Genomic DNA, 144179 nt, shown 5'->3' with positions numbered 1-144179 from the left:
AATTTAAGTGACTATGGGACACCCAGATGCACTTGTTCGACTATTGGAATTATGGGTCTGGAGCTCAAGGGGGACAACTGAGTGGGAGATGAAGATGTGGAGACTTCAGGCTATAGGTGGTAAACAAAACCATGAACTAGAAAAGCTTTTCTCAAGAAGAGTGTATAGAGTAATAAGAAAGTGAAGTCTCAGTGCTTCAGGAGCACTGAGTATGGAGGAGTATGGAAAACTTCTGATTTGTTCGCAGGCAGAGTATGGAAGCCTGCAAGCAAATCAGAGAGGGGTCATTTGTCAGAGAAGCAAGGAAATAATCAGAGAAAAAGGTAAATGACCTAGAAGAGAAAGGAGGAAGGGGGTTCAATACAGAGAAAGTGCTTGGAAGTGTTGCTCAGAGGAAAATTCAAGGTTGGAAAGTAACCACTGGGGCCCTAGCTACCCGCAACCAAAATATCTCAAGTTTGGTCCTGGTCAGGGTGAGTACATAAGTTGTGGGTTTGACCTCTGGTTAGGGCATGGAGAGGATGCAGCTGATCAATGTTTCTCTCTCTTGAATCAACAACCATATTCTTGTGGAGGATTAAAAAAAGAAAGAAAGAAGAATAGCCATTGGGTATACAAATATTAAGAATGGGGATTAGTGGGGAGAAAGATGGGGACAACTATAATTGAACAATAAAAAATTGAAAAAATAAGAATGGGAATTGAAATAACAATTTATTTTTTGTTTTTTAAAAATATATTTTATTGATTATGCCATTACAGTTCTCCCATTTCCCCCCTTCATTGCCCTCCACCCTTCACACCCCTCCCCCACCATTCCCCCCTTTAGTTCATGTCCATGTGTCACAAGTTCTTTAGCTTCTACATTTCCCATACTATTCTTACCCTCCCCCCTCTCTATTTTCTATCTACCATCTATGCTACTTATTCTCTGTACCTTCTCCCCCCTTCTCCTCCTCCCACTCCCCTGTTGCTAACCCTCCATGTGATCTCCATTTCTATGGCTCTGCTCCTGTTTTAGGTGTCCACTTAGTTTGCTTTTGTTTTAGGTGTGGTTGTTAATAACTGTGAGTTTGCTATCCTTTCACTGTTCATATTTTTTATCTTCCTTTTCTTAGGTAAGTTCCTTTAACATTTCATATAATAAGGGCTTGGTGATGATGAACTCCTTGAATTTGATCTTATCTGAGAAGCGCTTTATCTGTCCTTCCATTCTAAATGAAAGCTTTGCTGGATAGAGTAATCTTGGCTGTAGGTCTTTGGATTTCATGACTTGGAATACCTCTTTCCAGCCCCTTCTTGCCTGTGAGGTCTCTTCTGAGAAATCCACTGACAGTCTGATGGGAACTCCTTTGTAGGTGACTGTCCCCTTATCTCTTGCTGCTTCTAGGATTCTCTCCTTCATTTCAATCTTGGGCAATGTAATAATGATGTGCCTTGGTGTGTTCCTTCTTGGGTCCAACTTCTTTGGTACTCTCTGAGCTTCCTGGATTTCCTGGAAGTCTATTTCCTTTGCCAGATTGGGGAAGTTCTCCTTTATTATTTGGTCAAATAGCTTTTCCACTTGTTGCTCTTCCTTTTCCACTTCTGGTATCCCCATAATTTGGATGTTGAGACATTTAAAGATGTCCTAGAGGTTCCTAAGCCTCTCCTCATTTTTTTTTGAATTCTTGTTTCTTCATTCTTTTCTGTTTGGATGCTTCTTTCTTCCTTCTGGCCCACTCCATTGATCTGAGTCCCAGTTTCCTTTCCATCACTATTGGTTCCCTGTGCATTTTCCTTCATTTCATTTAGTGTACCTTCATTTTGTCATCTAATTTGTGACTAAAATCAATTAATTCTGTGAGCAGCTTGATCACCAGTGTTTTGAAAGGTGCATCCCACAGGTTGGCTATCTCTTGGTCGCTTAGAAGTATTGGCTCTGGGGCTTTGAGTTGTTCTTCTTGAGCTATAATGTTTTGGTCTGTTCACACCTGTTACGTATGAGGCGTGAGAGCTTAGGTGTTCACCAGGGTGGGTCAATCCAGTCACAGGGTTGTGACTGCGGCTGGGGTCAGAGAGGGAGCCATGGTGTTTTTATCGCTCTCTCTTGGATTTTGGTCTCTTCTGCCACTTCCCACTAGCCGATTGGGCCCTTCTGGTGCTGGTTCCCAGGTGGATGGGCTTGTGTATGTTCTAGGACCCTGTGGGTCTCCCCAACAAACTCTTCTGTGAGGCTGGGAGCCTCTCACGGCACCTCAATCCCTGAATGTTTTTTCAGTGGGTGCTTTTAGGCTTTATTTTCCAGCGCTGGGGTGTTGTAGACCGCTCTGCCTGATTTTAGGAATTGTTTCTCTACCCCTTGTGGCTAAGGGCAGGAGACAACCTTTGGAATGCCAGCCACAGGAGACAAAGCCTGTCTCTGGTAGCAAACAGTGCCTCAGTTCCTCTCCCTGCCCCCAGAGCTTGGTTGGAAGTCAATGACGGGTAAGACCCCTCACAGGCGGGGGGCAACCTAAGCCTGACTAGATCACTTGGGAGGCCTTCATGGAAGGACTCAGGGGGCTGTAATAAGGAGCAATGGACTCTTGTCCCCCCACTGTGTCAAAGCCCGAGTCCCCATGTTCTCTGGGAGAAGTGCTTCCTGGCTCTAATCCCCTTAAGCCTGAATACCTGATGGGGAGAGGTGCAGCTCCTTGCCTTGCTAGAGAGTGTCCTGGGGAAAAATCTGGCATCACAAAGACTTGCTGATTAACTTGTGAAATCTGCTCCGCTAAGAGTGCTTTCATTCATATGATAAGGGTCCGAGAGGAAATGAGTATGTCTCCCAAAGTTTCTGCAACTCTCTTCCTGACAGACACTCACTCAGATTGAAGCCCTCATATCTCTTTGAAATGTTATCTACTGTTTGATCCTTGTCGTCCTGTATTCCTGTGTATTACAACCCAATAAAAGGCTATGGAGAAAGGTGCTTGGGGCCTTTTTCTCCTCAGGGAAACTGGCCACTGCTGGTCTTTGTCTCCCCTGAGAAACTGGCCACAGCCCACCTTCCACCCCAAAGCAGATCCAGCATATCTCGGCATTTATTCACTCACATGTGTCCATGGCACTGGGGGGATTTGAGAAAGAAGTTGCCCCCACACTGGGGCCCTGTGTTACGAGGTCTGTCTCACTCTCCATCTTTTTACCTGGTTTATCTGCGCATGAATGTGTGACCACGGCCAGCCAGCCACCTTGTACTCTCACTGGATCTCCCGCTGCCACCCCATACCTGGGATCTGCCAACCATTGCCTGAGTGCCTGGGTTGATCTGGTAGCCACTGCTTTTCATGCTGGGACCCCTGTCCACCGGCCACCGACTCCGCCCCTCTTAACGGTCTGGATAAATGGTTCATTGTAGTCGGACTTTGGCACAGTTCAATTTTCTGTCTGTTTTGGTTGTTTTTTTTGTTTCTAAATCTTTGTTGTCCTTAAATTTAGTTGTGTGAGGAGGTACAGTATTTCCACCTACACCTCCATCTTGGCCAGAAGTTCTGAAATAACAATTTTAGGTGCCTGATTATAGGAGCCGTGTGAGTGAATGATGGTTAGGAGGAAAGATGGAGAGTGGAGTTTGAAAATAAAAGGAAGGTGAGAGAGAAAACCAAGGGCATAGTAAACCTCCGTAGGCTGAGGCGAAGAAGCTAGAAAAGAAGATTAGATTGAAGTCATGGAATGAGTCCTAAGGAAGGAGCTGGATGGAATCAAAAGACGGCCTCGGTCACGACTCTGCCTTAATAGGCATCTGAGTAGTGATGACATTTTTTCCTCAAAGGGTCTCTTTGTGTCATTTGTTTATCTGGGGGTTTGTGAAGTTTATTGGTGGGGTGTGAGGAAGACTGGAATGATAGAAATCAGGGATGTGATGGGGTAGAAACTGTGGAAGTCATATTAAGGAGAACTATGTCCTGATGTTTGAGAGTAGAGGGACTAAATGAAAGTCATGTTTCAGGGGAAACATGAAAAAAAAGAAAATGCTCGCTCCTTATATAGTGAGAAATGGAGTCTGCAGAAGCCTGACGTAGCATCAGGGCCTCAGGGTAAATACAATGCTGGGGACAGTGCACCGCTTTCATGCAAGTTTTGTAACCATCTTCCCGTCAGGTATGCATGCATTGGCAGATGGAAGGGATGTGTGTGCTTGAATGTGCTCTTTCTCTAAACACCAGAATATACCAAAAGCAGACCACTTAGCCCCTTCTGGAACTAGCATACACAGAGATAGGGAAGTTGTCTTCCTTCTCCCTTCTCTTCACCCACACGAAAGGGACCATGCTGCTATTCCTCCTCTGTCCTCTGGTGGGCATAGAGAGTTGAGAATTCCATTTTGATTGGTGGTGAGGCAGCAGCTGCAGGTTGGCTGGTGGCAGGAATGGCAAGACTTGTCTAAGAGAAAAAAGATCTGTCTGTCTCATAGAGATCTGGAGGAACACTCTGGGACACTGATGAAGCTCCAACTCATCGTCATGCAGAAGAAAAGCAAGAGGAAGTGTTCTTATTTCACAAAACTATCACTGGCCTCTCAGCAGGAATCATCACGCAGGCAATGGTGGCTGTGTGGATGGTGGCTGTGTTGGTGGTGGTGGCTATGTAGATGGCAGCTGTGGCAGCTGTGTGCATGGTAACAGTGTCAGTGGTGGCCATAGCAGCCTTATTGGAGGTCCTGGTGATGGAGTGCCAGCTTCCAGTGTTCCAGTCAGGTCTCCAGGTTTGGTTTATCAGGGCCAGTCCATGAAGACACGAACAAAAAGTATTGTGCGTTTCAGCTGTGGAATGGAGTACTAAAAAGTCTCAGAGTACTGGACAGCAACCAGAGCTCTCCCAAGTACTGGGACAAGCTATTGAACTTCCCTAAATCTCAGTCTGTCATCTGAAAAATGATGATTATATAACACTTACCTCACTGGGAAATTTTCTGAGGACTTAGTTTAAATCTTTCAGGTAATATAGGTAAATAATTTACCCTAGAATCAGGCAATAAAGCCCTCAGTAAGGAGTAGTTCTCTGAAAGATGTCATACTTTATTATTGTCATTAGGGAGTGGGACCTGGATGAATAGAGCTTGCAGATACACTGAGATCTGATTGTCAATGTTAATGGCTATGTTTATGTCATAGGTTGGGGAAACTTTGGACATTGTAATTAAATTATTTTCCATCTTACCTTAAGCATAGTAAGCAAGTTTACTCAAAGTTAAGGAAAAAGGAACAACAGTTAATTACATTACAGTGCTGTTGAGCTTTCAAAAAGCAAGAGGATTCCTGAATTTGTACTTTCAATCTACAGTATACCTTGTTCAGATGCATATTCTTCTCCTTCTTCCTCTTCCTCTCATTTCATTAATTATGTCTTCAAGCTATTTTCAACATTCCAAAAGAAGATACGGATACATTTATTTACTGCTGACTTTGCTATACCTATTTTAATTCTATTGAGCTCTAACAAAGTTCACAGAAGTAGAAAAATAGAAACCTGGTCTTGTTTGATTCACAACTGTTACTGTGTTTTTCAGAGTGTTTTGTGGAGCTTCTCGTTGGAGTTAATGAAAAATATGAAGTAAGGATCCTATTTGACAGAATGGAAAAGCCTGATTAAAGAGGTTTCATTTCTACAGTAAAAGTTTCCCAGAGACTTACTATGCTAAATGTATTTGGATCTCCAAACCTATTTGATTTTATTGATGAGAGAGAGAGAGAGAGAGACAGACATTGATTTGTTGTTCCACTTATCTGCATTTTCATTGATTGATTCTTGTATGTGGCCTGACTGGATGTTAAACCCACAACTTGGCATATCAGGATGATACTCCAACCAACTGAGCTACCCCGGCAAGACCTCCCAACCTATTTGATCCTGGAAATATTTTGCAGAACATGTATTCCATGGGTCAACATTGAGATACTTGTTGGATTCTTGGGATCTGAGATGTTGGAAAGAATCCTCTAGAATCTTGTGGAGGAGTGAGAAAACAAGGAGTGAGATTGTAGGAACTACTTTTCAGTATTCTGTGCTTTCTCTCCAACATTTCAATCTACTCCATTTATCAGAACCTTAATCAGAACCAGAAATCTGGAGTGGGGAATTCAGTGGTAATTCCTAGGCAAAAAAGTTGTTACTCTTCTATGAGTGGTGAGGCAATGTGGTACTACGTAGTTTTTTTTTTAATTATCTAAACTGGCTGTGTGTTATTATGGAGTGCCAGCAATTTTTGGCAACAGCCGTTTCTATAGTGATACTCCAAACAATGACCAGGGCCAGGGATATGCTATATTTTATGTGACTAAAACCATAAGGTATTGCTTCAAATATGTTTTTTACAGAGGATTTTTGTATTGTGTGTGATTTAATCATGTGGGTACTTTTAATGGTTATCTCTTAACTAAGGCATGGTGGGAATTCTCTTCTACAGGCTCCTTACACGTTCATTATTTTACTTATACTAGATAACCCATGTCAAAACTTACTACCTGGTTAGTGATTTTTAAGCAGGCATAGATAAGCATTAAAAAAAAATCTAAATAGCTATTAAAAATACATGAGAGTGGGCCCACACCCACAAACTGTGATTCAGTGGGACTTGGGAGGGGCTCCCCCAGCTTGTGTTTCCTTACAGTGCTCCCAGGCCAATGCTGAGACAAACACCTTGACTTGAGAACACTTCGGATGAATATAATTAAAATAACAAAAATGGATTATTTTTTATTTATGAAACAGCATAGTATGCTAGACTACACATAGTTCTCATTGATGGTAGTGCTTGTAAGAAGGTATATTTTAAAGTAAAAATGATGAGCAAACATCCTTTAGTTATACTTCGGTACTTGTCCCACTTCCTAGAACTGGTAAGAGTCAGCTTTGGCACTCACCAGCACTCACGAGTTCCGGAACAAATTAACGAGTACCAAAGCACCACTGTGTTTGTGTCTGTGTCTCTTACCATCCAAACCTCCCTTTGGAGAAAAGTTTGATATCAGTTGTAAAGCAAGGAAGAGGGGTAGGAAACTGGCTCATCTTCACGAGGGTTGTTAGATTCAAAACTTCATTTGAAGCCACTTCTATGAGAGTGTGGTTTTTAGGTACTTTTGATTAAGGGAAATATGGAATTTCAGGGTAATGGAAGTAAGAAGCAGCAGATTCTCTGGAGATGCAGTATAAAAATAGGTGACAATAACAAGGAAGCAATGGAGCTGAGCTTTCGTTTCTTGGTTTGATGTTCACATCAGCTTATTCTGCTCAGATCATTGGCACAGCTACCAATGACAACACTTTGGATTCTTAAATACCAGAGGAACTTAAGCCACTCAGTTTTCCAATGATGACATTGCTTAAAAAATGACAATGAATGATTTTGCAGAAAACAAGATGTTTGTCACATTACAGGATGTTTGTTACATTACATCAAATTCCATTATCCTCGGATGTGAGTAAGAAGAAACCCTGGTTAACAAAGTGTTAAACATTTCTATATGTCCCAAAGAAGCTTGCTAGTAGGGAACAATGAAATGATAGTTTATTGTACAGTGGAAGGTTCAATTAATCCTCATATTAACACTTCTACCTTTTTTGTTTTTCTGACTTGCTAGCAAGCTAAGAAATGGCTTTTGAGAGAAAAGGTTGGGATTTCACTAACTGCTTGTGGGATGGATGAGAAAGTGATGTATCTACAACATCCGTCACTGTACCAATCTCCTGAGCTGATTCAGAACTGTCCCGGAATGGAATCTGAGGATAAATTAGACACTGGGTAGCTTGGGGCATGAGTTTCCTTTGAGTAGCTTAACTTAAAGGCTAATTGCCTCAGTCACATGGCACCTTTGAAAACCCTGGATTCTCATATTGTTTCTCTCAAGAATCAACCATCTTAATGCCTACTTGTTAATCCTTGAGGGAAATTGCACATGATATAATTAGATATTGTGCATGACTTTATTTTATATATATCCAAACCATGGGGGGGTACATGACCCTGTCTAATACCTGTTTCGTTTAAAATGAATCATTTACCTACAACTTCTCACATCTCCATCCCCACCCCCACCAAATACTCAACCACAATATTACAATATAATTGAAATTAGATTAAAAAATTAAATGACATTTTGTGAGCTGTTTAAAAGGGTCAGCGATGTGTTTGAGCACTGTGAGATTAACCTTTGTTCATTTAGGAAAATGCAGACTTCAATAGGGATTCTGTGGCTGGGGTTGCACTTGCTAAAAGTTTAAAACAGTAATTTTTTCCTAAGAAAGGTCATCTTGAGCTAAAATGTCAAATAAATTATTTAGATTACTGAATTAGAAAAGTGAGGATCTGACAAGCTGAATTTTTTATGCACATTAGCCACAGCCAGGGTCTCTCTATGCTCTTTTTATTAGGTAAAGTGCACCCCCTTGCCTCTTATTAAAAATCTCTCCATTTAGTCCAATACACTTTCTTTGATAGATGACTGCTGCTTTTGAGCATCCCAAACACATGAGGCTGCTGAATTCATAGAGCCTGTATTTATTTTGCATGTGTCCTAGGCTGGATTCTAGTGAAGAGGCAAATGGGTAGAGGAGCATAGGGAAAAGAACGTACATGCACACAGACCAACAATAAATGTTTTTATATATGTATGCATGCAACTACATACACACACATATTTTTTTCTTTAAACAAGATAACTTTAGACTTCAGAAAACCAGAAATCCTCTGCAAGGATATACAGCGTATTTCAGATAGAGACCATGCAATATTATCAGATCGTTCTTACTTAGGAAATAATACCAAAAAAATTAAATGGTTTTGTGACCATGTGATCTAAAAATCCTCTTAGAAGCAAGTACTCTGAAGAATACTGTAGGTGCCACTGCCACCTTGGGAATTTGGCAACATTCTGGTTAGTGCTTATTTTAGAGAGCACTCTGAGCCTTTCAACAAACTTTCATATTGCAGGTAGATGATGCTGGTGTTGATTCAACTGTATACCTGAGAGACTTCAGTTCCAGAACTGTCACAGTGGTAGGGCTTGGTTACTATCACAGACTTGTGGACTTGAGTTCTAACACTGGCTTGTGACTCCTTCACCAGGATGTCTGTGCCAAGTCTGTGGTTTCCTAAGCAGAGAAGTTCTTTAGAATAAGTTTAGTTGAATGTTCTGGTGCCTATCGCTAGAAATGTAGATGACATTTTCAAGTGTCTTTATATCATTTATATAGAAAATGCAGAGTATTCTTTATTTCTGTGAGGCTTTTAGCTCCTATCTCTTATGTTTCTGTCTTATATGTGTATATATTTTGCCAACTCCTCTTTTCAGAGAACTTTACTCTCTAGAATAGTTATTTTTTCAAGTTACTTTGCACATCTAGCTCAATAAACTCTCTTTACATGGCTAAGGATCCTAAGACTCAGAGAACTTAATATTGTACAGAACCGGGGTAGAGTTGAGATCAGAATTCAGAATTGAGAGATTCTTTGTTCTAAGTCTGTGGTTAAATTACATTATTTAGCTTATGCTTTTCCTTTCATAAGTTTCATTTTCCCCCAATTCCTCTTCCTTTTGCCTCTGGATGTCCACTGCCCACTCTCTTACACAAATGATGTTGGTACCCTATATTCCTGGGCCTCCTGGCTGTTGGGCATCACTTAACTACTACTTTTGGCACCAGAACATGGGGAAAAGTGAAGGTGAGGGTGTCATTTCTGGATTGAAGAATTGAAAAGCTATCATACATCACTCAAACTACTTCTTCCATGCCTTGGTGATTGTGAAGGAGGTCTTGAGTTACAAAAGTAGGCTTGAAACAGTGAAGTCGATCACTTGAAGATTCTTTGGGAAAAAACCAGTACCTGTAGCAGTTTTTCATGAGGAAAACATTAACTTTTGTTGGGGTATGACTTTGGGGTTTAGGAGTTATTTCTTACCATAGCATCACCTAGTTTATCATGGCTAAAACAGATTGTTTGCCTCTTTGTTCACAATTTTATCTTCAGTAACAATTCATTACATATATTTGTTCTCCTGGCCCCTTATCCTAATTGTTTTCCTCTTCTATAGCATCTGTGTGAGTATCTGGGTTCATATAAGGTGAGCCTTTTTTTTCCTATGTCCTCAATGACTTTTCTCTGTAACATCTTGCATAATGTCTGTACTTGCCCTCTCCCTGTGTGTAATGAGAAATCAAGAAGTGCTGACACACAAAAAAATGTTATATCCCAATATTTCTTCCTTGCAGTTGAGGAGAAGAGTCCTTGACAATTTTGGAATTTACCAATGTCCAGTTCTAGAAAAAAAAGAGTTCAAAAAGAAGAAAATTAAAGGGTTTTAAAATGTCTATTTCTTTTTTATCACTATAAAAATACAGACATATTGCTTTACCCATGGCCCATTACATCACTGACATTTGGAATGCATCACTGTGGTTTTCAATTGATCTTTAATTTGAAAGCATCTGAGAAGTGGTCTAGGAATTGCTGGGCCTTAAATATAATTTTCCAAATATCATCTAAATTTTTGGCATTGAAGTTACACTAACTGTAAGAGCTTAAAAAATGGCTGATGCAATACGAAGGATAGTTCAAACTTTCCCAGGCTTACATTCTTTGTAGGGGGTAATACTCTCTAGGGGATAATGCATTCCCAAGCAACATTCTTAAGTTAAGAAAAGGCCTCTGGAACTAATCAGGTTTTTATTTGAGCTCCCAGCTTTTGTATGTTTTAGTGTGTGTGTACCTGGGTATAGGCATGATTTATACAGTATTTTCTAGAGGTCCAGATTAGGGTTTATTATGCTTTTTTGTTATGGTACTGTGGCAAAATGAAATCTCCAGAATATCCCTAGAACAAGAGCTTTCAGTAACTCTTGAATTAAGTGCAAATTCTTTTTCCTCTATGTTTTTCTAGAATTTAATCTCTTTGTGAAAACTGCTTTCATCAGACAGACTCTGATCTAATTGAACAGCTTATTTTGAGCTTAGAGCCTGTTTTCACAGCATTCCTTCACTTGGGGTTCTCTTTCTTCTCTTCTCCTATTTTTGATTTAACCATTCTTTGAGAGCTAACTCTAAGTCCAGCTCTTCCACCAAGCCTTCTTTTATTACCAAAGGGGCTGAATTATACTTTAAATGTATAATTTAAAAGTATAATTACCCAACAAATCATATATAACATGTGGGAGGCCCAAGTAATAGGGGATGAAGATGAAATAATTTTCTACAGAGGGGTCCAGGAAATGGAGCCAGACTTTGAAAATTAAAAAGTGACAGCTCAGTCATCAAGTAGGAGATAAAAGAAAATGAAACAGAGTTGATAACTAGTAAATAAACAATCAACCAAAGAAATGGAAAATAGAGAAAGTTATGTGTGGGCAAAATGGGAGCTAATTTCATGATTGCTAAGTATCTCTTGGGAATGTCCCTTTTACCTGTAGTTTAGTGTTCCTTGTAGAAGTAGGAGTGGGCATCCCAAGATACTGTTTATCAATTTTCTATCTCCTCCTACCAACAAGGCCAGACTAAGGTGGTCTCAGTTTGTAACAAAAAAGCTGTGTTGCTATTAGCTGGAAATCTATTTATGATAGCTGGGACTTCCAATATATTCTCCAGTGGTTGTTGTATCATTCATTGTACAAGCTATTGGCCTCTCTGTTTCTGAGTAAATGGGTCATGACTCTTAAGTTGTAAGTCACAAAAACAAAACTCAAATTAGCTTAAACTAAATATAATTTATTGACCCACCAAACCAAAGATTCTTGTGGCTAATTCCTCACAAGAAAGAGGGTCCTACTAGAACATACCAATTAATTTCTACTAAACTAAGAGATTAGAATGGCCAACACAAGTATTTTGGTTCCCCCTCTCTAATCACTGGAGTAGACACCAGATCTATATTTCCTTCCAGTCTGGTTATAGCAGGGAGTAATAGGATATGGGGCTGGGTGGGTGAGAGATGGCAGGGAAAAGGGACAATGAAGCAGATTGATCGATCCTCTGGCTCAGGAACTCAAGTTGATAAACTCTACTGCAATAGGCTGCTAGCTGAATGACTTCCCTTAGAGTACTAAGCTTGGTAGATATAAACTTGAAGCCTATGTAACTCATCAGAAGAAAATATTAAAGTCTTCCTGTTTTGAGTGAAGCTTTTCCAGATGTTCTGGATTTGAAGTGGAAGTGGTGGATGAGAGCAGGGAAGAAATGATGTGTGTGTGTGCGTGCGTGTGTGTGTGAGAGACAGAGAGAGAGAGATTCATAATGTCAGTAAAATGGTACACTCTAAGTAAAGTGATGAAAGGCTGGATTAAGCTAAACAGGACTTGAGGAGACATTTGTGAGGAGAAAAGCTTCGTCTGAGATGCTTTTGCAGTGTACAGTTTACACATTTCATCTGGCTTTTAATTTGGCACTAGTGGTATGCAAGGAAGAGGTCTTTCTTGTCCTGAAGTGCTCCAAAAAGGTTCATATAAAACAGATATATAAATAGGGCTTCATAGTGAAAGCAGACCATAGGATCAGTACACTTCACAGTGGTATAGGAAATCCAGTGAGTCTGAATTCTCACTGTAGCCATCAGGAGCTCCTCACCACCCTCACTCAATCACCAGGGTTTGTCTATAGTTTGTAGGGAAACCCTTTCTCCTTTGGTGTCTTACTCTGTGTAGAGTGAGGGGCAGATCTCTCTACAAAGGGTCTGAGAAAATAGTGATATTAGTTTTGTTTTTTTTTAGTTATAGAATAATATGATATATATTGGCTAAAGATGTATATTGTGTACATATTGCCCTTGTATTTTAACCTCTATGCTGTTTATTTCTTTTTAAAATACATTTTATTGATTATATGCTATGACAGTTGTCCCACTTTTCTTCCTTTTAATTCCCCTCTTCCCTGTACCTGTGCCCCCCTAGCACTCCCCCACCTTAGTCCATGTCAATAGGTCGTACATACAAGTTCTTGGGCCTCTCTAATCCCTATACTATTCTTAACCTCCCCCTGTCTATTTTATACCTACCATTTATGCTGCTTATTCCCTGTACCTTTTCCCCTACCCCAAAGATAACCTTCCATGTGATCCCCATTTCTGTAAATCTGTTCTTGTTCTAGTCGTTTGCTTAGTTTGTTTTTGTTTTTTTTAGGTTCAGTTGTTGATAATTGTGAGTTTGTTGTCATTTTACTGTTCATATTTTTTAAAACTTAATTGTTGTTCAAGTACAGTTTTCTGTCTTTTACTCCCATCCCAGCCCACCCCCCCTCAGGGCTCCCCACCTCCCTCCCATTTCCACCCCCCCTTAGTTGTTGTCCATGTGTTCTTTATACTTGTTTTTGTAAATCCTTCCCGCTTTCCCCTTGAGATTCCCTCCCCTCTCCCCTCTGGTCATTGTCTGCCTGTTCTCTATTTCAGTGTCTTTGGTTATACTTTGCTTGCTTGTTTGTTTGGAGAGGTTGTGGAGAAAAGGGGTCCCTAATCCATTGTTGGTGGGATTGCAGACTGGTACAACCACTATGGAAAACAGTATGGAATTTTCTCAGAAAACTAAAAATGGACCTGCCTTTTGACCCAGCAATTCCACTGCTAGGATTATATCCTAAGAACCCATATTTTTTATTTTCTAAGTCCCTTTAACATTTTATATAATAAGGGCTTGGTGATGATGAACTCCTTTAACTTGACCTTATCTGGGAAGCACTTTGTCTGCCCTTCTATTCTAAATGATAGCTTTGCTGGTTATTTCTTAATAGCAGGCCAGGAGAGTTAGCTCAAAGCCTCAAAGCATACATACCTAGTTGATTTAAATATCACCCAAATAAGCATACTTTCAGTCTTTTAGAGTACCTACCCCACAAAATTATACCTGGTATCTGTCAGCCATAGATGAGAATAACATTGCATCTATAAAAGATCCCAAATCACTGCTGCATTTTATAAAGAGCTCTCTGGCCCAGAGACTACAGAGTGGCATCACATAGACACCTAAGCCCCATTTCCAATTCCCCTCTCCTCAAGAAGTTCCCTGGCCTTCTTTCCCTCTGGGGGCTGGACCTGTGCTGCTCTCTCTGCAAAGTCTTCTGCTTCTCTTAGAAGGAAGAGGGCTTCTCTCATGAAACCCTGCCCAAGAACTGCCTGATAAACCTTCCTGTGTAATAACACTGCCATTTTACAGTGCTATCTCTTCCTTGATCAGCCCCCAAATCCACAAATTCACCATAGAGACTCCCATTTTCTTTTTCAGATATAAGCAAAAGCTGTATTAGAAGTATTTAGCAACTTAAGACCATGAGCTCCACCAGTCAGAATGGACACCAACTATAAGCCACGAATGTGGGGGTATTGTATAGCACTGTAGTTAGATAGAGTGCCACCAGACATCCAAATGTATTAGGTTTATTCACGTATGTGTTCATTCAAGAATGGCTTAGGTGCTTACAATGTTCCAGGTGCTGTTCTGAAATTCCACCAACTATTGCTAAGTCTAGGTGTCAGAACTGTTGACTCTAGAAAATGAGACTTAGTAGATCTGGCTGGGCTGGACATTCTCCTGACAAGGATCCCACAGCTAGTGTGACCTCCAGGCCTGGGACTTCTGGACAAGGGGCTGGGACAGGAGTCTGGATCCCTAGAATATGCAAGAACTTCAACCAAGCTGTTGAAGATACAGGTCCTCCAAACTCCTAGGAAGCCCACAGAGCCTTTAATGCCAGTGGTTTGACCAGAAACTCTCCAGATGGTGCCTTTTGTGTTCTAGAATGACCTGATAGCCCAAACTAAGCATGATGTAGTAATATCCTTGTCTGGGAGCTTTTTGAGGCAAAACAGTTGCCACCATAAGTAATTGTTTCTGCCCCCTCCCCGCCACCATTCACATGTTGAAACCCTAATCCCCAATGTGACTATATTTGGAGATAGGGCCTGTAAGGAGGTAATTAAGGTTAAATAAGGCCATAGTTTGGGGCCCTACCCTAATAGGACTGGTATTCCCATAAGAAGAGGAAGTGGTATCAGGAGTGCATGCCCACAGAAGGAAGGCCATGTAAGCAGACAGCAAGCCAAGGAGAGAGGCCTTAGGAGAAACCAAGTCTGCCCACACCTCGATCTTGGAATTCTAGCTTCCAGAACTGTGAGAAAATAAATTTCTGTTATTTAAGTCGCTCAGTCTATGATATTTTGTTATGGCAGTCCTAGCAGACTAGTACAGATGAGTCAGAAGGAGGGCTAGATTTTCAACATATGTGATAAATATACACTAGAAACCTCTAAAGCATGAAAACAAGGGAGACATGTAATCGCTTAGGGACCTATTGCTTAAAAAAAATATGGCTTGTCCATTGGACTTTCTGGATATAAAAAACAGGTGTATACCTCATAGCAGTTGAATAATAGAAGGTCTAATGGATGTGGTGTTAGCTTCAAGGAGGCTAAATGGATCCCATTCACAGGGGCACCAGGTAACTACTCCAGTGATTCACCGCCAAAGGAGTGGAACCTGACTTGGGTCTGTGTCTTTCCCTCCCATTTTCAATAACCTTATTCTTTTATACTAATCTGTGTACTTTTTCCTCTTTTTTTGTAAACTTCATTACATTTCAGCTCATAAGTGACCCATTAATGGGTCTCATTCTTTCTCAACTTTTGTTCCCATCAGTCACCCACATATTAGCTCTCTAGTTCAAGTTTTAGAATTTTTGAGAGTTCTGGATAACCTTTGAGCTGTGGGGTCCTGGACCAAAGAATCTCTCACCCCCTCAGCTTTCACCCCAAGTGGGTAGAGTAGCCCACAGGACCCAATACTTTGTTACTAAGGGATGCAGGTGGGGGTGTTTGGGAGGTAACCTGAGCCTCAGCCTCTAGATTGCTGCCACTTTTGTTGGCATCACCCACATCTCCTAAGGGAAAAGGATGATATAGGTCAGGAATATAATTTTGGGAACATAATTTAAAAATGAAACCGTTTGATTTTGTACCAGTATAACATGTTGCTATTATCTTTGGTCTATCCCTGCCAGAGGATCAGGAGGTCAGGTCTTGTGAATGAATATATGGGTATAAACCCAGATCCAGGAACTCCATGCCATTCCTCACCCTATTTTGTAAGAGGGTGTAAAGTCTTGTTCTTTAGATGCTGAAGCATTGTTTGGACATTGGGAAGCTAAAGGGCTGAACGACGACAAATGGGTTCAAGTATTGTTTGGCCTTTCCATTCATTCTCCTGCTCTGAGAGAGTGTTATACCCCCTGGAGATACAGCCTCATTAAAGCCTGACCCCCTTGGAACTGCAGCAACAGATTGAGCATTTGAAGGAGTAGGTACCCGTCTAGCACTTCAATGTATTTGGGCCGTGTGCAGAAGATCACAAATGCTTCTTGATCTGATTCAATTGGAAAATTAGCTAGTCATAAAATCATCTAATTAAGTGAGGAACCAAGGCAACATATCTGGATTTGCTAAAAATAGTTTAGGTGTAGTTGTTGAGAGTGTGGCCAGTTGTGGCATTGTGCCTTAGGCACATATATCAGTCAACCACACTCGGTGTCTCGGAAGAGGTCTGTTTTCTCCCAGAGAAGGAATTTTTGGACAGAACCTTATCCTAGAGAGAACTAGAACATCCAGGACACTCACATACTTCTATACTTCACTCTTCTATGTGCCCCGGGGATGAGAGGCTAATGGAACAAAATCTGGTTCCCAACTGTAGGGTTGAGTCATGACCAGAATGGGTGAGAAGTGTAGGAGTTTGAACAAATGTGGGCAAGTGAGGCTCTTCACTGAGTTGTCTGACCAAGGGAATGCTCACCAGAGGAGAGAATAGAATTAGAATTGAAAAATGGAGATAGAGACTAGCTGTAGGTAATGTAAAGAAGCTGGAGATCTGGGCAGAAAAGGCCTAGAGAACAAGCAACAGTGGTGATGGGCAAGCTGAGACCAGCACCCAAGAAGAGGGAGCTAAAATGTAAAAGTTAAAACATTTGCTGAAATGCTTTACTTATCACTAGTAGTATCTGCTGGGCTGGGGTCAGGTCACTAAAGGGATGTAGCTGAGAGAGACAATAGCCACTTCACTGTCTCTGAAATCCTGTTAAACTTATAGTCAGCTACATAATCGAGCACTTAGTTCATGTTAGCTCTTTAAGCATTTGTTTTATACCCTCACAGCATATTCTACAATTCACTAGGAACATTAGTGGGTTACCCAGGAATGCTTCTTGATTGATTGATGGATAGAGTCCCTCATTTAGAGAGATTTTTATGTCATTGAACTGCTATCTATTCATTTTATGTTTGTAAATATTTTTCCAAGTGAGTATTCAACCTGTTCCCTATATATATCTAAGTTCAGCATCTTTTGCTTCTTTTTTTTGACTGCTTCATAGTCCAAATGAATCCACACTTACCTGCTGCTCACAGTGGGACAATAAAGGACCCTTTTGGCACTGAATTACCCAGTGGTACAACTGCCTGGCCTTGGGAGATGAAGAGAAAAATATGAAGACTACATCTGGCAGGGAGTTATTTAATCTGGGGTTGTTGCCACTGCACAGATGGACATGAGAAACAATAGGACGGTGGTCAGGGAGATGATGAATTTCATCATCGTTTTTGTTTTTGAAAGACCGACTCAGAAATTCCACTTTAGCCATTAGCAACATGCAGCTGGTACTCAAACCATTTATCAGTGGACAAAGCGGAGACCCCAGTGACTCAAATCCTGACTAATTATGGGAAAACCTGAAGACAAGTGGGGAAATTCATCCATAATATAAAGGGGTTTGCTTGTTGTCCTTCCCCTCCTTCAGCAGTAAAGATACACCAACATTAGTGTCAGTATGTACCTCATACATCAATTGGCTTCCTCTCATAGGTGCCCCAATCGGGAATGGAACCTGCAACCCACATGTGTGTCCTGACTGGGAACCAAACTGGCAGCCTTTGGGTGCATGAAACGATGCTCCAACGTCTGAGCTGCGCAGCCAGGGCCAAAGGTTCGCTTCTTACTTGTGGGTTAAAAGCCATCATAGGTAAAGCCTCATTTTGTATATACTTGTATAGCCTTCACTAAAAAAGAACTGTGCAATTGCAGTTAATCTTTATGATTTCTAGCCACTTTTTCCTTTAAGGACTTATTAATTACCAGACGAGGGTTAACTATTCCCAAACCTTTGATGACTAGCTGAGGAGGAGAGGTGGCTATTCCCATACTCCAGAAACTGGCTTCCAATGGTTCTCAATGCAGAACAGGAATTAATCTGAGGGGAGATGCTTTCATGATTCTGCAAGGGCTTGCTGTAGAGAATTCTCTTGTTTCAGGCACAAATGTCTAATGATGAATAATAATGAATTTGACATTCACTGTTTTTGACATTAGTTAAAACATCTGAGGGCCAATAGTTCAGACTGGGATGTTGACTTCTCTTAGACAATTTAAGGGAGAATCTCATGGTTTGGGACAAAAACTTTTTTTTAATAAAGAAAGTTTGAAGCCCAGGCTGGTGTAGCTCAGTGGACTGAGCGCAGGCCTGCGAACCAAAGGATCACTGTTCGATTCCCAGTCAGGGCACATGCCTGGGCTGCAGGCCAGTCCCCAGCAGGGGACCCACAAGAGGCAACCATACATTGATGTTTCTCTCCCTCTCTCCTTCCCTTCCCCTCTAAAGATAAACAAATAAAATCTTTAAAAAAAGAGAAAGTTTGGATTTCTCCTGTTGTATGCACATGTGAGGGTTCTGGGACTCAGAGGAAGAAAAATACAGGGGAGGACTCTGCTCTGGGTTAGAGATCTGGCCCCTAAAACACAATGGCAGTCAGGGAGCCCAGGGAGGAGGATGCTCAGCTCAAGTGGAAATTACATAATTTGAGGGAAAATTCTTAAGAGAAGAGACCAGCCTGAAGCCCACTGTTTTGTTGCACACCAGAAGGGAACTATCACCTTTCCCTCTGCATTCCCTGTGTATCACTTCTAGTCTTCCCCAGCCAGATAGATATGCTCAGACCTTAGAGGGCAAAAGTCACTGAATCAACAAACTAAAAGGAAAATATTTTAAATTTTAATCTTTTAAAATCACCACCATTAAAACTTTTATCCATCAGGAAGAACCCACCATCTTCTCTCTAATTCTTAACTCAACCCTCCTTGAAAACATAACATAAAAACCATAAGTTGTAAAAGCCTTTCTTGATTTACCTTTCACTATTTAATGATTCTCTAAGTCTAGTTTCTACATTAATGATAGCCTCAACTACTACTAGAATATCATGTCTATGGCAATTACTAGGCATCAGGCAATGTTCTGAGTGCTTTATGTATATTGACTTTATAATCTTTACAGCAATCAGATGAAATAAGTAATGGTTTCCCATTTTATAGATGAGACCTTAGAGGTTAGGTTTCACAGCTACAAAGTGGCGGAGGTTCCAACCAAGGCTGTTTAGTAACAAACTCTGTTCTTTTTGTCTTTATTTCTGGTTTCAGTCTGTGATCATTTCACTATATATGCACTTCATTTTCTATCAATTTAAATATTATTTTCTCAGTGTTCAAATTTCTTATAAATAAACAAGACATTGCCATTATAATTTTCTTGAGATCAGGAAGCTGTCAAAAGCTTGTTTAAGTTTTTGTAGTCAATGTAATTTTCAGCATAAGGTAGCAGCTCAATGTGCATTTTGTCTAACTAGATTATACTTGGTAGTTGATTTCACTCTAGAACTCTTACCAAAATTTGAGTACTGCCTTATTCCCTGTGATACCAAAGTACCTTGAGTGTTGCATGTGAAGTGAATGAGAAATATGTTACTCTTGTAAATAAGAATATCTATTAAGTCCTGCAACAAGTGTTCTTCCTCTATGATGTTTCAGGCTCTGAGCAAAGCATTCATATATTGAGCTCTCATGACCATTACAGTCTAGATAGGGAGATCCTGCTAATAATCCACATATAATAATAAACTGGTAACAAGCAAGAAGGAAAAAGTATGGCATGCTATAGAGCAGAATAGCAGAATTGGTGTGAGCTGAAAGAATCAGGGAAGGTTTCCTGAAGGAGGTGATGTTTGGGTTGAGAACAGAAGATTGAACAGGAGTTAGAGTGGCCCATAGAACTTGGGTTAGCCCGACTCCCATCTACCTCCCTACACTCATTTTACACTCCTTTCTCTCTTGTTCTTTTCATTCTTCTCACACTAGCCTTATTTAATATCATCAGCTGAATCTTGCTCTGTACTCTAATTATACATTATTCTCTTTGCCAACAATTAATTTTCCTTTGCTTTTGTTTCTATTTATCTCATGTCTGCTGATGTGCTCTGGGCATTGATTTCCTTTGGGCATTGTATCAGATAGGTTCTCCAGAGAAACAAAACCAATAGGAGATGATCTCTACCTCTATTTTATCTCTGTCTCTGTCTTTGTCTCTATCTTTCCACCTCTCTATTTATATGGACAACCCCCACCCCAAGATTTATTTTAAACAACTGGACCATGCAGTTGTGCAGTCTGGCAAGCCCAGTACCTACATGGCAGTCCAGCAGACGGGAAACTCAGCTGAAGTTGACACTGCATATTTAAGGCAGATTTTTTTTTCTCCAGGAAACGTTAGTTTTTGCTCTGAAGGTTTTCCAATTGATTGGATGAGGCACAAGCACATGGTCAAGGGTTATTGCTCTTACTTAAAATCAGCTGACTGTAGATGTTAATCATCTCTACAAAATGTCTTCACAGAAATGCCTGGACTAGCCTCTGATTAAATAACTGGGTCCTATAGTTTACCTAATCTGATACATCAAAGTAATCCATAACAGTTGTTAATATCCACGTTCAAATAGTTTATAGTAGTGATAATCATATGGCCTTTGGTTATATTCCTGACTTATCCTCATCTTTAGAAGCCAGATCTTTGTACTCACTCTCTTCTTGAAGGTCCGTGTCCTGTATTTTGGAGAGCCCTTTTGTACATTTGAAGAACTTCAGTTGAACAATATTTCCTAGTTTACATTTAAAATCTTTGTTGCTGTTGGGAATATTACTCGAAATCCATTAGCACATTAGGTCTGTTTCTTTAGGGGTCTGTAATAATTCCTGGCCCTGACATTTTCCTGAGTTCAAACTGATAGCTTAGTCTGAGCCCATTATTTATTCATTCATTTAATCCTTCATTCATCACCAATGATTTTTAGTCCTGACTACATATAAATGCTCTATCTTTTATGTTCTGATACATATCTAAAGTTGAATACAACGTCTTTATAGTATTTTTATTCCCTGCATTACTATTCAGCTGACCACAGAGAAACACATTTACCACTATTCAGTTCATTTGCAAAGACCTTTACATCCTCCTGAAGTTTGTCCCCATTGACTGGATTTCAGTATTGTCTACAGGCATGGGGATTTCATTAGATGCTCCCTTATCTAGATTATTTATGAATGGGCCTTGGCTCTGATCCATAGCAATTTTTAGTGCTTTAACTCAGTCCACTTAAAGGACAACTTATTCATCTTTCCCTTTATAATTTAAGTTAGCCAAGGCCACTGTAATCAAAACAGCCTGGTACTGGCATAAAAACAGGCACATAGACCAATGGAACAGAACAGAGAGCCCAGAAATCAACCCAACTCTCTACAGTCAATTAATATTCGACAAAGGGGGCAGTAACATAAAATGGAGTAAAGATAGCCTCTTCAACAAATGGTGTTGGGAGAACTGGACAGCTACATGCAAAAAAATGAAACTTGAGCACCAGACTTACACCATACACCAAAATAAATTCAAGGTGGATAAAAGACTTAAATGTAAGTCATAACACCATTAAAGTCCTAGAGGAGAACATTGGAAAGAAAATCTCAGATATTTCACGCAGCAACTTCTTTACTGATATGTCCCCTAGAGCAAGGAATGTAAAGGAAAGAATAAACAAATGGGATCTCATCAAAATAAAAAGCTTCTGCATGGCTAAAGAAAACAGTATTAAATTAGCAAGACAACCAACTGTATGGGAAAACATATTTGCCAATGATACCTCAGACAAAGGTTTAATCTCTAAAATATACAAAGAACTTACACGACTCCACTCTAAGAAGACACCCAACCCAATTAGAAAATGGGAAAAGGACTTGAACAAACACTTCTCCAAGGAGGACATACAGAACATTCAGAGACACATGAAGAGATGCTCAATATCATTAGCTATCAGAGAGATGCAAATTAAAACCACAATGAGATACCACTTTACACCAGTCAGGATGGCTATCATAAACAAAGCAACAAACAACAAATGTTGGAGGGGTTGTGGGGAAACGGGGTCCTTAGTTCACTGTTGGTGGGAGTGCAGACTGGTACAACCATTATGGAAAACAGTATGGATTTTTCTCAGAAAAATAAAAATCGACCTGCCTTTTGACCCAGCAATTCCACTGCTAGGATTATATCCTAAGAATCCTAAAACATCAATATCAAAGAACCTATGCACCACAATGTTCATAGCAGCACAATTTACAATAGCCAAGAGTTGGAAGCAACCTAGGTGCCCATCAGTAAATGAATGGATCCAAAAATTGTGGTACATATACACAATGGAATTCTATGCTGCAGAGAGAAAGAAGGGAGCTACTACCCTTTGCAACAACATGGATGGAACTGGAAAGCATTATGCTGAGTGAAATAGGCCAGGTGCTGAAAGACAAATACCATATGATCTCACCTTTAACAGGAAGCTAAACAACAAAACAAACAAGTAAGCAGAAAAAAAAAAACCCAAAAAACAAAGACACTGAAATAGAGAACAAGGGGATAGTGACCAGAGGGGAGAAGGAAGGGAAGTCAAGGGGGAAAAAGGGGAGGGATTTGGAGGAACAAATAGGAAGGACACAGGGACGAGAACTAAGGGGGGGAGGAAATGGGAGGGGGGGAGAGAAGGGGGGAGGGGAGGCTGGGATGGGAAAAATAGACAAAAAACTGTACTTGAAAAATAACTAAATAAAATAAAAAAAAATTAAAAAAAAAGGAAATAAAAGCCCTTTAATGACCTGGAAAAAAAAAAAAAAGTTAGCCTCTTGCTTATAACTAAATGTTTCTTTAAGCCTATTTTGTGTATTTTTAAATGAAATTTTTACTGAAATGTAACATACACACAGAAAAATTATGAAATTTTCACAGTGAACACACCCATGTAACCAATGCTCAGTTCAAGAAAAAATTATTAGCATCACACAAAAATCTGCCTTATTCCCTCTTTTTTCACTACATACTCCTGCAGGTAAGCAGAAACTTTCTGATGTAATTACTTTGTTTTACCTGTTTTTAACTACATGCATATAGAATTATATGCAATATGTGCTATTGTCCGTTTGGATCCTTTCTCTTAACATTTTGAAGAGACATGATGTTACACCCACTTTGTTTAGAGGAGCAACAGTAGGTTCATTCTCAATGCCATGTGGCATCACAATGCACACACATTCACATTTCTGTTTGTCCATCCTACTGTGGATGGACATTTGGGTTGTTTCCAGTTTGGGCTCTTTAGTGCTCCTATGGGCATTTAAAAATATCTTTTGATGTATTTCTGCTGGGTATATATGTGGGGGCAACTTTGCCTGTAAAGTCCCCCCGCCCTGTCTGCCACAGATGAAAGTAAACACTACCAAGACATGATCTGCTTGGGGAGGAAAGGTGGCCGATCCCTCAAAGGAGAAGGGCCAAGAGCTCCCTCCTCAAGGGGCTTTTATTGGGTTTGTTTGCACAAGGATACAGGTAAGGATCAAACAAAGATAACATTCAAAGAACTATGAGGGCTTATTCTCAGTCAAGGTCAGATAGCTAAAGAGCCATAAAACTTTGAGAAACAAATTTCTTGCTTGGACCTTTATCATTTAAATGAGAGCATTCTAAACAAAGCAGGTTCCACAGGATTTTTACATATTCTTTCTCAGGTGTGATTACCTGGGGAACTTGTCCTTTCCAGCACAGGGTTGCACCGCCTTCCTCATCATAGGTTTTTAGGCTTAAGTAGATTAGAGTCAGAAAGCACTTCTCCCAGATGGAAATGGGGACTCGGGCCATGTCACAATCGCCGGGGGATAAGGGTCCGTCACTCCCTCTTTGTCACAGCCCCCTGAATCCTTCCATGATGGCCTCCCAAGTGATTGTGTCTGGCTTAGGTTGCCTCTCTGTGTGTGAGGAGTCATCCATCATGGACATAGACCATGCTTTGGGGGGCTGGGGGAGGAAGCAGAGGCAGCGTTTGCTACCAGAGACAAGCTTTGCCTCTTTGCTGGTGGCATTCTGGAGGTTGCTCACTCATCCTTAGCCATGGGGGGTAGTTACAATTCCTGAAACTAGGCAGAACAGTTCCCAATATATATATATATGTATGAGGCTAAATTTTCTGAGCCATAGTATATCTTTATGTTAAGTTTTAATAGATATTGGCAATTTCTCAAAGAGATACCACCAATTTATGAGCATCCCTGTTATTCCATATACTTATCAACACTTGGTATAGTCGTTTTTAAGTTTTAGTCTTTTATTATTGTGTTTCGAGCTTTCTTTCCTAATGACTAAAGGTGTTGAATACTTTTTATTAATTTACTGGCCATTTTGGTATTCTTCGTGAAGTGCTTTTTAAATCTTTCATCATTTTTTTCTCTGTTGTTTTTGTTTTCTTATCAATTTGTTGGTTATATATTTTAGATACAAGTTATTTGACAGGTATATATTTCTTCTACTTCTTCTACTTTGTGATTTGCCTCTTCAAAACAGTATCTTTTTTAACTTTATTTTTATTGTTAACACTAGTATATATCCACATTCTCCACCCCTCCTTTGCCCACCTCCAACCGGCTCCTCCCTTCCCTCCCCTCCGGCCATCACCACACCATTGTCTGTGTCTGTTGGTTATAGACAAATGTTCTTTGGCTAATCCCTTCACCTGCTTTCATCCTCTCCCACACTTCCCCCTCCCCTCTGCCAGCTACCAGTCTCTTCCATATATCCATGACTCTGTTTCTAGTTTGTTCATCAGTTTATTTTGTTCATTAGATTCCATATATAAGTGAGATCATGTGGCATTTGTCTTTCTCTGACTAGCTTATTTAACTGAGCATAATAATCTCCAGGTTCATCATGCTGTTGGAAAAGGTAAAATTTTCTATGTAGTATCCACTGTGTAAATCTACCACAGCTTTTTTATCCACTTCTCTACTCATGGGCACTTGGGCTCTTACCAGATCTTGGCTATTATAAATAATTCTGCAATGAAAATAGGGGTGCATATATTCTTTCAAATTGGTGTTTTGGGATTAAAATAGTGTCTTTTGATGAACAGAAGTTCTTACTTTTAATTACATAGTCAAATTTATCATTTTTCTTTTATAATTATAATTTTGTGTATTGGTTAAAAATATTTTCCATTCCCAAGATATCTTATTTTCTTCTAGAAGGTTTGTTGTTTTTATTTCCCTATTTAAATCTACCATCAATCTGGAATTGATATTTAGGTATAGTGTGAGGAAGGAATTGGTATTTTTTCTATATGAACAGTTATTTGACTCAATCTCAAATTTTTCGAGAGACCATCCTTCCTTATTGCCTTCAATGTAATCTTTGTCGTAGATCAAATCACCACACACCTATGGATTTGTTCCAGGACTTTCTGTTATGTTTCACTATTCTATTTATATTTCTTCAGGCCAATGTCACAATTCTTGATTACTATAGTTTTATAATAATTTTTATATATCTTAATATAAACCCTCTGGTTTTGTTTTTATTCTTCAAGATTGGTTTCACTATTCTTGGTATTTTGTGCATCTGTGTACATTTAGAATTAACTTGTCAAGTTACAACCCATGCCCCCCCCCACACACATGTACAGAAACCTTTGAGCAGTTTGAGATAATAATAACTCTACAGATCAATTTTAGGAGAATTGACACTTTTTCAATATTGAATCTTTCAATCTGTTCATTAATATACCTTGCCAATTATTTAGATTTTCTGTAAAGTTCTCTAAAAAATTTTTAATTTTATTACTGTTATAAACATTTTTGTATATTAGCATTGAATTAAGACTCATCAAACTTAATTCTAATAGTTTAATACTGATTTTTAAATTCTAATAGTTAAAATATTCTAACTATTTGGCATAGTTAGAATATTACTATTGTAATATACTAATTCTAATAGTTTATATACTGATTTTTCTGAAATGTTCTGTTGTTTTTAATTATAGTTTTCTTATTCTCTTTTCTTATATCTATTTTTTAAAATATGTTTTAAAATTGTTGTTCATGTACAGTTTTCTGCCTTTCCCCCATCCCAGCCCACCCCATCCCTCCCCACCTCCCTCCCATTTCCAACCCCCTTGTTATTGTCCATGTGTCCTTTATATTTGTTCTTGCAAACGCTTCACTGTTTTCCCCTGAAATTCCCTCCCCTCTTCTCTCTTGTCACTGTCAGTCTGTTCTCAATTTCAGTGTCTTTCATTATATTTTGTTTATTTGTTTGTTTTGTTGATTAGGTTCCTGTTAAAAGTGAGATCATATGGTATTTGTCTTTCACTGCCTGTCTTATTTCGCTTAGCATAATGCTTTCCAGTTCCATCCATGCTTTTTGCAAAGGGTAGGAGCTCCTTCTTTCCAGGATTCCATTGTATAAATGTACCATAGTTTTTTTATCCATTCATTTATTGATGGGCACATAGGTTGATTTCAGCACTTGGCTATTGTAAACTGTGCTGCTATGAACATTGGGGTGCATGGGTTCTTTTGGATTGGTGTTTTAGGGTTCTTAGGATATAATCCTAGCAATGGAATTGTGGGTCAAAAGGCAGATTCATTTTTAGTTTTCTGAGAAAATTTCATAATGTTTTCCACAGTGGTTGTACCAGTCTGTAATCCCATCAACAGTGCACTAGGATTCCCTTTTCTCCACAACCTATCCAACACTTGTTGTTTGTTGATTTGTTTATGATGGCCATTCTTGCCAGTGTGAAGTGGTATCTCATTGTGGTTTTGCACCTCTCTGATAGCTAGCAATATTGAGCATCTTTTCATGTGTCTCTGGACCCTCTGTATGTCCTCCTTGGAGAAGTGTCTGTTCAAGTCCTTTGCCCATTTTTTAATTGGGTTGCTTGTTTTCTTAGAGTGGAGTCATGTGAGTTCTTTATATATTTTGTAGATTAAACCCTTGTCTAAGGTACCATTCGCAAATATGTTTTCCCATATGGTTGGTTCTCTTTTTATTTTAATACTGTTTTTTTTAATCCATGCAGAAGCCTTTTATTTTGATGAGGTCCATTTGTTTATTCTTTCCTATATGTCCCTTGCTTTAGGGGACACATCAGTGAAAATGTTGCTGTGTGAAATATGTGAGATTTTCCTGCCTATGTTCTCTTATAGCACTTTAATGGTGTCATAACTTATATTTAAATCTTTTATCCACCTTGAATTTTTTTGTGTGTATGAATAAATTAGAAATTGGTGATCAAATTTTATTTTTTTTGCATATAGCTGTCCAGTTCTCCCAACACCATTTGTTGAAGAGGCTATCTTTACTCCATTTTATATTGCTGCTCCCTTTGTCAAAAATTAATTGACCATAGAGACTTGGTCAATTAACAGAGACTTAGGTTTATTTCTTGGCTCTCTGTTCTGTTCCACCAGTCCATGTGTCTGTTTTTATGCCAGTACCAAGCTGTATTGATTACAGTGGCCTTGTAATACAGTTTGGTATCAGGTATTGTGATCCCTCCTACTTTGTTCTTCTTTCTCAAAATTGCAGCAGCAGTTAGGGTTCTTTTATGGTTCCATATAAATTTTTGAAGTATTTGTTCTATGTCTGTGAAATATGCCATTGGTACTTTAATAGGTATGCCATTGATTCTGTAAATTGCTTTGGATAGTATGGACATTTTGATGATGTTAATTCCTCTGATCCATGAGCATGGTATATGTTTCCATTTGTTTGTGTCTTCCTTGATTTCTTTCTTCAGTGTTGTATAGTTTTCTGAGTACAGGACTTTTACCTACTTGCTTAGGTTTATCCCTAGGTATTTTATTATTCTTGTTGCTATATCAAATGGAATTTTTTTCTTGATTTCTGCTTCTGATGTTTCATTATTGATATACAAAAAATGCCTTTGATTTCTGAATATTGCCTTTGTATCCTGCTGTTTTGCCAAATTCATTTATTAGGTCAAGCAGTTTTTTGGCAGAGTCTATAGGATTTTCTATGTATCCTATCATGTCATCTGCAAACCATGACAGTTTTGTTTCTTCCTTTCCAATTTGGATGCCTTTTATATCTTGTTTTTTTCTTGCCATATTGACTGCTGGGATTCTGAGTAAAATTTTGAATAGAATTAGCGATGGCAGACATCTTCATCTTATTCTCAATTTCACAAGAAAATATTTCAGTTGTTTTCCATTTTTACAGTTGTATATGGCTTTAAAGGTACTCTTCATAATATTAATTTTTACTTTTATGCTCAACATATGTCATTAGGGAATTACAAGTGAAAACAATAATTGGATATAACTATCTACCTATTAAATGGTAAAAGTCCAAAACATAAAATATCAAATGCTAGTGAGAGTGTAGAACAACAGTAATTCTAATTTATTGCTGGCAGGAATGCAAAATGATATAATCACTTTGGAAGATGGTTTGACAGTTTCTTACAAAACTAAACATACTTTTATTGTACAACCCAGCAATTGTGGGTTTTGGTATTTAATGAAAGGAATTAAAAGCTTATATTTATACAAAAATCTGCAAAATATGCTTATAGAGAAGTCATTAATAGTTACCAAAACTTGTAAATAAATAAATGTCCTTCAGTGGGTGAAAGGATAAATAAATTGTGGTACATCCAGACAATGGGATATTATTCCATGCTAAGAAAAAATGAGCTGCCAATTCTACAAGGACATAGAAGAAACTTAAATGCATATTACTAAGTGAAAAAAATATGAAAGGCTACTTACTGTACAATTCCAACTATATGACATTCTGGAAAAGGTAAAAGGATGGTGAATGTAAAAAAATCAGTGTTTTTTATGGGTTAATGAGGAGGAAAGGATAAACAGGTAGAATGCAGAAGATTGTTAGGCTATTGAAACTGTTCTGTATGATATTATACTTTTGTCAAAATCCATAAAGTTTACAACACCAAGAACCCTAAAGGAAAGGATGGACTGTGGGTGATAAGTGCATGCCAGTGCGGGTTCATCACCTGTACCAAATGCACCACTCTGGTGCTGGATGTTGATAGTGGAAGAAGCTGTGTGTGCATGTATCGGGGCAGCGTGTATATGGGAACACTCTGTACTTCCTGCTTAAAATTTGTGGGAACATAGAGCTACTCTATAATAAATATATATGTAAATATAAAGTTAAAAGTCATTTGGTCTTGGTGACAATTTTAATGCTAAATTTTAAAATAAATGTTTTGATAATTAAAAAGAAGTACTGTCATTTTAAAAATCAGATTTAAAGTATTGTGTGACCTTTATCATGAATGGATGAGAAATTTTATCTATTGTTTTTGTTGCAAAAATGATAACATCTTTTAAAAAAATTTATATTTATGTTGGTTAACTACACTTTTTAAAAACAAAATTCACCTTACTTTTCTGGAATAAACCCTACTTGGTCATAAAATTTAGAAAAGTTTTACTGGATTCAATTTTCTATTTTTTTTAGTTTAAAAATTTATATTTGTTATTGAAAATAGTTTGTACTTTTCATTTCTTGAAATGTCAAATTTTTCCATCAAGATTGTTCTGGGCTGGGGCTCTAGCTGGTGTAGCTCAGTGGATTGAGTGCAGGCCTGTGAACCAAAGGATTATGGTTCGATTCCCAGTCAGGGCATCTGCCTGGGTTGCAGGCCAGTTCCCAGCAGGGAACCATATATTGATATTTCTCTCCCTCTCTTCTTCACTTACCCTCTAAAGATAAATAAATAAAATCTTTAAAAAATTAAAAAAAGATTGTTCTGGGCTGATAAAATGAGTTAGAAAGTATCATATCTTTTGTTCATTTATGGACATGTTTGCATAAATTTGGTATTATTATCTTTTTAAATGATTAACAGAATACACCAGTGAAGTCTGGGGTTTCTTTGTAGGTATGTCTTTAATTAAATATATAATTTTTTTAGGTACAGAAAAAACTTTTCAAAATTTTTTCTGTGTTATTTTTGGTGAATTTTCCTGAGAGTTTTTCCATTTTATCCAAACTTTCAAATCAACTGACACAAAATACTTCAGAATATTACTTATATATTTTTTAATATCCTATAGTCTAACAGTGGCATCCCCTATTAACTATATGAGTTTGATAAATAATGCATTGTCTCTTTCTGTGATCAGTGTTATTAGGGGGTTTACCAATTTTTTTTTAATTTCAAAGAATCAAATGTTGGTTTTGTTGATTTTTTTCTGTATTTCAAGTTTATTTCTAACTTCGTTAATGTCTACTTTTATCTTTTCATTTAACTTCCTTAGGGTTGTGTACTTAGCTTATTGAGATCAATTTTTCTTCTATTTAAAAATATACATGGTAAGGCTTTAATTTATCTTCCAAGTACAGCTTTAGCCTTTTCCCAATTTCATTTAGTTCAGATAATTTTCAAATTTCCATTGTGATTTCTTCTTTGGCCATGAGTTATTTAGAAATACATTGCTAAATTTACAAATAACTGGAGATTTCATAGTTGTTGTTACTTTTGATTTTTAGCTTTACATCACTTTTTTTGGTCTCTTTCTTAGGTTCTGCTTACATGTGTGCCTGATTCCCTCCACCTGCACTCGGTATCCTACTTTTTTGCATCTGTATTTTTTATACTTTTTGTTTCCCATGCTGCTGATTTATCTTCTTGTTTGTTCATTCACACTTTAACTGTTTTTATTTTAAAATATATTTTATTGATTATGCTATCACAGTTGTCCCATTTTTTTCTCCCCTTTATTCCTCTCTACCCTGTACCCCCCACCATCATTCCCACACCTTACTTCATGTCCAGGGGTCATACATATAAGTTCTTTGGCTTCTCCATTTCCCCTACTATTCTTAACGTCCTGCTGTCTATTGTATGCTTACCATGAATTCTTACTTTCAGTTACTATGTTTTCCAGTTCTAGAATGTCCATTAGATTATTTTTGTAGGTTCTAGTCCTTTGATGAAAATCTCTGTTTTTGTTAGTTATTGTCTTGAAACATTAGTCAGTTATTTAAAAATCATTATTCATAATATTTAGATCACCTACGGGTCTATGTTTATCTTTTTTTCTTCTTTGTTCTTATTTCTTAAGAGGCTTGGTCATTTTTGATGAAATGATGAACACTTGGAATGAAATATTTTACAGACTCTCAACATTTTCTTTCTCTGGAGTGCATTTATGCTAGACCCTGGCATTTACATAAAGTATGAGCCAATCATCTCAATCCAATGAGGGAGAGCTATAATTCAGGGATAATTTTCAGTCTTTCTATGGCTTGGTTTGCCCAGAGTTTATAGCGACTCCTAGGACAGAGTAACTGAGTACCCAGGGTCTTCATTGGAATCCCTTTTCATCGTTGGGTCTTGATTTTCTATTTTCGTCTCTTGTACACTATGTGATTTTAAAAATTCTACTCTGTTTTCAGTTGTTTTCTCTTTGGTTTCTTACTTTCTGGTCTTTTTCATTTGATCAGGAAATAAACTGGAGGAGGGCAGGTAGAGAGGAGGGAAAATAGTGTAGAGTGCAAGGCTCCCTTCTCTGGGCCTCCCTTATCCGGTGTAGTGCTTCATACCTCCGACTCTTGTCTCCCAGCCCAGTGACTGCCCAACGTTCTTCTGGCTTCTCTGGTGCGAAGCAATGACTCCTCCATTTAATTTCTTATTCTCTCTGGGGGCCCAGGACTGGAAATCTCCCTAAGCAGGAAAGAAGCATGTAGAATATGGGCTTACCTCAGTGAGTTTTTATTTTGTCCAGGTATATGGTTCCTCAAATCCTGGTTGCCTCATCAGCTAGAAGTGAAAGTTTCATGGACTTTCATTTGATGAACATAACTTTTGCTATAGAATATTGAAAAATATCTAGGAAGATCACATAGTCTGATATTGTTCAGTTCTAATGAAGTTTGTCATGTGTATATTTAAAAACAGAGATATTAGGATCTGACCACGATAGCAGTAATTCAAATGCTTTCTAGATATTTTCTGATTCTCAGAAATAAGTGGAAGGTAGATAAAAGGCATAATTTTCCCAACCATTTACACAGAAAAAGAAGACATAATAAGGTTAACATAGGGGTAATTTCACATTTCTGTGGTAATTTGCTATGAAAAAAATCAAGTTTTTATGTTTATTTCTTATGGTACTTATTTGAGATAGAAGTTAGATGAATTTCAGAATTAGAGTAGAGATTGCTATGTGGCCAAGATAAAAAATAGTTGAGGAGTTGTCTACCTTGGCCTATGAATTTTTTCATTGCTAAATAATTTTTAAAAACGTTCTGCAATGCAGTGTCTCCTGTACAGAGTCTTGGGCCGGACAACAGACAGTAACAGGCACTGTTTTCTGAGTGTGTCACTTGGGGGAAGTCCCTCCCATCAGGGACCCTCAGTTGTCATCATGTGTAAAACCGAGATGATAAATCCTGCTGTGATTTTCTCACGAGAGTTTTTTGAAAATTGAAAAATAGTGTGCACAAACGTAGTCTGGGGACAAGATGTTACTATATAGGTGGGTGATGCATATTCTTTGACTTAGATATTTAGTTTCAAGTCATTTCTGAGCTTTACATCTTTATTTAGAACTTGTTTGCCTGTCTATTACATATAGAAGTTTATTAGATTATTGCTTCCCTCAGTGTGAAAAGTACACATAAATCTCTTCTGCACCCGAATTTCACAATTAAATTCAAGCTAAACAAGCTCTATTCTGCCTCCTCCTTGTTTTGGATGCCCTCTGATGACAATGAACAGTCCCCATCCCTAATGCCTTAACCCTCCACCCCCTTAGGCCTCCTTTTGTGTCCCTATGTGTCTATGCCAGCCAAATAGTTTATTTTCCTCCTGTTGTTTGGATTAAAGTGGTTAAGGTGTACAGGCTTGTTTGGAACCCAGTTAAGGCACTGTTCTCAGCCCAAGCTGATGGTGTTCAATTATACTCATATGGTGAAGACCTTCTCTTCTGCTCCCCCCAACAGAAAGAGCACAAACACAGCCCAGGGATCACTGGTTGGCATTCCTGTCACCTACTGTTTTCTTTTTCCTTCTTGTCTAAGCATGACTGTGCTTATACAAGCCTATCTTTTTCCGCCTGCTCCCTAGATGATTTTGGCCTGTTTTCAACTCTCATTCTTTCTGTGGCATTGAGAGTAGTCAGTCATTTGTGCATCAGTGAGAAGAGGGATTTAGTGAATAGGAAGACCATAGACTTTCCTCTTTGGCCCTTCTTTCCTTGACAAAGTAAATCCCACTGAAAAACAGCATTAATAGAGCATGACGGTTTGAAGAATAGAGCCCTAACTGTTGACATTTCTGTTGTCAAGCCAGGTATTATGCTGTGATAAAGAAAAGACACATTTTTAAAAAAGACAATCTCCATGGCATTAGGTTTATTAGTGCAATATCATTGTCATTGTCCTCGATTCCCCAATTCACTTAAGGGCCTATCAATATTTCCATTAAAAAAACCCATTTGCTGTCATTTAAAAGTAGCCGGGCTATGTCAGATCATTTAAACTGAAATTATAGATCAATTATTTTTAGGTTTATTATTGAATGTCAAGGATGGTTAAATTCACTGAATTGGTAGGGGTTGAATAGTCTCTGTTCTGGAGGAAAATGGTCAGTATGAAGACAGGATGTCATGCAGGTCCTGGGGAGATGAGACCTTTAACTCACTTTAACACAAATCTTGGTTTGTTATCCGTGTGCCTCAGTGGAAGAATAGATTTACTTCTTCATGACTGGGATCAGAAATGACCTAAAATAACCCCAGTTCTTAATTCAAGAGATATGGGATCTAATTGCTGGCTAGATGCAGTATGAAGAGGTCAGTACCCTCCGGCCTCCAGAAAGGCATGGCATCTAGTGAGCACACACAGTGTTAGGTACCACGTGTCATAACCCAGCAGCTCAGGGCTGTATTATTTTCAGGGATAAGGAAACTAAGATTTTACAGAGGTTAAAAAGCCTTCCAATTTAAGCATCTGAGTTGCTAAGTATAGTGTTCTTGGACTCTAAAACCTTCATTTTACATGCAGAAGGTGATTTTTTTCCAGTGGAATCTCTTAGTCCCCTGGACACTGTCCTGTTTGACAATGGGGAGAAGCTGTCCATGTTAAAAGTTGCTTTGGCTTCTTCTTGAAATGGCCATGTGTAGATAACACCTTATCCTTTTTATAGACTTTATGATAAGATTTAGGGTAGCAAAATTTGAAGTTGACCTAGGTTTTTACAATCTCATTTACTCATTCATTTGGCTAAAACACATTATTTATTTATTTTTACTAGTAATGTATGCAGGTGCCCTTTTCCTGGTAACATTTGAAGCTAATTAAATAGAATTCAAATCAGTATTTTTTCCCATTGAAAAAACATATTTTTTTTACTGAAGACTTTTTTTTGCTAAGTTGGATGTTTTGACTTTGTATTACTTAAATGTTTTGTTTTTGTATTTTGTAAAAAAGTCTTTTCATATTCTAATACGTAAAATTTACTCTTGCTTTAAAATTAGTAAAGTCTTTAAGATAAAAGCCAATAAGGCTTGTTTCAGAGATTATTACTGAAGATAGATGGTTTTATCCATATGTGTATTATGTAAAGTTTGCTACTATTGGTACTCTTATATAAAAAGTATTTTGTGCTTTAAAAAAATGTATTTATTGGCTTTGAACACCAGATGCTGAGGCTAAGTATCTACAAGAGAACTATTTTTTTTCCTTCTTTTTGTCTCGGGCTTCAGTGTTTAAGGGACTTGATTTTCTTCATATCAATTTTGTAGTTTCTCAGAAAATAAAGATTAGATTTAAACTTCTTATTTTTCTGTAGTGTAATGTGAGCTACTACCCCATAGCATCTATTCTTACCTTCTTCGGGGTCTCTGTGGACTCCTTGAATAACAACAACCCCCCCAAACCAAAATCAGTTTAAAAAGATACATGTGGAATGTGTCCTGTTTCCCAGGCACTGTCCTAGCCATTTTACGTGGCTTATCCCATGTAATCCCATGTTGCACACAGGACTCTTTTTCAGCACTACTTTTATAGGGCACCCAGGCCTTAGGGGAGGTTAACTAACTTGTTCAATGTCAACACAAAGTGCTAGTGCTTTAGACATTTTTATTCATGCACAATATACTCTTAGGGCAAGTTTCATGGTAAATAATTATTAATTTAACTTCCAATCAAATTATATTCTTAATAACTTTGCAAGCTGTCAGGGCTGACCATTGTAGACTTTTCTGTATACTGAGGTTGCAAAAGGCTCCTATTAAAAGAAACATTATTGCTGCTATTTTCTCCTTATTCACATGTCCCTCTATTATTTTATTTTCTTTAATCCTTGATTTATTTGAAGGAAGCATTTTAACTGCTTTTGTGTTTTAAAAAATAATATAGCATCTTAGTTGGCCTGGGCTGCAGTAGCAAAATACCATACACTGGGTGGCTTAAATAAAACAGAAATATATTTCTCCCAGTTCTGGAGGCTGGGGAGTCCAAGGTCAATGCACTGGCAGAGTCGGTGTATGGTTCATACACAGCTTCTTTTCTGTGTCTTCAGATGGCACAAGACGTGAGAGAGTTCTCTGGGGTCTCTCCTACAGAGGCACTGATCTCATTCATGAGGGCCTACCCTCATCATCTAGTCATCTCCCCGAGGCCCCCCTCCAAATACCAGCACATTGGGGATTAGGTTTCAGCACAAGAATTTGGGGGGCGGGGAATACAAACATTAAGCCTGTAAAGTTAGTAATAGATAATATTCATAAGGCTACAAGTCCAGGCATCGTGACTTGTCTGGAGGTCGCCATGATGGCCACAAGCAGGGCAGTGAGCCAGGCCTCAGCTGCTAGACCTTCTGCCAGGGGGCACTTCCTCAGTTCCCTCCACAGTCCTCTGGCACTCAGTGATGTGTGGTTACCTGCTCCTACAGTGACTGAAGGGGAGAATGGTAAAGACCAGTTTCTTAAGTGTTATTTTTTCCTTAAATTTTTTGAATTATAACACATATGCAAAAATGCATATAATTGAAATGCAAAATTAATGACTAACTAAAAGCAAAGCTGTGCTACAAACACCATAATCAAAACGTGGAATAATGCTGGTTTTCCAGAATCCGTTCTAGATTATAACCAGTCCTCTCTTAAAGAGGTAATTATCCTGAGTCTCATGATAAATGATTCTTTGCTTTTTTTCCTTTGTTTTGTCACCTATGTATGCATCCTTAGTCAGTGTGGTGGAGTGTGGGATCGCTCAAGAAGTGGTCCTTTCTACCACCCGTAGTAGAAGGATGGCCTGAGGGTCCCTGGCCAGGACAAATGTGCATTGTTTTGGAAATGGATTGTAACTCCCTCCGTAACTCCTTTTGAGAGTGGCTTCTTATCCAGTGACTGCTTCTAAACCTTTCATTTCCCCTCCCCACACACACCCTAAGGTAATGTAGTTTAGAGTCATGTGTAGGACACGCACCCTCTGTGTCTGTGACTCCTTAAAAATGAGCCTGGGACTCAAGGAGGCACAGTCCTGCCTGGCCTACCTCCTGCCTTTGGTGCGCCCAGTAATGTGAGTAAATAAAACAGTGTGTCCACATCTCTTAGTCATCTGGGTGGTTTTCTTTTTGGAGCATCATGAACACAAGTGCAGGGCAGCTCCCCAGATGGGAGCTACTACATTGACTTTAGCCTCTTTTAGAACCTTACATAAGTGACATTGTACACTATGAATTCTTGCTTGAATGAAGCTTGCTATGTATCATATTTCTTTCTGTGAACATTAAATTTATAAGATTCATCCATATTGTATATGTAGCTGGACTTCATAATTAGTATAATATAGTATTCCATTGCATAGTTCACAAATTTTCCATTTGTGTGCAATTTTGATGTGCTAATTTTAATAAGCTATAAACTACATTTTCCAGAATGCATTCGACTGCTTCTCTGATCCTTCAACTTCCCCTTCTGGACATTTATTTCCCTGGCTTGTGCCATAGTTGTATAAGGTTGAATTCTTAAAGTAAATCCCTTTTCCCAGAGTTCCCTGACATGTCATTTACCAGTTGGTGCTCATTTGGGTTCTTTCCCGTTTGGGACTATTAGAAACAATGTTGCTTATTATACTTGTATCTTGAACAGTTTTATCCAGGTAAGGGTGGATCTAGAAGTTTGGAGTCTGAAGCTCATACAGTTTGGGGGATTTGCTTTAACACACACACACAGCCAAAATTGGGTATCAACACTTGGAGGGGATCCATGCCAGGGACAGACCTTGAAGATTAAATTTGATTAGCTTGATGGTAAACCTGATATATTTCCAGGGTATATAACAAGGAGGTCAAATGCTCCATTCTAACACAGGCAAATATCCATCTTTAGTAGATTATGCCAAGTAATATTTCAAAGTGGTTGCACCAACTTGCACTCTTACTAACTGAGTTTCTGGGGTTTTTTATATTCTTGCTAACACTTGGCACTGTCAGAATTTAAATTTTTTTCTAATCTAAGAGTATGTGTGGTATCTCAATGTGGTGGCTCAGTGATTACAAATGAGATTGAACACCGTTTCATATTTCTTGGTGGTTCCTTAGAAAGCAGAGTCTGGCTGAGGTAAAGGCTGATGTGAAAGCCATTGTTTTAATAGAGGCGTAATCCAAGGGGCTGTCAGAAGGGCCAGGGGAGTGAGGCAGAGAGGGAGAAGTGCTTACCGCAAGGATGCTTTTCAAACTAGCCACTTCCCTTATTCAATACAAGAGGAAACATCTTCTGAGAGGCTGTGGAAAGAAACGTTTCTCAAGGCAGGCTGTAGGAAACAAGGTGGAAGGGAGAAAAGAAGAAAAACAGGAGAACTCATTCATTCATTGGCTCTTATCTTTCACTAGTGAAGGATTTGTCCTAGGCAGCATTGATCCCATGCAGTTTGGGGCTTTGTATGCGTGGGTGTTAAGTGGCCCTGCCACCCAAGAAGTCCCCAAGGGAAGAGGTGAGAGGTGTTTGGCGTGGGTGCTGTTGGGTTGCATTTACACAGAGTTGTTCAGCGGTCCCCTTGAGTTGGAAGCTTTGATGTAGTGTTGATTTAGGAAGTTTTTCTCTAAGAAGCCCAGAGAACTTTTCCGGGTCTGACCGATTGGGTATTAGCCTCAGAGGTCCCCATGCAACAAAGGCGGTCAGAACACACAAGAAACCACACTGTCAGCATCTCCTGAAGGGCCATCTAAAGTAATTCAGCATGTGGATTGCTAGAACGGTAAATGACAAAAACTTACCTAATTCTCAAACTCCCTGCATTTCACTAGCTCGAAATGGCCCATTTTTAATGGGAGTGGTATGTCCCTGATTTTCCTTCTGTTCTTCACCTGCTTGGGAGGCTTTGTTGATCTGAAATCTCATTAAATAAGTTCTCGATTCAAAATTCTGCATTGTCTTACTAAATTGAAGCCTTGAACCCCCTGCGGGTGCATAAGGAAGAATTTGGAACAGTGATCATTTTTCTTGACACTGAGACATCCCAAGGCTCCACCTTGGTAACGTGTGGCATGGAAGAAAGGAAAGACGAGGAAACTGCCGGAAAATGCAGAGTGGAACCAGCCACGTGGCGGCAGCAGCATGCGTATGTGCCTAAGAGCTTTCGGAATGAGTTGCGGCATTCCAAACACAGCCCTCCTTGTATCCCAAAGTCCAGTTTACCACGCCATCCTTTGTAGAGTCTCCTAGACATAAAGATTGAATGACAGATTTGAACTCCACATAACTCTCTTTCTAAAAACTAATTAAAACACTTCCCTACCATTTTGCTGCTGTTAGAAAAGATGATGCTGTTAAGATGTTTCAGTCATTAGCAATATGTTCACTGGATTAAAAACAAACTTCTGAATAATATTGTAATGATTAGCAAATCTATGACAATCTAAGCAATTATTGAGGAACAGTGCCTACCCTGACTTGCTATTCTGATTATTTGTTGATGACATCTGAAAATGGTGATGTCGGGAGGCAGTATCGTATTGTTTAACTGTGTTAATTTATTTTATTTATGTAAATTTCATGCTTCTCAGTATTTCACAAACATGAACACTGGTTAATTGTCTAACCAGTGAAGACAGAAAATTGGGTACAAAAAAGTGACTGACAATATAAACACACTAAAGATTTTCTTTAAAATCTCAGCTCCTAAGGTTAGAAAGGCTCTTATAATTTTAATTAGACTTATTTTGATTTCTAAACAGAGAACAATTGTTAAATGCACTTAAAAGTTTGGCTGGGTTTGGGAGTTAGGATGATTCATAATGAAAAGAACCTTTAGGCTGCTAAATGTGAATTATGCTATCAAAAAAGAAAAACACCCTGATCTGTAGGCTCAACTTTTCACTCTAGAATGCTGAAAATGTCTTGATATTCAAGCCTGTTTTCTCTTTACGGAGGAGAATGTATTCTTTAGAATTTATTTTAGGTATTTTCTTTTATGCACTTGCTGTTCCCGATTGCTTCATAGACTTTGCCAAAGAATGGGAAAATGAGTGTGCAAAAATAGGTTATAAAAGAACACACTTTAAATCCATGGGTGGAAATAGAAGCAGCTTTGCTTATGTCTTCACCCACCAACTATGTATCATTAGTCTACACAGGGTGAGGGTTAGCAACACTTGTACTGTGAAGTTAATTTGATCCATTCTGAAACAAGAATCTCAGTCACACAATAAGGCAACTCTCATTATTATTTTTAAAAAACACCCTCGGATACATAGTGTTTTAAACAGACCCTTGGTAGAAAGCAACAAGCATCTGAGTGTTCTGCCATGGGCTAGCTTCCCTGAGAGCCCTGCCTCTGGGCGGGAGAAGCCAGAGTGAGCCATGAGAGCTGGGGGTGCTGAGCATGGTCCTAGATCCCTGGTCTACGACAGGACTGTTCAAACTATAATGAGCAGCCAGCGATGTAAGTGTTAGTGTCTGTGGCGGTGGAGGAGGCAAACGCAGGCTCAATCCTGGCTGGCTGACGTGGACGTGGGTGAGAAAAAAATAATTGGTACAGTGAAGCAGGAAGAGGCTTGGAGATGAGGAGCTGTCACGGCTGCTCTCTGAGTGGTCCATTCAGGCCGGCCGAGGACCATGGCTGGTGTGTGGCCGGGGTTCTCAGAGACACAGCCTAAGCCTTTAGAGTGGTTTAGACAGGACGCCAAGGTTTTAGCTAAGTGAGTTGTGGTTTAATTTCACATGCTTGAGGAAGAAGGTAGTCGCAGCTCACATACTTACCCCAAATACAATATAATTCACAGTGCTTTGGCTCGGCAGGACTGATTCCGGGTACCACCTGCCAGTTCTTGAAGCTGAGCTGGGCAGAGCTGAGAGATGATTACTTCTGCTGTAAGACACAATTTCAGATTGCCTCTTGTATTGTCAGGTCTTGTTGCTTTACTTATTTTAATAGGACCTGATATTTGAAATGTCTGGATTTTTTTGACCTGATGTTCTTCACAGCTCTCTTTATTCACACAATGAATATCAATTCATCATGTTTTTGTGTGCCTTTTTTACTAATCTTATGTCAGGGCTCACTTGTAAGTGAACTCTATAGGTAAGAAATTGCCAGTCTTTTTCTATAAAAATTTTTGGGAGTACATTTGAAGCTAAAATATGTCATCCTCTACATTTTTTTGTTCATCTTAATAGTACCTTGATGATCTCCTTTTCATTACATGGAGACATATTGCCTGCTGGGGTTTGTTTTTTAATTATTTTAAAAAGTTTATTTATTTATTTTTAGGGAGAGGGGAAGGGAGGGAGAGAAACATCAATGTACTAGGTATACATTGATTGGTTGCCTCTTGCACGTCCCCACCTGGGGACCTGGCTCACAACCCAGGCACGTGCCCTGATGGGGAATCTAACTGGCGATTCAGTGCTCAGGCTGGCGCTCAGTCACTGAGCCACACTAGCCAGGGTGTGCCTGCTGAGGTTTATTCTACAGGTTAGTGGAGAGGAAAAAAGGCAGTGCTGTGTAATTAGTTCAGAAATGGAGGCCTTACCAAGGTGCAATGGGGGCCCACAGGAGCGTGCTCACCTCAGCCTCCGCCCGGCAGGCATCTGCAGACTTGCCGCCGTGGAGAAGTTCTTTACGTTGCCTCCTCTGTTCTGTGTGGGATGCTCTTCATCCTTGGCAAGCTCCTGGTAATCTTGTAAGGCCGAGATCCAAGCTGACCTTTTTGGTGACATCCTCCCTGACTCCTGCAGACAGACAGTGTGGCACACCCCTGGAGGTGCTCACACGGCCTTACCACATCACGCTGCCATCTCCGCAGCCGTCCTTCTCCACCACTGGACCCGGTGGTGGTGAGGTCACTGTCTTGCTGATTTCCTTGTTCCCGGGCTGAGAACAAGGTCTGGGCAAAATAATGAAGATAGATTGCAGCAAGAAATGGAAAGAGCATTTCCAGCTACTGTTCCTCTGAGCAAATATGTCTCCACAGTCTCATTCCTGGCTGGAACAGAGGTTCTTCTTGTTGCTCACATTGGTCAGTTGAGGAATCACAACTTCCTGGCTCTCTGTACAGCTGAAAATGCCATTACCACTGGATCCATAATGATGCCTGCTGGTGAACAGGCAATTTAATCCCAGAATTGGCGTCACCGAGCTGATAGGACAAATGGACCCATGAAACAGAAAATGTGTTGCATGTGGAAGCTCTTCTCTATTTTTTTTTAATTCCTGGAAATTGGATGAAATGAACCTGGATGAAAGGGGAAGTGAAGTCCCATGAGCAGCAGGCTTCCTTCCATGGGCTAAACAAAAATCAAAGAGACAAATTCTCTCCCACAATCCTGTAGCAGGGTAGCAGAGCACCTAAGGTGACCCTGAAAGAGGGAAAGATGCTGCTCGCTGATGCACAGTGGCCTTCCATCTCTTCTCTGAGGATGCCTTGGAAAGCAGGGTGGGCATGAAGACTGACTGAGCGCGGACTGAAAGCCAGGCTTTGTGTGTACTCTTTTCAAGCTCACAGAACCCCATAGATTAAGCATTATGAGGTCCATTTGTAGTGCTTGGAGCTCACAGAGATCAATAGGCCCAACGCGTCCAACTTCAAATCCAGACACTGACTTCAAATCTGACACCCCAAAGCCACTGTCCCGTGTCGCTTCTGATGTAAGACTTAAAGGTAGCAATGATTGTCTCTCCCAGTGTGCCTCTTCCCCTAACCCCACAAAATTAAACTGATTGTGAATACACTCAAACGTCTTCAGATAAGAGGTAATAAGACCACAGTTACTTGCTATGATATATATTCGTGAAATATAAAAAGTATATAAATTCGATTTTCAGGCATCATAAATCATATTTTATTGAAACAGCCTTATTAGTTTATTTATATAGTCTGTGGCCACTTTCAGGCTAATGGCAGAACTGAGTAGTTGTGATAAAGACAAAATGGCCCGTGAGGACGAAAACATTTATTATGTTTATTACTTGGCCCTTTACAGAAAAGTTTGCCCCTCTCTGGTCTAGGCAGTAAAGAGGTAGTTATCTGAAAGTGTGGAGCAATGCATGTGAAACCTGCCCAGTAGATACCTGAGCCCAGGCGTTAGGTAGAGAGGAATCACTCTTCAGTTATGTATTCAAAAGTGGCTGAAAAAAGAAAGTGTAAAATTGAAAGTGGCATTCTATATCCAGACAGCCAGGACACAGAAAAGAAGCAAAACATGTTGCAATCAGCCTGACTTACATTCGAGCTGCCTGGTTCATAGAAACAACATGAAACCAACTTAATTTTTGTTGCTCCTCTCCTGCTGTCCGTGATCTTCTTGCAAGAGGGCAACCAAATGCCTGTACATTTTCTTGGGAGAATTTTTTCATTTCCCTCTTGATGTTTATTAGACTTACACGCCTGAGAAAATACCAAATCGACATCTCTTTTGTTGTTATTTTCTTTGTCAGAGGCGCTAGTGCTGGGGGAAGGACTCGATTTCCAGATCCAGGCAGCTCAGCTTTTCTCTGCCTCCTTGAAGAAATGGCCTCGGTGGGAAAAATGGTCTTTTGGTGAAGAGCTGGCATCCCAGGACATAGGCAGTTCTCTGAGTGGCACTTCCCACCCACCCATCATTATCGCAATACACTTGGCTGCTAATTTCCTGGAAGATTCAAATGCTCCTACTTCAAGGTCATCTCAAAGGAGAGTTTAAAGAGCATTTCTGTCCCCCTCCCTTCCCTGGTAAAATATGTATATTTACAAGAGCATGCACAAATGGTCACCAGGGAAGATAAGCTATCAGAGAGTTGGGAGATGTCTTTCCTCATATAGTTCACACATCACTGAAGCAGATAAAATTGGTTTTCTACCTAGCTCTCTGAATACACTGTTAAGGACTCTGTCCTGACAATTGATCTACACCACTACGATAAAATTCAGAGCATCTCTTTCATAAAGATCTAACTGTGGCATCAGTGGCTGCTGCTGCCGCCTGGCTCCCAGGGACTGTGCTTGGGCAGTCGGAGAACACCCTGCAGCTTGTAGCTTCCGTGGGCACCGCAGTCATCGTCGCTGGCTGCACCGAAACTTAATTAAAGCGCTAGGCTCAGTGCAGTAAGATGTATGCCCCAGTTTACAGTTATTAAAGTCAGTTGCATGACTGCCCATGGAATGTTAGATTAAATCTCTGTTTAATTTTAATAATAATAATAATAGCGTCCGGGATCCACACTTGCCATTTTCAAAATGTTGTGTGCAGCTTTTTTATTTTATTTTTTAATGCTTGCTGTCTATGGCCCTGAAAGCTGCTTGTACTACTGTCAGGCTTTGTAACTCACTAAAAGCTGACAGGACTGCAGATTTCTTTGTTCTCTCTTATAGTGCTAGTGCCGTTTAAAAAGTCAGTGCATTCTTGTATCTAGACTTTTCTATAAGGACCTTCCTTGGAAGCCATATGTGTACCATCCGGGGCATCTGTGAAAAATAGTAGTACGGTAGATAAAATTAAGTAAGTATAAGGTCAGCCCTTCAACACTGATCTCTAACTGACTTATTAGACAAAAGTCGATTGGACAAATATGGACAGATTGCGTTCTAATACAGGAAAAATGTGAAACAGTCTTTAAATGGTAATAGATGACCCCAGGATTGAATCAGAAGCCAGGCAGATAGTAGATGCTTAATAAATATTTATTTAATAATAGAATCGAAGGATAACAAGCAATGACCTTGGAGCCAGACAACGGGGGTGTGAGACTCCGTCATTCACAATCTTCATTAGGTAAAGCGAGGAACCCAATATCAGTTCCTGTCTCTTGAAAGAAGAGGAAATAACTGCTCCTCAAGACTCCTGGCTGCGTCAAATTAGATAATTAGTGTGAAAGTCCTTTGCAAGCTTATAAAAATATATGTGATGTATTGTTATTTTTTAATGAAATTGCTATCCATAAGTTAATGTTTAAACAAGTATAAGAGGGTGTAGAATGTTATAAGACAAAAGATAAATTATTATTAATTAAATTTTGGAATTTTGAAAGAAAGACACCATGTACATTCAAACAAAAAGGATTCTTAAATGGCAGAATAATTTTGGTGACATAAAAAAATGATTGAGAATCATGAAATCTACGATCTAGTGTTGACTTTGCTACTCCATTTCTTTGTTTGTTTCATTTGATCAGGAGACTGGACAAAGGGATTTGAAAAGTCTTTTCCAGTTCTGTGATTCAATGATGCAGATCTGAGCACACTCCAAAGCCTATCATGTTTTCCATTGTTAAATTCACATACATGTTTTCTGTGTATCTTGGAGTTTTGTTTTGCTCCTGTGTGAAATATTGTCTCCCCTTAAAGGAGCTCTGGGATTTACAGAGAGGATAAGAAGAGATGTCACATTGGGAAAGTACAAATGAGACTACCGGATTTTGCGTGGCCCATTGGATTGCAGAATTGGCTATTTTAAATGCAACCAGAATTCTTCAAGTGAGGCCAGGCCTTTGAGATATTTCCTGTGCTTCCTCCCTGCCTTTTTGTCCTGTCTTTCAGTGACTCTTGCAGAAGAACCATTGACCTTGATGCTGGGGGCTGCTGGCGTGCTGGGGTATTGCCAGTGACTCTCTGGGCTCTTTGTTCTGGTTGAGGAGTGGGCACGAAGCCCTCTACAGTCATGGCTCATGGAGACTTTTTTTTACCGTTCAATGACAGAGCCAATGAAGGTGGATATCCTGGCCTAAACAAGTGGCAGTTTCCCAAGCATCTTCTGGAGGAAAATGGCCTAAGTGGGGAGGGGACCTGTGGTGAGGTGGCACGCCTGTCACTGTCATCCTCTCATCATGTCCCAGAACTGCATTTCTGAGTCCTTGAACTCACCCAACTGAATCTGCATCTTGAAATTATTTTGTTGCTTGAGTTTCTTAAGTCATGCCCTTACTTATGAGAAAGACAAACCTTGCCTATATGGAGGAAGATTAAGGGACTGATAGTTGATTGTCCAAATTTAGAAAAATGCTACTTATCTCAAAAATAATTATATTTGTAAAACCTGCCTTGAAGAGGGCTTCCCTCTTATTCACTATTACTATTAATATTTATTTAAAGAGACTTGGAGTTGTGCGCATCCATCTACACTCCATCTATTTTTGTTAACTGAGATTCTTTCTGCATATCAATTTGAGTCCTTTGGCTCTTTCTTGAAGGCAGGCACGGGTACAAGTGAAATAAACAATTATGCTCTGAGGAGGGAAAAAAATTAAAACTCAAGTACAACATAACTATCATATCCGATCTAGGGTTCCCTCCAAAGTCTCTTTTATCTAGAATTCACTTATGCTAACACGAGGCCTGTGGTCTTATTTAATATCAGTCAGTAATAAAGAGCCCTTCAGCTAACTACGGCCATATTCCACTGTTAACTGCGGCTCTTGAAACAGTCGAGGGAAGGGGAGTCGGAACCCTTCAATGTCAAGACATTTAGAAGCACTCTAGCATCAATCAAGATGCACGTCGCTAAGTGCTTGCTTTCATTTACATGAAATATTCATACAGCATTCCGTTTTGCTTTTCTCTCTCCTAATCATCACTTTTCGAAAGAAGCTACAATCATCTCAGTTAGGGGAGGGTGTTATGGGACGTGCTGTACCTTTCAAAGTCAGGCTTCCTGCAGATAGCTAGTTCTGTAATGAGGCAGCAGACTGCATGGACCACCAAAGGTCTCCCTCACAGAGGCTGGCCTTGTTATCATGTACTATTCATCTTCAAGTATACAACTTCGTGCAAATGAAAGTAATTAATTAACCATAACAAACCTGTCAAAAAGCTATTTAGGATTTTGACAGAAAAAAATTTTTAACATTTGCTTTAAGTGGAAAATAAAAATCATCTAGCTCAGAAAATTCAGAAGCAATGCTATTTACTCAAGCTTTTGTATTACTGTTCTCTCTTAATTACATGATAAGTAGCATTTAAATTAATTTCTGTTTTTTTGACTTATATTAATTGTATGATGCCTTTGTAGTTGATGCGGGTTTTAAAAGAAAGCCTGAGGTGGGGAAATTGACTCTATAAAAATAATTTCAAAAAGTAGGTATAGTAACCTTTTCTATCTAAACAGTGATCATTCTAAATCATGATTAAGAGCATGTGGTAATTGAACAATCCTTCCTTCCTCCCTCCCTCTCTCCCTTCCTTCCTTCCTTCCTTCCTTCCTTCCTTCCTTCCTTCCTTCCTTCCTTCCTTCCTTCCTTCCTTCCTTCCTTCCTTCCTTCCTCTCTCCCTTCCTTCCTTCCTTCCTTCTTTCCTTCCTTCCTTCCTTCCTTCCTTCCTTCCTTCCTTCCTTCCTTCCTTCCTTCCTTCCTTCCTTCCTTCCTTCCTTTTTTCCTGTCTTCCTTTCTTTCTGTTAAAGTAGTGGTTTACTTGTGTATTCTATCTTTTTCTCATATAAATGGTAAGCTAGGTCCCAGAATGCCATTTGTGTGATCATAGCCCTTTGGAATGAAATGCCATTGATGGACTTGTTTCCCTATGAAAGAACTATTTCATATGCCTTTGTTTCTGGTAGGTACAGAAGAGGGATAATGATCCTCTGTGTAAGAATTCTGACTCATTATTCTAGAAATTAAAATTTATTTCAAAATATTTACCTATGTCTTATTTATTTCTATTTGTCTATCTAGGTCTGATTGTGGCACAGGGAGATATAGGAATTGCTCTTTGCTTCTGGAAATATTTTTTGCAAATGAATTTTTACATTAAAAGAGAAATGTCAAGTAAATCATTCAAGTCTAATGACAATAGGAGTAAACATGCAATGTTTTTTGCTTAGAGTGCTGTATTTTTAACAGAAGGCATTTCATAATCAGTACATACCAGAAAGACACTCATTTTTAAAGTTAGAAATGTTAATGGCCCTGAAACAGTTTATTCTTCTTGTCCATTTAACTCCTTATGCTATATAGACTGAAATAGCCACCCAAGTGGGCAGCAATGAGGTTGCTTTTTATTTAGGCAGACAGTTTTCTGCTTTAGAACACAATGCTGAAATTGTAGCTGATTGCCCAGGAATGGAATAGAAGGGACAAATTGGTAAAGCCCTTGAAAAAATTTTCCAGTGCTACTTCTATCTTTATGCATTTACCATACAACTTTAAGCGTATTTGTTTACTTTCTGGCCAAATTTAAATTGGAGATATATTTTTAAGTTATATTCTACTCCTCAAGCACAAATACAGTATGGATTATATTTTAAGAAATATCTAAATTTTAAGGATTTGTGCTCTTATGGATTAAAGTGTGGATAATATAAAGCAATTTGAAACAATTTGGGTCAATGATCTTTAGTTTCCTTAAAGAAACAATCATTCTTAGTCACACGTAAAATATAATTATGATTTACTGAAGTGAAAAAATGCCACATATAAAAATTTAGGAAAGTATATTTTCTTTTTTTCCCCTTTAAAATTGCTTTTGTAGGAAAAAAAACAAAGAATAGTAGAAGTTGATATTCAAACTACAATAAAAGTTGCCACAGGAATTGTAACTAGAACACAACTGGGGGGTAATTTAAAAGATGCTGGAGCTTGGAATAGAAAGAAAACACCACAGGGTTTGAGATTCGCTATATTAAACATTCAAATGTAAATACTGATTTTAGAACAAGCACCTTCTTAACATTAACAAGTTTCTAAGCATGTGAACACCCACAGTCCCACCCATCTTGAATACATTTGAAGGCGTTTAGAGCAGTGAAATTGCAGCATTTTGCAAAACTGAGTCATCAGTGGCATAACCCATGACCCCCCAAGACCCTCTTTGAGGGAGACTTAAAGTGGATTTGCTTCTACTCTATGGCCTGACGCTGTGGTGCATATAGTTACACATGTCAAGCCACTAACATAAAATAGGTCATTTCCCTTTCCCTTTTCCTCTTGTGAAATGTAGGTTAGCTTAGATTTCAAGTTTGCTGCAACCTACGGAAGTTCGAGGGGCTTGAGTTCAGATGAAGCCCATCACATGTGTGGAGTGTCTTTAACCGCTGGAAGCACTGGGAAATGCATGGACATTGTTGGCTTTTGATCTTGTGGCAGTGGTTTCGACTGCAATTCCCTTAGCTGGGCTGACATTAAAGAATGGGATTTTGTTCTCTGTCCTATGGGACCCTCAAAACAGGGAACCCTGTGAGCTCTGAAGCAAGGGGTGGGTTTTGTGGAGATAAATTTTTATGGATGGAAGGGTATGTGTGATCATGATTTCTGTGAAAGTGTTATGGCAAGATGGGCAGGCTATGGGTGAAAAACAACTGCCTTTGCTTTTCTTTTCAAATAAGCCATCTGATTGTCAGTTTATTTGGAAATTGTCCATTTTCTTTGAGCTGAGACCTCATTTCAAAGGCAATAGCAGCCATTAGTAAGCTGTTCAAGGCAAAGCATGTGAGGGCTGATGAAAACATAATTACTGTTATTTCAAATTAATATCATCCCCATAGACAAGCATCTTAGTGAACGTTAGTAACGCTAGTTTCTCAAAGGCCCTCTTTATAGTTGCACTCTGTTCCAAACAGTTCTTGTTTTTTTAAAAAATGATATCTCATTTAGTCTTTTCACTCTTTTTAAAAGAGCTTTATTGAAGTACAGTTTACATACCATAAAATTCAGCCATTTTAAGTGTACAATCCAATCAGCGTTAGTCAATTTACAGAGATGTTAAACAATCACCACAGTACAATTTAATTTTAAAACATTTCCATCACCTCAAAAAGAAACCTTATACCCATTTGGAATCAATCCTTGTTCCCACCCCTACCCACCAGAAACCTCTGATTTACTTTCTGTAGACTTTTCTTTTCTGGTCATTTCATATAAACAGAATAATATGATATGTGTTCCTTTTTGTGTCTGTGTGCATCTTGCTTTTTTCACTCAGCATAATGTTGCTGAGATGTATCCATGTTGTAGCTGACTACTTTTTACTACTGAGGCATATTCCATTGTATGGATGGATACAGCAAGTTTTGTTTATCAGTTCATCAGCTGATAGACATTTAGATTATGTCTACTTTGGGCTTTTATGAATAGTGGTGCTATCCAAATTCACTGAAGAATATCAGTGATGGTAAATCTTTAACAATTGAAGAGAGCTTTGGGTTCGTAGAACAGAACAACGTCATTTGAAACAGAGTTGATAAAGCAGGTAGAGATTGAAAGTATTGATTGTTATGAAAAGTAAAATATGACTATAGGAATGATTTATGTGGTCAGCCAGTTGTCCTAAAGGCATTTCCAAAGAGCATATTTTGAGTAATGGTAGTCTCTTTATCATTTCATTATTCTCCCCATGGATGAAATCTAGGATATTTATTAAGAAAAGAATCTGACTAGCCCTGGGTGGGTGGCTTGGTTCGTTGGAGCATCGTCCTGTACACCAGAAAGGTTGCATGTTCAATCCCTGGTCAGGGCCAATACCCAGGCTGTGGGTTGGATCCCTAGGTGGGCGCATATGAGAGGCAACTGATCAATGTCTCTCTCTTTCTCTCTTCTCTCTCTCTCTTTAAGATCAATAAACATATCTTCAGGTGAGAATTTAAAAAAAAATCTGACTGCTGTTTAGTCATGTCTTGAGGTATGTATTCCATCAGTTTAAAAAGCAAAGTTGTCAGCGTGTACTTTTCCTTCAATAATAATTCTGATAGATAAAGTGACATTTGGTATCCAAATTTTAAAATAAACATTAGGAAATATAATTCAATAATGTTAACCAGGCTATAAACACAGTAAAAATACCATCATTACCTGTTAGGGGCTTTGTTTCTGTGAAATAAGTACAGACTTTGAAATACTGATCACCCTTCATTTGCTCTTTTTGCTGTGTGTTTATTTGCACAAATATGGAGTGCCCATTGTCCATAGTGTAGAATATCTGCATCTGGGCTGGAATGTCCTTAACAGAGTAACCTACAGTTATAAAACTGATGAAAATCATTTTGCCTTAGCTGTTCATTAATATTGTTTATTTGAAACTTCCAAGGTCTCTGATCAATAATTGTTAATTCTGTATAATTATTTGTTAGTCACAGTTGTTTGATGTCATTTATTTAGCCATTCAAGTTAAGACCTATGCTTAATTTAAAAATGGTACATTTGTATTTCTGGCCTCTTTGCGAAGATGAAACATAAATCCATCATGCCACCTTAGAACTTTTAAACTTCCCTTCTTTTACATCGGTAGTTCTCATTATCAAGAAGTTATTCTGTCTCCTCTATTAAATTACTTGATGCTGCGGCTTAAACGAACATGGCTTGCTTTCATCTAGCATTTCAAATAGGGCAAAGACTGCTGTACAATTTCCAAACACAACTGTGCTAACAGAGATGAATTACTAGAGTTTATATAATTTATATTAGGAATTCATAGACCTAGCAAAAGGGATTAGTACATTTTATTTCAGGGCAGGAGATGATCCTGTCATTAATGGGTGATACTTTCATCATCTTTTAAACCGGAGGAATTTCCTGGGTGACAAGACTGTAAGGACATATCAGAGATCCACAGCTGTGAGCTTTATCTGGACATGCACTGCTTTACTCACCGTATGCGGACGACGTCCCATCAAAACTGGATTAGGCTGTCAATCACATCTCCCAATGTATATTGTATTATTATTTTTTGAAAATGTCACTGAGATCAGAGTAATTTCTTGGCTAATTGCATCTTGTCTCTTCTTAATACCGTGCATTTAATGGTTTCATTACCTGACGTGACAATCACAGTTTCCGGCCCAGCATTAAAGGGAGTTTTCATTTCTCTTCTTTTCTTTGCACACACATATACACACTCATATGCATCCAAGGAACTTCTTTAATAAGAAAGAAAAATATGTTTAAGGCACCTCTATGTTTTATGAAATAAAATGTATGTGTAGCATTTCTTGTTTTCCCTATGGTTTAGCATATACATAATAGTTGAAATTGTTTCTGTAATCCCCAAAGCATACCCAATGCTTAATACAGCATTTTTCCTTTCTGCTATGGAAATAGATTAGAGAAGATATTAACCTTTAAGAAACTGTCACTCATAACTCACATTGACTGTGCCTTTCTCTAGAGAATCTGCTCCAAACACAAAAATATTGGTGTTTCAGTATTACCTATTTAGCCATGAGAGATTCATTTGGATGAACATTAGGTTTCATTAAATCCTACTTTGGTGCATACAGCTCTAGTGCTACCTGTTACCAGTAAAAAAAAAAGGGCAACAAGAGATATTAAAATCCCTATAATAATGAGTTGTTCTGAAAACATAGTTATTAAAAGTCTCCCTGAACATGCTCAAGTTTAGATTAAAAGAGGTACAGGAGATACAGGATGAATAATGTAGTGTCCTCATCTCTCACTCATAAGGACAAATAATTTCATGATTTCTGGGTAGGGAAGAAAATAGAACATAGACTTTTATTTTATTCTGTAGCTCTTACAGAACATCTGCACTACCATAATGTGAAATCATGGGCTTTGGGAGTTTAGCGATAGGCCTGACAGGGAAAGAGAGATGTTGTTCTAATCATTGAAATGCAGTAACTCCTAATGAGTTCTGTGGATGATATATTGTAAACTAAAATGATGCTGCTGGTGGTTGGGGTACAAGTATTACTAGTTCAACAAGGGTGCAGAAGCATTTTCGGGATAGAGTTGGTTCAGTTGGTGCTTCTAACGCTTCTCTTGTCCATCAGTGATGGGGAAGAAACTATAATTCTGGTACTCTTTGCTTTTCCTTTTCCACTGAAAATACTAATTGTGAGCTACAGGGTAGGAGACGTGGATAAAAGATGGGCAGATTTTGCCTGGTGTTCTTGGTAGGGGGCGGCAGCTGAAGGATGCAGTTGTGTTTGGATCTGACAGCAGCTGTGGCTTCCAATTCAAATTCACTGTGGCAGGAAGAGAGTGTGAATGCTAAAGTATCCAAGGTGTTTGTAAATACTCTGCTTTGCTACCCATTCAAATCTGGTTTGCATAGATTGCTGCATTGCCGGTATAAATGTAGAATGACATTTATAAAAAAATAATGTGCAACCGGTGATGAGTTTTCCTTCTAAATGTTTTTTATGACAGTACTGCACAATTCATTGGTATTCATATAAACTAGAGAAAGACTGATGATTAAAAAGCAGCTTCTGACTACAGTGTATTTCAGGAGAGAAAATTAATTGTGATTTTATCAAAAGCTTTCTTCTTGCACATGATTTCAAGGATTACCTATATTTTAGCTACAGGTAGATTTCAAAGTTAACGAATTGTCCGTTGGTCTTGCAAAAATGACTTGCTAAACTAGTTGAGAATTCTTTTTTATTGAGTTGGATAGTCGAATGTCAAAGAGCTTTCAAGCATTGAGAAGTCAAGTAGTAGTCATCAGGCGGCCACTCTTAAGTAGATGACTTTATTAGTAGGCTGACCTCAGTACATTTCCAAATGGACTTCTAAGTGGTGCATTAATTTCTCTTATAAGTACTGGAATGTGGAAATCATTTGTACTAGGACCAGTTGCCCCTCTGTGTATCCTTCCATACCTGTTTTCTCAGACCCTTCCTTCTGGAGGTCTCATTATTGTAGTTAAAGCTACCAATGAAACGGGTAAGGATTAAAGATAATGTGGAATTCCAGGACCTGTTTTGGGGTAGTGAAGAATAGATTTGGGAGAAGTGAGTGGGGACTTTAAAAAGATGAGAGATAGGGCAAGCATAGCTACATTTCAGTTTTTATATGAAGAGGGCACTGTCACATGGCTGCATTTTCGAGCTGTATTTGCGTTGATTGGACTGTGTCATTTTTTAGCACATTCAGATGAACATGAGCTTAGGCCTCAGTTTTCATATGGTGCCTCTTTTATTTTAACTTGGACATCTGTGACCCTGTGCAGAAAAGCTCCTGACATAGTCTGTTGCTGCAGAACATCATATTTCACTATCGGAATGCTTGGATTTTCCATTTTTGCCTTATCCCACTGGGTTCACCCTTGTTGTCTTGGCTAACAAATGAGACAGCCACCACCATTTGGCCTGAAGAGTCCAAGGTGATAGATGGCCAGGTGATCCTCAACTGTTTTTCATAGTGTCTCCTGAATAGATAAATGTGTCAGAATTAAAAGATAGTTTATGCTATGGCATGAGAAGAGAAAAATGAAATAAAGCTGTGTTGTCACCTGCTTGATAATGAATAAACACCAGAGATCGATGCGTATGCTCCTCTGGAGAAGATCACTAGTGACATTGAAGTGTAACTTAGGAGACAGCAAGCAATGCCTTGATTAGAAGAATTACCTAGGCAATGCCTTGCTGTTATACTGGGAATTATAGTTGACAACTCCAAGTGTGTCAGCAGTAGAAGCTTTGACCATGGACTAAACCAAGGGTGGCTTCCTTTAAAGTAGGGAATGCTTAGTGTGGACTTCAGTAGACTCACAACCCTCGTGGAATAGTGTGCAAACTTTGTGCAAATGCGATTTTGCCTGTTTGTGTGGAGAGGCTCTCAAAGAGTCTATGATTGAAAAATAGATGAAGAACAATGAAGACAATGAAATATCAAGGTTGTTAACAGGGGATATTCCATCAACATGGAATTTTTATCATACATATTGTTTGGTGCCAAAGCCAGTGAGTGAGTGAAGAATCACAAGGAGTCAAAACTACCCATAAACATCTCTCAGGAAAGCACATTAGAGACTAACACATTTTGAAAAGGCCAAGCCACTGGTTGTCTCTCTCTGTAGCTGAGCCAGGGATTCCTGTGCCTCCTTCACAGTCACACTAGGGAACAGTAAATGAAAACACCAGCAAATTTAAATTGTTCTGTTGACAAATTTTGGCTGAGCACATTTATTTGAATTCAAACAGGATAAAAATGCATTTAATTTTATGGCTTCTACTGAATTTGATCATGCCAATAATATTTGAGGGTGGTGAGGTGGGTATATAATTATTCCCATTTTACATATCAGGAAATTGAGGCTCAGAGAGATTGATTGAATTAAACACTTTAGTTTTTAGATGGAGAATCCTCTTACTTTGACTCAAAGAGATGAATTGTATTACTACTTTTAGCTCCATATAGTAAGTGGCAGAATAAAGATTAGAATTTATTTCTCAACATCTAATTCAAGAATGTTTTCACTGAGAGGACAACGTCAGTAATTCTAAACAGCAAAGATTGTTGGCAATGATAGAAATAGCAAAAATACCATAATTGTAATATAATAATATTTAAGGGTTTTTTAAATCCTTACCTTAAATGTGTTTTTTCCCAGTTACTGAATCTTTCATTTTTTCATGTTTTTCACATGCATTACAAGTTCAAGTTCCAGTGGAAACACAAACATTATCAATTTTCATACCCATCAAGTTAATCCTGTCATTTGAGCTTTTATGAGCCTCTAGGGAGATGATATATACATAAAGGTCTTTTGCAAATCTATAAATATAAGACATTATTATAATAAGTTCCAATTTTATGAGTGATATCATTGCTATGGTTACCACTACTACTACATATCAGTTTAGTTATGGTGTATGACTGTGGTTTTCAACAGGAGGAGGGGTGGAGAGAGCAGGGTGTAGAATGACCTGGAAAGATGATCACAATACATGTGATGCCCTTATTCACCCTAACTCAACTTGCACCTTCCTCCATTCTTCAAGATGCATGAGAATCCCAGGGATTTGAGTGTGCATATTTTAATCAACAAAAAGAGACTTCCATGTGATTCTGGGTTATATATCTTGGTTGAAACCACTAATCAGTTCTTTTAGGAGTAAACTCATTCATTTCCTCACTCATCCATCAAATACTTTTGAGCATCTACCACATACTAGGCACTAAGTTAGATGGATAATTCATTACTAGCTCAAAAGGCAGTTTCCATTTCTGCAATTTTTTATTTATATCTGCTAACAGGAGCATACTGTGAAGACACTAATACTTCATCCTGATATATGCATTTACTATAATTTAGTAACCGACAGACAAATAGAAAAATTTAAGCACTACTATCCACACCGGAAACAGTGGACCTGGTCAGCTCCCAGTTTGATGTCTCCAATCTCCTACAGCTATCATGTTTGGGGGGAAGAAGAGACATAGAAAGGGAGAGGTCAGAGAAGTGCCCAGTGGGTCAAGGGTATTATGGCCTTTTAAGATAGCTGCTATTTTGATACATGGTAATAATGCAAAGCAATGCCTTGTTACCACTATATATACCTTCTTGTTGGGCTCAAAGATAGATCTTTATATTGAAACTCAGCAGATACAGAATAAAAATTAGAAGATGAAATAACAGATATTCAGCCAATGCTCTGTGTAGCTAAGGAATCCTCATGGCTAAGTTGTAAGGCTAAGGGGGATGAACAATTGTTGCTCATTACTAACCGGTACCTCAGACAGAGCTGGAGGTTTCATATATACACGAAATGAGGGGAAAGCTCCAATGACAGGATTAACCCAAGGGGTATGAAATCTACATATATAGTTTTCTATTTTACTTAAAACATCCTCTTTTTCCTTTTCCTGTGGCCTTTCTTGCATGGCTCATTCAATTTGTTGCTTCTACCCCTTCAAAAAAGCATCCAGTAACATGGGTGCTTCACCTGACAGAGACCTAGCACTGAACCTCATGATTTATCCAGTCCTTGCATCTGAATTGCCCCCACTTCAGAAGAGTTTAGGTGCTCGGATCCTCCTTATTTTTTTTACTCTGTACTTTTCATGTTTGGGGGGATGTTTTCATGCCTATTAAAAACCGTGGCTCCTCTGAATATGGCTACGTCACTTTAGATTACTTCGGGAGACTGTACTTCCTAGTTGGATCTGGGCTTGGTACCATCAGCACAAACGCAATTCTGACACCTCATTTCCAACTGCCTTTCCGATTTCTTTCAATTCTGTTTATGCTTCTCTACCACATAATTCCATAATTCTCAAATTCGGCTCTACGCTAGAAGAAGCCAAGGAGTTTCTGAAAATATAGAATCTAGGGTCAAATGGTAGATCTGCTGAATTGGTGTTTCCAAGGTGTCACATTCTGGGATGATGAAAGGACTTACGTCTGTACTGACACATCTGGTAGCCACTAGCTACATGTGAGCACTTAGATTTATAGTTAAAGAAAACTAAAAATTTAGTCCCTTGGTTGTTCCAGCCACATTCCAGTGTTCATTGGTCACACATGACTATCGTCGGCCTACTTTCAGTTTGTGAACACCACAAAACTATCAGAGAAGCCCTGCTTCGTATCTCTCAGGGTAGAGAGCCACAAGGTCAGGTGACCCATCACCCTCTGATTTTACATGGAGATTGATATTCTCAATTAAAAAAATAATAAAAAGTTATTTTTGGTATAAAAATGATCTGGGTCCCTTCAGGGGGAACAATTACACAAGTGTCCAGTGAGTCCAGCCCAGGGGTTAAGGAAGGGGAAGGTCTGAAAAGGGAAAGGGCTGGAAGGTTTGAGAGAGGTGGCCGACCCTCATTCTCAGACAGAAACTGAAGTTGTCTAGAAACATGTTGGTGTGAGCCCAGCAAGGATGTTGTGGCATCTGTCTTTGACTCACAATTTTAGAACATGGGGAATAAAAACAAATTTAAAAAGAGATCTGTTACATAACTGAGAGGATGTAGTTGATGCTCAGATAACTGATTACTATGGTAGAAAATACTGGCAGAATATTTGCTTGACAGTAGATACTCACTCACTCACTCACTTGCTCACTCACTCACTCATATGAAGATGATCCAAGATGTTTCATTGAACAATGTAAAAAGGATGCAGAAGATCTTTGTATATATTAATTAGGAGAAACATGAACTAATTAATTAGTAACTGAAAGACAAGTAGACACTGATGGACAAGTAGGTCAACTGGAGTGCGTTGTAACCAAGTTAGATACAATCACTGAGTGAAATAAGGATGCATCGAAAGTGTGGAGATTGTGATTTGTCTCTTGGTCTGCACCTGTAGGCAGTGGCTGGACTAGGTGATGCAAGAACAAAACAGTGAAAGTCAAATGGGGGTCACTGTTCCTGTGAACCTCCAAAGTGACTTTTATAGGTCAGACTCAATGTTAAATGTAATAATGTCAATATGTACGAAACCTGCTTTTAAGGTATGACTTAGGGCTAAATTTCTTCCTTGGAACACAGGCACACATTGACAAAATAGATTTCCTATGTAACACAATATCTTATATACAATACAGGGCCACGGCCCATCACTTTCCTCCCTGCCAGCTAACCATGGCCCAACCAACGTCTGGGATTATCAAGGGAAAAGATTTAGACAAATAGAAAAAAAAGGGATTTCTGCTTGCAGAGAGGATCCTAGGAACCCTGTCAGCTGCTACAGAGGGACTCTCCAGAGTAAAAAAACTCCTGATAAAAAATGGAACCATTTGCCATATAGATTATTTCCATCTCCAGCATAATATTTTAGTAATGTCTGCTCTTTTTCACTTGGTTCTGATGAGATCAACATAACTACCAGTTCTGAAAATTATAAACCTCACCAGGGGATAAAATTATCTACATCACTGTCAAGCAACACAGGAAGGAAACAGTTTGCAGACGTAAATGTTAACTTTCCTTTTCATCTGAGACATCTTCCCTCTACATCCCGTACCGCACTGCGTGACAATTTCTTAAAAATACAGAAAATGTGCCTATTTGAAGTGTTTCTGGCCACCATTTTGTTTATAAAGATTAACCGAATGACTAAGCTCACCAAAGGTATTTTGTTTGTTCAAATTTAGTAAAATACTCTAAGACCTGTCATAGAACAGAAAGACATAATGACAAGTTTTAAATGACAAGTAAGTAGCCAAGTTAAAACAAAGATTACACTAGTTTGGTAAAATCGTTGAGTTGTAATATAGACTAAAAATGATAAGTTGCATGTATCAATTTAATCAGCAGTTTTTAATAGGAAATCTTATTTCACTAACATTACAATTATGTGAAACATTTAAATCTATTTTTATTATATACAATCCTCTCATTTATTTGTTTGTTTTATTGTTGTTCAGTTACAGTTGTCCCTCCATTTTCCCCATTGCTCACCCCTATCCCATTCCCCCAACTCCCACAGTCAATCCTCCCCATTGGCTGTGCCCATGAGTGTCCGTTCATGTTCCTTGGCTTGCCCCTTCCCTTCTTTCCCTGTTATCCCCCTTCTACCTCCCATCTCCTCACTGTCAGTTTGTTCTTTGTTTCCAAGTCTCCAGTTCTGTTTTTATTATACAAAATTCTTACCCTCTGTAGAGTTACAATTTAAGGTGATAGTAATTCTAGTGGTAAAATTTCAGATTACAATTTATACTAATACCTAAAATGAATCAATCAGTGTCAGCCATATAGGTAACAGATTTGCTAGTAGGTTAGGCAGAGCATAGAATTTGCAAAGGTATCAATCCTATAAAGCTAGCTTTAACTCCATTGTGTTTGGAAGCAGTTATGGTTAAAGAATTTCTTTGTAAACGGATGGAGTAGATGGTACTCAGGCTCTGTATGTGACTCTGGACAAGTTATTTATTGTTCCATGACTCAGTTTTATAGTAGATACTATAAAATAGTGTCTACTTTAGAGTATTATTATGAGGCATAAATGAGATTATGCATATAAAGCAGTTGGCATAATGTCTGACACGTACCTATTCAATGAATATTGAAATATTGTTTTTTATTTCAATTGACTTATATTCTTGACTCCAGTTATATAGACCTTGCTTTTTTCTTGAGGATATACTTTAAAACATTTAAGGATTTTTTGTTTTAGATACATGTTAATTGAAAAGTATTTAAACAGTGTAGAAGTATAAAAGATGAAAAGGCAAAAAGATCATGGATTTTTTTCAGAGATTTTTAGGTGCATATAGAATGATTCTTACTTATATAGTTTTATATTGTTTATATAGTTCTGCGACTTGCTTTTACCATTTCAGCAGATCTACTTTGTTCTTTTAACCACTTCACTGTATTCTGAAATAAGGGATAAATTCCATAACTTATTTGATCATTATCCTAATGAAAGGCTCTAGATTACTACCAATTTTTCAGGATAGGATTTTTATTTTGTAAACAAAATTTGTTTTTAGAAGCTAAAATAGAAACTCTTATTTCCCCAAATGCTTTATTTTTCCAGTGAATAAAATATAGCTTCGCGCTACAGGTCTCAGGCAACGATGTGTGAATTGACCTTTGCCATGGTCTGAATGTCTGTTAGTGAGGGTTTCATCAGTGGGATTGGTGTTCTTGTAAAAGAGACCCCACAAAGTTCCCTCATTCCCTCTACCATATGAGGATCAGCTGTGAAACAGGAAGGTGGAACACAGTCAATGTACTCAGTATGGTGTGTTGACGTTGGACTTCCCACCCTTCAAAACTATCAGAAATAAGTTGCTGTTGTCCATTAGCTACCCAGGGTGTGGTTTTTTGTGGTAGTAGCCCAAGCAGACTAACATAGCCTAGACACTTTCAAGAGATTTCTATGATCCTCTCTTGCTGTAGGATAATGCTTGGTGACAAAGACTACATTTTTTTTTTACCACATTTTTAAAAATTTAATTATTGTTCGAGTACAGTTTTATGTCTTTTACTCCCATCCCAGCTCACCCCCCCCCAGTTCTCCCCACCTCTCTCTCATTTCTGCCCCCCTTAGTTTTTGTCCATGTGTCCTTTATACTTGTTCCTGTGAATCCTTCCCCTTTTCCCATGAAATTTCCTCCCCTCTCCTCTTTGGTCCCTGTCAGCCTGTTCTCTATTTCAGTGTCTTTGGTTATATTTTGCTTGCTTGTTTGTTTTGTTGTTTAGCTTCCTGTTAAAGGTGAGATCATATGGTATTTGTCTTTCACCACCTGGCTTATTTTACTCAGCATAATGCTTTCCAGTTCCATCCATGCTATTGCAAATGGTAGGAGCTCCTTCTTTCTTTCTGCTGCATAGAATTCCACTGTGTAAATGTACCATAGTTTTTGGATCCATTCATTTACTGATGGGCACATAGGTTGCTTCCAACTGTTGGCTATTTTAAATTGTGCTGCTATGAACATTGGGGTGCATAGGTTCTTTTGGATTGGTGTTTCAGGGTTCTTAGGATATAATCCTAGCAGTGGAATTGCTGGGTCAAACACCATTAAAGTCCTGGAGGAGAACATTGACAGGACAATCTCAGATAAATACTACATTTTCAAAGGTTCTTTCTTCCTTCTGGATTTCTTGTCATCTTAAAAACACACACTAACTACCTTTGGTTGATAAGGTTCACAAATGGGCCCAAGGATAAAAATACAGGCATTGACAGAGATCACATTTGAACTCAAGACTCAAAAGCATTCTGCTCTTTCACCAAAGTAACTGAAAATGGTCAAATGACAAGAAACAAATCTAATCAAATCACAGGATTTATATAGCACAATTAGATATACTTTAAACCTTAATTATACACAATTGCAGTGTGGGAACAGAATCTAAACCTCTGTTTTTTAATCACATCATGCTATTCCCCTGTTCAAAATCCTCCAATGGCTTCCCAGCACTCTCAAAATAAAATCCAAGCTTTTCATGATGCTGTCCACTGGCTGTTTGATTTGGCTGCTCACCAACTACCATGTACTCAGCCCACTTGGCTTTAGCCATTCTAGCCTTTGTGAAAGTTCCAGCAACTTGAGAAGCATCTAAGCCTTTGCATTTGCTTCCTGTGCCTGAATGTTTTTCTGCAGATCGATGCATGGCTTGCTCCCAAACTTCATTCAAATTTCTGTTCAAATGTCACCTCCTCTTTGAGAGGCTTTATGACCTAATGTGATCATCCTAAGACCCAGCACTTCTCTCTGCTTCCTTACTCGGCCTTATTTTTTCCCCAGCACTTGTCCCTCTCTCACCTCCTGGGTATTTCCTGGCTTCCCCCAGTACAATGTATGCTACCAAACAGGGACTGTATGCTACAGAGGGACTTATTCCTCTGTACTCCTGTCACCCAGAACATAGCCAGGTGCGGAGTGAACACTTAGGGGGCTTTTGCTAAAAGATTATATGATTGCCTCAGCCAATGTTTGCCAGTTTATTTTTTAATATTTATTTTTTGTACAAATTAAGTGACCCCCTGTCTTACCTCTGGTCATATATATTGTTCCGGGTATTTCTTGGAAGAACATAATTTAGCAGAGGCTGTTTTCAGTATTTAAATAAAGCTAACTAAGTATGCCTGTACCTTCATTATTTTTAACTTTTATGAAAGGATCATGAACTACTTTTATTGAACACTGAAGTCATTGAAATATTGTCAGAAAAGTGCACAAGGCATAGCGCTGATTTTCACAAACTTCACAAGTGAGACCCTCACACATGTCAAGAGAAAGAACATTACCAGCACCCAAGATGCCCGCCTTGTTCCTTCCAGTCACTACCTAGCCTTCCACCAAGGGCACTGTGACCTTGGCTTCGAACAGCATAGATTAATTTCACTTATTTTTCACATATCTTTAATAGTCATTTAAATTCTCTGTTCACAGTGTTTGTCCTTTGTTTAGTGCCTGCTCTCCAAAGGCCTAGAGTTTTTTTTAGAGAGAAAAAAAATCAAGCCCTTTAGCATCTCATTCTCTGAACAGTTTTTCAGGAGCGAAACTGCAAAGCCTTGTTGTAATTCTCAATAGACACAGAATATACAAGCAATGAGCTGAGAGTTGAATGCATTTGATCTGTGAAATGATTTGGGCTCAAAATACATTGGGGAATAGCAACTTTTTTGCATGTGTCATTTTAAAGCTAAACAATATTTAGTAGAATATTGAGCAAAATAATGAAATATATCAGTAATGGTAATATATTTAGAAAAACATATACAGCCCAACAGTGCACTTTAAAGAGATGAAAATTATCTGAAAAACATGATTCCTGGTTTTAGTACCTTCCGGGAAAAAAAGGATGAAAAAACATAGGAGAAAATGATAAGAAATTAATGTATTTAAAATACGACAGTAAATTTCAAGAGCATTTTCATGGAAATTAGGAGCATCTATTATAGGATTAAAGAATGTGTTGCTGATTCATTTACGATGGCTATTGCACAGATGGTATTAATATCATTATATCATTGAATCCTTTATGTAGTCATCTTAATATTTTTTTAACCAAGATCAATTATTTTAAGCCCAACATATGTATTTAAAACCTATCACCATGTAGATTTGTATCATCTGTACCTTTCGTTGTTGGGAGTGTCTGTGTTTGGGTGCACAGTCGTGCTGTTTAGGCACCTCTCGTGGTGCTGCAGTGAGAGAAAGCCTGTCTTGCTAACAGCAGCTTGTGTGTTTATCGTGTGAGGGTGGCTGCAGGGGCAGATGGTCTCAGTTTGGGTCATTTCTCAATGTAACTCATTTGCACTTTGTATTCAAGCACCTGTAGCACCCAGAGCAAATATGCTCTGAGAATGGGCAAGTGTCTCAGTAAGACAGTTTCGAGTGAACAGTCAAGCCTGGCAAGTGGGGCTTGCTTTCCCGTGGCTGAAGGCAGGTCAGAGAGATCGTTTTCTCTCTAGAACCTAGGTCTTTGTGGGTATCACCTGGAGGCTGTGTTAAACCACTGATTGTTCAGTGCCCACTGCCCCTGGGTTTCTGATTCAGTAGGTCTGAGAGGGAGCTTCACAGTTTGTGTTTCTACTTCTAATAAGTTTTCAAATGACGCTGTTGCTGCTGTTGCAGGGACCACACTTAGAGAACCACTGATCCCCAGACAGATGATACGACTCGAAGAACAGTGGTCTGGCTGCAGACAACCCATTTGCTACAGTTCATTTAGGGAGGCCTACATGCACCTATAGGAAGTATTTTAAAAAATGCTTTCTGAACACATCAGGCAGTTAGGTCCTGATCCTTTGGTAGCTTAGTCCCTTTGAATCTCTCCCAGTACCTGGCTTGTATGGATTTACATTGGCAGGGGTGGGGGGAGTAGTGAGGGAAAGGATTGGGATATAGTTTTGGGAAAATAGCTTGCCAAGTGGTTTTCATCCCTTTTCCTGTTTGATAATTACTGAAAGCACCTCACCTGTTGTTCTCTATTGCCTTAGTGGTTTATGTCAGAGAACTGCTTAATAATGGAAGACATTTGTTTTTGTCAGCAGCGATTAGTATCTTCAGGCTGCGCTGGCTGCTCAAGCACCCGCCATTCCCTGAGCACCCTCTCTGTGACAGATGAGGGCGACCCTTACTTTCCGGAGCCTTTTGTCCACTGTGGGAGGGATATGTGTGAACTGGTGAAGAGTAAGTGCTGGGGAGAGAAGACCCAAACCTAGGGTGCTGTATGGCAGCTGAAGGACTATCGGGGGTTCTGTTAAAGAATAGCCCCACCCTCAAATAAGAGAGAAAGGGCGGGGGAGAGAGAGAGAGAGAGAGAGATTGGGAGATCTGAGTGGTCTTAAAGGATCTGCAGGAATTTTATTACTGGAAAATGCTGCTTGTATAGAATGCTTTCTACAGTGACTTTCTACCCACTTCAAGAACACTCTCAGCATAAAGGAAACCTTGTCATAAGTTCTGTACTTGCTTGGTTAGATTTTGGAAATATTGTTTATTGATATGAATTAAGTATAAAATTAGGGATCATTTGATAATGAAAAAAGCAGTAGGGTTAGAATATAGAGAAAATAAATATAAGTTCACCTTTGTAAGTTACTAAGATGCCAATGGCAGGGTGGTCGTCAAATTGAACTGTTAAGGTCTATCGCGTTTCAGGAAAAACCTTGAAATGGCCACTAGAGACTTCTTGCTTGTTCTGATCAGAGCTCCTGCAGCTCAGACCCAACAGCTGGGCCCCAATGTCCAAGCAGCTGCTCATCAGAGAGTCTATCAAGTTATCTCAAGAGAAGATGCCTGAGACAGAAAAAGAGAGTAGGAGTCCTAACAAATGGATCAGCTACCTGAGATAGACCTGAATAGATGGCTGTTTTTCCAAAGCATAAGAGGACCTGCTTCTGTCACTGTTGGCTCGGCAGCCAGGCCGGTTCAGAGCCCAGTGCGGGTCTGAACATTCTCTGTTGGTAACAATGTCCTCACTCAGAACTTCACGAGGGCCCTACATATTTTCCTGACTAACTGTTCTCCCCCTGGGCTGTGGGCTTCCCCTGCCTGTGAGAGAGTGGGGGCTAGGGACTGCAGAAGTGGCACTAAACACATGGTCGTTAGTGTTAGTCTTCTCTTCTTTCAGGAACTCCACCCACAGTCAGGGCCTGAAGAAGGGCTGAAGGCACACACAGAATGACCTAATCCTGTGCATCCTAAAGTATGGTAAGTGCACGAGCTCAGAGATGAGAGACAGCACGATACTTTCTTCTGAAAATCTGAACTTGCTACTAGATACAATGAGGATTTATTGAATTTTTTAAACAAGGGAATTATGTAATAATGTCTGTATTTGGACAGTTCTCTCCACTGATGGTATTGAGGATGCATACAGAGCAGGTAGAAACTAAGTATAGAACCCCTTTAACACTACATTTTTTTTCATAGCAAATAGTGGATGAAAAGGATTCCAGTGAACCCATAAAATAAACTTTGCTCTATCAAAAATGTGAATTTAACTCCCATATTAAAACTTTATATGTGAATTAACTCCAATATTTAAAACTCGTCACGAGCTCCATATGACTGAGAAAATGGTCCTCAATTTACTTGATCACTGCCTATCAGTAAAGAAAATAGTTCAAAAATCCTCCCGCTCCAATATATGTGTATTTATTTATTAGTAAAATATCTCCTTACAAAGTCTATATATTAAGTGCTTTAAAAACAAATAAATAGGAATTTGAAAGCACAAAGTATAAATAAATATAATCAGAAGTCATGTTTTCTTTCTAATTTCCAGAGGACCATTGCACGCACTTTGGAAGTAGCAGCCCTGGAAAACAGAGAAGTGGTTCTTTAGCACGAAATGTCAGCTCCTCATGAAATGACACATAGGCTCCTCCCTTTTCATGGTCAACCACCAATGCCTCTAAGGCAAGTCTCTGTAGTGGCCTAACTGTGCCTCCCCTCCGGGTCTTCCTTCATGCTGATTTCTTTATATGAGCTGTTACTCTTCCATCACTTTCTTCTCTTTGTCTGGCTCTCTAAAGCATCTGTGTCATACTGGTGGACAGTATCTGTACAGAGGTCTCTTCTCCTCCCCTATACAATGAGCTCCTTGAGAGAAACGTCTATATCTGAGGCTTTGCCATATTTCCAGTTGAACTAAGCAGACATATTTGCTACACCCCAAGCCACAGATTGAATTGATGCAAATAGAAGATGTATTTGAAGAAATGGAAAGGACCAAATACAGGGTGGGGGTATATATACATGTACCACTTTTTTCTCAACTCTATTTTTCTGCTAACTGTAGACATTTTATCAATTATAAAAAGACATTTCTAGTAGTAATAATAATAAGTTCTAATAATAATAACACTTCATGAATAGGTTTATCCTGATAGATATATCAGACAGACTATTTCTGGAGAGTAGTTTAATTGGTAGTTAATCATACTTGGAACTTCCTTTCAAGGAATGATAATAATACCTTATATTTACATTTGGATTTATTATTTCTATCTGATTAAATTTAGAATATTGACTTTCAAATATACTTCCTTCAGTGACCTGACAGATAGGGTAAGACTCTTTTCGAATACAGCAGGCTTTCGGAAAACACTGTCTAAGAAGGTGTGTTGCAAGAGAGCAGTCATCTGGGTTAAATAGGTGAACATGCCTTTTGAAATACTTATCTTACAGAGACGTATCAGCATGTTATAGTTTCCAAAGTTTTTGATAATAAAATGCCTCCATTCAAGAAATGCCTCAGTGAACTACCCAGGTTCCACAAAACTTTGAGAAACCCTGATTTAAGGCATTGAAGGCCTTAGAAGGGAAAACCACCAGGTGTTTACTGGAACTATCAGGGGGAGACACTATGTAAAGTATATGATTACCTAACCATGATGCTGTGCATTTGAAACTAATGCAAAATAATATTGAATGTAAATTATAATGGAAAGAAATTATTTTAAAAATTAAAAAATATAAGGCACACCTTGTTTGGTACTGACTACATGAAATCACAATCGGCTGTTAATATTGTAACAATATTATAGCTCAGCCACTGGCTTTTTTAGCACACCCCAGAGAGTATGGTCTTCAGAAGAGAAAAAATTTGATGTACAAATGAAAAAATATCTCTTTACCTGTTAAATTTTCAAGAAATATTTGTTGATTAAGGTCAATTTCAAAGCATAAACAGGTCAGAAAAGATAAACCATGGTGACAGAGATTAGAGACGTTGCAGTTGAGGGGACACTGTGAGCACACTGGGTGGGAGCAGGTAAGACTGGGGTGCACAGGGGGCAGCAAAACGGCTCCGAAGATTTAAAGACACGTGCTAAACCCTAAGTCTTGGCATTGATGCAAGTACTGGGTTTGCAAAGTTGTAGTCATAGGACTATTGTCTAGAAACTTTCTTTAAGAAACTTGAGAAGCTTTTTAGATTATCATCCTGACTACGATTTCTTATTTGCTTGCAACTGTTTCATGAATAAGTAAAGAGAACTGTGTTTCTGGGCAACCCTTCTTGTTACCACTTGTGTGTGACTTACCTTCCCACATGGGCTATGAGTTCTTAGTGAGCACAGATCATGTGAAAGACATTGAGACATTTCCTTTATTGGCTACAAAGTTTTCTGGCCACGAAGGTGCTGTAGAAATTCATTAGTGATGAACAAAAAAGCTGTGGTATAATTAAGAATTTGGCCTTTATTTTTAGCTTCTAGGAAAAAAGACTCAATTCTTGGAATTTCCCGAGGAGTAGAACATCTTTGTTATTTATGAGCCCCTTGGATCACATATAATAATGTATGCTGATGAGTTGACTCTTCATGGTCCCCCCAGTAGCTTTAGGATGAAGGCTGGTCATACTGGAAAGACCACCCCTGTGATTAGAGGATTGGAACTTTGAGCTACTTTCTATCACTGGACCACCTACTCTCTGGGGAAGGAAGGGGCTCGAGATTTAATTTAATCACTGGTCAATGAGTAAACTGATCATACCTATACGAATGCAATCCCCCTACAGGATGGAAAACTCCAGACAACAAAGCTCAGTGGAGCTTGCTGGTTGGTGAACATATCAATGTGTCTGATGAGTGACGTGTCCTCATTCTATTGGGAGAGGACCTGAGAGCTCTACTTGCAGGGTCCTCTCAGACCTCACCCTATTTGTCACTTCCTTTAGATGACCTTGATTTATAGTCTTGATGACAAAATTGTATCCCACTGTGAGTCATTCTAATGAATTACTGAATCTGAGAGAGTTATGGGAACCCCGAAGTTTACAGCCATTTGGTAAGACTGCTGACAGTCTGTAGACCCCTAAACACATTACTGGGGTCTGAAGTAAAGCAGTTTATGGAGAACTGAGCCCTTAACTTACAGGGTCTGCGCTAACTCTTTGTGGTCTGTGCCAGAATTATTTTCTAGGTTGCTAGCAATGTTTTATTTCTTTAAATTGTTTTTTCAATTGCAGTTTACATTCAATATTATTTTGTATTAGTTCAGGTACACAGCATAGTGGTTTGATAATCATATACTTTACAAAGTGGTCCTCCCTGGTATTTCCAATACCCAACTGGCAACATACATACTTATTATTATATTATTGACCATACTTCCTGTGCTGCATTTTACATTCCTGTGACTACTCTGTGACTATTTTGTAATGACCAATCCTTTCACATTTTTCACTCGGTCCCTACGCACCTCTCTCCTCTGGCAACCATCAGCCTGTTCTATATGTCTATGAGTCTGTTTCTGTTTTCTCTGTTTTTTAGATTCCACATATAAGTGAAATTATATGGTATTTGCCCTTTTCTGACTGGCTTATTTCACTTCGCCTAATACCCTCTAAAGCCCAGAACTTAGTTGCAGTTCACCAGTGGGTATCAGGAGATGAATCAACAAAAGGACATTAGTGTTGTAATTCCCCGAGGAGCACTCTTGGTTTTAGGGGCAGGGACACTCTTATTTCTGCTGCTGTTGTTTCACCCTCAAATAGTGCATTAGATACTCATGGAGGTTGCTTAATATGTGTGCTGTACAGAATTAGATGTGTCAAACACTGTGATCCTGTGACCAAGGACTAATCCAATCTCAAGTGAGCACACAAACTTAAGCAAAAATAGAAAGCTGTCATTGTTAATGGATTTTATACACCTGACTTTGGAAGTAATTGGAACCTCGTTATGCTGTACTTGCTGTGTCTCAGTACTTCCTTATTCCATATGCATTTGAGTATACTCTTCAAAAAGATGCAGAAAAAAATGTTAAATATGCCATGAGTAAGGTTCAGGATCGGAATTCAGTGTCTGGATTTCTGATCTGGGAAATGATCACTCAAATGGTCAGGACTGGGAATGTGAGCTGAGTCCAGCCTTAGATCTTTTAGGTGGTGTGAGGGTACCAAACTGAAGTGTTTGCCTCTGGGAGTCAGGCTCCGAGGACGCCACCCAGTCCGGCACTGTGCAAGTACAAGATCCAAAGAGTGTTCTTTCCATTTTGGGAACCTCCAGGGAGGTTTCACCCGATACCACAATTCTCTCTGATTTGCCTGTTTTCAAGAGGTGAATCATCCTTTTATAGGACTCTTGTTTAGATCTTAATAATCTCCTATTGCCTTTTCCCTTCGCCTTCTTGTTGTTTGTCCTCCTCTTCTTCCTCTTACCTCCTTCTCTGTCTCTCTTTCTCTTTAACCTTTGGTCACGTGGGCCTTGTTTCCATTTTGCTTTCAGCTGCCCTATGATTCTCCTCATGGCGCACTTAAGACTGCTCCACTCTGGTTGTCTTCACATGCAGAGTTCTTCTGTTTCTCAGTAAGAAACATGGTCTCCAGGTTCCAGAACAGCTGTTAGGACCCTTCCTAGAACACTCACTTTCATAATAATCCTTACCAGGCATGAAGGATTATTACGCAAGTTTGAAATGGACATTCGTTTCATCAGCAAAGAACCAGAACTGACCAAGGTCAGCATCATACTCTTTATCTTACGACCTCCTTAAATTAACTACTTGAAAAACTTCAACTTCGGTTTTTCAAGTAGTTGAAAAACCCAGAAAGAATTTCTTTGGGATATTAAGTTGATAAATGGTCTGACAAAACCACATAGTAAAAAATACTTACGCACCACACCTTTAAAGCCAATTATAACTTAATAAAGTGTTCACAGAAGGATAGAGCGTTTTTAAAAATCACACATTCTATCTCTGTAAATATCAGGAGAGGGCATTTCACTGGGCAAATGGCATTTACAAATTCTGACTGGCGTTTCCTTCTTTGTTGAAAAGGGAACCTAGCTCAGCTGGCAGCAAACAGGACAATAGGCTGTGCAATGTTAAGTCTAAAATGCAGCTTTTTGTGGGGCTTGAACGCTCAAGCTTATGTGAGATAGCATCAGTTTCAGGTCAGAGTGCTGTTCTTAAATGATCAGTAGAGAACAGAAAAAAGGCATTGAAGTGACCTTGCTGAGGGTCTAAAAACTGCACCGAAGCCTTTTCTGCATGATTAAGTGAGCAGAATCTTAGATTAGCTAAAAGCAGTGCAGAAACATAATGAGTTCACTTATTTTGGAGCGTTTAATAACAGTTATAGACAGTTATGTGATCAGGCGGAGTTATGACTTATTCATTCTTTCATTGCTATTAAAATTACTGCATTTGAGGTTTTTAAAGTCATTGAAATAAAAAAAGTCTGATTTATGTTAGGAGAATTTAGCTTGCCCTTTGGTCTTTCAGTTTTTAAATGATATAATTAGACTTTTTAAAGACCATTCTAAAAGCATTATTAGCATTTTGTATAGCAGAAAGTAAATGCATGTTTTGTGGATAGTTTAATTTTAAAAGGGATAATAATACTTGATCCAGACAGTGATATTCATATATTATTAAGGAAAGATTATTTTGTATGAAATTTCTCAAAAGGCAATTGTATAATTTTAGTAATAGACTACACAGAATGTGTGTGGATTTTGCTGTGTGTACACACAGATACTCTCCTTCTAATGCACTCTCTAATTTCATTTTGAATGGACATTACAAAGACATGGAAATAATACAACACAGCTTTCCTCCCATTTGGGAAAGCAAAGATGGGAAGAGAAAGTACAAGAGGATGTATTAACTCATGACCTTTAGCATATTTCCTCCAAAATTACAGAGCCATCTATCAGCCTGGGGGGAGAAAGCTTGCTTTAATCATAACAAAGAGATTGCAGGTGGTTTGAATTAGCAGTAAACAACAATCATTAATAAATTATTTTGGAGGAATATGGAAATGTCATGGATGCATCAACATTTCAATATGATTCTACTCTTAAACTTTTCTTAGGCATTTCATTGTATGCAGATACCATCTTCTGTCTGAATGGTTCAAAATTAGACATTGCTTCCACTTTCGAGTGGGTTATTGCACAATTCATAGAAAGCACAGAGAAACATATCTCACAATGCATCTGTGAAATAAAGCACTGATTTTAGTTGGACACTGTGGCAGGATTATTTGATATAAACAGCTTTGCCCATAAAATTGAGCTAAGTACAGTCTTCTAAATAACAGCTATTTGTGGTGTGTGTTTTGTAAACAGTTTAGATATTTCTTTTGGAAGCTCAAAATGCATTGCACTATGTTATCGAAGGATGCAAATTGAAAAATACATTATTGAAGAGTGAACACAAAGAAGCCCCTTAAGTAGCCAGCAATGGATGGTTATGTAACAATGAGAAACTGTAACCCACCCCACCATTTTCTTGGCGTTGTTTCACCAAGTGCCGACTCTAACTAATTATGTGCCTCACAGATGAACAGCATATTTGTATATGAATCATAGGAACTAGTTTCAAAAGACAAAGACCCCAACATTCAGGAATTTCAGCTCCAGGAGATTCGCTGAGCTTTATCCATGAAGCCAGGCTGACAGGAAGCTAGGATGATGTGAACCCAGGATGACTGAACTAAGACAAGGCACACCAGACCATCACTTGCCTCATTGAAATGGACTGTGCTGGTCTGCTCGTAGAGCACTTTGCAACCTCCTCCTTTAATCTCTTTGTTCTGTTCCCCTCTCCCTCCTAACAAAAAACCTCTGCTCTCAATGAGAGGTGGAGACAGGCTTTTTTACAGGAGTCCCCCATCCTCCAGGAGGTGGGCTTTGAGACATGAGTCCCCCATCTTCCAGGAGATGGGCTTTGTGATGGGCGCCCCCTATCTTCCAGATGGCCGGCATCTGCAGATAAGTCACTTTCCTTTACATCAGCACCTGCCCCTCTAGTATTGGCTTTCCCAGTGGCAGGCAGCTAGACCCACGTTTCTGTCACAATTTCTCATGGTGATAAATGAATGGTCCAACTTGTATCGGTTAAAACATGACTACACACACTTTTAGGAATATACATGTTTATGCCTCTACATTTTATTTGGATGCATTGAAATTTAATTATTGAAGTTTCCCTTCAACCCAAGTGACTCTGGTCAGTTCTTAGCTAGTCTGGAATCGCTAGGTGATCAGTGCTGTTTGTCCTAGTTAATTAATTGAGACAGACAGGTGTCACAGTTTACAGGAAGGCAAGACCAGGCTACCTGGGTAGCAACTGATGGGTCAGAATTGCATATCTCTAGTGACTTCACACCACTGGCAGTATTTTAGGAGGTTCTTCTGAAAATACTCTCACAGTTTCCTGACAGCGATGTTAGCTCCTCCCCGGAACATTTCTGAAGGAACAGGATGGACTGCAAGTACATCAGTCCCACTGACAGGCGGACGCTACAGGGGCTGGGGGTGGGGCCCCTGAGGCAGCCTCCCTCCGATGCAGTGCAGATTTTTGTCCACTAGAGACTGATCTCTGCCCAGTAAACATGTTGCCTAAGGTTTCACAGTTTAGACTTGAACTATGGTCTCAGAGGCGAGAGGCTAGCATTTCATCCACTAAGCTACTTAGTCTTTTCCTTTGAAGGAAGATTGATTTTCAAAAAAGCTATTAACCTTCAGTGATTTATCTCATCAGATCATTTTCATTTTCTTCTGCTTATAATAAGACTATACTATTACATAGTTTTATTCTTTAGTTAATTCAACAAGACTATCTGAAAGGGAGGTGCACGAAAAACATAAAGAAGGCAGAGGTAATAGAAAATTATCAGCAACACTGAAATGAAAATGTTAACAGGAAAAACAAAAGAAACTGAGAAAACGTTATTGCAGATCTTAGATGAAATCATGTAAGACATAATGGTTCTATGTAACCCAGTTTAACAGAAAAACCTTCTGAATGTCACATTGATTCTGAGGCCATACGCCTGCTAATGACACAGGTACCACCTTCCCTCCTCTGGTGAAGAGACAAAGGGGACAGGTTTCATTTTTTGCAGTGACTAAAATATAAGCTAAGGAACCAGTGGTAATTAATTCACATTGGATACATATTCAGAGGTGTGCAAGAAAGAGCAATTTTCAAGGAAATTGCATTAAACACATTCTGTTCTGAGCCCGAAATTAGATATTTTATCTATTTTTAGTGAAAAAATGTGAAAAATGTGTTAAACTATAAACCTGTTCTGTTGTGTTATCCCAAACCCCTTTAAAGTGAACTAGAAATGGGTTGCTTTTCCTACTGAATCATGTTTGATTTATTGCATTATATTGATTGAGTTTCTACTTCAGAAAAGTGTTACATTTTGAGAATAATGTGTTAGCATTAATGATTTTAATTAATTCTTTATAACTGTATGACAGACACTAATTTACATTTCTTCTGGAGTACCTGATAGCAAAAGAAGTTCTGGCATTTTAATTTTTTTTTCATGTATTCGCCAGGCTGAGCAAGAATGGCGAATGTAGGAACACAGCGTTAGGCAGGCACCTGTTCCAAGGAGTACGGGTTCCCCTTGCCTCCACCCCATCCCACTCCACCCCTGACACTCAGGTATGCACAGGGAAAGCCAGACTGAAGGCTTATAATAACATTTCAGTATCTGATGAGGTGCAGCAACAATAGACATCGGTCTCTGCCATTTTTCTGGGCTTATTTAATACATGGTTGAAATTCCTTTTGTTTCTGGTACCGTGAGTTTTTTTAAACTGGTGTTTGGGCAGGTGAGGCTGGCTCAACAATGACAAGTTCTGACAACTGATTCTAAAGAAATCTGAGAAATACAGCTTGTCAGGCTCTTGTTCTACATTTCCTGAGCTGGTTCGTAAGGATACCATGTAAGTAGATTTGAAACTGGAGGACTAAAGGACTAGAAAAATATTTGTGGTAACAAAGTCTATGTTTGTTGAGCAAACACAAGTGACAATAAAGTAACTCTATGGTAGCTGGTTAAAAATCCCCTTCCTAAATATCTCATAGTGTACAATGATTAGGGTGAACAGGATCTTTTTCAGATTTTTTGGTACAGTTCTAATTTCCTCATCCAGTTTTAGTTAAATACAAAAACACTTCATAATTGCTTTTCTGTAGCTGCTCTTCTGAGATTGATATTTGCAAATGAATTTTGATGGAGGTTTGGAAAGGAAGGCTAGTGTTTAAAGTTAAGAAAATAACAAGGGGATAGAAGTAGCGATTCGTGAACTCAAGCGTTCAGCTTTAAGGAAAGGGTAAGTTTTGACTTTGAGAAGGGGGCAAAAACAAAGAGGGCTGACTGTTGCTCCTTATTCCCAGCTTTTCTTTGATTCAACTCAAGTTGCAATTTTGGTTGCAACCCAAAAGAGAATTCTGGGTTGCAGTCTATTGCCTCACTGTTTCTTATCTTGATTCCTTAACGTTCAGAATTCTTTCAGGTCTGCCCCTTTCCTACCCCAAGCCTACTAAAATACACGTTCTTGTTGGATTTCCCAAGTATGACTCCTTCCATGATGGTATCAAAGCCACAATATTCTTGTACCTCTTGGTTATTTTCTTTACCTCATCTTCAGGGAAAAGGAGGAGTAAAGGTGATGAGCCAAAATGGTCAATTGCCCTACATCTGTGATCTTTAGAAAATTTAAAAAATGTTTGGCAAAATAAGGTTTATTTTGGATTTGGCTACTTATGATAAAGTATCCTATCAAAAAATCTATAAGTTGCACTTTGCTACAGAATTTATATTTTTACAGTGTTCAAAATTATTTCTTCAGATACAAAAACACAATGAACCATCATGAAAATGTCTTAGTAATAGCAAATAAAATAATGATTAGCTGGACTTTACTGATATATCCTAACATAATCTCCCATCCCAGATATGAAATTGCAGATTATAATCAAAGTATTAAAATGTATTAGAAGATAGTGAAAAAGTGCAGAACAAAACCTGAGATACACATGCAATTTCTTTTTTTGCTGTATTAGTCAATGCACATTCCTTACCCCTTTCTGCTTACATCCATCAAAATGTATTTGTATACAAATGTATTTGTATCTATTCTATATATAGAATAGATTCAAAAAGAAGATGTAAACCTTAGTTGATCAGTGATCTTATTTATTTTAAACTCTAAGCAGAACTAGCAACGAAGATAGAAAAGTAAGATATGAGCGTCCCAATGTCTCAAATCAAACAAACTTCAAAACCTGCCATCTACTTGGCTAAGATCTTGGGTAAGATGTCACAGGGCTTTGAGGGGCTAAGGCTCTAATGGTTTAGGGTTTTTGTCTCACTCTCTCTGCTCTGTGCACCAGCCACACAGCAAAGGAAACTTCAGTTCCTCGGGGAGTTCCTAATTCCTGGCCGGAGATCTGATTCTTTACCCTGCCCATTTCTCTGTGTGCACACACATCTGGTCTCCATTTCCCCAGCTTTGGATAGCACGACTTGTTTTCTGCTTTGGATTTTTCCTTAGGTATCTTCATGACTACAAAGTTCTTCATAGGTGATAATGCAGGTAGGTGTTCCTCCTATCATTCTTTCAACCTGCTTCAGGCCGTTTGTCCCTCCTGAATTTACCCAGTTCAAATATATTCTAGTGAATCTTGTCCCTGCTGCTCTGTGGGACATGTTCTTGTATTATTTGCCCCACTCTCAAAGGGACAGTCTCTAAACCACTATGTAGCACCAGTGGTTTAGAAGGGACTGACTCCACCAAATAAAAAGTGCAAAAATATTTATGAACCAAATTTTAATAATTTGTTAATGAAGCTATTAGGGTTAGTTGTTAAGATGCTTATTTTGCCAAAAGCTGTGGTAGGATTATTTTTGGGAACTCTGAGTACAATGCACTGCAGAATTAAGCTCCCTTTCCCTTCTTCCACATTGATGCTATACACATCCTGAAGGAGCCTCTATTTAGCTGCCATGTAAAGTCATTTAACTGTTCTTGGCAGAGTCTTGATCATACTGGTTAAACCTACCACTTATGCTAAAGAGCACTGAATTTCATTTAAGTAACAAACGAAAGAGAGAATCTGTTTCTAGTCTTTTTCATTTCTCTATTGAAAATCGGCATGATTTGAAGAATGCAAAATGATTAATTTGTGACCATATAGAATGGAAAGTAATAGAGTGCCATGTAGTTGGGTTTTTTTCCTCTTAAAGGGAAACAAGAAATGTATCATGCTTACCATAAACTGGAAAGGTTAAAACAATAAACCACAAAATCCTGCATTTGCTTTCTCACATGACTTTTACTGTTGTGTCTTAGTTCGTTTGGACTGCTATAAAAAAAACACCACAGACTGAGTGGCTTATAAATAGTAGAAATTTGTTGCTCACAGTTTTGGAGGTTGGAAGATCAGGGTGCCAGCATAGTTGGGTGAGGTCTTTCTTCTGGTCACATACTTGACTGTCACCTCACATAGTGAGAGAGGCCGCGGAGTACTCTGGGGTCTCTAGGAGAACTAATGTCATTCAGGAGGTTCCTACTTTCAGGATTTAATCACCCCAGAAGGCCCAAATGCTAATACCATTACCTTTGGGTGTTAGAATTTTGACATAATACTTTGCGAGGGATACAATGATTCAGACCTTAGCATAATGAAAATTAATATTGACTCATTTTTAACCAAATGATAGTTCTACTACTACACCTCTTGCTATTTCTTGATCGTAGTTGGTATATTCTCTATGTTGAGTATAATTTTTGAGCTCTGTTTCCAGCCAAAGTTCTGAAGAGTTAGACAGTAGCTCAAAAGGTATGTATTGAGCACCTACCAGGTTCCTAGCAGCACTGAGTCTAGGTGATAGCCATTATTCAAGTCACAGAGACATCCAACCAATGTGTGCTGTCTCTAGACCCAACTGAACACGATTTCAAGGCCATTTCTTTCTGCTTCTGACAAATCTGAATTTCTTCTAGCCTCTTGCAAGAAATTCAGACCTAATATTTTCTTCCTACTTTTTTACATACTTCATATCTTGTTTGGAGTTGTAACAGTTTGGAAGCTGGATATGGTTTTTCTTGTTTTACTGAGCATTTAAAATGTATTTCTCAGGGGGGTCCACTTAACTCTATATGAATAATTGACAGCACAAATCAAACATATACAATATGATCAAGAGCAAAAACCACTCCAGGTGGACAAGTTACAACCTTGTAAGTTTTCCTAGTAACAATTTCATTGGACTGCAGTGCTCTCCATCCTAGTGAGATGACCCACACTGACCCAGTTGACAGATCGGGCCCCACTTGGTCTGTGATTGTTGAGTTTAGCCTAATCTTTAAATTATCCTCCTGTGTTATAGTCCTCAATTTCCAGCTTCCAAAAAAAGGATGATTCTCAGCTCTCACACTCATAACACAAACTGGCCATGCTTGAAATGAAAGGTTATTGATGGAAATTAAGAATTGCTTATGGCAGCACAAAGACCCATGCTCAAAGACAGGTGCAAATAAATGATGATTTAAGAGCCTGGTGAGTTTGACTGTTTACCAGAAACTGCTCTACAAATATTGCCTGTGGAAGTTTATTTTTCACCTGGCCTTTACCTGTTCCTCTTTTATGGGCCTGGAAAGTGAACATTAGGCTAAGAAAAGCAATGAAAAAAGAAAACAAAACTATAAACCATATTAATTAAAGGCTTGTCTTTGACCATAAGTGGCAGATGTATTTGTGCAGGGTGATTTCGTCCCGGTTACAAAGGCATCGGTGCAATATTCTGCCCATGCTGTCAGTGGTCTCTCAGGTGGAGGGAATTTGTGAGTACTAAGCACACAAATGATATGCGCAGTTTTCAGTGTTGTTTTCAATCAAATGTTTGAATGTAGTGTACAAAAATAATCTGATCAGAGTAATATTTTCCCCTTGACAAAATAAAATAGAAGGACTTAACCATGTGAGAGTGATGAGTAGGTCACCATATTCAGAGTATTAAGCATCATTGCTTTTGATAAAGTTCTAACCGCTTTAAAAGTGTAGAAACAGAAGCCTTAGCATATTATATATGTCTTTTACCTAATTGTACCCAGGTAGAAATCTGTAATTCAGATGTTTTTATTTCTGTTTTTTGCATTTGCTGTTCTTCGAGTTCCCTTACAGTGTTTCCACTTCCTACAGTGCTTTCCCACTTCTGCTTGCTTGGCTCAGCCTCTGCCCTCGGATTGGTCCTCCTGTCCTGTAATCACCTCCCAGAGAACATGATTGCACCTCGTCATCTGCACACTAACACACCACCTCCCCATCCCTCAGATTGGGTGACTCCAACCACTTTTATTTTCTTAGTGAGAAGAGAAGGGAAGGAGAAAGAGAAAGAGAAACATCAGTGTGTGAGAGAAACACTGATCGGTTGCATCTTGTGTACCCACAAGTGGGGACTTGGCTCATAACCCAGGCATGTGCCCTGACTGGAATTCGAACTGGCAGCCTTTTGGTTCATAGTTTGATGCTCAATGCACTGAGCCATACGAGCCAGGGTGACTCCAACTGCATATCGTGTTGGTTTCACTCAACCCCTGCTCCATTCTCTGCTTCAACTTTGACCTTTTGCCTTCTTTCTACCCTCACTTCCAAGGTACAGCTTTCTTCTCAGGCTGTGTCTTGATGTGCCTTGATTCTGTTCATTTCCTTCATTGTCTTCCAGCTTCTCATCCACTGCCTAAACCCACTGTTTTCTGGTTCTACCCAGCCACTTCTCAGAAACTCTTTTTCCAAAAATCACTAATGACCCAAATGTCAAATTCAATGACACCTATACACCTTCTGACAATTTTGACCTTCTGACTCCACAATACGTTTTCCTTGTTCTTTTCTCACTCTTGAAATTCTGACAGCAATTTGCTGGTGAATGTCTAACAACTCTCTCTCTAGAGAAAGAAAAAATAGCTCTGATGTATAGTGTTTTCTGGTTTTCATGGTGTAATGACTCTCACCATAGGCCATTTCAGGTTACTAATGTGACATCACAAAATGCAGATTTGAGAAGATATGTGAACAATTCTTTTTCAATGGACACAAGCTGATTCCAACGTACCACCAAGTCTTGGTCCTCTGTTGTTAGCCTGGCCTTCAATGCAGGAATTCTCTGAAGGAATGATTTACAAATTGGAGTGAGTGTATTCTGTGATTTCTACAAGATAATTTACAAGAGTGTAAAAAAAGCATATTAGAATTCTATTTGTATTTTTAGCTTGTCTTTTCTAAATTTTTACTAATGTGTGTTTCATTGACAGATTCTATTAGTATAGTTTACATATGATATATGTGTATTATTACATGTGTGTGTGTAAATAGCACTTATTGGAATGTTGCTATATATGGTTATTTAATCCTAACTACAATCCTATAAAATTTGGACTGAATTCAAGATAATTAAAAATTAGATCAAGAAAAAGTATAATTTAAAAGTACCTACTTATATGGGTGGTGCATTCTCCTTTTTTAAAACTAATGTGTTAAGTGATCAAAAAAATTTGGAGGTTGTTATCTGAAGCTTGACTTGCTTTTTACTCCGTTTACTTCTAGCAGATAACCCCAAATGCACTGGTGATTTTAACAGCCATTCATAACACATTCAATCTCCATTGTTTTTCCTCCAGCCCTAGACAGTTTCAGACCCAAACTTCTAAAACCCTCTAGTAAGTAGTCCAATATGTTAAAGACTACTTACTAGAAGTCTTACATTATGAGAAGATTTCAGGGTTTATGTGTTGTGTTTTTGCTAGCATAGTTAAGTCTAATTATAAAGAAGGTTAAATTTCTGGAACAATTTCAAAAATATAATCTTTAAAATTTTATTCATTCATTCATTCATTCATTCATTCATTTATTTTTAGAGAGAAGGGAAGACAGGGAAAGAAATACTGATTGGTTGCCTCTTGCACAACCTCAGCCAGGGACCTGGCCCACTACCGAGGCATGTGGCCTGACTGGGAATAAAACCAGTGACCTCTTGGTTTGTAGGTCAGTGCTCAATCCACTGAGCCACACCAGCCGGGGCCAAAGATATAAATTTAGAAGATATCACTTACTACAATATGTATTTCTAAAAAACTATTTTGTAGGACTCTGAAAAGTTAAATCAAATATATTTCTGGACTTCAGTTTCCAAAAGAGTTGGACTTGATGGTGGTTTCTTTGGAACTTTTTTGTCCTTGATTCCTGGTAGTACCCCACTGTATTAGTGTTTTCAGTATAAAATGATGCTTCTGTCTAAGTTACCAATTGATAGCAATTCACTGGTTTCTAAACTTATGTGCTTAACAAATGAAATTCTGATTTTCTTAACATTAAATATATCATTTGAACAACAATAAAAAAATTAAATGCAAAATAAATTGGATATATGTTTCTGTTCCAAACTTTTAAGTGAGTATTAATTTCCAGGTGATAGTTTTCAACTGAAAGATTATTTACTGCAGCCCAGCAAATATCCAGATTGACAGGCCCCCAAGATAATTTATAGTAAGCTGTTGAGGGTAGAAGGCAATATACACTTTGCACTTAGTAGAGGTATAAGGGAATTTGGGGTCTGTAAAACATTTGGTGATTGCTAAAGTTTTGGCACTTACTTGCAAACATTATTGTATATTTTGTACAGTGTTTTTCAAAATTTAATTTTTATTGTATTTTTTTACATTACCTGCAAACATTATTGTATGTTTGCTATAGTCCTTTTTTTTTTTAAAGGACTCATGGGCATGGACAACAATGTGGTAATTGCTAGGGGGTGGTGGGTATAGTCTTAAGAAGACAAAAAATTATTAGAATGTAAAGAGGCAGGAGAAACATAGTATTATGGGATTATTTTAAAATCTCTTTTAAGAATTCTAACTAGTTCCTATATACTACAGTTTTCCTTGTGATGGGCACTTTTTCTCCCTCTTCTTTACTCTTAATTTCCTGCTTTGGAAATAAGCTAAGGATTCTTACTTAGAACAAGTCATTTATGACTATAGCAATGATGATTTGGGAAGTGGAGAGGAAGTAAGACTTTTCTTTGTTTCTTGACATGTACTGATTTACAAGTTTTTGAAAAAACACATTTTGTAATCCTTCAATTTTATTTTATGTAATATAAAAAATGGTAAAAATGTCTACTTTACATCCAGATAATTTTAATTCTGTAGGTTTTCTCACTTAGAAATAAATGAATTTTTTTCCTCATTCATACAGCTGAACTTTATGAGGCAGCTATATGAATTAATCTCTCATTCCTTATAGGTGAAGCTTACTATACTTCCAAGGTTATTTTTTTAGTCAACAATTTAGGCAAATCCAGTTGACTGTGAAATTGAGAGAATCCTTTCAGCTTTTGGTAAGTGTGCTGGCACACACACAAAAGGTAGAGAAAATGTTTGCTTTTAAAAGTGATTCTCGTGATAAGATGCCTAAATATCTTGGGTCGTTGTGAACATATGTTTGTAGTTATCTACACTTCCTGTCCACCTCCTTCAGAAGTTACAACCTGTTCTGCATTCCTGGGATATCCATTTATAAAAGGGGACGAGTGGGAGCTGGTAGAAAGAGTTATGAAAGGATTCCAACCATGCCTAAGGAAGATCTTAAATTCCATTGACTTTGTTTGCTACTAGAGCCATGTGAAAGTTAATATTTTTAGTCCAAAGAAATTTATGCAAATTATTTTTAAAGTCCTGCTTATGTGAGATCATATCCCTGAGTGTCATCAGAAGTTTTGATTTGTATTAGCTGGAATTCCCAGAGCTAAATTAATCAGAACACCTAAATAATGCCAGGGATATTTTGTGTTCAGGAGATATATTTCTTAGATGCTGAAGATAAATTTGATAGCCATGTTTTTGTTGTTTTTAAAGTACAAGAATAGTATTTTTTTATTTTTAAAAATATGTCAAACAGTATAGAAGTTAATAAAATAAAAACCTGAGTTTCATACATCATCCTATTAGAGTTATCCAGTACTAATAGTTTTCTTAAATAAAAATGAGATTAATCTACACTTACTATTTTTAATTATTATTTTATTGTTGTTCAATTACAGTTGTCTGCATTTACCCCTTACCACTTCCCCCACCCCAGCCAAATTTACTCTCTCTCTTGCTTCCATCTCTGCCTTGGTTTTGTCCATGTGTCCTTTGTAGTTGTTCCTGAAAACCCTTCCCCCCATTATCCCTTCCCCTCTGTTTACTGTCAGATTGTTCTTAATTTCAATGCCTTTGGTTATGTTTTGCTTGCTTTTTTCTTTTATTGATTATGTTCCAGTTAAAGATGAGATCATATGGTATTTGTTCCTCACTGCCTAGCTTATTTCACTTAGCGTAATGCTCTCCAGTTCCATCCATGCCATCACAAAGGGTAGGAGCTCCTTCTTTCTTTCTGCTGCATAGAATTCCTTTGTGTAAATGTACCATAGTTTTTGGATCCAGTCATTTACTGATGGACACTTAGGTTGCTTTCAGCACTTGTCTATTGTAAATTGTGCTGCTATGAACACTGGGGTACATAGGTTCTCTTGGATTGGTGTTTCAGGGCTCTTAGGATATAATTTCAGCAGTGGAATTGCCAGGTCAAAAGGCAGTTCCACTGTTAGTTTTCTGAGAAAATTCCATACTGTTTTCCACAGTGGCTGAAATAGTCTGCATTCCCACCAACAGTGCACTAGGGTTCCCTTTTATCCACATCTTCTCTAACACTTGTTTGTTGATTTGTTTATGATGGCCATTCTGACTAGTGTGAAGTGGTATCTCATTGTGGTTTTAATTTGCATCTCTCTGATAGCTAGTGATGCTGAGCATCTTTTCATACGTCTCTGGGCCCTCTGTATGTCCTCCTTGGAGAAGTGTCTGTTCAAGTCTTTTGCCCATTTTTAATCACTTATTATTTTATAATTTGCTTCAATTTACTTAAGAAAATGCCATAGACATATTCCCAGGACTATGTATATAGATCATATCTTATATATGAGTATACAAAGTCTGTCCAGAAGGTATCCAGCCATGTAATATAAAAAATAGAGACATTTATTGAGGATGATACAAGACACAAGAAACATTATACACAGGAAAATAAAACCTCAGTCCCCTTTGAAGTAGGCACCTTGGGACCTTACATAGTCCTCCCAATCACCATTAGCTGCCCTATTGTATCTTCTTAAATCTCATAGATGGTCTGAAATTTCTTCCCTTTCAAAGATGATTTTAGTTTTGGGAAAAGCCGGAAGTCACAGGATGCCAAATCTGAGCTATAGTGGGGCTGAGTCACCTGGGTGAGTTGATGTTCTGCCAAAAAACTCTGCATGAGACTTGAGACATGAGCAGGCATATTGTCACGATGAAGCTGCTGAGCACCAGTTGCTCATAGTTATAGCCTTCTGAGTCATCCAAATAGTTTCCATGGAGGAATGTTCAAGCTTACTGCAACATTTGATGCAGATTTATTGCTGTAATTGCTCAGTTATTTTGAATGCAATGGCCACACAGTACACATGCTCATCAACAGTGTCTACCACCCCCACTGACTAGTACAGTGAAACTGTCCTTGTTCATGCATGTGCATTCCAGTCTATTCTCCTTGGCTACCAGATTGTATCAATGTTGTACAAACCATCCTCATTATGTTAACCATGGCTGGACTATTTCTGGACAGACCTTGTATATTTATGTACTTCTCTGTAGAAGGATATTTAAATTATTTCTAATTTCAGACCATTACCAATGATAATAAATACTTTTGTTCTTATGTATCTTAATGCTTTCATGCTGCTATTTCTGAAGGTTATTTGGCTCATTTAACATTTTTATAGATGCTGTTAAAGGACTTTATAAAACCTTCCAATGATAAGATCTTGCTCTTCTTCTGTATAAAATCCTGGATGGGAGACAAATGAAGCTAAGATAGACTTAGTTTTTGAATGAAGGACTGTTTATGTTATTGCTGGTTGGGTTTAAATGACTGACAATCAACAGCCAACTTTGAGAACGAAGGCAATACATATTAGTGGGGATGAAAACCACTGAATCACTTGTGCAAGTTTAATTTGGCTTTGTAAATGTATTTAACAATCATTCCAAAGGAAACTCTAAAGAATCTTCCTTGAGCACAACCTTTCTCTTAAGGAAAATAATGCACAACTCTCAACTCAGGTATGCCTGCTGTGATTCCTGGTTTATATCTGTGTGGTTACACAGTTTTATACTCTGTAGAATATTTTTGAGTTAATACATTTGCACTGGCACATGAATACGCATATCACAGGTAGTGGACACGCTGTTCCAAGACAATGAGGCACAAATAAGTCATGGAGAAATTAGTGTAAGTTCCAGGGTGAAACAATATTATGGAGAACAAAACCTCTTCTGTGGTACTCTCACTGTTTTCTGGGCTGATTGGGTTGCCCAGATCTCTTCAGGAGCAGAGAAATTACTTTTTAGCTCTTCTTTCCTAGGCTTTAGGCTAAAGTAACTATTTACTCCATTTCTGCTGGTTTAATAGAAAGAGAGCTGAGGAATCTAAGGGACAAGAGAGTTTGTTTAATATCAACAGCAGCTATTATTTTTTTCATTGGGGTCTTGAGAATTAGAAAATTTTAAATTCTAATGGGTGAGAGATCTTGAATAAAGAGCTAGGTGCTGGTGACCTTTCATGCCCTTTTGAGGGGAAATTTTCCCATCTCACTGATAACTTTGCCCTCGTAAACTCCAAAGGATTTTAGACAGATACTTTTGAGACCTAGCGCAACTCAAAGACATGCTTGGATAACTCAATATCTGTTTTTAATGCCATTTATTTGTAAATTTTAGACCTTTTCAAAGATTTCATTTTCAACACATGCAAAATTGAGTTCCTGTGGAGAACAGTTCTGAGCAAATTGTCTCAGTGTTCCCTTTCACCCCACCCTGTCATGAGCCCAGATTAAGCCCTAGTCAGGTCCCAGCTGGGGCAATCAAGCGCCCAATTTCATTTCAAACACAGTACCCACATTGAATGGTCTAGAGGGACTCTGTTCATGTGATATTTTTTGTCTGGCCCTTCTTTCTACTTTCAGTGGGAATTGGAGCACTTCGTTAATAGAAATCACTTTATTCCCTCTACACCCCCAAGCTGAAGGAACAAAATCTGTTGTCAGGACTCTTGCAGTAGTTTTCAAAAAAACTCTCTCTGCCTATGTCCAGTCTCCATGGTTACTGAATGTTCATTATATACAACTAGCCAATCATGTTACTTCCTTGTTTCTTTCCATGGTCTCCTCTGCCCATGGGACAAAATTTCAACTCTGGTTTTGACAGAAAAGAGCTGCCATGATCTCAACTGTCTCCTAGGTTTTCCTTTCAAAACTACCCCTTTTACTCCTAAGCCCGTTTTAGGAGGTTGCTGCACATTTCCCAAAACTCTCTAGGTTTGTAACCTCTTGTACATAGCCTTTTCTAAATGCGTCTCATCTAAACCAACTTTCTTCAACCTAACACTCCAATGGCGAATTGATCACTCAGTCTTTTGTGCCCACTTATATCTATGATTATTTTAATTATTGGAAGAGCTCACAAAGTATATTTGTTTAGATGTGTATTTTACATTTCTGGGCTGTAACCTACATTGACAGAAATGAGGGTCTTCATTTTTATGTTGCTATGTCTAGCATAAAATAGTCAGTGACTCATTGGCTAAATACCTGATGAATGAGTGTCTCCATTGCAGAACAAAATAGAAATCAGACCTACTTTTCAGTGTCATAAATAGGATTCTGTATATGTGCGCTTGCCTTTGTCTTATTCCAAAAAGGATTTAAGACAGTTATAAAATTATATATTCTGGCAGGATTAAATATTAATGATATTGGACATTAGGGTAAAATAAATTAAGAGGAATTATAAAATTATGTTTAGAACTTTGAGACCACTTTATTTTGGTCATAAGCAAATATACCCAGAGTGACTCTGTTAGGAAGAGAAAGAGGTAGATAAGAACTTTTTCAAAGAATAATCTGGGATTTACTAAAGGTGGTATGGATTTAAAACAGAATATGGATATAGAAACTAGAGTATTTTGAAGGGAAATGTCTATCAGTGAAAAAAATCAGTATACTACACCCATGAAGTTATATATTCATAATGTTAAATTTATCTAAGTTTCATAGTCTATGTATCTTAGAATAATGACATCTCATTGTTATTGCCTAAGGCTGGAGAATATACATGCATTATCATTGAATATTTAACTACAGTTCTTACTATGGAAGTATTCTCAGAAATCTGTATCTTAGAATGTTGAAACTCTGTTCTTGCCATCAAGTACAGCATAAAAGACAAACCAAACATATATTAATTCAAGGAAATAATTTTTACTTTGAGTAGGGGAAAACATCAACCAATAAAAGTTTGATCTGATTCCTTTAAAATACAATTTTGCTAGTTATCTATGCTATTTAATTTTTGTGTTTGAAAGACATTTAAGATCTTGGAATTTGGAAAGATAAGAGAAACTGAGGTAGAAAGAAACTGTGTAGAACTCAACGGGGCATCTAAAAATACAAACTGATATATTATTATCAAACAGAACTTATTGTATTTTAAACTAAAATATTGGTTATAAAGACAACTCCAAATGACAGAATTTGTCCTATCATCAAGTCTAAATAATTGTATTTTCATCACTGAAAAAGATCATCTGGATTTAATGTATAATGCTTAGAAAGAAAACCTAAAATATTTAAATTCTGGTAACCTTAATTACATTCTATACAATTAGCTAAGTTGCAGTAAGTTCAAGAACTTTGAGAGTGGTTAAAATTTATCATCATCAGTGATTATCTGATTTGCATATATCCTTATTAAATATGATTTATGTGATTAACTCCCATGTAGAAGAAAGATACATATGAGGATATGAGGTCTGTCCAGAATGGATCCAGCCATGTAACATGAAAAATAGAGACATTTATTGAAGAATATATAGGATATGAGAAACGTTGTACATAAGACAATGATACCTCAGTCCTGTTCAAAGTAAGCACCTTGGGACCTCACATAGTTCTCCCAGAGTCTTTCCCCCTGTTCAAAACACTCTACAAAGTCATTTGTTAGAATTCTCATTAGCTGCTCCATTGTATTTTCCTGACTCTCATCGATGTTCTGAAATCTTTTTCCTTTTAAAGGTGATTTTAGTTTGGGGAAAAGCCAGAAGTCACAGGGTACCGTATCTGGGCTGTAGGGGGGGCTGAGTCACCTGGGTGATTCGATATTTCACACACACAAAAAAAACTCTGCACAAGATGTGATGCATGAGCAATGCATTGTCATGATGAAGCTGCCAATTACTCTTTGCATCATCCCCAAAAACCTTCTGAATTATCTGAATAGTTTCCTCAGAGGAGTGTTCAAGCTTAATGCAAAATTTGATGCAGATTCATTGCTCCACTCACTCAGTCATTTTGAATGGGACAGCCACACAGTACACATGCTCACTCACCAGTGTCTACTGCCCCCACTCACCAGTACAGTGAAGTCGTCATTGTTCACACCTGCACATTCTAGTCCACTCTCCTTGGCTGCCAGGTTACATCAATGCCATGCAAACCATTCTCATTATATTAACAAAGGCTGGTTTTTTTCTGGACAGACCTCATATGCTGGGGACATGATAGCTGCTTTCAGAAGAGACGATCGATCACATTTATTCAGTCCTGGCAGTTTATAATTGATGGAAACACAAAATTAAGTGACACTTCTAAATAGTTCTTATTAAATTTAAGGTAAATATCTAGTACTTTAAGAATCCATGTTCCCTTGGTGTATCACTAAACTTGTTTACTTTTATGTTTATTTATTGATTTTTTTATTGAGAGTTAAAGTAAATGTTTGAATACATATTCCCATTTCAACTTGAAAATGGAAAATCGTTGATGAAATCTCTTCAGGTGATCATCAGAGTTTCCATCTTTCCAGAAAAATGTATTTTCTCTTTCCACATTTTGAGTTATAGAACTTGTATATGCACTCAGTGGGGAAGAAAAATGGGAAGCATATGGTCAATTTATTTCCAATTTATTTCAACACTGTGAGAAAAAAAAGGTTTTAATTAGGAGTGTTTAAGGGAACTCCACCGACAAAATTCTTCAGTAGGTTAGAAAGCTGAGATTGCCCCCAATGAACTCTAACAAGCTGTCAGTTGCCAGGTGTAGATAATAACCTACCTCCTTTCTCCCAATATTTTTCTGTACCTGTCATCTCTATTTGTAGTAGATGTAACGGAGAGATGGTTTTGCAGAGGCAGGGGCCTGGATACGGGAAAGATGGAGTTATGCCTCCACTGCATTCACCAGACTGATGTTCAGCCCAGTGAAGAGTGTTAGAGGGAGTAGCTGAAGCTCCCATTTAGCAGAGTTTTGTACGACTCTCCTCAGGGGCAGTGCTGGGATCCTGGGCAACCAAGTTTGGAATGCAGTTGTGAAGAAGATTCTTTCTTATACCTATGCATGATACCCATTGACTCCTGGAGGACAAGATGCTTCGGGGTGAACCCAGAAACAACCCACTAACCATGGTCATGGGCTTTGTCATGTTAGGGGGCAGCAGTGGTGAAGCTTCCCTGAAGGTCTCTCAAGGCAGCACAGGTGAACCTCTGAGAGACGGGGCTGGTACAGTGAGCTGACAAGGCTCACCGAGAGCCTAAGGAAGCCACATTCTGATTATGTCTAGAAAGCCCTCAGATACTTGGGTAGTTTTAGCAGCGGGTGGGAGATTAAGGCCTTTTTATTACATGGGTAGATGCATTTGACCCAACTGTATATTTGAGCTACAGAAGTTCAAAGAGTGTTTTTCCTCTCCATTTAAAAATTATTAAATATCTAAATATATGTAAGTGTGTGTATGTTGTGTACAGAATTAACTCTCCTTATTTGAAAATTTCAAAGATTGGAAATTCACCTATTTACTAAAATGTATCTGTAAGCTCAAGCTCATATTCCTGGCATTTTCTGTCACTGGCATTCATTTGCAGAGCATGAAGAATCACCTGACAAGCACGTCCCCAGTGGAGATCCAGCAAGTCCAGGTTCTGCCTTCTTGTTTCCGCTCCCCTGATGTTAACAAGTGTCCTTTCTGTGGCTTATTTAGTGCCATGACTTTCAGATTTTTGTGCTTTCTGTGGGTGATTTCACTGTTAAAAACGGCTCTAAGTGTGGTGCTGGTGCGTTTTCCAGGGTTCCTAACTGCAAGGAGGCTGTAATGTGCCTTGCAGACAAAATGTGTCTGTTGGATAAGACCTGCTCATGCATGAATTATAGTGCTGTTGGCCATGAGTTCAATGTTAATGAATCCACAATACACATTAAATACAGTGTCTTTAAACATAAACATATGAAACAAGGTTATTCACTGATGGGTTGGTGAAAATGTGACTGCGGGCTCATAGGAGTTGAAGTCTGTGTATCCCCTCGGAAAATTGGTTCAGTGTTTGCTAATTTGGCATCTGCAGTGACTTTATAGAGCATAACTCTAATGAATAATTAGAACTAACTGTGCATATATGTATGTGTGTATGTACAACCCTATATGTAAGGTGTAAAGAATAACGCTAGTATACTCACATTCATCCTAAAAAATGAAACATCACCGATAACCTTGGAATGCTTTTCATGCCTCTTCTAGATAACGTTTTCCCAAGAGCTGTCTCTCCCCACAGATGATCACCATCTTGAATTTTGCGAGTAGCACTTACTATTTTTCTTTGTTACAATGGTGTATGAAAATGCCCTTTAAAAAGTATTGTATAGTCATAGTTTTGAACTCCATCAAAAAATCTTCAAGCAGTGTGTATCCTGGGCGACTTCCTTTCCCCCCAGCTTTACTGAGATACACTTGACATTGAGTAAATTTGAAGTGTATACGTGATGACTTCATGCACATATGTATCGTGAAATGATTACTACAATAAAGTTAGTTAACACCTCCATCACTTCACATAATTACCATTTTTTTCTGTGTGGTGAGAACATTTAAAATTTACTTTCTTAGCCACTTTCAGACACGCAGTGTGGTGTTGTTAACTCTAGTCACCGTGCCGTACTCTGGACCCCCAGGACTGACTCACGTTATGACTGGCAGTTTGTGCCCTTTGACCAGCATATTCCCATTTCCCCAGGCCCCCTGGCCTGCCCCAGTCCCTAGCAACCATCATGTTACTCTTTATTTCTATGAGTTTGGCTTTTTTATATTTCATATATAAGTGAAATCATACAATATCTATCTTTCTTTTTCTGACTTAGTTCACGTAGCATAATTCCTTTAAATACATCTATGGTGTCACATATGGCAAGACTTTCTTCTTTTATATGGTTGACTAGTATCCCATTGTGTATTTTAGTCAGCCATGTAAAGGAAGGAAATATATGTATATATTTATATCATAACTTCTTTATCCATTCATTCATTGGTGGACACTTAGGTTGTGTCCATGTCTTGGCTACTATAAATAATGTGCAGATTTCTCCTTTTTTTCCATTTGAAATGATGTCTGTAAGATGCCGCAGTTCACTAATTTCATTGTACAAAGAAGAACCAACATTTATACATTTTCCTTTTGTGATAGTTTTATGTGTCAGTTTGACCGAGTTGCAGGGTGTCCAGCTATTTGGTCAAACATTATGCTGGCAGTGTTCGTGAGGGTGTTCCTGGGTGGTGCTATCATCTAAATTGGCTGAGTAAAGCAGATTGGCTTCTCTAATGTGGGGGTGGGGGCTCATCCAGTCAGCTCAACACCTGAGCAGAGCAAAAAGCGTGAGTAAGTAAGAGGGAATTCCTTTGCTGAGCTGGGGCATGTCTTTTTGTGCTTTTGGACTTGAGCTGAAAAACTGGCTTTTCTTGGTTTTTCTAGCCTCTCAATCCTTCAGATTGGAATGGATATTACCAGCTGTCTGGATTCTTGGATCTTCAGACTCAGATTGAAACTGTTCCATCAGCTCTCCTGGCTCTCTGGCTGGCCTGGTATTGATCCTGGGATTTCTCAGTCTCCATAATCACATGAGCCCATTTGTTATAATGCCTGTCTGTCTTTTCGTCTATTTATCTATCTATCTACACACTATGGGTTCTGTTCCTCTGGAAATTCTTAATACACCTATTGGTGAACACAAACATTTGTGTAGTTTTCAGTATTTTTTGAAGTTCCAAACAGTCCTTATAAATATTTTTACCCAGGTTTCTGAGTACATGCTGAAGAGTTTTTCTAAGGTGTGCATAGTGCATGGAAGTCGGTATACTCATGTTAAACTTTACAAGGTAATGGAAGTTATTTTCTACAGCAGTTGAATGAATTTCTGACCCTGTTAGTATACATAAGAACTTTTTCTTGCAGAAATTTGGTATTGTCTAATTATTAAGTTTTATCAATATGGTAGCTATAAAATTAGTTTCACTTTTCATTTACTTGGTTTCTAAAAAGTTGAGCAACTTTTTATATGCTTTTCATACCATTTGATTTCTTCATATGTAAAATGCCTGTCCTTTTTCTTTGTCCCAATTTTGTTTAGACACTTGTATTTTTGTTATGTATTTGTGGAAATTTTTACATTTTAAATACCAATGGTGTGTTTGTTATATAATTTGTAAACATGCTCTCCAGTTTGGGGCTTGCCTTTTTGCTTTGTTAGATTATGTTAACAAACAGAAATTATTGGTTTACATGTGGTTGAATTTATCTATGTTTTCCTTCATGTTCGTACTTTTTATTTATTTTTTAAATGATCCTTCCAGACCTTGGAGCTATAAACTCCCATGTTACATCCTGAGAGTTTCTCTTTTTTTCACGTGTGTCTATTTTCCACCTGACATTGATTATTGTATGTAGCTTCACTTTTCTACACGAGTATTAATTGCCTCAAAATATTTTATCTCAGGGCTCTCCCTTCTTCACTGATCTGCACGGCCATCCCTGTCATACATTAAGTTTCCGCATTCAAGTGGATCTGTTTCTGGGCACTTTATTTCTTTTTTATTGGTCCATTTGTCTTTCCCAGAGCCAAATCTATGCTATATTAGTTTTTATAGCTATATCAGTCTGGTTAGACTAGGTATTGCTAGGTAACAAACAACTCTGAAAACTCAGTAATTTAGCACACAAAAAGTATATCTTCCTCTTATGAAAAATCTGTTGCAGGTTTAGAATACTGCCCAGAGCCTCTGTCCTGCTGGGAATGGCTCAAAATCATATCTTCCCATCAATTCATGATTCCATGATCAGAAGGGCAGAAGGTAGCTTTGGAGCATCTAAGATGGCAATTAAATGCTTGTGCCTAAAAATGTCATGTGTCATCTCGACTAATCTTTTATTAGGCAAAGCAAAATCTGTAGCCGACTATAACAGTAAGGGAACATAGTGAATTTAAATAACTGATTTTATAATGTTAAAACAACTATTCTGTACTTGAATAAATCCAAATTGGTTGTGATGTAGTATGTTGTTCATACTTTTGTTTTGTTACTATTGCATCCCTGTCATCATTGAATTGGCCTGTAACTTTCTTTTTACACTTTTCATGTTTTATTTACCTGGTTTTTAGATCAGAGATATCAAATATTGCTTGCTATCATTTATACCAGATATACTGGTACACTGATGTAGTCAAACAATTTGGGAAATGTAACCTCCCTTTCTTTTATGAAAGAGTTGGTATAAGATTAAAATGACCTGTTCCTTGAATGTCTTGCAGAGCTTTCTCATAAAATAGTCTAGGCCTAATATTTTATTTTGAGATGTTTCCATTTCTTTAATTGTTTATATAATTCTGTTTTCTGTTTTCAGAGTTTCTTTGAAGCATATTTTCTACATACTTGTTTATGTTATTTAATTTTTCATATTTACTGGTAGAAACTAATTTTCAATATTCTGATTTTTACCTACTGTCTGCGGAATTTCTAATCACGTCTTCTGTTTTGTTCATATTATTGATTATCCGTGCTCCTTTCTTCATAATCTCTCTTGCTAAAGGTTTGCCAATTTTACGTTTTCCAAAGGGCCAGTGCTTGGATTTTTTAATCTTCTCTATTATATTTTTATTTTTATTTTTCATTAATTTTTGCTCTTGTCTTAAAATATTTTGAAGTTATTTGATGCGTAATTGTTTAGAACTTTAGTCTCTCTGGTAAAGGGGCCCTGGCTTTGTGATGTAGTGATGCTGTGACAAGCAAGGCCTTCTGCTCCCAAGTCTGTTGTCATATTATGACAATGCAACTTCACAATTCCTTTTCGTTCATATGTTCTTGGGGTGTATTTTTCAATCATCTACCTTTCCATATTTCTCTGTCTGTGTGTTCAGTCATAACTCTTCTGAGTGTTCTAACAGTACTCTGACAGTCTTACTCTTTTCATTGAAGAACATAGTTCACTTATATTTATATGGAATGGATGCATTTTTAGCATCTTATTTTGTATTTTTCTTTTTCTGTTTCTTCTGTGGTTTGCCTTCTTATATTCTTTGGGACTGAATTTTTTTCTTTTCGCCTTTCTATAGGTTTGGATGTTATGTACTCTATTTATAGTCTCTTAGGAGTAATTCTAGAAATTAGAACATGCATACTTAATACCATCTAAAGTTAACTTATGTCTGTGCCCTGATCCCAAACAGTCTAAGCAGCTTAGAAAACTTTAATCATCCTTCTGACTTATGTACTATTTTGTTTTGTATTTGAGTTTTTCTTTATTAAAAAAACTGTTAGACATTATTAGTATTTCATTTAGTTCTTGTTTATTAATATCTAGTTACACATTTACAACTTCTGGTCTATCACTACTTCTCACATTCCAAACTGTTCTGAGATCCTTGGGCTTCTTACTGAAGGAGACCTTTTATTTTTAAATTTTTAAAAAAATTATTGAATTGCCCTGGCTGGTGTAGCTCAGTGGATTGAGCATGGGCCTGCGAACCAGACAATCAAGGTTCGATTCCCAGTCAGGGCACATACTGAGGTTGCAGGCCAGTTCCCTGCAGGCCAGTTCCCAGCAGGGGATGCATGAAAGGCAACCATACATTGATGTTTCTCTTCCTCTCTCCTTCCCTTCCCCTCTAAAGATAAATAAATAAATAAATAAATCTTTAAAAAAAATTATTGAATTTATTGCGGTAACACTGGTTAATAAAATAGTATAGGTTTCCAGGGGAGGGGAGTTAGGGCTCTGGGTGAAAAAAGTGACAGGATTAAGCAAAAAAAACCCCACAAAAACTCATAGACACAGGTAACAGTGTGAAGGAAACCTTTAGAAATGTTGTTATTGAGAATGTATTGGTGGTAAACATGCTTAGTTTCATTTTGCTCTCATTTTTCAATGAAAGATTCACTGGTATAGAACTCTGGATTGTTGGGCTTTTAAATTCTTCAAAAGATGTTTCCTATTTTTTGGGAAAAGGACTTGAACAGACACTTCCCCAAGGAGGACATACAGAATATCCAGAGACACATGAAGAGATGCTCAATATCGTTAGCTATCAGAGAGATGCAAATTAAAACCACAATGAGATAGCACTTTACACCAGTCAGGATGGCTATAATAAACAAAGCAACAAACAACAAATGTTGGAGAGGTTATGGGGAAAAGGGGACCTTAGTTCACTGTTGGTGGGATTGCAGACTGGTACAACCATTATGGAAAACAGTATGGAATTTTCTCAGAAAAATAAAAATCGACCTGCCTTTTGACCCAGCAATTCCACTGCTGGGATTATATCCTAAGAATCCTAAAACATCAATATCAAAGAACCTATGCACCACAATGTTCATAGCAGCACAATTTACAATAGCCAAGAGTTGGAAGCAACCTAGGTGCCCATCAGTAAATGAATGGATCCAAAAATTGTGGTACATTTACACAATGGAATTCTATGCTGCAGAGAGAAAGAAGGAGCTACTACCCTTTGCAACAACATGGATGGAACTGGAAAGCATTATGCTGAGTGAAATAGGCCAGGCATTGAAGGACAAATACCATATGATCTCACCTTTGACAAGGAAGCTAAACAATAAAACAAACAAGCAAACAATAAAAACAAAGACGCTGAAATAGAGAACAAGTGGGCAGCGACCAGAGGGGAGAGGGAAGGGAATTTAAGGGGAAAAATGGGGAGGGATTTTGAGGAACAAATAGGAAGGACACAGGGATGAGGACTGGGGGTTGGAAATGGGAGGGAGGTGGGGAGACGGGGCGGGGGGAGCTGGGATGGGAGAAATAGATAAAAAATGTACTTGAAAAAAATAATAATTAAATAAAAATTTTAAAAAAGATGTTTCCCATTTTATTTTGCTCCTGCTTTCCTTTTTAATTTAAGAAGTCAGGTATCCATCTTATCCATCTTATCATTCATTCATTTGTAATCTTCATTTTCTCTCTGGTTGCTTTTAGGATTTTATCTTTAGCTTTTCTCCTAGAGTTTCAAAACTGTGAGTCTAGGTATACATTTCCTTCAGTATGTCCTCATTGTTATTCACAGTTCTACTTCATACTGGGGGTGTTTGTTATTCATCAGCTCCAGGGAATTATTAAGACAGTCTCATTAAATACTATACTTTCCCCATTTGAAAAATCTCTCATAACAAATTAAATATATATTAGATATTCTGACTTTATCCATAGAAGTTTTCTCTCTTTTCTTGTTTTCCTTTTTTAAACCTCTATACTATATAATCATTTGTTTCTGTATTTTTATATTCTAGCTCTCTGAGTCTCTCTTCAGCTATACAGATTACCTTATGTACTGAGCTTTTAAATTTTTATTTAGTTTTCTTTTTTGTAAGTTTTATTTAGTTCTTTTCCAAATATGATTATTTCTGATCATTTTTGGTTCATTGCTGGTTCATTTTGGTTCATTTTGGTTCATTGCTGGTTCATTGCTGGTTCATTTTGGTTCATGCTTTAAATTATTTTTATTTCTTAAAATATATTAAGTATTGCTATAAATTTAATATTTAAACATTTTAATATAATTCTTATTTTATTTTTTAAGGCTCTTGATTATGACTTATGCATTCTCTATACTTTGCTTTTTATGAATATTAGCCTATATTAGTTATCTCTATTAATTGATATGTAAGTTGAAGATACATATCTTAAAGAGAAGTATGCTTTCTTTTTTCTGGAAGCAGGCACTGAGATGGAATTTGGGGTGCCAGATGTTTACTGAAGATTAAACATCGCTGGGCAGAGTGAGAGTCACACTCTGATGTGAACCTGACATGGCTTTGGGCAATCCAGTGGAAAGCTCTCAAGAAAACACAGCCCATCCTCACAAAGGACTGCAAAGGCTAGACTTTTACACTTTTACCTGAGTCATCAGAGGTGGGCTATTCCGGGAAGATCATAATCTCAGTGGGGTGGGTGTCTGTCACTGAGGCATATGCTAAAGGTTATCTGCAGTTTGGCATAGGAAGTCCTACCTTCTTTCTGTGTCTGTCACATTGGGGAAACAAATACAGGAGTTATTGAGGTAACTCATAAGCATTGCATATATTAGAAGAGGCTTAAAGCTCAATCCTCAGCATTCATAGGTTGACAGAGGAAGAGTATAGAACTCTTGAGAGGCTTGAGAAAGAAAGACCAGAAAAAGAAAGGGTGCTTATCTTGAGTTTTTACAATGAAAATAAAAAGTTTGATAATGATTAAACATACATTATTAAGTGGAAATTGCACTTCATTTAGCATAGCGTTGATTTAATCATGAATGCAGATATGCAAACCATAAGTTTTCTACATCATGACTCCGTACCAACTGCTAATTTTACTTCTTTTTTAAAAATTTAATTATTGTTCAACTACAGTTTTCTGTCTTTTACTCCCATCCCAGCCCACCCCCCCAGTGCTCCCCACCTCCCTCCCATTCTCCCCTGTCTTAGTTTTTGTCCATGTGTCCTTTATACTTGTTCCTGTGAATCCTCCCCCTTTTCCCCTGAAATAATTTTACTTCTTTAAGAATTGGTGAAATGCCTAACTGAGTGGTCATAAAGAAAACATATCCACTCTGGTATTTATTAGTTTTTGTTGCCCTGAATTCTTTCTCAACAGATGATCCTATTTTTATGCTAGTCTATAAGAATAATTATTTCCTTGGCTCATGGCTTTTAATATTAATTAAGAAATTTTTAACTTTATATTTGGAAATTGCTCAAAGTTTAGTTTACTAACTTTAAAGTCTACGTTGATTTCATTTTCAGAGTTTTGCTTTCTTTAAACACAATCTTTAAAATACCTGCCACCATTTTATTGTTGCCCTCGAGTGGCTCCTTTGAATTTGTGATTTTCTTGGGCACTCTTCTGCGTCCGTGATCTGATATTCTGTGCTCTCTGTCTAGTATCTACATCTGTTGACCTGCAGCACTCTGCTGTGACATTTTATTGGAAAACCAACCTGCTGCATAATCTGTGCAGAAAAGGAATTTCCCAGTCCGAAGATATAGAATCTCTAACACTTACTTCAACTATTATTACCTTCTATGACCACAGACACGTGAAGTTTTATGATTCCATTTCAAAGGCTGTATTGTGTAAGCTATATGAGACCTATGGTGCAGATATTTTGACAGTTCTTTGATTAGCTAATGGTATTATTCTAGAAAGAAGGCCTTGAAATTTAAAATAACAGCTGGGCCTTTGAGAAGTGGCCCCTGACCTTTCTTTCAATCGCTGTTATGTGCATCAAGTCAAATCATCCCTGCCGGCCTGGTCAGAAGTCTTCTACCAGGGTGTAGTGCTACATATAAACATTAAGGACAGGGTGTAGGTGAAGCAGTAAGTAATCACCATTGTGGATGGTGAAAGGCTGACTGAGATTGTTAACTTTATGTTAATAAAATTAACTGGAGAAATTAACTGGAGTACAGGGTGCCCAGATATCTGGCTAAACATTATTTCTGGGTGTGCCAATTAGGGTTTCTGGATGAGGTTAGCATTTGAGTTGGTAGACTGAGTAAAGCAGATCATTCTTCCCAATGAGACTGACATCCTCCAGTTCTTTGAAGGGAGAAAAGGGGCGAGAAGGGAGAATTGGCTCTCTTCTGACTGATTGCTTTCGACCGATTGCCTCAAGCTTCTTCTGTCCTTGGGTTGGGACTTAAACCACTGGCCTGCACATTCTTAGAATTAGACCAGTGTTTTTTCTGAGTCTCCAGCTCGCACATGGCAGATCATTGGCCTTCTCAGCCTCCGTAATCATGCAAGCCAATTTCTTATAATAAATCTCTTTAGACTGGTATCTATATACTTTACATGAATATGTATATATATCTCATGTTGTGTGTATATAAAATATAGAGAGATATAAGGAGATTCATTATATAATTATAATATATCCTATTGGTTCTGCATTATTGGAGAACCCTAATACAATGACCTCCTCAGTTGCCTGCCTTGGGCAGTATAGGAGCTGGAGATATAAGAACATGTGGGCCACCAGAGCTGATAATAGTCAGTGTCCCCACTGGTCAGGGTTGCCTAACCTAGTTACAGGCCACTAATGAATTGTTAGGAGAATTAAGAGGCCCTCAAGGTCTGAGATCTAGTGATAATCTACTATTGAATGGATCTCAGTTCCAATTCTATTACTGACCTACTGTGGGTTCGAGGAACAGAAATGGTATGAAGAAAAAAATTGCTTAATTAATAACATCAGGACAAATGTAACAATAACCTCAGGACTGCCGAAGTCTATTTTTCTCTAATTTAAAAAAAGTGTATTGTTTTATAATGACAACATTCTGTGAAATAGCATAATCTCCCTAATTCTTTTATATAAGGGTGTACATATAGACTAGTAGTCTCCTTTTTCAACATCTGATTGGTGAACTGTAGCCACTTAGTGGCTAGGCCACCCTGATACCATGGTGACATTACTGGACAATTGATCCTTCCAAACACACTTCTTTCTCATTCTTCTCATCCTTTTCTCCACACTCAGTTTCTTTTCGAACATTCTCCCACTTGATCTCTTGCTTTCCGCTCTATGTAGCATCTCTTCTTTTGCCTCTGCTTTTGGTCCCCTGGTGACAGGCTCAGTCTAAGATGGAGCATTACCCATGGACTACAAGGCATGTCGAGTTCCTACCAAAAATCATGGGAAAGTGAGGCGTTATTATCAACAAAGAACTTAAAAAGTTTTTTAGCAGTGATAAAAACAGCAACAGACAAAAACACAAGCTAGCACACCCTGAATGCTTTGGTGTGTTTTTTAAGTGCATATTTGGAGGTCACTCTGGGCAGGGAAGACATGCAAGGTATGGCTAAACGTGCATTCCATAGGGTAGAAAAAGACACATGAGGGAGACCCTTGGATTGCTTTTTCACCGAATTGGACACACTTTTGCCACATCGCTTTCATTCTAGGTCACAGATCTTTCCCTGGCACCAAGAGGGCATGCGGGTTCCTTGAGATCAGCTCCAGTCTGTCACACCACTAGTTGTCCCAGAAGGTCATTTTCTGCTCAGTCACAACAGACCTATAGGACTATATTTTAGCTCATATCCCCTCCCTGCACACATGTACTTGCCGTTAGCACCAACACTGCCTTAGTATCTGGAGAAAAGGCAAACATTAAAGTCAGGGTGGGGCGTCCTTTGTCAAACGTGAAAGTCTAAAAGTGGTGTTTGCAGATGCTCTTTGGAACAATGTGTGTCCTTAGAGTCTGTGATAAAGATAGAAGGGATGGTAACAATGAGTCAGGTCGATGAGGTCGGTCTGCGTTTTCAGAATGCCTGGGGTAACCAGAGCCTACATTCCCCAAAGGAGAACAGGTCAAGATGATTTGCTATATTGCACATAGGAGCGTCTCTGGAGGACACGCTCTGCACCCTCCCTTGTAGCAACAGAGGCTGGCTCTTTGTCATCCTTAGGAGGTTGTGTTGCCCGTTTGGGGTACAATTTTGGAGAGTGGTTCATATTCTACACTGGCACATTGTTGACTCACCTGGAAAAGTGACTATTTAAAAAATTCTGAGCTCCGCAGAATTTTTGAGGACAGGGTGTGGTAGAGAAAAAGATTAGGTGGACAGGGCCTTGAGGCGGTTTAAGCAAAAAGGGAGCGGTTTGTTTTTATTATTTGCATTAGTGTTCAACATCAGTTTTCATTTGAATAAAAGGGCAGAGCAGCTAAAATTGTTTTAAATCTTGACTTAGGGCATTTTAGTGAGCATTTTTGTGTTTTATTTTCCCTAGGCAAAAGGTAGTGGTAGTATTTATACCCCCCTCCCCATAAAACTCATGGCCCTCTCCCCGTCTTTCTTCCAGATGCCATGGATGTTGTGGAGGAATAATTAGATCAAACCCATAAAACGCCTTGATCTTTGAGAGAAGGACCCTCTGAAAATAAAAGTTGTCACTATGCTTGTCTCCCATAGACACATTCAAGCACAGATGTTTCCATCCTAACTCAGGGCCCATCAGTCTGTGCTATTTGAACTGGAGAAAACAGTTGGAGTTATCAGACAACTTCTAAGGAGCAGCAGATCTGTAGATCTTAGTGGGAGACAGAACAGCAGGATAATATGCTCAGAAAACCAAATATATATTTTTTATTGTCCTTATTCTCTGCCCCACTTTGTTTTCCTTGGTCGTCCTCTCCCTTCTCAGCTATACTTCCAAGCCCCTCTCCACATGGTCCCGAGACCTCAAAATTCGCTCTAAATTTATTAAAAGAGGTATTTTCATTCAATGGGGTATCTTTATTAAAAGAGGTACAGTGATATATCATTGTCATCACTGCGGTCTTTCTCCCTCATTTAGAAGTTGGCATGAAAGGCGTGATGTACAGAAGAATATCATCTGCCCTAATGATCTGTGGACTGGAACGGAGCTCAAAGGATCCGGGCTTTCTGGCTCACACTGTGCGCGGGAAAGGGCTGGTGCCCAGGTTTTATTGGGAGGACGGGAACAAAGGATGTTAAGGGGACTACACAGAGGCCATGTGAGTCATAACAAGCCTCATGAAATTGTTTCAACTGTCTTCCCAAACCTTAGCTGTTGTGACCAATGTGTCAAAACTATAGACAGGGAATACTGGAAGCTGGGGGAGCCTGGATCAAAGTGGATAAGACTGTACCTCCAAGTCAGGTGCTGAAAAAGGTAGGAGAGAGACCAGAGTCTTTGTAGAAAGTAAGATTACTGACATTTACTCTTAAACTAGCTAAGTATTACTAAGTACCTTAAGAAAAAAGGTAATTTTGGGTCTGGAAAGCCACTTTGTTGTTCCAATAGCTTTAAATTTGTATTGATGCCATTACAATTCACTGACCTGAGGTTGAAATATGAAAAACAACCAAGTACTCATCTCAAAGTTTGCAAGTAGCTTGCTCCCAGATGTGAGGAGGTGTTCTCGTGTTTCCTGGGCCAGCTGTCATCAGTCTGGATATTTCATTTAGACTGTCTGTGAACAAGTACGTTTGGGTAAGTTGTGACTTCTCTTCAAGGGAACAGGACATGCGTTGAAGCCCACATGGCTTCCTTCTGGGACGTATATCTGGGGCCGGGCTCAAAGCGATGATCTCATAAATGCTCTGAGTAAGTTACCAATGTCCCTGCTGCCTACTGTACGGAGATTTCAAGTTCACAAGCCTGTGAATTTTTTCCATAATTCTATTCATGTGGATAGAGAAAAGTAAATATTGAGTTCTTCAGATAACACCTGGTTTTCTGTTCATTTCCCTTCAGATCACTAGGGTCAGGCAGTAAAAGAATACCAGTAGTCTTTGCTGAGAGGAACAAAAGCTACCATGTGTCTAGGAACTGAATTTGAAGTTTCACTGGGATGGACTGCATCCTATGTTTAAAATGCTGTCCAGTGAAGTGGAACTTAAAGCAGAAATGTGTTTTTAATGTGAGTAGCTGGACTTGGCCTAGGTTCAAAGGGGTACAGGTTGGTGTTTTGTGTTTGAATTTAAAGGCTGCCTCATCACCAGGAAATGAAGAAGGGACTCAAAAAAACTGGGTTCTTGTCGTCTGTTCTTATACATGGCCTAATAGAAACTTTTACTTACATTTTTCATGCTTCAAAATTTGCATCTGCAAAATGGGGATAAGTGACCTTTATTAACCTCTTAAAACATTGTCTTTAAAGTCTAAGGTAAGTAGCTGTTTAATCAAGAGGGTTTTCTTTATTGTTGTAATACCAGTCACAGAGTGGGTTCCCATCAAGTAATTGTTTTCTTTTGTGTGTAATGATACATTCTTAGAGATCTCAGGAAGCCACTTCTCTCGGAGTCAACGGGAGTCCCGTTGATTGCTCTTTGAAACTGAATGCAAACCGACTGCTAATATCCAGTTGGGAACCAGGTACTCTCAGATGCTGTTGATGAGAGTGTAAATTGAAACAGTAATTTTGGCAAATTCTATCACAATTTAAAGTGCTCGCACCCCTTTAACCAAGCAATTTCACTGGCGGGTTACATGTGTATCAAGTAGCACATGCAGCGATGGCCATTTGAGCTTTTTTTTTCAAAGTAAAATATTAGAAACTATTAAATGTTTGTCAGGGAACAGTGGAGAAACTTAACTGATGGTTCCCCCATAGTGTGGCACCCTACAGAGCAGTTAAAAACAATGGCGTTCTCTTTGTAAAGACAAAATTCTCTTTGTACTGATGAAGAGCTATATAGTTGTGCATTTGAATGAGAAAACAAAGGAATGGCATGTTTCCATTTATGTCGCAAGAGTATATTTTTACATGTGCGTATGTGAAGGTGGAGAAGTTTTGGAAAGCTTGGGAATATGCATACTGGACTGACGGCCTCTGGGAAAGGGAGTGGGGAGCACAGGAAGGGAGCCGGTGACTTTACTTTTATTCTCTAAATTTCCATAAGCTCTAAGGAATATCCTTAATTATTTTTATATAAATAGATTTCAGAGACATTTCTACTTGGCCAAGAAACAGTTTAATGAGCCTGTTCTGCTTCAGACTTTTCCCTAAAATTTGTCAAAGTACTTCTATAGTCCATTTCTATTCTAGGTACCATCAGAATTGATGAATAGAAGATCCAAAATTGTCAGGGCAAAGTTACAGCTTGGATTTGTTGTCTTTCTTCAATGGCTTTAGTTCGCTTAATTCCCTTTCTATTTTCCTCTTTTTTTTTTTTTTCATTGAACATCAGGAGGCTAAGAGATTTTAAAAAACATGGAGTGGTATCTTAGAAAGTATATTCCGCAAACACTTGTATCAGATTCAAGTGAGAATCCTATTATTCAAAGCACAAACTAGAGAACTTGATTCCCTCTTTCTCTTTCCTAGAAGGAGCCTCTTTTCCTGTGACGTGGTTTGCCTGGAACTGGCCTTCCTCTCAGCTTCAGCAACGGGCCCTGATTGGCCTCAGCCGATCTACCACACCCAATCAGCTGAAGAAGAACCAGACCTACAGCACACCACACTGCCCCGGCCCAAGAGGGCATTTGACTTAATCACAAGAAACCAACAGTTGCTTCTGATCACTGGGGAGAGGCAGCTTCCTCTGCCCTTTGAAGGTAAATGAAGACTCTCTGGGAGAGGCCATCACGAGGTAAGTCAGTCCGTGTGAGGACAAAGCCGACACAGGGGAGAGGGCCAAGGTGCGTGGATTTCAGAGACTGGAATTCCTACCTCTAGTGCCTAAAGCTCACACTAGTTTTTAGTTAAAGGGGACTGTAAACTCATTTTATTGGTCCAGTTAGTTCTGGTGGTTTTCTGTTATTTGTAACATTGTGAGAAGAGGTGTAAAGTGCTGGTTCAGAATGGGACTCCGGTGTTAGTGCTAGGGTTTGAATCCTGCTGTCAGCTACTGGCTGAGTAAGCCTGGGCAAGCAAATAGAATTAATAATGGTACCTATCTGAAGTGTGTTCATTGTGATTTAATGAATTAACATGCGTAAAATGTTTGACACTGTGGCTGGCATGTAATAGTACTCAATAAATTAATCTGAATCCTACAGTAATGTAGTATTGCCCAGAGTTATTTGTCCATGGGAAACTTTTTTTTTTTTTTTTTTGAGTGACTGACTGATCAGCAGAACCTGGTTCTGGGAATACTGACTTTGAGAGAACATTAACTAATCTAGGACTCATGCCCTGGCTGGGGTGTGGCTCAGTGGATTGAGCACTGGCCTGTGAACCAAAAGGTGGCTGGTTCAATCTTCATCAGGGCACATGCCTGAGTTGCAGGCCAGGTCTCCAGTCGGGGGCATGAGAGAGGCAACTGACTGATGTTTCTCTCCCTTCCTTCCTCCCTCCCTTCCTCTGTCTCTAAAAATAAATGAATAAATATTTTTTAAAAAAGCAAAGAAGGTGACTTGAGAGTAAAATAGAACTCGGTCTGTCAGATGTTTAAGGCCCTAATGGTTCGCTCCTTCATAACCACCCTTCTCTTTATGCAACCGAAAGCCATACACCTGAGGTTTCCTTCGTCCTCTGCCCTTCTATCTAACACTCAATCTGGCACTGACAATGTAATTTTCACGTGCAGCCAAAACTATCAAAATTCAGTGCTGACCATTTTAAATAGTAATAGCTACCATTTATTGAGTAGCTATAATATGCTAAGTACTTTGCTAAACCCTGCACATTCATTATCTTGTTAATCTTCTTAAAAGTTATATGATGTAGATATGACAATTCTCTTTCTTCTGCAGATAAGATAACTGAAGCTTTGAGAGAGGTAGAAATTGCAAAGGTCATCAGCTGGTGAGTGGCAGACCTGGAGTTTGGAGCGGGTCTGTAGCAATTTGTGAGAGTAACCAATACAGTAAACTGATATAAAGAAAACTCCATTAGAAATTGTCTTGGAGTGCACACCTAGGTGTTTATAATATAAGACTGGTGATGCAACAAAATCCTTAAAAGCAATCTCCGCCTGGGCAGGGAAGCAGTACACACAGCACTCCTAGACTAGTTCAAGTGCTTCTTTTTGTTTTTCATCTCACGTGGATTTCAAAGCCGTCCTTATCAAAGCACCACCACCTGAGAAACTGAAAACTCCACAACATGGCTTCTTTATCGAGGAGTGTCTGCTTCTTACGGGGATCAGATTGCCTTTCAGCCTTTTTCTGCATAGTTGATAATTCAGAAGCACTCTCCTATACAGTAATTAAAGATGAGTTTTCCAGCCCCGTTGAAAAAACTCCTCAATTTAGCTATGACAGGTTATATTTTATAATGAGGTGAAAGGATATCACTGCCAGAAAAAAAAAATCCACGGACTCTGCTACTCACAAAAGGCTGTCAAATATTATATGCTTCAGTGTAGAGGCTCATTGTGAAAGGAATGCTTCTGTGGGGTTTCAGATTTTCCTTGGTCTATCTGTATTCTCAGAACAAACAACTGTAGAGAAATGGTAAAGCTCTGGAAGAAGTCAGGCTCACAGTGACTGACCGGGCCATTTTCCCCTTACAACAGAAGCAGATGCTCACAAATAGCCCTGCTCACTGCTGGTTCAGAAGAGTTCTAATTACAGTCCAGACCTTCATAACAAAGGCATAGCTAGAGGATAGAAACATATCCTCCAGTTTTACAGGTTTTCTCTGGGCCTGGGATGTTTATTATAAACAATTTTTTGGATTGTTTGGTAGACTGTCAACCCTCTGTTTCCTCATTTGAGCGTGTTTTGCAAAATTATTGTGATTGTCACCTTTGCCCTGACCAACAATGACCCAACTTTATTTCCTGTTTAAATTTAGACCAGAGTGTCTGTGGAGTTCACATCACATTTATTGGCTCTCCCTGCATGTTTTTTATGTACTCACACAGGTATGTACGTACATACATACATACATACCCATTCATTCAAGGCTGAAGCTGTCGGGCCAAGGCCAGGTTTCAGCTTTGGTGTGCCACCTCAAATGAGATTCCTCAGTTCCCAAGGGCTTGCAGCCATTTGCCTTTTGGAAATGCCTGACAGGTTGGAAGCTGCTGCTTTTCCTGTGGTTCTTTCAAACACAGCCAGCTGCGTGAAGATGGAACTTGCTGTCTTCCATGTTGTTCCAGTAGGTGTTTCAGAAACTTCCTGAATGGGGATTCTATTAGTTCCACACTTTTTTTTTCCACCAAGTTGAGATTTTTTTAGAAGACATATATGTATATGTATATATGTGTCTGTATGTGTGTGTATATATGTGTGTGTGCATCTGTACAATGTGTATATTATGTTTTATGATATAAAGATCTCATGGAAAGTTCACAGCTGTCAATGACAAATAAAGAGTCAGAAAGTGAAGTAGTGAGACCTGGAATCCCTAGTTTTGTATTCATTTCCGTGACACCAGAGATGCCAGTGTATAAACAAAACCCAAAGGGGAAATTAAATTTGTCAGCTGAAATTTTTTATTTAAGAAATAGTCACAGTTATAGGAAATATTACAGATTATGTGATGCCAGATAGCCTGTATTTACCCGCCTTTTCATTGCCACAGAGTGCGTGTTAACCTTGAGAGCACCTGAAAAAATTCAGGACATCTGAGTCCTTGATTTCCTGTTTACTTTCAGTAATAATTCAGGTTTTGTGTCAAAATCCTGATAAATATTGCCAAAAAGACAAATTACTTCTAGACTTTGTTTCTTCAGAGGGTGATATCAGGTTAAAAGTTAGCGGAAAATGTGTTTGTTAAATATTGACTTCAATATCTTGAAGGGAAAATATTGGGACCCCCGAAATGTTGAATAAGTGACATTATATCTTAGCGTATCTAGAGAGAATCTCGTCATAAAACAGAATCTCTAGTGATGTATGTTCCCGTGGGACAGTACTATTTCAGTATATTTTGTTTGTTTGTCACACCATTCTCCGAATCACTCTAATGTGTATCGTATTGTGGTGTATATTTAATTTTTACTGCTTTTTCTCTAAATTGTTGTAAGTTGAGGGTTCCTGGAGTGCTATCCCAGTTTGTGACAGCGCCATCTAGTGGCAGAATGGTAGCATTTTTCCTCCCCTGACTTAAGTGAGGTGGTGGATGAAAGGTATGCGGGGAACCATTTTGCAAAGCTCAGTGGTTGCTTTGCAGGGACTAAAACTACAATTCCACTGTGTGATATTTTTACCTTTTCTCTGTGAGTCTTTTATCATTTTTTCTAAGAAAGGGCTTATAAGAAGAGGTAAAAAACAAAGCCAGTTTATAAATTTAGCTTCTTTTTGAAGACTTATGATGGCATCTTGTATTCAATGAAAGCTAATGGTTTTCTTGTATCTTGGTTCAGTCTCTCTTTTGACTTCTCATCAACTAGATAAGATTACAATTTCCAGGATTTCCCACCTTAATTGCCTCCCCTGTCCGTTCTCTTTCACCATGTAGGTTTTGCTGAAACATTCCACAAGAGAGTCTGAGATTTTAAAAGAGGAGGTAAAGACTACACTTATTTTCAGTTTTCCAATGTTAAACAACTGAAGGAAAATATTCTTCATACTATGCTGTATTCAGTTTTATCTCCTTTATTCCTGTTTTTATTGGAACTTACCTCTGGGGAATGATTTTTTTTCATTTTCTTTTGCCCTAAATTTACAGGTTCTAGATATTTGTGCCCAGGGAATAACATGTTTTCCTCTGACTCTTTTCTACTTGCCATCATGACGGGTCCCCCCCTTATGACTCAGTTGGAACTGGAGTCCTGACCTTGCCACTCGGCCCATTTGAGTTTCTGACCCTTAATCTAACTCTTGATCTTCGGAGGTACGGGTTACAGAATCAAAGAAGCTGATTTGCTACTTCTTTCCATTTCCTGCTTATGTGACCTTAGGTAAAATAGTTGACTTCTAAAAGTCCATTTTATCATCAATTAAATACAATTTTTTGAGCATGGTTTTAAACATTCGTTATTTCTGCACTTCTGTAGGTATAGTAAACAGGCACTACATTTCAGATGTTACTTTCGTCTCTTTCTGCTAGAGGCTGCAGGACGTTCCCTCTGGCTACACTCCTAACTTTAGCGGGGGTAGATAGAACTGCCACTAGGAGATTCTTATGCCATGACCTTCAGAGGACGGTTCTGGGCTTTGTTGGTTTCAGTGGCCATGGCCGGCTCTCTACAGTTTACTTTCTTTCCCATGACCCTCTCCTTTTAAGGCCCTGCTACAATTCAGAGGTGAGCTCACTTGGGTTACAAATGACAAATTCTTTTTTTTTTTTGAATCCTGATTCTATCATCTGGTGATCATGGGGGCTTGGAAACTAGTGAGAACATGATATCTGCACATGGTTTTCCCCGTGAAAGGGTCTTTGATTCTCAAAGCAGGAACTCAAATGGAAATAAGAGTCTCACAAATAAATCACTTTGAGCATGGCTTTTACAACTAAAACAAAAGTTAGTGTATGATTCTTTGTGCCAGGCTATCTTATTTCTTTGTGTAGTGATTGTGTTCCTCCCTTTTTGACATCTGAAAAAAAATGCTTTATAGAAAATTTCTTGAGAGCCGTGACCATGGCTTATTTATCTCTGTGGCCCTCACGGAGCTTAGTACAAAGCCTCTCCCATGTAGATGCTTCATAAATATTGGTTGAGAGAAATGACTACCTTTTCCAAACAACCCTTCTAGAAAGACTACTTCAGGAAGTAAAGGTGTCCTAGATTTGATGGTGGGTAGGTTAATCCCTGCGTACTTTGGAGTTGACCCTTATTTTTAGTACTGCAGGACTGCCCCATCACCGTCCTGTGAATTTTACCTGGGGTTTAAACTATACATATCAAAAGTGAATTCTGATTTTTTGAAAATAGGATACTTATTTGAAAAAGGCACTATTTTGTTTATTTGTTTATTGAGGTGTAAGAACCTAATTTAAAAATCCAGGTATCTTTGAGAAAGATAACTATAGATAACTATAGAAAGAAAATGATAGCTAACCTGAGTATTTTCCATTATTATTGTTCCATGTACCAGGGAATAGACAATATATGTTATTATTCACCCTCACAATATTAGTGCTATGAGGGTTTGATGCCTAGACAAATTCAGACTTTTCATAAATTAAAATTGCTTCAACATTTTCTCATTAAATCTCTTAAGAGAAAGAATTTTTATAGGCCTTGCAAATAGAACTGTGTATAATTTCTCTTACCTAGTGATTGTCTGCTTAAGCCCAGCATCCATGTGTATTCATCTGTTCTTTTACTTACTCATTCGTTAGCTCATTTATGCATTTAACATTTAGTGAGTGTCTTCTGTGTGCCAGGGCATAGGAGAATTCTATCAGACCAGAACCGTCAATTAAATACTATCTTCACCATGATGATCTCAGACTCTTGGACATTAGGGGGGCAGATAAACCAACACACTGTGCATATAGTGTAACTTGTGGTCAGGTGAGATGTGAGGAGCCCCTCGGGAGCACTGAGGGAGGCCCATTTTGGAAGAGCCGTAAACGACCCCACAATGAGGTAGGAAGGGGCAAGCTTCCAGCTGGGTCTTGAAGGATAGCTGGAGGTTCACCAAGTGAAGTAGAGGAATTATAATAACTCTACAGAATAGAATCCTGGGGAGAATTAGTAACTCTTTGGCTTATTCTTTTAACACAAGACAGGGATTTTATGCACATTTTAATTAATTATTTAATAATTATTTTGGCCATTTGCTAAATCCTATTCATTCCCCATTCTGTTTAACCTAAGCACTTTGGGTGGGCTTTTCCTTGCAGGACTAAGTCAAGTACGCTGACAATTGCTGCAGTTGCTGACAGCTGAGCTTAAAGTTGTAGGTGACTGAGGGTTACTTTTTTCTATTGTGGAGGTCTGTCTATTTGGCCATACAGATGATGCTAGGTAGACTAGGTAATGCTTTTTTCTTTCAGGTCTAATAATATATTTCTGTTTTATTCATTTCTCAAATACTTACACAGTACCTATTATGTGCCAGGTAGTGTTCTGAGTACTAGAGATTAGCAAAGAAAAGGACAAGGAAATCTATATTTAATTGTGTATGTGTGTAGCGAGGGTATACAGGAAGAGAGTACTATTGATATAATATGAAAAGTGTGTACAATATGATAAGGCATATTCTAATGCACAATGCAATTGAATAATTTCAGTAGTGTTAGGTGCTATAATGAAAAAACAAAGTAAGGAGGTGGAATGGCAAGTGTTAGAGTGTGTTGGGCTCCCTAAGGCCACTGCCGGGTTCATTGTTTCACTAGAAGGACTCAGAACTCAGAGATTGGTTATACTAACAGTTACAGTTTATTACAGTGAAAGAATACAGGTGAAAATTAGCAAAGGAAAAAGGTGCATAGGGCAGAGCTCAGGAGGAACTAGAAGTAGGCTTCCAGTTGTTTTGTGCCAGTGGGGCCGCATGACTAGTGTGGAATTCTGCTAGCAAGGTCATGTGCAACACTTGTAGTGTTTCCAACCTGGAAGCTGACCTAGGCCTTGGGGACGAAAGGCCGGTCCTGAAGACCTTGAAAATGTGCAGGGTTTGAGCAGCCCAGCTCTTCTAAGCTAATGTTTTACTTCCCAGAGAAAGGCAGAAGAATTTTTAAAAATATTTTATTGTTTATACTGTTACAATTGTCCCATCCACTCCATTCTTCCCTCCATCCAAATCCTCTACTTCTACACTCCCTCAGGCAATCCCCCCACCATTGTCCTTATATGTCATGCATATATGTTCTTTGGTTAATCCCTTCACTTTCTTACAACCAGTCCCCCCACTCCTCTTACAGCTGTCAGTCTATTCCATGATTCTATGCCTCTGATTCTATTTTGTTCATCAGTTTATTTTGTTCACTAGATTCCACATATAAGTGAGATCATACAGTATTTGTCTTTCATTGACTGGCTTATTTCACTTAGCATACCAGTCTCCAGGTCCATCTATGCTGTCTCAAAGGTAAGAGTTCCTTCTTTTGTGCTGCTGCGTAATATTCCATTGTGTAAACATACCACCAGTTTTGTATCCACTCATCTACTGATGGTCTCCAACGCTGTTTCTGGATCTAGGGTGCTTGTTTATATTCTTTTGAATTGGTGTTTCAGGGTTCTTAGGATATATTCCCAGAAGTGGAATCACTAGGTCAAAAGGAGTTTCATTTTCAATTTTTGAGGTAATTCCATACTTTTTTTCACAGTGGCTGAACTGAACTGTATTCATACCAACAGTGCACAAGGGTTCCTGTTTATTTATATCCTCACCAACGGTTGTTGTTTGTTGATTCGTTAATGATGGCTGTTTTGGCAGGTGTTTTTTCCTCCTATGTCTTCTTTAAGTGTAACTCACTTTACATTTTTTCACTCCCAGTTCTTAGTGTTCTAACCTGTTTGTCTCTTATTTGAAGACACTAATGAGCACCAGTGTATGTCAGGGCACACACATGTTAGTATGTGTGTAGTACATTCTAGTACAAGGTACCAGCATCTACAGCACTTGTTTTCCCAGGGCAACACTGATTCACTCCCACTCTATTAAATTAATGCCTGTGTCCTGGTGCACTTATTCATTGGTAACAATATTTTTATTTGCCATGTATAGACTGATTCATGTAGCCAGACCCTAAATATATAATCTATAATTATTTTCATTGTATATTTTATAAGAGTCAACACTAGAAATATAAGAATTTTCTTTTTATTTTCCTATAATGTTAGTTGATGTAAACCTTGAATTTAAGAGTACAGTCATACCTTGGTACTCGTCAGCTTCAGAATTCATCAAACCCTGTACTCATTGCATTTTAATGAGAAAAAATTGTTTCAGCACTCAGCCCTTGCTCAGAACTCATCACACTTGCTAGAACTCGTATGAGTCACAAAGGCACCCCACAAGAGGAAATGCTTCCTCACTCATTGCTCATTCCATACTCATTTGAAACTTATTGGTGTTGGCACTCATCATGAGTTCTGGAAGAAATTAAAGACAAGTACTGAGGTACCACTGTATATGTGTGCTGGAGATGGCAGGGATTGGGAAGGGGAAAGGTACAGAGGTATTGGAGAGATCTTTATGATTGATAGCGAATCGTATATTAGGTGCTTTAAAAAATGTGCATCCCACAAAAGTAAAGTTCAACCTATTGTATAAAATGCCATATGTGTATTCTTAGAAAACAAATACTATGTAGTAATTATATCCCCTCTTTTAAGACCATTGTGCTTGATGACATTTTCAATCTTCGTAAAAGCACTCATTCTCATCTCCCAGGAAGTGTGAAGTGATGGGCTAAGCCCTTTCCTCCAGCTTCTACTAGAGTGGGTTGGTACTTTGAGGGAAAACCCATAGTTACCAAAATTAGAGTAAAAATGAAGGACCAGCTCTTTTCAGTATTGACAGGGAGGGCTTAAATAGATGAACCTACTCCTGTCCCCGGGAGCTGGTTGACAAGTGTCAACTCTGTGAAGAGGAGGAAGACTTTTCCCTTCCATACCTCATTTTGAGCAAGTGCTTTCAGAGAACTTTTCATAAATGCATCATTACTGCTGAGCGCTAGCCACACTCTTTGCTCATGAAGAGAGAATTTTATATAGGAAGAAAATGTGTATTGTGTACCAGAGTCACTTAATATGTCACTTAATAGTGAAGCAAGGCTTGCTCTATTTTATACATACATGTATGATAACATAATATGACCTGTGTCCATATTTTATACACACACACACATGCATTGACTTTGCTTATTTAATAAGGAAAAGTTCACATAAAACATATTCTCTTCATTTATACCCAAAGATTAAATTGTTTTCTAATTTTTTGACTCTCAGGGTGTTACTGCTTTAAGTGGAATGTCTATATTTATTCCACAAAGTTATTTTTGAATTCCTAATCTACCACAGCCTGTTTACACGCTTTTCTTAAGTTTTTAGGATCATTTTATGTTACCACTTTTGAGTGAGGCATATTCAATCATCTGACAATCTGCACATTGTTCTTCCAAGTCTTCTCTAAATCTTCTCCATACTGGTCGTTCTCTGTCCAACCCCTGACTGTGCTCCCTGCCCTCATTCTTAGCTGGTTGCCAGCACTCCCAGTACTTGTGAAACCCAGTCTACTCTCTCTGTGCTCTGCCTCCACCTTCACTTGACACTCCTCATCATTTTCTCACATGTGCATTTTGTCTTCAACATCTCCCTTTCCACTGACCCCTTCTTCTCAGCCCAGCCTACTACCACCCTTAGGTTTCAGAGTCTAAAACCCACTAGATGTGCCACCCAAATAGATGTGCCATCTATTCCTATCTCCTCCGCTGTAGTTCCGTCCTTCACTAGTTTGTACCTCCACTGGCTGCTTCACTGGTCCTCCTGCCTCAGTTCTTCCACCTTTCCCACCTATCCATCACACTGCAGACCAATTAAGCTTCATATCTTCATGCTACTTTATTCTCCAGAACCTTTAATGGCTTATTCATAGAGTTCAGTGCTTATTAATAAAGTTCAACCTCCTCAGCTTTCCTGTTTGCCAAGCTTCCCCCGTGAATGACCTGGCTCCGGGCCAGCAGCCCCAGCTTTCTTCCTCTCTCCTCACTGGTACATTCTCTCCCTTTGCTCTGCCTGGTGTTCTCCCTGTGGATGCACCGTGCTTGCCAGTCTTCTTGTCTTGAGCACCATCTCTCAGCCTGGATTGCCTTCCTTCTTACAAGTGTGCCTACCCCCTGCTACCCTCATCCAAGGTGAAGATCTAGCTTCAATTTGGCATTTTCCCAGATCTTTCTGTAGTTGGAAATGGTCTCTTCGTTTCAAGTGGCCACATGTAAGAGGAGAAGTTGTACCCCTCTTACAGTACTTACTCTGTTTTGTGCTGTGTTACCATTATTTATGTATAAGCCTCATCTCTTCTACTAGAGTGCATGCTTTTTAGCATAGAGTTTGTACTTACTTTTTGGGATTTCCTATAGTACTCACTTTTAGCACAATATCTAAAAAACACAACTAATATGTTTATTGAGTAAGTAACAGATAAATAATATGTCTCCAGAAGAATGAACCACTGACTGAAGTATATATATATATATATATATATATATATATATATATATAATATTCTGACTCAGTATCTAGGTGTGAAAAAATTAAAATAATTACCTCCAGCCCATCAGTTCTTCCAGATATTTTGTAATTGCTCTTATCATGTAAAGCAGATCAAGGTAATTGGATGCAATGTGTTTACGCGCTTTAAGATATATGACTGGCCTGGGTTGAAATTTGTTTCCATCTAGATTAGTAATGCTGTTTTCTAATGACCGCTGAATCTTGCAGCAGAATCATTAGGGTATTTATCAAAAATAGAAATCAGATGGAAAAGCCATTGCATCTGCCCCCCCTTCACCATGACCTAAATGCAGCAAATATTTATTGTCTTCGAGACATTAACTGTTTAATGGCTTTTAAAGAAAACCCCAAACTTAAAACACTGACATATCGTGTGCCTTCCTCAGATTCTGACCTATAAAACTGCATGCTTTAAAGTTATTTTGAAACTCAGAAATAGAAGTGGAAGCCTCAAAATGCAACATTGTCAACACATTTAAAAATTTTGTCGGTTTGAGATTTCAGAAAGGGACTTATTATTGTCATTCCTCCTGCTGAATCTCCCATTTATATGGTGTCACCTCCCCCAAGGATCCCCAATAAGCTTTGCCCATTTTCCCACCACTGAAAAGAGAGGTACCCCTAGGCTGGAGAGCAGCTCCCATTTAATAGTGCATAACAACAGAACCAGGGCTGTCAGACTCTGACAGCTTGAATGAGGGAAGATTTCAAACAATTATGAGTGGGATTTTAAATGCCTCACCTGAAATACATTGCAGAGTCCTTATCACAAAAGGGAGATACTTCGGAAACTGCCTGAAAATTCATCCAAAAGGAATTTAGGAGAAACTTGGCAGGTGTTCATGACACAAGAGTTGAAAATAAGAAATGAAGTGGCGCAGGAAAGGGGTATAGGGAGGCTGAACATAATCATCGATGTAAAAATGAGGCCAGGACTCAGGAGATGCCCCTCCTGCCCTTTGTTACAAGACCTCAGGGACTGCAAGTGTCTTAACACTCCTTATTTTGTGTTTTGTCTCAAGCAAAGTAGTGTTATTCTTATTAGTTAGAAAATAGGAGTAGTCTAGTTGAGTAAAACCTATACAGGTTCGGACAGATGGGGATGTTACTGCTATTAATACCACTCTTTACACATATTCATTCATCCTTAACAGCACCCTGGTAGAAAAGTCCATGACCAGGGCTAGTAGGTCTGTTTTGTTGATAAAGGACTGTAAGTGAATAAGCAAATGCACATCATGTTGCAGTCAGACTTGAAGTGAGATTGTCTTTGACAGGCCTTGCTCTCTCTTCTTCCTGGACAAGCGGAGCAGTGCACGCTAATGACCTGCTGGCGTTACGGCTGTAATAACTTGTAATTTTTTTGGCATATTTCTCAACGTTTATTTAGACTGTTTTGATTTTCAGACCTCTGTAAGTATACTTTGTAAGCAACTTTATTCTTTTCTACCCTTATAACTGATTATGATAAAGCCTTTGGAAATGAAGAATTTAACAGATGCCCTAAGTGAATTTAGGTCGAACCACTCAAACCACTTACTTAATTTTGACTTCAGTATTTTAATTTCTGAAAAGGCGAAGGGAAGAAAAAATGGTTTATTAATAGCCACGTGGGCCCACAGTCCCTGTATTTAAAATTCTTGGGGCCAGATGAAATTTAGGATTACAGCTTTTGGGTTTTGGAGACTGAATACTGGGCATGTGTCTTATATAATGCCACCAGCTCCAGTGGCGTCTGGGTACCACTCATGGTCCTGATGGTGCTTCTGCAGCAAAGTGTATGCACATTCTTGTCAGCTCAGATCTGTGCTGACACCAAGTGAGTTACCAGCAAAAGTATGGTGCTTAGAAAATTCCCAAATTGCAGATGAAGGGCAGATATTGACAGTGAGTTCTCACTTAAGGCCATTAATATGTTCTGCAATTTGAAGCAAAGTGATGAATAATAAAACCAGTTTTACTAGGTTAATTGATATAAACAACTTAAGGTCTCACAGCATCCTGTCAAAATTGTAATGAAATGACATTGAATGAAACAACATCTTCTGAGTACCTGCTATACTTAACTTTCTTACTAAATTCTTTAAAACACAAAATTATAAACAAGAACAACAGAAATGTCTAACATTCTTTTTAGTAAACTAGAAAATTGAACCTCAGTGAAATAAAATAATACGTTGAAGGTCACACAACTTGGGAAGGATGCAACTGTGTTACTGCATTGCCTTTCCTCAAAATACGTGCCCACTTCCTTTTTGTTTTTTGCTCTGCTTCCTACTACTTTCATATCATTGGGGCCGTTGAAATCTTAGGTTTTCTTTCTACACAGTTCCGATGTAATGTTAAAAATGAAAAGGTACTTGATCTTAAATAGGACCTGAATCCTCTATACGGTGACAAAGTTCAAGTTTTAAATTCACGTAAGTACTGGAAAATTGGTGGGCATTCCATTTTCCTTAAGCACCTAATCTAGTTAACCATGGGTGGGTATCAAAAAGTTTGTGAAAACCTGGAAGGTTTCTCAGCGTTCACCAATTATTTTATGAATATCCAAAGGGGGAAAAGGAAAACAATAATGTTGTGGGATTATTTTCTACTTGAATTTTTTGGGCACACCAACTAGAATCAGGTGAAAAATGTTATTATTTTGAAGGATGTGAAAAATTTTTTTGACATCAAGCTTTCCACGTGTTTCTTGGGAATAAAAGGTAAATCTTTTACCTACTTCCTTTCTATTGCTATTACCCGACAATTTCTGAATTATGTGATTAAAAGAAACTTAATGAAGAAATGTGGGTTGTCACCAAGCTTAAAGGTAAGATTGCCTGCTCTGTGGTACCCAGACGGAAATGTTCCTACAGGTAAACTTTTATAAACCTCTTCAGTAACCTACTGATAACCGTGCTATCCAGAGATTTTCCTTTAGATCTAACTTGAGTCTCTCTTGCTGCATTTTATGTTGATTCTATGGCAGAATAAATACTGTCCTTGTTCATGAAGGGCAATGCATTTTGCAATAGTAAAGCTGAGGTTTTGATAACTTCATGATAGTATACATTAGAATAGTTTTAGTGTGGTGCAAAAACAAATCATATCAGTGTTCAAAGTTTTTAATGCCGCAGGCCATTTTATTTTTTTTCTTGGCTACAAAAACTCTATTTATATACAAACAGTATGCATAGAACTTTTATTTATGAGTACACTTACCCCTTTCCTCAAATCTATCAATACTTTTGGGATTGACAGTAACTTAGCCATTTGGAAATGCAAAAAATTTCCTTAAAATTCATGATTTCTTATGCTTAAATTATTATCTACATTGTAGATAATACTAAATATATTGTTATACCTATCTTTCTAAATTAAAAAAACATAAACCTGCTCAGAGTCTTTGAATGAAGACAATGAATTATGGAAAACATTTATGTAGGAGCCTATTAAAAAAATTAGACAATATTTTCAAAAGACAAATTATAATGTGGTATAGTCTTTTGCTCCAAAAAATCCCCCACAGAATTACTTCAAATCCAAAGATTCTGTACTGTTATCTCTTGGCAAAACTGCTTTGTAAGAAAAATTACTCAAAGAAAAAGATTTCCATCATTTCACAATGGATCTGGGAACTGTATTAAAAGAAAATTGTTTTGTGCAATTAAAATATTCAGACACATGGCTGTAACATTGCCTTTCATAAGGTCAGCAGCACCATCAATCCAATTAAGCTTCAGAAATACTCTTCGCATTGCTCAAACGCTGTCCTCGCCAGGGCGGCTGCCGTGGCCGCATCGCAGGGGGGGAGGCAGAACTGGGATCCAGTGCATTTTCTTCTTTGTCTCTCTCTGCACTGTCAAAAGATTCGTAGGAAAAGACTTGGAGTCTTCTTTTTAAAGTCTTTTCATTCTATTTCAGGTCTGTTTGCATTTGTAAATATAGTCGAGAAAGAGCAAATTTATCTCTTTGTCAGTGTTTCCTTTGTGTATCTGTTTACCTAGTGGCATAACAAACTCTGGATGTATATAATATCATTATATTATATTAATCATATTATATTATATCATATTATATTAATTATATTATATTATATTATATTATATTATATTATAAATTTTCAGATGAATTTTGTGGATTGTGTATAGTGGCACATAATTTTTAAATGATTGGTGGTGATATTAAAGGAAAATGATAAAGCCTCTATTTTTTTAATCCCCTGCGTAACTTTCTTAGGATTTGTATACTCCTCTTAGAATGCCTTCAATTGCTCTCTGGGAAGGTTTTCTTTCTGGTAACCTGTTAAACACTCCTAGTTTATCAAGTATAAAGGCAGATTTAGAAACACAATAAATAAATGCCTCTGAGTGTGTTTTACGGCTTTTCTTTTATAATACATAAAGTGCTGGTTTCACATTTCCACCTGTTCTTAATAGTGCTTTTTAATTTATAAGAAACCTTTACTGAAGTGCTTTATTTAAGTTTGGGGATGGGGAGAATTTGGAAAGAGTCCAGTTAGAGTAATAAAACTCAGTAAGCCTATATGCAAATACATTTTGGGAAAATGGTAATGTTTGCCAAGATTTTAGTCAACCTGCCAGGAATTGCATTTTGCAAAATGCAGTGGTGTTCCTCACGCATTTCTCGCACTGTGAATGCTAATGAATAATTCCCAGAGGTTGTAGAGAGGACTGATCCAAAGAAGTGGCTTCTGGGGCTTATGCATGAGTTACAGGCTTAATGTAGACGTGGTTAAAGACTTTTCTTTCAAAATTGGGCTCCACGGGTATTAAATTCTTACTATTCTATAGTGTGGAAATGAATCTATAGGGCAGAAAAAATGTAGGAAGAAATGTTCTCATTCCAAGGACCTGACTGTAGAAAATTTTTTCATTAGCTGACCTGCTAAAAGAACAGCTGGGGGAAAAGAAAGCGTTCCTCGGAACAGTGTTGAACTGGTGTAAGACTCATATCCTGATTTTACCATCTTGGTTTTCCCAAATTCAATCTTTTCTTGTAAAAGAGTAAGTTTCAGCCAACTATGCTGAGGCTAAGGCAGCCTTTTGCTGTGGAAAGAACATAGACTTTGCCAATCAGTTGTGCTTGGCTACAAATCATACTACTCACTACCCATATTAGCTCTATAACTTGGGCTGGCTTTGTAAATGGTGATAATAATTGGTTTTTAGCTTTTAGGATCCGTGTGATGATTAAGTGAAAAAATTAAAGCACTTGGCTCATAATAGATGTTCAGTAAATGTAAACTCTCTTCCTAAAAGCAATTCTCTTTAAGAATAGTTGGTTTCACCAAGAAATTCAAATCCAGTCACACATTTAGAGGAAACAAGTTTTTGTATATACATATTTAAGTGATGAAATGAAGAAATTAAGGACAGAAATAATTTTGATATCCACAAAAAGACAAAAACTTGAAATATTTCAAATTTCAGTTGAACAAATGAAAGGCAACTTTTATCTTATTGCATATTCCTGTCTGCATTCTTGGCTAATTATATTAAATTAAAACATTTGAACCTGTTTTTTAGGAATGCATTCCTTAAACTAAAAGATATGCACTGGTCTCAGAGTGGGGTCAAGTGTACAGATGTATAGATGTAGTGGATAACCCCTGCCTAAATCCCAGGAATGAATAGCTATGTTTATGTAAAAGGCTTATATGGCATTATTTAAGTTAGACTTTCTAATTAGGTTCATATTTAGAGTTGCCAGATGAATTATAGGATGTCCTGTTCAATTTGAATTTCAGATAAACAGTGGATACTTTTTTAGAATACACATGTTCCAAATATTGCATGGGGCTCATGCTAAAATATTATTTGTTGTTCACCTGAAATTTTAATTGACTGTCTTATATTTTTATTTGCTAAAACTGGCCATTCCACTCATATTCTAAACTCTTACTTGTACAGTTTATGGTTATATTTTTATCTATCCCACCGTAAAATCAACTCCTTTGCTTCTAATTGATCTCAGGCTCTTTATACATAGTATTTCTGACTTATTTGTTGAGGCATTTTTTTTCTTGATGTGAAGTTAAAATTCCAGAACTCTGAAGCTAAGTAGTCTATGAAAAATAACTTCTGCAAACTGCACAATGAACATGAAGCCGCATTCACATTGCTTTTATGTTATTAAGAACAACGAATCTCTAAAAGCAGAAGATAGCTGATAGCATCAGATTCTGCATCACGGCATTACAAAGGAGGGAGGAGGAATAATCAGTCCAGAAGTTCTGGAAGCTCTTTCTTAGTAGGCTGTACGTGCAGCCGGCAAGGCTCCTCTCTGGGCAGCAGTATAATGAAGCTACAAAAGCGCGAGATTATGCTTTCAATTTTATTCATATTATGCACAAGAATTTTGAGTTAGCTTTTTGGTGGATAAGTACCTTAAACCACCCATAAAACATCAGCTTTTATTGTTCATCCTTAAAGAACAGAAGAAACAACAGAGTTTGAGGATTTAAATGAATACACAAGAAACTTGTTCATCCACGTGCCTTATGTTTTAACAGTAAATCACTAACTTTTTAGACCTGGAACTGCCTGTGAACACTTGGTTCCAGGGGGAAAAACAGAGAGCGAAAGAAAGAATTTTCCAGGGTTGGAGCGGAAAATAATGTTGAAGCAAATAGGACTCTGTATACTTCTGACAGTGCAAATGGTACATAAGTACACAGGCTGACAACGGCTGGTTGGTCCCCGCAGTTCACTTCGCTCAACTCTGCGTGGTTCTGTAGGACAATGAAATTCAATGCACTTAGAATTTCCAAAAAAAAAAAAAAAAGAGCTCAGATTCTTTTAAAAGCATTTCTATGAGAAAACGGATCATTTACATGCCAAAAGCACTTTTAATGTGACATATTTAGCACATGTATTATTTAGAACGAAAGCTGCTTGAACTTAGTGGATTTTAAAGTCTATAAGATGGCACCCCACTGAGCAGAAAGGTAGCTGTTCGCTGTTATGTGATTCTTTGGCATAATAGACTTGTACATAAGTTTTTACAAAATTAAAGGTATGACATTGACTTTCGTTCAGCCCTGTAAATTGCACTTTAGAACATAAAGAATGGGCTGATGTATGAATTTGTTGTTCCTTCAAGCAATTTAACTGATTCTTAAAGACCAGTTTTGTGTTTCATCTATTGAGTAACACAGCAAACAGTTATCTTTGTGACTTAACTCTCCTGAGAAATGTTCGGAGACCTTTAAATGAGCGCGGCAAAAAGCCCAGGTTTCTTTTGTTTTCTGCCCTCACGGGAGTCCAAAGCCCAAGCTTGGAGGTTGGACTTCCCAGAAGCCACCATGCACACCTCACGGTGCGATGCCCATCTGCCTCAAATTCCTTTGGAGGAGAAAATTGGGATTGCAAATCTGATAAGATTTGGGACACATTCTTCTGACAAATAGCCAATGTCCCAGCAAGATCCTGTCAGCAGAGCACACTGCCCTACTTAGAGGAAGCTTCACTCAGAAAATACTGGGTTCTTTAAGCATAACTGTGGACAAAGAGTCAGGTCTTTAAAAGCACACAGAATTCTGTTTAAAAAAAGATAAGAGTTCTCAACTTTTCCTCATTTATGATAATTTTGTCTCGAAGAGATATTGATGAGTTAAGCCGAACACACACTCACACATAGACACACAGCTAAATTTCTATGATGAAGCCAGCCAGAAACATATCAATACATGCCTACCTAGAAGGCATTCTCAAGGTGGAGTCCTAGGAAATGGTTTGTCACACAGATGAACTCAGGACTATATGTGCATTTGTCAAACAGAGTCCGAGTACATCAAATTTCTGTGAATCTGAAGGGAGATTTGCTGGCTGGTTATTAGAGTGTTGCAGCTGTACACTGGGCTGTTCTAAGATTTCCGTTTTTAAGTCTCTGCTCTCCACCTCCTTCCCCCGCAGAGATTTCAACGATAGTGTTGAAATTTACTTCAGGCTTGAAATTTGGCGTTCAGGAAGTCAGCTCAGCAACTCTTGAGCAATTTATCTGGTTTCCCAGAAAGACTTCTTTGGTGCCCTTTAAAGAGAGAGACGGGATGGAAAAACTAAGTGTTGGGCAGGTCATGGGTTTGCCGAGGGGCCACCCAGCTCTAAAGGTGGTGGTGGCGTTTTTTTCCCAGGAAAGTTGGCTTCGGCTAATTCATAACAAGGTGTTTTTATCTTTTTGATTTTCTGAATTAAAAGAGCCAAAATTTGAGGTGTTCAAAAATTAGCCCTAATAAAGTGCAATGTTTTTATTCCTTGTCTATTTTGCTCTTACAATAGCTTTGTTGGGACAAAGATGGGGCTAAAACTGGATCCATGGTCCAAAAGGTACAGTTATGGTCATTTAAGCCAATAACATAATTATGCACATAGAGTAGATGTTTATCAGATATTTGGATCCATTTTAAACTCTTTATGTATTATCATTGCCACTTTGTAGCTTTCAACATCCTCGAAGCAAAAATCACAGTGAAGGTTAAATGCTTAAAAATAGACCTTCAAATTGCATTGAGGTTATGGCTTAAAGCCAGAAAAATCAAAGATTTTCTTATCTTACCATCCTTTTCTGTTCTTTTGAGATTAATTACCATCAGGAATTTAATTAATTCTTATTGTTGTCAGCAGCCCTGTGTTGCTTACTTAGAGAAATGAATGCGGTTCAAGAAGATGTTTAACCAGAGGGACTTAAATTCAAACTGTTTCGAACTATTCAGAATCTAAGTTTACTACTTTTTATGTGAAATTATACTTCCATTCTCAGAATAAACACATCACCTGGGATTACAATGAATTTTTATTTTTAAACCCACAACTTTCCACGGTTTGAAGTCTAGTTAGTTTATTTCACTCCTTTCCACGCTTCTCTTTAATGCAGGCAGGTAGGATCTCTGATCTTCCCATCAGGCTGCAGTCTAACAGTTACCAATATTTACATGTGTGTGTTGGTGAAGAGGAAGGTTGCTTTTAGCAAGCATGAGGCAAGGCTTTAATTTGTAGCTGATAATTTGCTACTGGAAGCTTACTCTGATTAGTCTTCTTACTGCACCAACAGTTTTTGAGGTGGTGTGAATAACCTGCTGTGTCTGTTTTTACCACTCACTCAGGGATGAAAATGAATTACAACCTAGCCCTCAATTAAAGCTTGAAATCATAAAACCTCAAACTTCTTTCATGTCCGCACTTCTAAAGAACAGAATTAGGTGCTTCTGATATCGCTGGAATTGTAATTCACACTCTTGGAAACCCTGCCACGGATCTCGCAGCCCCACTCGTACAGGCGTGTGTCAGCTGTTACCCACTCACGCTGCCTTTGCTCCGAGTCAAATCATCATCCAACAGCTGAGAATTGAAACAAACTCCATTTGTGAAAATGAACCATGAATTTATTGATAATGTGGAATGTTTTCAAGTGTTAATTCTCATCCTACAGAAATTAGTGGGGTTATTTTTTTGTTCTATTAATTGTGAAATCTAAGAAATGGAGTCGTAGACTTTAATGTATCATTAATGCGCTGTGTGATTTTTCAGCAGTGTCGGAAAGAAATACGTTAATGAAAACTTTGAATAAATATTTTTGACACACTATTGTTATATTTTTGAGAAGTGCCCATTAGTTTTAATCAGTTTGTTGCAAGTCTACAAAAGCTTGTACTGTGTTTGCTGGGCGAACTTGACATCTCAAAAGGGAACACAGAGGCAGTCAGTAGTCCATGTGTTTATTCATTGGTTCACGTTGTTACTGGACACCTATCGTGCGTTTCATTTGCTCATGCCATAGGAAATAGCTCATGAATCCTAAGGCACTTTTCATTTTAGCCATAAATGAGACTTGAAACAATGCAAATATTTGGTTTAAAAATGAGGAGTCATCATAACCCCCAGTGGTGTGGTGTGTGTCCTGAGAATGGACATTTAACTGCACACGCTAAGCACTTAGATTCTGAATAGAACTCGGAATAGGGAAACTCCTGTTATCCCACTCACTTTTGTGGGGAAATGCCTTGTGAAGGCATTGTACTTGTGACTGGTCAGACCTCCCAGGTTTGCTGCTGTTCTACAAACCTACCTGTCCTCTGGGGCAGGGGAAAAAAGAAGGACACCTGAGGATTTTCTCCCCAGAGATCACATAGTAAGTGGCAAGAAGTAGGACAGCAAACAGGGGAAGGTGTGGGACGGTTTTCTGAGATATGTAGAAAAGGCTAATGGGAGTTGGAGAGTCTTTTCTCATCCACTTAAACAAAATTTTCTTAGTGTTTCTGAAGAAATAAAAGATTCTATCTGGATTCTGTGAGAGAAAGCACAGGGCTTCTCAGGTAGGGTGGGTCACATACAGGGCTGTGTAGGACTAAGAGAATTAAACAGAGAAGGCAAAGACTGACAATAAAAACAAAAACAGATGATAAATTTCTTGAGAGCAGAAGCCTGGCTTTTTATTTCATTTGTCTTTTCATAATTTATAGCTTAGATCTTGATTCACAAATGGTATACATTCTGGTTTCTTGGTTAACATTTACACAAGGCTATCCAGGAAAAGCCCAGCCATTGTTTATGTAATGAGAATGGTTTACCCAACATTGATGTCACCCGACAGCCAAGGAGAGTGGACTGGAATGTGCAGGAGTGAACAATGACACCTTCCTTTTACTAGTCAGTGGGGGCAATAGATGCCCCCCTATTGTGCTTACTACTTTGAGTGAGCATGTGTACTGTGTGGTCATCCCATTCAAAATAACTGAGAGAGTAGCCCAACAAATCTGCATCAAACTTTATGTCAAGCTTGAACATTCCTCAGCAGACACTATATGGATGATTCAAAATGCTGCAGCTATGGGAAATTGGTGATGGGCAGCTTCATCACAACAATGTGCATGACTATGCATCACGTCTCATGCAGAGTTTTCTGGCAAAACATCAAATCACTCAGGTGACTCAGCCCTGCTACAGCCCAGATTTGGTGCCCTGAGACTTCTGGCTTTTCCCAAAACTAAAGTCACCTTTGAAAGTGAAGAGATTTCAGGCCATCTATGAGATTCAGTAAAATACGACAGGGCAGCTGATGGCGATTAGGAGAACTGTGTGAGGTTCCTAGGTGCCTGCTTTGATGGAGACAGAGGCATCATTGTTCTATGTACAGTATTTCTTGTATATTCTTCAATTAAGTGTCTCTATTTTTCATGTTACATGGTTGGATGCTTTCTGGAGAGACCTAATATTCCAAGGTGATAACTTGAATTTGTAAGACCAAAGAAAGGACATTTATGTTACATGCTGGATTCATTGCTTTTAACAGAGTTTCCTTTACTTTTGATATTAGTAGAATTACATCAAATTTACCAACTGATTTTCACTTTTTCCTCTCTTTTCAAGTCATAAATTGCCTAGTTATGATTTGATGCTGCAGTATCACAGGAAAGATAATATGTGAAACTATGCTTGTCTCTGTTCCTGGAAAGAGGCAAATCATCACTTACCCAGTCCTTCCTCCCTTCTTTGCTATCAAACACAAGATTGTTGATAAGTAGCTACATATTATATAATTTAATGTTCTTAGAACTCTTTATTCTTCTTTAAGAACAGATAAGTGAACTTTCGAGTAGATTCTAAATGACAAATTAGTGCTTAAAGAAGAGTTTTCTCTGATGTGGAAAATACTACTTTTTTTTTTTTTTTTTTGGCCAGGCTTAACCTTTCTAGAGGTCTGTACATTGTTACATGAGGATACTGTTTATGCCGGCAATTTTCAACCAGTGTGCCATAAGAATTGTTAAAACATGCAGTACCTGACTACTTAGGGACACTGACCTCTCTTCCCTTGGACTGTCAAAACAAAATGACAAGCCACTCCAACAATAGCCATTGTTGTGAATGCCCTCTCTTGAACCATAAATATATAGGTCAAGTGACAGTTGCATCTTACTGGTCATGTTGCATAATAAGGTTGCGTCTGATGATTGATTCCAAAAATCAATCAATTCTTGGCTCCAGAAATCCTTATATACAAGTATAGGCACCTGATTTTTAAAGAGGTCACATTGGAGCAGAAAGGTAGGTAATTATTATCATTATTATCTTGGAAATCAATCAAGATAGTATCTACTTTTTTCTGACTGGCAAAAACTATATTTTTGGTGTTGCCATAGGATTTAGTATTTAGTGGATATGCCATGAGATGAAAAAGTTGCAAGTCAGTAGTTTATGTGATGCTTTAACATTTCACTTAAGAAAAATCTTACCATTGGATTTTGCTTGATTCAATGTAATTACGAGTGTTATGTTATCTCAGATATGAGTTAAATGTTGTGTCTCAGATGTGAGTTAAATGTTGTTATCAATACAAGGATAATAAAGAATGGCTTAGAAGCCATTCTGCATTAGCCTGAAATTGAAATTGGACCACTGTCTGATTGCTTTTATTCCCCAAGCCTTGGGGGATGGTCCAAATAAGAGTTAAAATAAAACCTCTCTCCTTTATTTATTCCTTCAATCCTTTATCTTCTCCCTCTTTTCTCCTTTTCTCTTTTTCTTCCTCTGGAAAATTTACTCCCATATATCAATGGCATGTTATTACAGTTTTTTTTTCTAGTCTACGCATCAGGTAAGATAGCACAAATCCATAGTGTATTCCTTATTTCAGATGCGTCACACAACTAAGAGCGATGAGAGAAATGCGTAGCTGAGTATCTGGCTGATTGTACTTATCACTGTATGGAGAGAGTTTTCTAAAGACAGGTGAGTTGAGGTTGTTTAGGACCTTCTGCAAAGGATTCCTAAAGCAAATTGGAACTGAGTGAGAACTCGAAACAGCCCACTGATGGGCTGCCACCACCGGGTCCATCGAGAGCATTTGGTGGCCTCACGTTGGCAGAGTTTCCATGGTCTTGCTCCTTTCTTCCCTCCCTCACAGCACGTGCGAGCATGGTATTTCTGCTGTCCTAAAATCTGGTAGTTTATCACTTACATAGAAGTTAGAGATTATAAAATAGGATCCTGATACATCAGGCTGAGTATTTTCACAGGCAGCTGGATCATCGCACACAGAGCCAGACAATTATTCAAATGCTGGTTATTACTTTTTTTTCGCATGTCAGATAAAAATTCCAAATATTCCAAATAGTGCTGAGGGTGAGTGAGACACAGAGCACTGGAGGAATGTTTTAGCCACTAATATTTTGAAGTTTTTCTTTGGGAAGAACCTGAAAATATAAGTAATTTCTGATTTCTATAACACTTGGGTGCATTTTGTTTGCCTTTTTATGCCATTTATTCCACTTAGCATGAGATAGCATATATTCTCATAAGTTAAGATGATTTTTGAAACTGGAAAACTAGTGCAAAAAACCCACAATTCTTTAAAAGTTCACACCTGATTCTAAAGCTTGAAAAAGAGGATTTGGGGAATTTAAAACTAAGAATTTTCATGCTAATAGGGTATAAGCCTGGCCCCATTCCCACATTCAACAATGAAAAAAATCAGTCTATTAACAATTATACAATTTTAATTGGTCCTGCATTTTGAGATTTATGTATTATGTTAAGAGAAAATCTTGAATTTATTAACTAGCTATTGAGATTTGCACTAAAATAAATGAATCTATTCAGTCTTCTAGATTCATTGCTTTGTTGAGTTTAATATATAGGGTGTGAGAAGATATGGTATTCAAAACATCTTATTTGAAAAGATTTGCAAGTCTGTTTTACCTAATAAATAATGAAATTATATTACTTTACAACCACACACACACACACACACACACACACATTTGAAAAGACTGGTAAGACTATATCTATTACATTTGGTCAGTGCATAAGTAGAAGACTTCAGAAAAAGCAATGTGGATGAACTAAGCCAATGTGGATGAGCTAAGCCGCTGTGGATGACGCCTCATTTGGGGAATGAGCCCTAACTCTGAGGCGCAAAGGTCTAGGTTGCAGAACTTTCTTAGCTACATACCAGCTGAACGATCTTGGATTTATTTTACAAACTCACTTTTGTTAGCCCTGATGGAATAATAATACTTCCCCTACCCATGTGTTTTGAGGTACAAAGTGAGAAATATGGAAGAAATATGAAAAAATTTTGGAAGGTATAAACCATTTTTGTGAATGTGAGGTGTTACTGTCTTTTGTGCAGATATAAGACATTTGTTGACACTCAGTTGGGTCACTGTGTATTTTCTCATTTTTTTACCACTTTATATTTTTAACATGGTCTCTGGGGCTATTTAAGAATCAGTTATAGGTTCCTTCATGTTAGATTGAACACAAAGTTTGCTGTTGTCATTTTGGTAAATAGATTAATTTATATTCAAATAATTTTCTTAGTGCTTATTCCAGAAAAAGACTGTGTTTGGGTCATAGAAAAATGGAATCTAACACAAATACTGCCCTCAAAGTTGCAGTCAGGTGGAAGACACAGCACATCAGCTTTGGGGTCTAGGACTTTTTAAATTTACTTATGGGCTAATAACTTAGCCTGTTGCTATTTCATAGATGCTGTACAAAAAATGAGAATCCTGAGTCAGAGACAAAAGATTCATTTTTCACAGCACAGCAAGAGGCATGATGTTTGTACTTGTTCCCTTTGTCCCTCAAGGTCCAGGGGAATGACGTCAGACTGCAAGGTATATAGTGCACACACGGAAGGTTTTTGTTACAGCTGAGGGACTTGGAGCCTGAGGGACCCACTGTTTTATAGCAGAAAATAAGCAAACCCACTCTGTGCCCTGGAGGACAGATTGCTTCGTCTCTCCAAGATTGCTTGCTACAGATACAACCTAGGAAATGGTTCCACTGAACAGCAGTCAGAACCTTGCATTCTTGGGGTACCCAGCCAGCTGTGTAAGAACACAAGAGACTTGTAGAAGAGGGTCTTCTAATAGTCATAGTGTAGCAAATGGCAAGTGAGGGGACTCATTAATACTTTAAGGTTTTGGTACCATTCCATATGAAATACAAAGTTGACAGTTTTCTTTTAATTTCTTTCTTATTGTTAGCTATCTGTTGAGACTCTACTTGTGTGTTTGTGTCTTATGGTGGAACACCATGGTGCTAAAAAGACTTCAATCCTGTAACATTCTCAGCAAGATTTCTGTCTGTCTTACAGCTGAGTTCAATGAGATTTCCTCACTTGGCATTTGCCTTGTCTTTCAGAAACACTACCTAGGGCCTCTACAGACCATTTTTTCCTTCTAAAACATTATTTTTTGGCAACCATTTCAATATGAGATACTAGACTGTGTCACTAATGAGGGCATCTTCAGATTCTCTAAGAGTTTATGTTAGGAAAAGTCACACTTAATTTTCACCTCAATGCTAACTCGATGAACAGGTTCAAAGAACTGGCATGGCAGGTTGATGTGTCTCATGACCAAGTAGTGATTCAAACTGTCCAGAGCCTGGGCTGGTTCTGTGGCCACCAGTGTACCCTTGGGACCCGAAGACATCCGAAGTGGAAGAAGAAGCTTCTTAGCCTTTTCCAGAGCCAATGTATAAAGTAAGCCTTAATCCACTTCCCTGTCCATGCCGCACCCCGCCCACACAAAAGCTCGAACAACATAAATTAACATTCTCCATTTGCTGGGCTTGTCACACTCAGAAATGTCTCTTGGACATCTCTGTTGCTGTAGGAGTGTATTGGGAGCCCAGTAATTCCTTAAATGCGAGTGAGATGATACCAGACAGGTTCATTTTTTAGAGTTTGGAAAGGGCCTCCCAGCTTGCTGTTTCAGATCTTGATGAAGAAATCATCTTGATCCAGCAGATAAGGAAGAAAAAATTAGTGAGAGAGCCAAAAAGAGAGATTTACTATTAAGTCAAAATAGAGAATACGGTGCAGGAGAACCTTCCTTGGGAGACAGTGTGCTCTTCAGAAGGAACGTGACTTTATTTTGGCAGAGGGCCTTGGAATTCTAGTTTGCAATTTAAATCTTTGCTAAAAGTTGCATTTGAAGGCAGGTGCTTGTCAAGCACAGGTGGTTTCTGTGGCCCTCACTACGTTGACAGAAAGACATTATGCTGAGGTATAAAGACCCCAACTTAATGAAATAAACTGAAAAGGAGAAGAATTCACCTCTCTGTTCTCTCCTCCCTCACATATTCCTCCAAATAACTGTAAATTAATGTTCTACTCGGAACAACATATTTATAACAGGGCATCTCAATATTAATCTTAAATTCAGAAAAATAACTTGCCATTTCTTTAACCCCAGCCTGACGGGAGGTTAGACTCACCACTGAGAGTCTGTTTTTCAAATAGCTGGGACATTCGAAGGTCACCAAGTGATGGCTGTCATTTTTGTGTTCAGTCCAATGATGGAGGAGCTTTTAAATGTTTGGACATTCCATCTGTGTTGTGCCGCGACCTGGACATACCCTTTCACTAAACTCTAGCCCACTAAATCCTCTTAGAATGTTGTTTACCTCCAGATAAATCAAACCTGACAATGTAGGTTAACTTCACTGATTCATTTTTCAGCCACAAATGATTAATAATTTTTACAGAATGAAAGCTACAGACTTCTTGTTATACGGTGGACTACAGGGAGTGATATAATTCTTACATGTCATGTGAAATGCAAAGCCATTTTTCTGGGACTGATGTTCCCGGTTCTGTACTAAGCACAGTGGCTGCCTTTCCTCCACCAGAGGGTCCTCGGGCAGGAATGACCTTGTCAATTACTGTAAGTCAGCATCTTTCCCCCAGAGGTGGAGCAAGCTGTTCTCTGCCATTTGTATTGGTAGCCTAGGACTAAATCCAAATCCATTCCCAGGCCTAAGCGTGTCACAGGTTGTAGCAGTGAAAGGCACATTGCTGCAATAAGCTAAGGCAAGGGCTCTGGGAGGAGAACTTTGCTGAGTGACCAGACACCCCACACGATGGAGAGGGGCCAAGACACAGAAAAGGCAAACAAGCAGAGCAGGGGAAAAGCTCTCTTTCTGTCTTGGGCCCTGGCTGTTTCGCTCTGGTAAGATTAGTGGCAGCTTTTTGCCAAAGCTTATTTCACTTCTGTTTATTTTGGCTAGTTTCCTCTTCTCTGTTCACTAAGTACCCAAGTGGCTGTAGAGCTCATTCACTGTGGTTTTAATAAAGATTAGGAGTGAATGTCAGTCTATGTATTGGCTACAGGTGTCTCAAAAAAACCTGCTACTGGTGTGCACAGGGAGGCTTGACAGCACCCTTTGTAACTTTTCTCCATGTACTATTCCTCCAACCTTTGTGCATAGTACTTTTCATGTGTCACTTTTCCAAGGTAGATGAACTTGTGAGTGGTTTTGTTTGTCTGACTTCACATTCTGCCATTCTTGAATATCTAATGGAGGTGATAACATTGTCTACACTTAGAATTGCTTTCTGGTGACTTGGAAGGGAAAGATTTCTCTGAGAGATACAACACATATAACCTCTCTGGACATCAAGGGCACAGAAATAGTTGCTAAAATAGATGGTCGATTATCTGCTCTGAGCTCAGCACTTAGATTTTTCCATTAGGTTCACACTTGGAAAGTTCTGGCATTGGCCTTTAATATCTTTCTTTTTATCTGCTGGGATATGCTCTTATAACCCTGCTTTGGAACTGGCTGCTCTTGAAAAGACCAGAGGAACTCTGTCAAGAACATTTTTTTCTAAAAATATATTAAAATCTTAATAATAACTCTTTTGGATTTGGTTGATGTTCAGGTTGAAGCTTTAGATTAATTCTAACTTTATCTTGACTGGTTTAACCATACATATTCTAATCCCATAAAAAAGCCAACATTTCATTCTTTCATAATCAAATTATGGTTTACTATATGGTAAGAGCTCCATCCATTATGTGAGACATAGATTATCAGACATTGGACACAAGGATGAAATGACTCCTCTTCAGCTGTTCTTTTCTACTGTGTAATTACATAATTAGGATGTAGACCATCCATCATGCAGTTCTTTTTGTAATTCCATGGGAAAAGCTACTGAATATGGACAACAGATGATTCTTAAACCTCAGTATCACAGCTGGTTTACATTTTTTACCCTAAATCCTGTTCAGTGGGCAGGCCCTGTTACAGAACCCGTTCGTGCCAAAAATTCCTTTTTTTAGAAAAATTGAAACCACTTTGGTACTACCCAAAAGAAAGAAAGTATTAGAGGATACTTGACTGTTTACCTGATGTTTATGAGACTATCCACATTGTTTTTCAACAAACGTTTTTATTTTTCTGGAAGATATTCACCACATTTAACCTCCACTATTGCTTTCTCATCCCCTGTATGTCTTTTTTTGTCATTATGCATTTTTTTACTTAATGTTTCCCCCCCCCCCATGCAATGCCTTCCCTTTTATTGTTCAGCCCATAGACAGCCTATGTTTTAGACCAAAGTCTCCTGGGTTCCCTGGGCAAGATCCCACCCTCTTCTCAGTGCCCAGTGTGCCCACCATCTACCTGTGTCGCCTCCTCTCCCTCCAGAAGCACACAAAAAAGATTTTCCAGATCCAATTCAATTCAGTAACTTCTGTGACTACTACTACTGCTACTAAAATCACTAAATAAATTTAATAGAATTGGCCCTAAATAGGCCTTTAAGTTATTAACATAATAATATCATAACAAATTGAGAAAAACTGGAGCTTATTTTGATGCAAGAAAGAATATAAATCTCCCACTACCATAAATCTGACTCAGTGGAAAGACAGCAGGATATAAAGTCAGGGGATGCCATTTTAGATTTATTTTTGTACATAATCCACAGTGAGAATTAAGCCAAGCGAGTCTCTTTGGTTAAGTTTTTATGTCTGTAAAACAGGAGTACAGTAGAGGAATAAAATAATTTCAAATTTATCAATTTTAAACTAAATTTAATCAAGAGATTAGTTTTTACATTCGATTTAGCATTTTTTAGTGTTTTAGCTGTGGAAGGCACGCAGGGCATTTAGTCTGCTGCGCTGCCACAAATGGGAGTCATAAAGGCAATGCTAAAGCCAACCTTAGGATTTTGGGTTTTTGCATAGAAATTCAGATAATGTTTTGTAGTCAGTAACAACGCACTGATAGTTTTTAGTGGAAAGTGACATGCATAAGGCTGTTAATTTGGAAGGTGGATCTGGAAGTACCATATCAAAGACTTTAGATGGTTACAAGGGGGTTATACAGTTTAGATAGAGATAAACAAAAAGTATGGTCTGGGAGGTGGCAGAGCAATGGAACAAATTCTTCACTGAAAGATAATAACAAAGAAATACTTCCCTTTTCACTGGCTAAAGAGACATCGAGATGTAAAGGGAGAGATTGTTAAAGATAGTGACTATGGGGGGTCTTGGGGGCTCTGTCAGTGTTAATGAGATGACTGGATGTGTGTTCTCTGTTAAAAGGAGGGCATGGTTATGTGATTGGACTTTCAAAGGAAGAATTCCCACTGTCAATTGTTTTTAGTCCTAGCTTATTTGGGGAGGAGAGTCCTAACCTACCTTGAGGTCTAACAAATCTCAGGGAAATTCCAACACACTTTTTTTATAACCTAGAGAACTGTGTTGCTTCAGTAGTGGATTCCAGATGGAATTAAATAATTACCTCTAATGGGTTGAAAATGGAGCACAAATTCAAGTTTAATCCATTCTCCAACTTGTAATCTTCCCATCAAATAGAAATCTGAAACAAAATTTACTTTTTATGGCCAACAAGAAAATGAAGAGTAGAGAAATACAAATGAGAGAGAAGTGATTAAAATATGGGAAATAATGTGTCTCATTTTGTCAATGTTTTTACAACATTATCAAAGAATTAGTTTTATGATGCTGGATTCCGATAGATTTATATTTGCTGCAGAAAGTATGGTATTTACCTTTTAGTCTTCAAATTTCAAGCTCACAAGGCTATCTTTCTTTGGAGCATTCATAATTAAATTGCCCCAATCATCTTGAAGTAATAAATTGAGTATTAAACATTCTTGAAGGCTTTAGAGATTATTTCCTGAGCTTTCCCCTCCTTCGACTATTGAGTGCGGGCTTAGGGAAAGAGTTAGGGCAGTGGTCATGGTGTGGGAGTCTAGATTTGGAAACACTGGGCTTCAAATCCTACCTCTGCTTTTTACTAACTGTGTGATTTTGGGCAAATGACCTTTCTATGTAAACCTGACCTTGTTTGTAAAAATGGGAATAATTATACTGGTTTCACAGTTATGGTGAATGTTAAATGAGATATTTATGCAAATGCCTAGCACAGTGTCGGGCACATTATAGGTACTTAGCAAATAGTATTTATTGTTATTGCTCCATCTGATGCAACTTCTCTTTGAAATCTTTCATGATATGGAACATATCATAAAGCAGCTTATATATTTGTTGTGAATTCTCTATGGAGTAAAAGTCTAACTCCCAAAAATATCTGTTCATTGATCTATGTTCTGCCCTATGAAGTGGCAAAGGTTATATATGTATAGGTTATATATATATAAAATCTTCTTTCTTTTGAAAGACAAAGCTGAAACTATTTGAAGATGGTTGCCATGTCTCTCCTTCATTGCACCTGTTCAGACTAAATGAATGATGTCATTGCATCATGAGATGTGAAAGAGTCTGGACTACACATTTCTGAGTTAAGAGAATTAGAATAAAAAGTATGGTGAGAAAAATATTGTTATAAAATTTCTTCTTCACGCCGAACTCCAGATAAAAGCCTTGTAACTAACTATTAAACTTTTCTCATATTTATATTAGCATAAAGTTTTATTGCTTGATTATAAAAATTCTTTTTATTCCAACATTTCAGTTTTATCAACTATATTTTGAGGGAGTTAAGTTATTGGAACTAAAAACGCAGATATTTCCTTCTCCATATTTGAATATTTATTCAATGATACATAATTTACATGAAGTGAATTACTAAGCAGTCTTTGAGATACCTGCTTTAGCCTACAAGTGCAGCATTTGGAGCTCCATTCATTTTTCTCAGAACTTTATATTCACTATTTATGCAGTTTTCATGCAACACATATTTATAGAGCACCTACCATTTTCAATCACATAGTTGAAGGCTTTGGATTCAATGTAATAAACATTGGGAGGAATTTATTGTCCAGTACAGTAAAAATAGTTGAAGAGTTGATAAGTTTGATCACAGGGGAAGGGAAGTGTACTATGAAAACTCATGGGAAAGACACACAATTCAATCTTGGGGCTCAGGAAAGACTACCTGGAGAAGTGACTGAATGAAAGAGAATGAGTGAGAGATGGCCAGGTGAAAAAGAAAGGTGAAGAACATGTCAGGCAGGAGAAACAACAAGTGCAAAGGCCCAGAAATGAGAGAGAACATGATATTTTTGAGCAACTAAAAACAGTTCAACTGAATCATAGGGTGTAAGAGCTAAAGCTAAGAAGATCATTAGGAGCTAGATTATGGAAAAATGCATAAGGCATTTGGGTTTTATTAAAAGAGTAATAGGGATGCTTTGAAAGACTTTTAGCATACAAGTGATATGATTTTTAATTTAGAAATACAATATCAGGTTTCTGGTTTGCAATTGAATGATGGTCATGCATTTATTATTTTTTGAATGAAAATATAGGGGGAGAAACAGGTTTGTGAGGATTAAGGAGAAGATTTACAAAGGAAACAATAAATTCAGTTTGGAGTATGCTGCATTTGAATCATCTCTGAAACATCTGGGTTGGCATGTTTAGGAGTCAGACGAACACATGAGTCTGAAGTTCAAGAGTAGATTTGGGCTGGAGAAACATTTGTCAATTATCAGCTGATAAAGTTAGTTGAAGCTATGGGTCCGGATACCATTTCAATGAGTATATAGAGTGAGAAGAATCGTATATTGGATTGAATAGCTTTCCCCACAAATTCATGTCTTCCTGGACCTTAGAATGTGATTTTGTTCAGAAATAGGGTCTTTGTAGATGTGATTCATTAGGATAAATTCAGTCAATATTAGGGTGGGTCCTAATCCAATGACTGGTGTCCTTTTATGAAGAGAAAATAAAGATATACAGAACGAGAACATGTGATGACAGAGGCAGTGATGACAGTGATGCATCTGGGATTGCCAGTAACCACCAGGAACCAGGAGGCAGGACAGGTCCACCTTTATAGCCACCAAAGAGAACATGCCCTGCAGACACCTTGATATTTGACTTCTAGCCTCCGGACTGTGAGAAAATAAATTTTGTTTTTTCAAACCACACCATTTGTGACACTTTGTGATGGTAGCCCTAGGAAACCCATGAAAGTAGAAACTTGAGAAACGCCATGGTCAGAGGAAGAAGGACCCAAAATAAGACAGAGGAGAACTAGTCAGAATAGTAGAAGAAACTGGAAAGATTTGATGTCACAGAAACCAAGTTTAAGAAGGTTTCATGAAGACAAAAAACAGTTAACTGTGCCATATGCCACCTCGAAGTCCAGTAGGATATGAACTTCAATGTCCACAGCATTAATTGCAGGGTACTCACAATTCTGTTCCATTTGTCTATGTGTCTGTTCTTATGCTAGAACCAAGCTATTTTGATTACAGTGGCCTTGTAATACAGTTTGATAACAGGTATTACAATCCTTGCTACTTTGTTCTTTCTCAAAATTGCTGTAGTTATTCAGGGTTGTTTGTGGTTCCATACAAATTTTTGAAATGTTAGTTCTATATCTGTGAAATACAAAGAACACTGAGACACCAATCTAAAAGAACCTATGCACCACAATGTTCATTGCAGCACAATTCACAATAGCCAAGTGTTGGGAGCAACCTAAGTGCCCATCAGTAAAGGAGTGGATCGAAAAACTGTTGTACATTTACACAGTGGAATACTACACAGCAGAAAAAAAGAAGGAGCTCCTACCCATCATGACAGCATGGGTGGAACTGGAGAGCATTATACCAAGTGAAATAAGTTAGGTGGTAAAAGACAAATACCATATGATTTCACCTTTAACTGGAACCTGATCAGCAAAACAAACAAGCAAGCAAAATATAACCAGAGACATTAAAGTGAAGAACAAATTGACAGTAACCAGAGGAGAGGTGGGAGGGGATAATGGGGGGGGAGTGGGTAACGTTTTCAGGAACTTATATAAAGGGTGCATGGACAAAACCAAAGGTGGGTAGGATCAAGGGGTGGAAAGTGGGGGTGACTAGGGTGGGGGGAGTGGTGGTGGGGAAATGGAGACAACTGTACTTGAAAAACAATTTAAAAAGTTAAAAAATAAAAAGTAAGTAATGTGACCAAAAAGATAAAAACATTAGAAAAGAGTCAGAGATAGATGAAAAGCCATGGTTGAGCAACACTTTTACTTCTGTATCCTCAAAATGGCTCAATTGTAGAATCTGATCTCCTCTTAGCCAACTCGAGTTTATAAGGAGTAAATTTTTCTTGTTCTTTTGCTCTGCATTGAAATCCTCTTTCAAAAAGATAATTCCATATCATCATTCCCACAGCCCTTCAATTTGGTATTGAAGCTCTGATTTCTTCACTACACATCCCTCTAGTTCTGTAGCAATTACAAGGACATACTGACACTACCTGGAGCTCACAAAGCACCTGTGCTTAATGATGAGCCTGAGAATTTCATGTACTCCAGGAATCCTACAATAAAATACACAAAACTGAGGCTTGCTGTGTACTCTTGCCATAAAACTACCTTGTGGTATTTTAGGTATATGTGCACCATAATTTTGATTTAATCTACTTCAATTTATTTTAATCCATGGAATAGAAAAAAAGACTTGTCTGTCAATGGCTTTCTCCCCCATCTATGCTAGGCAATAGGACAAGATTAATTAATCATTGTAAAAAGGCAGCTCCTATGTATTTCAGAGTAACTCGATGATGGTAAGTCAAAATAAAATGTATTTCCTCTAAATTTAGTGCTACTCCACCAACAATTGAGGAGTCGAAAAACTCTACCTGATGGAAAAGGAGGCATTGTCTGTTGCTCTAAAATCACTTTCTGAGGGAGAGATGGTTGAATTGAGTTAAAGAGAATGTCATTTGGAGAAAAAATAATTTTTAATTTTAACTAAATGTATTTATTCAAAAATAAATATTGAGGTCCTCATTTGTGCAAGGTGGATTTCTTCTGGTACCTCTCTTTCTCTGGTCTGCTGAGGGTTATCTTTTTGCTGTGTCTTCATATGATCTTTCCTCTGTCTATGACTGTGCCTAAACGCTCTCTTCTTATGAAGGCTCAGTTATATGGGATTTCTGAGTTACAGGGGCTAGGACATCAGCATACCAATTTAGGGAGAGCACAGTTTAACTTATAGTAGTGAACAAAGCTGATAAAATTCCTCACTGTGAAAGTGACACTTCAGTGCAGTGGTTGGCAACCACCACTTTCTGAAAGGATCAGAGAGCAAATATTTTGGGCTTTGAAAGCCGTGTAGGATCTCTGTTGCATCTTCTAGATTTGGCCAACGAGCCTTATTTTGCCAATCTCTGCTCTAGAATGACAGAGAAACAATTGGAGGTGTCATGTAACATCAGATAGTAATAAGGTCAATGAATATGCATAGTGCCGGATAAGTGCTTATAAAATATTTTAGATATGGTGGTTCCACAGAGATGTGACCCCTGAACAGTCTCCTCATCAAATGAATGAAGCGAGGATCTTCTTCCTTAAGGTAAAAGAATGAAGGAATGAACTGGGCAGAGTGAGTGACACATGCAAGCTGCTGAGGTAGGAACATGCATGAGATGCTTAATGAATAGTAAGGAGGCCACTGTGGCTGAATAGCTTATGCTAAGCACAGTAATTTATTTGCATTCAAGCAGATTTCCCCCAAGTCATGTACTAAGGCAAGGCTTCATGTTCCTAAATTCACTGCAGTATTTGTCTTTTTACTGTAATTATGATAATTTCACCACATCTGATCTTATTTAAATATTATTTTAATGTATTTAAGGAGGCAAGCAAACCTTGGTTACTCCAAGAATTTTAAAAACAAAGACTCAGGACTTCTTAAATGGGTTCTCTGGGACTTCAGCTTATTCAGAATTTATGTGCAACATCAGCCACTGATATTAAGTCTTCCTGACAATGTCTTACTATAGGACTAAACACCAAGGCTGCTAGGTTTGTGCTTGAATTTCTTAATGGAAGAGCTGGAAGAAGAAAGGCAATTCTTGCGCTGGCCAGGGGTTAGTCACTCTGGAGTTTGACACGTCCTCCTTGGGTTTAGAGAGTTGATAGCACAGCCCACCGCTTTCCCAGCTGCACCAGACATTTTCCCTCAGACCCTGGCTGACATTGGACGTGACATCAAATTTCTTAAAATAAGTTATAAATAAAAACATCTTAAATGCAGCTATAAAAGCATTTTGGTCATTATTTCTTCAAAAATTTTTTCTTATTATTTCCCAATCTCGGCTTTCACTGATTCGAATAACACTTTCAGCTGTTCCACAACTTCTCAATGCTGTCTTTAGCTTTTGTCCTTTTTCATTGTTTTCATTTTTCGTATTTTCTACAAGTTCCCTATTTTTTTGCAGCATATAAACTGTTGTTAATTTCATTCTCTGTATTTGTTTTTACTTCAGATGGGGTTATTTTCATCTCCTGAAGTTTGATTTTTGTCTTTTGTTAAGTGCCTCCTTTAAATGTTCATTCTTTCTTCCACCCTTGTGAACACATGAAATATAATTACAAAAACTATATTGATGTCTTTGTCTACTAATTTTAACATTTATGTCAGTTCTAGGTAGGTTTTTTTGTTTGTTCTCAATTTTCCTGTATTTATTCTTTAAAAATTTTTTCACCAGTTTTATTGTGAGATAACTGACATGCATCACTGTATAAATTTAAGGTATGCAGCATAATAGTTTGCTTTACCTATATTGTGAAATATTATCACAACATTTAACTTTTCTATGTATCATACAGCAGTATGTCATCATATTGTATATTATATCCCTGATGCTTATTTGTCTTATAAGTGGAAATTTTAGCTTTTGACCACATTCCTCTAATTCCCCTCCACCCTCACCTCTGCATCTGCACGTTTGATCTTTGTTTGTATGAGTTTGGTTTTTTATTTTTCATTGTTTTAGAATACTCATACAAGTGAGGTCATACGGTATTTGTCTTTCTTTGTCTGACTTATTTCACTTAGATTAATGCCTTTAAGATCCATCCATGCTGTCTCAAATGGTAGAATTTCCTCATTTTTATGGCTAAATAATATTTTATCCATTCATCCATTGATGGACACAAGTTTTTTCCATGTCTCGGGTATTGTAAATAATGCTGCTATGAACATGGCAGGTTTACTGTGTTTATTTTCTTTGGATATATTTCCTGAAGTAGCATTGCTGGGTCATATGGTAGTTCTAATTTTAATTTTTTTGAAACCTTCATATTGTCTGCCATGTTGGCTATACAAATTTACGATCTCTGGTTGGGTGTTGATTAGTTTATTATGGGTTATATTTTCTTGCTTCTTTGCAAGGCTGGTAAACTTTGATTGAATGCTAGACGTTGTAAGTTTCATATTGTTGGGTGCTGGATATTTTTGTATTTCTCTAAATAGTCATAAACTTTGCTATCGGATGCAGTTAAATTACTCAAATTATTAAATTTTTTCAAGGCTTGTTTTTAAGCTTTCCAAAGCCCAGCCAGAACAGCCTTCAATCTGGGGCTAATTTTGCCCTATACTGAGCCAATACCGTTTGAGCACTCTCTACCTGATGCCTTGTTATTTCCAGATTTTTGCTGCTCTGCCTTGTGGTAAAGTGAACTGTTTCTGGTTCTGTGTCATCTCCATGATTTTCCCCTCTGTTTGGTCCATCTTTTCCCAGATTAGGTGGTCAGCCTTGGTATAATGTACTTACTGATCAGTACTCAGTTGAAGACTTGAGAAAGACCTTCTGCAGATTTGAAATGCAGTCCATGGACTTCTCTTTTCTCTTGTACTCTGTCCTGTGTGCTCCAGTTGCTCTGCACTATGCACGTTCCCAGCTCTGTCTAAACTCTTGAGTACCTCATTCACTACAGTAGGCTGGAAATTCCATCCAACTAGTAACCAAGGGCAATCACAGTGTCACATCATTTATTTGGCATTTTTGTTCTGTGCTGCCTGGAGTACGATGTCTGAAAACTGTTCTTTTATGTATTTTGCTCATTTTCTTTCTGTTGTTGTTTCAGATGGGAGCATAAATCCAGTTCCTATTATTCTCTGTTACTCCATTGTGTTGAGAAGTTGAAGTTTTTTACTGTTATCATGGGAGTTTTTGAAGGGAACATCATTGAGTTTAATATGAGAACTACTGGAAGCAGTTTCTGATTTCAGAGAAAAGGTGCTAGCAGGAAGTAAGATGGGGGGCCAGGCTTCAACTGTCTGGAACAGGTTTATGGCTGGGCTTTTGTCTTGAAGAGAATGTTTGCAGGCATCTAGCAGGTAGGAGAAAAGACAAAGAATGTTGTCCATGGAATTCATACTAAGGGATGAAGGGAGGCCAGGACACATGTCATCCTGGCAGATTATAAATTTCATCAGATATTTTGTTAAATGTGTATAGAGGAGATGAGCAACTTGTATGCAATAAAATTATCTCCCCAAATCACACCCAAAATGGGAAATACAATATGCTCAATAAATTCTGAAAAAAATAACAAGAGTAGACACTTAGTGATGTGAAGATGAATGAAGCTGCTGAAAAGTCAGCTAGATTCACTTGCTGGCCAGGGAATTAATTCCCCCACTACAGTCTTCAGCAAACTTACACATTTCTACAGAGCATGGGTCTTTGGAGTTTCTCACGCATAGCTGAAACCTTGATTACTAAATACATGAATGCCAAAGTTTTATATTATTTGGGGCTATTGTTTCCTGAATGGCTTAAGGCATAGAGATGTGGGAAGAAATAAAAAGAAAGAAACAAAAAAGCCAACAAAAATTAATCCCAGTTATTCTTTGAATTTACACTTGATTAATTGAATATTACTCAGAGAAGCCCAGTCTGTAACTGGAACATCAGGTTACCCCGAAGCGCCCCTCTCCTCTGGATGACAGAGCCGTGCATGTCACAGCACCCTTTACTGTGTCCTGGAGTTGTCCAACCTGTCACCTCTTTATATCCTTTTATAATTCTTAGATCTTAAGTATTACTAGCCCAGAAAATAGGTGCCATAAATCATCTTTAGTGGTTGGCCACCTAGTTCATTGAAATAAGCTTCTTAAAGATGGTCTTTAAAATAGCTTTGGGTTGAGGGAGAGAAGCTGGCTGGGTGTCTCAGACCTGGGATGCCATTCAGGACATACACGTTGGTGTGGAGGAGAGAGACAAGACGGTATTGGATGAGAGATTTATTCATGCTATTTGTAGAAGGAAAGTGATGAAATAGGGTTCGTGTGTTGAGGCCCTGCACAGCTTCTGGCTGTTGGATTCCTGCTCTCTCTGACACTGGGACCACTGAGGCCTCACTCGCAAGTGAAATGCATCCTGGTCTCCAGGACAAATTCGGATGGAGCTAGATTCTCAGCCATGACACATGCACATGTATGGGCAATAAACATTTCTATAAAGAGTCATTTATGTCTTACCATGATAGAAACCACCACAAATGGCTGAAAGGAGAGAATTTTATATTTAAGAGTTCAATTCAGGTTCATCCAGAATTAGACTCTGGCTAGAAACTCTGAGAACAAATAGGGTGAATTTGCTTATTTCTAATTAAGAAACTACTGTTCTTGATCTAATCCTTCAAAGAAATCTTTTTGAGCTAATGTTTTAGAGCTTTAGTTAAAATCAAAGAGTCCCTTAAATTTTTGGTTAGCACTTTGAATTTGAATTCATACATGTATGATTCAGTTCAGTAGGTATTCATTTTACAGCTACTATGCTTAAGTTACCTAGTTAAGTGCTGTGGCTAGGTATAAAAGAAAATACAACACAGCTCCTGCCACATAGGGGAGGTGAACTCGAGCCAAAATAAACTTGTTCAATAACCAATATGGTAAGTAGGTCATTGAAGGCAGAAATAGGCCATGATGGGTTGTCAAAGAGAACATTTCTGGTCAGGCATTGAAGGACAAATACCATATGATCTCACCTTTGACAGGAAGCTAAACAATAAAACAAACAAGCAAACAGAATAAATACAAAGACACTGAAATAGAGAACAAGTGGGCAGCGACCAGAGGGGAGAGGGAAGGGAATTTAAGGGGAAAAATGGGGAGGGATTTTGAGGAACAAGTATGAAAGACACAGGGATGAGGACTGGGGGGGGGGGAAATGGGAGGGAGGTGGGGAGACGGGGCGGGGGGGGATGCTGGGATGGGAGAAATAGACAAAAAAATGTACTTGAAAAATAACTAAATAAAAATTTAAAAAAAAAGAATTATGGAAAGAAATCACGAAGGGGACGGCCCTTTGACTGGGGCTTGGGAGATAGTTGGACTTTGAAAGTTGGCCCAAAAGGGCTGAGGAGAACGGAGGCTAGGAATGTGTTCACCTAGCAGAGAAGAAAGTCGGGGAGTCAGAAAAAAGTGGATAATAGGCACAATATTTATTTGTACAATTTAACCTCAAATTTCGGGTGAGTGTGTATAAATTCTGAAATGTAACTATTTGTTTTTATTGGTCCTGGGTCTTGAAAAAGAGATCATTCACCCCATATTTCAGAGAGGAACTTACGTTTGTGCAAGCGTGCTAGCTGGTGCTCCCCAACACAAGCTAACCACAGACAGTGCAGCGGTTAACACGCTACAGACCGGTGAGCCTCTGCTAAAGAAACACCACGTTCTGAAGCCTGCTCTGAAATGTGAGGTAAAGCGCGGAACATTGGGGTGAGGTGCGGTTTCCTCATTACAGGGTTTGGTTTTGTTCTAATAAACTTCTTCCTGGGGTCCTGAAGATAGGATTGTGCATTGCCTTATGCTGGGTATTTGCAAGGGACTCTGATTATAAGCCCACATCAAAGGATCACACCTTGAGCTGTGGTAGCACCTCATTAACGCTCTCCATGTAGGAGTCTCAGGTACTGGAAAGATCATATTATGGGTGTTCCCTACACCAGGCATAGCTTATACCTCATCCTGAGTTAAGTGAGACTTTGTTTTCTTTGGAATTTTATATTTGAGAGGAAAGGAGGGGAAGAAAGAGGCAAGATAATAAGTGGTAGAAAAGGGTAATCCAATTTGTTTCCAATTTGCCTATTCTTTATCTAAATGAGAACATTGTTTTTAAATGT

Source organism: Artibeus jamaicensis, unplaced genomic scaffold (assembly GCF_021234435.1).
Source record: "Artibeus jamaicensis isolate MK-2021 breed Jamaican fruit bat unplaced genomic scaffold, CSHL_Jam_final contig_1132, whole genome shotgun sequence".
Taxonomy (NCBI): Eukaryota; Metazoa; Chordata; class Mammalia; order Chiroptera; family Phyllostomidae; genus Artibeus; species Artibeus jamaicensis.
The sequence above is the reverse complement of the archived record's forward strand: the minus strand, read 5'-3'. Positions refer to the sequence as shown.